Here is a 132,320-nt window from a genome sequence, read left to right on the forward strand (position 1 = left end):
ACATTGAATGTATTCAAGAGGCAGCTGGATATAGCACTTGGGATGAATGGGATCAAAGGTTGTGGGGAGAAAGCAGGATTAGACTATTGAGTTGGACAATCAGCCATGATGGTGATGAATAGCAGAGCAGGTTCGAAGGGCCAAATGGCCTCTGCCTGCTTCTAATTTCTGTTTCTATGGCTCATTGAATGGCAGAGCAGAATTGATGGGTTTGCTCCTGCACCCTAATGTCTTTATTATCTCATTAATTTCCAAGTTACCACACATTCCCTGTTTCATTAGGCATACCGAATTGAGAGCTTCTGATCCGTCCTCCGGGCTGACTCGATGCCTCTATGATTTGTACGTCAGTGAATCCTTGCTCCAGCAGTTTTCCGGCAGCTCCCACTCCAGCTATCCCAGCTCCCACCACGACCACCTTTGGGTTTCTCTTGAGTGAATTCTTGGAGTTCATGCTTCGAAACGAAAGACACAAACAAACACGATGCAAATTTCCTGCTACATTCACAGCGCGCAAAAAATGCAAAGGTGCTTTTTAAAACCAATCTTTGTACAGATGACCTTTAGCAACCAGCCAGAGGTGAGAGGGCAGAGCGGTGGCACAGTGGTTAGCACTGCTGCCTCACAGCGCCAGGGAACTGGATTCAATTCCAGCCTCGGGTCACTGTCTGTGCAGAGTTTGCACATTCTCCTTGTGTCAGCGTGGGTTTCCTTTGGGTGCTCCGGTTTTCTCCCACATTCCAAAGATGTGCGGGTTAGGTGGATTGGCCATGCTACAATTGACGCTTAGTGTAAGGGGGATTCGCAGGGTAAATGTGGGTGGGATTGTGGTCAGTATAGATTCGATGGGCTGAATGGCCTCCTTCTGTACTGCAAGGATTCTATGATTCTACCCTAAGCTTGAGAGCATGTGCTAATTTTGCACCAGTTTGTTGTTGCAAGGTTTTTTTTCCCAATGAGGCCTCAAATTAAAACAGGTTTGAAAGAGAATCTAAATCTCAACTTACAGACTTCACAACTAGCTCAATTTCATAGAATCCCTACACTGCAGCAGGAGGCCATTCGTCCCATCGAGTCTGGACTGACAATCTCACCCAGGCCCTGTCCCCATAACCCCCCACCTTTACCCTGCTCATCCCCCTGACACTAAGAGTCGACTTAGCATGGCCTATCAACCTAACCTGTGCATCTTTGGACTGTGGGAGGAAACTGGAGCACCCGGAGGAAACCCACGCAGACACAGGGAGAACGTGCAACCTCCACACAGAGAGTGACCCGAGGCCACAACCGAGCACAGATCCCTGGCGCTGTAGGGCAGCAGTGCTAACCACTGTCCCACCGTGTCACCCAAAATTGCCATCAAGCAAGCTGTGTTTGTCTGACGGTGAATTGGAATGGACAGGTCCAGAATATCCAAACTCCAGAATGTCGTCTGGACTATTTTTCAGGATATAAAAAGGCCTGAACCTGGTGAATTACAGCAAGGTTGCCAGTCCTCCAGGATTGGCCTGGAATCTCCAGGAATTGAAGATAAATTTTCTGGACGATACAGTGCGCATCTCTGGAGAAAATAGACATGTTATAAAACATGGGGTTTTCGGTCATTTTCTTTGAATGATTCTCTATGTCAGATATAAAAATATTGAAATTTGGTCGTGTTAAGTGGGGGGGGGGGATGGTGGGGATGCAATGGGGGGGGCAGTATGACTGACAGTTTGACATCATTCATCGATAGGTGAAGCATGCTGGGAAGATCACGCAAGAGCTGAATAATCAGGATCACGCGCGATTTCTCGGGTCTCGCGATCTTACCGGCACTGGATTTCTGGTGCAGTCAGCCTCTTGCAAGCCTTTCCAGTGAGAGGCTGAATATATTATTTAAATTTATTTAAATTATCATTTACTTTGTTCAGCAAACCTGGCGCTCAATCCTAATTTGCCTCTGAGGCCGTGCCAGGAGTCATTCTACCCGGCGAAGAAAATGCCTGCTCCCTATGAACAGGAGACACTCCTGTTGCCCTCGCCAGTAGAGCAGGAGGCCATTGAGGCCCCCCAGGCAGGTCAAGGACAAGTTGGATGCCCCTTGGGAAGTGCCAGCCTGGCACCTTGGCACTGCCCACCAGGCACCTTGGCACTGCCCATCAGGCAGTGTCATGGGGCTGGGGTCAGAAGGCGCAGGGCCTGGAGGGTTTGTGGTCTGGAGGAAGTGGGGCCAGGCAGGGTCAGCCAGAGCAAGGAGGGAGTGTGGCCCGTTGTCACTCTACAAGTGATTGGCGGGGAGCGGGGAGGCCCACTGCACACCCTGAGTATCAAATATTTTCTCATTTTAAATTGAAACTAATTACATTTACATGGGGCATATAGTAGAAGGGTAAAGTACAGCAGATGCTGGAAATCCAAAATATAAAATGCTGGAAATACTCAGCAGACAAGGCAGCATCTGTGGAGAGAGAAACAGGGTTAATGCCTCAGGTCCACAACCTGCACTAGTTCTGGCGAAGGGTCATTGACCTCCAGTTCTCTCTGCACAAATATTGCCAGATGCACTCAGCTTTTCCAACACATCCCGTTCCTATTGCAGGAGAAATAACCCCCTTTAGCCAGACCCCAAAGAAACAATCAGACTCTTGAGACTCCTGTTCCCCTTCAACAAGAAAGCCGGCAGCTGCTGCCTGAGATCTGGTTTGGCTCAACATTAAATGAGACTTTCAAACAAAAAGGTTAATGTATGAAGGGGCGGCACAGGGATTAGCACTGCTGCCTCACAGTGCCAGGGAATCAGGTTCAATTCCAGTCTCGGGTCACTGTCTGTGTGGAGTTTGCACATTGTCCACGTGTCTGTGTGGGTTTCCTCTGGGTGCTCCAGTTTCCTCCCACACTCCAAAGATGTATGGTTAGGTTGATTGGCCATGCTAAATTGACCCCAGGGTCAGGGAAACTGGCAAGGTAAATGTTTGGGGTTATAGGAATAGGTGACGTGGTCGGCACAGACTTGATGGGCTGAATGGCCTCCTTCTGGACTGTAGGGATTCTATGAAAACATAAACAATAAATTGATCATTTAAGAAAATAATAATTGATAAAGGTGACATTAAAAAGTGCCAAGCATAGAAGCCCTACCGTACAGAAAAAGGCCATTTGGCCCATTGAGTCTGCACTGACAACAATCCCACTCAGGCCCTATCTCTGTAAACCCCCACATATTTACCCTGCTAATCCCCCTGGCACCAAGGGGCAATTTAACATGGCCAATCAACTCACTCATTCACTCATTGAGTCCCTCATACACTCACAATCACATATACACTCACTCACTCATTCGCCCTGGCAACTGACAGTATGGGGGGAGTTTTCCCATCCCGTCTGCCATGGGAATCATAACAGAGTGAGGTCCAGATGTGCAAAGTTCCAAGGACCTCGGGTGGGACTTTCCAGTTTTTGGGGTGAACGCAGCCCTGAAGTCCCACCCCATGGGCCCGTTTGCCAGTCAGCCAGGCTGTCAATCTGTCTATCAATCAGATAGAAATCTACAGAATATTGCAGTATTCAAATGAAGCCTTGTTAAGGTCTGTACAGCCTCCATATCCCATTCACCTTTCAGATCAGTGTGGTCTCCAATCCCAACCTTGCTGAGTTGTTCCTACACATTGGGGTCCCCCATACACAACTTTCCATTCCATTAATATATGAAGTAATTTGCATCCTGAACAATTTCACCATTAATCTTCAGTGCTTTAACTTCTCTAGTACATAATAACAATCCCATTATGAGTGGGGGGATTTCTTTTCTTAGCCCTTTGAGGGGCGTTTCCCTGAAAGTGTCATTAGACTCGCTGGTCCAGTTAGGAGCTGAGTTGGGGGCTCATTCAGACTTGTTCCAGGATTCGGAGTTTGGGGTCAATGGAGTTTGAGACCTTTTCAGTGTGATACGTATAGTCGTTATGTTAATGGTGGCATGGTGGCACAGTGGTTAGCACTGGTTCAATTCAGGCCTCGAGCGACTGTCTGTAGAATTTGTATGTTCTCCCGTTGTCTGTGTAGGTTTCCTCTGGGTGTTCCTGGGACCTGAGTTCAAATCCCAGCTTGGGTCACTGTCTGTGCGAAGTCTGCACATTCTCCCTGTGTCTGCGTGGGTTTCCTCCGGGTGCTCCAGTTTCCTCCCACAATCCAAAGATGTGCAGATTATGTAGATTGGTCATGTCAAATTGCCCCTTGGTGCCAGGGGGATTAGCAGGGTAAATACATGGGGTTACGGGCATAACGCCTGGGTGGGATTGTTGTTGGTGCAGACTTGATGGGCTGAATGGCCTCTTTCTGTACTGTTGGGATACTTTGATTCTATGGAATTTTTGTTAGTTCACTGACTGGAGTTCGAGCCTTAACTTGTAACACTATCTAACCCCCAATGTCCAGCTGTCACGGACTATCAGCTTTGCAAATATTATTCAAGTTAAAGTTTATTTATTAGTTACAAGTAAGTCTTACATTAACACTGCAATGAAGCTACTGAAATTCGCCATAGCCCGGCATCTGTTCGGGTCAATGTACCTAACCAGCACATCTTTCAGACTGTGGAAGGAAACCGGAGCACCCAGAAAAAACCCATGGAGACACGAGGAGAACGTGCATACCCCACACAAGCAGTGACCCAAGCCGGGAATCGAACCCAGGTCCCTGGCATTGTGAGGCAGCAGTGCTAACCACTGTGCCACCATGCTGCCCTTAAATGGCAATCATTTTAGATTAGCATGTATACTTCATTCCATTTGGTCCTCCATCATGAACCTGTGATTTTAGGAGATTAGTTTTTTTATAAATGTTTCCAATTCAGTTGAGAAAATGACCCTCGACAAAATGCTATTATTTTCGAATGGAAGGTCACCGCTTCAGCTGGAGTTTGCACTGGAGCTGCTTGAGTGGAGAAAGAACATTGCACATGAACAATCCACCCTATACCACAACCTTCTGTAAATAGTTGAGTTTAACTGATTTGAGACTTCAATTATGTACAACTGCTATTTTTAGCCAGAGCTCACAGTGACCTCAGTAGCAAATCAGATCATTAGAGTCATTTTCAACCAGCACTCCTTGTTCAAGCAACGGAATAAGAAATATGACTCACTCAAGTCAGGACTTGTAAGAGTTCTTGTTTGCATTTGATTTGTTTCATTATTTATTTTTAAAAATTCAGTCATGGGACGTGGGCATTGCTGGCTGGCCAGTATTTATTGCCTATCCCTAGTTGCCTTTGAACCGAGTGCTTGCCAGGCAATTTCGGAGGGCAGTTGAGAATCAACCTCATTGCCGTGGCTCTGAAGTCAAAGGTAGGCCAGACTGGGAAGGACGATAGATTTCCTTTCTAAAAGACCCGATGGGTTTTTCTGACAAACATAGAATCCTACAGTGCAGGAGGAGGCCATTCAGCCCATCGAGCCTACACCAACCATAATCCCACCCAGGCCCTATCCCATGCATTCACCCTAGCTAGCCCCCCTGACACCAAGGGGCAATTTAGCATGGCCAGTCCACCTAACCCACACATCTTTGGCAGCCAGCAATCATTTCGTGGTCATCAACACATTCCTAATTCCAGATTTTTTTATTGAATTCAAATTCCGCCGTCTGCCATGGCAGTATTCGAACTTGGGTCCCCAGAAATTAGCTGAGTTTCTGGGATTAATCATCTAGTGATAATACCTCTAGGCCATCACCTATCCCATTGTCACATGTATTGGGATACAGTGAAAAGTATTGTTTTTTGCATGCTATACGGACAAAGCATACCAGTCATAGAGTACATAGGGGAGAAGCAAAGGGGCGGGTGCTCAATGTAATGCTACAGCCATAGCTAGGGAATAAAGAAAAATCAGCTTAATATAAAGTAGCCTCATTCAAAAGTCTGGTGGCAGCAGGGAAGACACTGTTCTCAAGTTGGTTGAAATGTGATCTTGGACATTTGTATATTTTTCCCGATGGAAGAAGCTGGAGGAGAGTATTTCAGGCTGTGTGGGGTCCTTGATTATATTGGCTGTTTTTCCGAGGTGACAAGAAGTGTAGACAAAAACAATGGATGGGTGATTGTTTTGTGTGATGGACTGGGCTACGTTCACAACCCTTCATAGTTTCTTGTGGTCTTGGTCAGAGCAGGAGCCATACCAAGCTGCGATACATCTGAAGGGATGCTTTCAATGGGGCAAAGTTGTTGAGAGCCGTAGCAGACGTGCCGAATTTCCTAAGCCTCCTGAGAAAGTAAAGGCATCGGTGGATTTTCTTAACCATTGCATCAGCGTGGTGGGACCAGGACAAGTTATTGGTGATCTGGACTTGCCTGCTGTGTGTGGTAAATCCACGCGTCCATGTATTCTCGATTCAATCAGTTACTGCTGACTATGAAGAATGTAACTTTGCACAGTCCCAGAATAATTTATCAAGAGCCAAATCCTTTCATTACACCCTTAGCGCTTATTGGCTTCTCAAATAATCCTTATGTTGTAGAGTTTGCTTGGCATGAAGTAAAATGGCTTCACATTGGGATTAATTTCAATCAGGATATGAAGCTAATTTAATGACTTATATAAGAGTTCTAATGTGAAGAGTTATGTAAGAGTTTTATGTAAAATTATAATTTTTAGTACTTTTTTAAATCCAGGAAGAGCTGAAATGTAAAGGTACATGTTTATCTTTTGGCTCTCTCTCTCTCTACGATCATATTAACGCATATTTTCTGCATGTTGCTATCTGTATTAATATCATCTACAGGGCTGTTAAATATTTATTGTTTCAATGATCTTCTGCTTCCCTTATTTTTGCCAGCTCGATTCAGAGTATTGCAGTTGAAGGTCATAGTGATAATCTTAGTTTCATTCCCACGATAATTTAAAAATATTAAGACTACCAAATTTGACCTTCAAATTTAGGACGGAAGAGATTTCACTGCAGGCCTTTAATGTAGACAAAGAGGCTTCACAGAGGCATCATCAAAGAAATAGTACTAAACCAAAGGTGGGCACACTTGCAGGGTTTTCCTGTTGAAAGGGATAGGCCTCAAAAACAGTCTAATAACAAGAGAGAGAAGGCAAAGATACAGGGAGATTTACAGAGGTAATGTTTCTGAGTTGGGAGTTGACTGTGCAGTTACAAGTACTGGATTGAAGGGAGGTCAGTAGGGGCATACACAGAGATTCAGAGGCAGAGTTCATTGTCAGATGTCCGGAGGTGACTATATAAAGAGTGAGGGCCATGGAGGGATTTCACTTCAGGGATGTGTATTTTTAATTTGAGGCATTGGGATGACTGTGAGTCAATATAGGTGAGCCTGGAAGTAGCAAGGATGAGGAACAGGATTTCAATGTTAAAAGTGCTATAGGCAGTACAGTAGCGCATTGGTTAGCACTGCTGCCTCATAGCGCCAGGGACCCATGTTCAATTCCAACGCTCGGGTTACTGTCTGTGTGGAGTTTGCACATTCTCCCCACGTCTGTGCGGGTTTCCTCTGGGTGATCTGGTTTCCTCCCACGATCCAAAGATGTGCAGGTTAGGTTGATTGGCCATGCTAAATTGCCCCTTAGTATCAGGGGAATTAGTAGGGTAAATATATGGGATTATGGGGATAGGATCTGGGCGTGATTGTTGTTGGTATAGGCTCGATGGACCGAATGGCCTCTTTCTGCACTGCACTATCTATTCTATAATAAATACTGCGGAAGGCACTTCAGTTCATGTGTTAAAATGCATTATCATATCTAAAATTATGTGGTGTCTTCTATGTACTTAATGTGTTGATTGAATTTCTGAGGTTTCTTCAAACATAAAGTTTTAAGGTCAAATTTAATAGCCTTACCGACTGTAAGTTATTTTGACAATAAAGCAAGGAATGTTACATGAATTTTAATCACCACAGTCTGAGCCTTGAGTCAGGTTAACATTACCTAGGCAATACATATTCAAGGGCCCACACTGAATATTGTTGCAGTTAGCGAATGCAGAAGAAAACATTGAATATGGATTTGATTATAAATGGAGAGAGGAAACCAAAGAAAAATACTTACACATATTGCTATTTGGGGGTGTTGCAGACAGAGGAGAGATGCTAGGATAGTTTCTCCTGTTTCCATCTCTCTACTGACCACAGTAAGATGCGTTTTAAAGAGGAAACCTCTGAGTGCTGTGACTCTAAAGACAGGTTGTCTCGTAAGTTTAACTTTGAGGCGGCACAGTGGTTAACACTGCTGTCTCACAGCACCAGAGACCCAGGTTCGATTCCTGGCTTGGGTCACTGTCTGAGTGGAGTTTGCACAAAAAGTGCTGGAAAATCTCAGCAGGTCTGACAGCGTCTGTGGAGAGAGAATAGAGCCAGTGTTGGAAGTTTGAACGACCCTTTGTCAGAGCTCAAACAGACTCGACACATTGGCTCTATTCTCTCTCCACAGATGCTGTCAGGCCTGCAGAGCTGCTCCAGCATTTTCTGTTTTTGTTTGTCCATTCCCCATGTTACTTTGAAGAAACTAAAGTGACCATTTGTCACACGTCAGCAGGCACACTTGTGTGGGCACAACAGTGGGAAAATGAAAGTTGCCTGTGAGTTTGGAGTGGTGTGATTGTCGTGTTCGACAGTCACTGCAGAAATCGTGAAGCAAAATCTGTCTAAATGCCACATTTTAGGTGTGACTTTGCTCATCCTGGTAGTCAACAGCAATGTTGAAGAATACTGTTCTTCAAATCTGTCTACACAAAATTTTGAATAATTCTGCAGTGATGTGACAAGAATTGCACTTTTTATTATAAAAACTTCCTTTTCACAAAGTAGGATTAGCTTCCTTTTTTCAGTATTATTTCTTTTCAGAACTAAGGGGCATAGTTTGAGGGTAAGAGGTAAACCTTTTTGGACTGAGATAAGGAGAAATTTCTTCACCCAGAGGGTGGTGAATGTATGGAATTCACTACTACAGAAAGTAGTTGAAGCCAAAACATTGTTTGATTTCAAGAAGAAATTAGATACAGTTCTAGTTTAAGTTTATTTATTAGTGTCACAGCTAGTCTTACATTAACACTGCAATGAAGTTACTGTGAAAATCCCCTGTTTGCCAAACTGCAGCGCCTGTTTGGGTACACCGAGGGAGAATTTGCCATGCCAATGCACCCAACCAGTATGTCTTTTGGACTGTGGGAGGAAACCGGAGCACCCAGAGAAAGCCCATGCAGCCACAGGGAGAACGTGCAGACTCCATACAGAGAGTGACCCAAGCTAGGAACTGAACCCAGGTCCCTGGCATTGTGAGGCAGCAGTGCTAACCATGTGCCACCATGCCCCACAATGAAAGTGAGTTTCACGCCACCTTGGTTATGTAACTGTTAATACCCTTGCCTAATTAAAATCTGTGGCCAGAAAGTTATGTCCATTCCCAAGTCAGGAATTGAACACATGTGTCCAGCGCTGTGAGGTAGCAGTGCTAACCACTGTGCCACTGTACCGCCTATGGGGCTAAAGGGATCAAGGGATATGGGGAGAAGGCGGGACCAGAGTATTGAATTTGATGATCAGCCTTGGAAATCGCAGTAATGTCCAAAGATGTCCAAGTTAGGTGGGTTGGTCATGCTAAATTGACCCTGAGTGTCCAAAGATATGTAAGTTAGAGGGATTAGCAGGGATATGGGGATGGATTGGGCCTGGGTAAAATGCCCTGCCAGAGAGTTGGTGCAGACTTGATGGGCTGAATGGCCTCTTTCTGCATTGTATGGATTCAGTGATTCCATGAATATAATAATTGGAAGAGATTGAGACAGCTAAAAATTACTGTGCAAAAAATGTAGTGAAGCTAATATCACACTGCTTTGGAGGCCATATAGCATTCTATAACTTACATTTCACAATATGTCAGGGAACCTTTCCCAAAGGATTTATTCCTGATTTCCTTTTCCCCAATAATTGTGACCATGCCTCCTGCTTTCTAGGATCGAAGCTCTGTAATTCCCATTCTAATATTTTACTGCCACTCTGTAATGGCTTATCATTAATTATTATTTATTATTATTATCTCCTTATGCACCAGTTTGACAAATAATGACTGGCAATTGTAGTGTAATGAATAAGGCTCGAATTCAGGTCAGTTAAGTAACATGGTGGCACAATGGTTAGCACTGCTGCCTCACAGCACTAGGGATCGAATCTAGCATTGGATGACTGTGTATGTGGAGCTTGCATGTTCTCCCAGTGTCTGCGTGGGTTTCCTCCAGGTGCTCTGATTTCCCCCTCCAGTTCGAAAGACATATCGGTTAGATGCATTGGCCACGCTCAATTCTCCCACACTGTACCCGGACAGGCGCCTCAGTGTGGCTACTAGGGGAGTTTCACAGTAATTTCATTGCAGTGTCAATGTAAGCCTGTTTGTGACACTAATAAATGAACTTTAAAAAGCTTTAAAAAAGCTTGACAGAATAAATATATGCATTACTGAGCAAGGAAGAAGGTCTGAAACTCCACAAGCCAAAAATGCTGACTGCTGGGACAATCCCAGGCGAGTCTGCGAGAGTCCCCAGTTCGGCTCCTGATTGGATCAGCAGATCACTTGACCCTTTCATGGGAACACACTTTAAAGGACTATGACATTGCACCAATGTCCCTACAGAAATAGGTCAATGACTGTCTTTCCATGTGTTTCTCAAATCCACAATTAGTCCTCGTCAAGTTATTAAAACTAAATTGCAAGGGTCAGAACTGGTGAATGATACTTTCAGAAAGGAAATATTCTTTCTTCTTCTCCTGTGAGAGTTGCGTATTGTGGAGGGGTAAGTAAAATTGAGGCAAGTCCAACGATGTGCGGTTAGGTGGATTGGCCATGCTAAATTGACCCTAGTGTTAGGGGGATTAGCCCGGTAATTGTTTGGGGTTACGGGAATAGGGCCTGGGTGGGATTGTGGTTAGTACAGACTCAATGGGCCGAATGCCCTCTTCCTGTACTGTCGAGATTCTATGATTCTATGAATGTAACATTACTGATTGAGTACACAAATAATTCCAAACATCTTGCTCCAGTAAATGATAGGGAGTGCAAATAACTCTGATGGGAATTGCCTGTCAGACAACAAGGAAGGAAAACTTTTTTCTCACTGATGGAGCAGATTGAATTAGCTTAAGGGAAATTGTATAATTAAAGGTGTGTATGATCTTCTGTTAACAGCGCCTGTCCTTAATCCTGCTGGTGTCTGATTATATGGTACACAAATGAGATGAAAGTCTGATGTTAGGTGAAATTGTTAGTTAGTCAAAGTATTGAAATCAGAATGTCTCCAAATTCATGGCAGCTCAAAATGTCTTTATTTTTTGGTACCTTTCAGTACTTTCCTGCTAATCCAAAATGCCAATTAAGTAAAATCAAGGCCCCCACATGAGACACAAACCAGATCCAAACTGACAAGAAAAGGTTGGTATTTTACGACCTCACTCCAGCAAGGTTTGTAAGATCCAGCCTGAGGCCAATGGAGATTTCCATTCTATGAGCTCTTACAGTTCCTGAATGATGCCACATGTCACCAAGGCAAGCCACATGGGTGCAGTCCATCATACCATGTGCCTGGGGCATCCCTGCTAGGTGGACGAAGTCCATGGCCCAGAGCGGGCGAGGTGATAAAATTCCGGCCATTGTATCCCATCCTGGGCTCAATCAAACAAGATCCAAGCTGACAAGATGAGATATTACACCCCTTCCCGGCCTTGATCTAACGTTTCATCTTAGTCAAAAGGCTGAAATGGCTTTAGAAGATGAAAAAGCTTTGTTTTAACCCTATTGGCTACCCTGATCCCTTACTCTACCCAAGACAAACCATGATTGCATGCGTCAGCACACCCCAAGTGCAATAGGCTAGCCTCGTGCCCTGCATGACCATGGTTTCACCCCAGCCAGGTAAGTCTATCAGAACGTCTTAACATTGTGAAATTCCTCACTCACATTAGACCCTCTGGTGAGTTCATTGCATTCCTGGAAGTTATCTAACAAGCAATAGGTGTGACCATGGCTTCTGAAAGTGTCAATGGACTTTGGTACATGTGCCTAAATGATTGAGAACCTTGCTGAAAAAGCAAAGATGAAAAGGCTTTAGGTTACTTATAAAAGATTTGACTTCAGTAAGACAAAGAGTTTTTGCTTAGGTTTGGGACAAAATGATGTGTTAATTGTTCAATGCTTGGTTAATAAATTCTCAGCTTGTGAGGGGTCAGATTATCGCAGGTTGATAATCGCAGGTGAACACTTTTTCTGAAGAAGACAAGTGTTTTGGATGTTTTGCAGGTTTGCTTATGTTTGCGCACTTGAGATGATGTACCAGCCATCATGGATGCTCTTACTGCCCCCATGGTTTTGGGGACCAGATTGATAGAGGTTTCCAGATGTCAGGTCACTCCTGACAGAGGTTTCCGGAGTGTCAGGTCAATGCACCTGCATGATATGCATTTTGTGGGCACAGATGAGTTGGACATTCAGGGAGTGGAATCCCTTGTGGTTCCTGAATGGCACCACATGTTGCCACGGTCATTTAACAGCCACATGAGTGCAGGCTATCATGCCTTGTGCCAGGGGCATCCCTGCTAGGTGGGCAAAGCTCATGGCCCTGGCATCCTGGCTTGCCTGGCCCTGGTCAAAGTTGATAAACATTTCAGCCCTGGCATAAAGGGCATCTGCCACCACGCTAATAAATTTATTAGTGGCAGACAGGGAGGTGTCACAGATGTCCCCAGTGCTGTCCTGGGTCAAACTACTCGCAGAAGCATTGAGAGCGGCTGTAACTTTAAGGGTCTCAGGCATTGGGTGTCCTCCAGTTTCATGAGGTACCAGCTCATGCAGTATGGAGTAGAGATGGTCCATTGCCCCTCCCACACTAGGTACAGATGTGGTCTTCTCCAGCATTGCATCTCAGACAACTGCAGGTAGGAACATAGATGCCGGGAGATTCTTGGGCACCGTTGTTTCTGATGTTGCCCTTCCATGTGTGGTCCTGCTCCCTGCAGGCTCCTGGTCCATATGCAGCCACATGTCATTGTCATAGAATCCCACAGTGCAGAAGGAGGCCATTCGGCCCATCGAGTCTGCACCAACCACAATCCCACCCAGACCCTATTACTGCAACCCCACATATTCACCCTGCTGATCCCCCCTGACAGTATGGTCAATTTAGCATGGCCAATCAACCTAACCCGCACACCTTTGGAGTGTGCGGGGAAACCGGAGCACCCGGAGGAAAGTCACGCAGACATGGGGAAAACATGCAAACTCAGCACAGACAAGGCTGGAATTGAACCCAGGCCATTGGCGCTGTGAGACAGTAGTGCTAACCACTGTGCCACCGTGCCATCATTGGCTCTGCTGCTGGCCAGTCCCGATCAGCAGAAAGGCCAACACACTAGAGGCCATGATTCTGATGCATCATGCACTGAAAGAGTGAGAACATCAACGAGAACACTGAGGAGTCATCATAGAGCCCTGACTCTCATTGCTGTGTGCGTCTATGACTCCCACCCCAGTGCTTCCCATTATGTGTGTGAATTTCTGCTCACTCTCACATCACTCCTCCAACACTACAGCCACATCTCCACATAGCTTCCTCTGTACTCCAGCAGGGTGAATAGTCTTGAGCCCCTGTTGACCCGCACATTCTGCAACACCACCCACAATCTCCCACCCAATCCCCAGCCACAGAGCAGAAGTCCTGACCTTGCATGGCACTTAAATGCATTAGAGAGAATGCATGACAATAAGGTCTGCATCCTGACTGGGTACATTAAAAATGGTGCCGCACATGGTATTGAGCATAGGCAGTGGTGCCAGCTATCACCTACCTCACCAAGGCGTCCTTCACAGTGCAAGCTGTGGACCACTCAGGCTTGAATGGAAAGACGTGTCTACATTCTTGGGGCTTGGTGTTCCGAAATCTTTCTCCCCAGATAGTGCAACTAAATCTAGCACTGGCTATTAAACTGGCATGCTGGACTCCTCTAAGATTCTTCAGTTAATCATTCTGGCATTGACAGACAGTGGGTGGCATGGTAGCACAGTGGTTAGCACTGCTGCTTCACAGCTCCAGGCTCCTGGGTTCAATTCCCGGCTCGGGTTACTGTCTGTGTGGAGTTTGCACATTCTCCTCGTGTCTGTGTGGGTTTCCTCCGGGTGCTCCGGTTTCCTCCCACAGTCCAAAGATATGCAGGTAGGTTGATTGGCCATGCTAAGAAATTGCCCCTTAGTGTCCAGGGATGAGTAGGTTAGAGGGATTAGTGGGTATAGTATGTAGGGATATGGGGGTAGGGCCTGGGTGGGATTGTGTTCAGTGCAGACTTGATGGGCTGAAGGGCCTCTTTCTGGACTGTAGGGTTCTATGATTGACATTCATCATGATAAGACACTGCTGAATCCTGAGAGGTCTGCAATTAGATTTTCAAGCAATTCCTGAAGGATAGCCTCATTCTTCAGGGTCTTCCATGTTGTGCAGTTAAGCAGTCTTGTCTGGGAGCAATAAATGCCCACTCACTGCTGTATCTGAGCATCAGTGTTCGCAGTGAAATGGATTTGAACTTCTAGTCCATTAATCCCCTCTGGCCTCACACCATTATCAGAGTGAGGGTTGTAGGTTTCAGTTCATTTGCCCTCCCCCCGCAGTGAGAGGGTCTTTATGTCTCATGGGGCAGGGTAGCTCTTCATCACTGATACCCCCCCACACTGCCCTTGCAGCCTGGCATCTCATAAAGGGAGGACCTAATAGTCGTACCCAGTATTGCCCCTCTGTTGTGGCCACCTCCCATCCCCTTGGAGATGCCAGGTTGCACTGTCTGGGGACAAAGGTTTGGAACTCCAGGCCCCAAGAATGTGGACGCGTCTTTCCATTTAAGCCTGGGTTTGAATTGGTTTACAGCTCCAACAAGGAAGCTCACCCACTCAGCTGCTGTTTGAACAGTAACCCAGCTTGGAGGAAGCGATGCCTTCCTGGCAGCTAGCACATCCCCTCAGAATGAGAGGTGACCTGGTATGAAGGGAAGGTAAAACTTCTGAGCAAACCACACACACCCCACAACAACCATGCCCCCACCCAGTGACCCTCACCCCCGGCCTGAGCTGCCATTGTATGCGTCCCCAACATTATCCTTGGTGCATTATGCACATTGAACTGCCCAAGAAGTAATAACGACCTGAGCGCTCGCCTCCAATATTCCCCTCAGAGATAACAGCGCCAGGTTCAGGCTTACGTTGAGCCTTTGTAAATGGTGCCAATGTGACATCAGGCCCATGCCAGCTGAATACTCAATGTGGGCTCAGTATCCGGAGTGAGTGCTCACTAATGACATACTGATGGCATTCTAATTAGGTTGGTGCCCTTCTCTGGCCTTTTCTGTGTCACTCTGCTGGTCGGGTCAGCTCAAAACCGGCAAATGAGATTTCACCAGTGAGAACCACGTTTTCCGAGCTCTCGGCAGTTTGAGCCCACGCCAGCATTCCCAAGGGAGCTAAACCCGGGCTCAAGATCCCACCTGTTGAAGTATTCAGTGGATCAATGTATTTATATTGGTGAACAAGCCTGCAGCTTCCCATTAACGACACAACACCGTATTTACAGCAAGATCTCAATCTCAACTGTAGACTGTAGTGTTGACAAGCTTGTGACTGTTAGCATGGTGGCACAGTGGTTAGCACTGCTAAGTGCCAGGGACCCAGATTCAATTCCAGCTTGTGTCACTCTCTATGTGGAGTCTGCATGTTCTCTCCATGTCTGCATGGGTTTCCTCCAATGCTCCGGTTTCCGCAACACTCCAGAGATGTGCAGCTTGGGATGATTGGCCACGGTCAGTTGCCCCTTAGTGTCAGGGGGATTATCAGGGTAAATATGTGAGATTACGGGGAAAGGGCATCGGTGAGATGGTTGTTGGTGCAGCCACAATGGACCGAATGGTCTCTTTCTGCCGTGCAGGGATTCTTTTAAAGTTTATTTATTAGTCACAAGTAAGGCTTACATTAACACTGCAATGAAGTTACCGTGAAATTCCCCTAGTCACCATACTCTGGCACCTGTTCGGGTCAATGCACCTAACCAGTCTTTCGGACTGTGGGAGGAAACCAGAACACCCAGAAAAAAACTCACGCAGACACAGGGAAAACATACAAACTCCACACAGAGTGACACAAGCCGGGAGTCGAACCTGAGTCCCTGGCGCTGTGAGGCAGCAGTGTTAAACACTGCGCCACCATGCCCGCCCATTCTATGGTACACATTCATTTGGAGACATCATGGCATGGACGGGTACTGGGTGCTGGGCATGGGGTTCCACTTTGTTCGGCGAATATGGAAGCGCAGTATGATTTCGGCCACTTTCCTGAGAACCCAGACACAAACCAAATGAAAAGGCAAGATTACCTAATGATGACTTGGCAGCTGCCATGCAAAGGTAACTCAGAATGACAAGAGCTCGACTGGATTTAGAGGAAGTCCATCAAATTTAGAAAAAGAGGCAATGGCAGGTTAGCTTCACTGACACCATAGCCCAGAGTTCGTGCACTTGGAGGTCAGCCAATCATGTGCTGTTAGTGCAGAATTTCTGCCTCTGTGCATTCCCAGAATGCACCAGCGGTGGTGAAGTGAAGAAGCTTAGCTAATTTTCCTAAACTAATTCTATTGTCACCATCTCCTTCCAAAGCAGTGACCTGTTTCTTTCTCATCTACCCCCAGCCCTCCGCAATCTCCCCCCACCCCGCCAATACCATTGTGCATTGTTGTGTTCAACTGCTCTGTGTTTGACTAGGCAGTCTATTTACTATTGATGCTCACAGTGCTTGATTGGTTAAGCCTGGGTGTGGACAGGGAGGAAAGTAAACACATTTAGAAGGTGCTAGAAGCCAGAGCTGTAGCATGGAGTAGACAGTCTAAAGCACTGTGAGCAAAATGTGTTACATTCAAAAAAACTAGCTTCCAAGATTTCAGTCCAAAGATTAAGTTGATTTGCCATGGTAAATTGGCCCTTAGTGCCAGGGGGTTTAGCCGGATAAATATGTAGGATTGTGGGGATAGGTTCTGGATGGGATTGTTATCGGTGCAAGCTCAATGGGCTGAATGGCCTCCTTCTGCACTGTAGGGATTCTATGATTTGAAATACTTAATGGGCAGGAACTTCCAATCCCATCTTTCTGAGGCTGGAAATTCACGCCCAAGGTCCATGGACCTTTTAGTGATCCATTAAATCGGCTGTGCTGCCCACAGCAATTCCCCTAATTGGTGGGATCAGAAAACATGTACCTCCAACATTCTCCAATTTTTAGCATTTGCAATACTTACATTTTTATTTGCACTTAGGAAAATAACTGTCTCAATGGAGGTATGTGCTAAATGTCAGGATTTCCCTCTCTGTACCTGAAGGATGTCTGAAGGAATACATCAAGGCCAATTGAGCTCCACAAAACAAAGCTCCACATCTGGGATCTAATGCTGGGTCTAACGCATTGGGACCAAATTGCAATACTTTTGTACAAACTTAATTTAAACTCAACTGTCCTTTGAGAAATGAATATTGGAGCAAGGGCAAGGTACCATTAAAATTTCTGTTAAGTTTTTAATTTGATTTGATTTATTATTGTCGCATGTATTGGTGCACAGTGAAAAGCATTGTGAAAATAGTATTGTGACCAGCCTCAAGACCAGATTTTTTTTTATTCATTCGTGGGACATTGGCTAGGCCAGCATTTATTGCCCATCCTTTGTTGCCCTTGAGAAGGTGGTGGTGAGCTGCCTCCTTGAATCGTTGCAGTCCATGTGCTGTGGGTTGATCTACAATGCTGTTAGGGAGGGAATTCCAGGGTTTTGACCCAGCGACTATGAAAGAACGGCGATAGATTTCCAAGTCAGGATGGTGAATGGCTTAGAGGGGAGCTTGCAGGTGATGGCGTTCCCATTTATCTGCTGCCCTTGTCCTTCTAGGAGGAAGTGGTCATGGTACAATAACGCAAAGTGGCAAATATCGACATAACGGTCACTTTTTTTGAATATAAAAGTAGGGAGGTCTTGCTGCAGCTGTATAGGGCATTGGTGAGGCCGCAGCTGGAGTACTGTGTGCAGTTTTGGGCGCCGCACCTGCGCAAAGATATTTTGGCCTTGGAGGGAGTGCAGAGGAGGTTTACTAGGCTGATACCGGAGTTGAGGGGGTTGAGCTATGAGGAGAGGCTGAATAAACTAGGCTTGTACTCGTTAGAGTTTAGAAGAATGAGGGGAGATCTCATTGAGACGTGTAAGATGATGAATGGGATGGATAGGATAGAGGTGGAGAGACTCTTCCCGCTCAAAAAAGACAGTAGGACTAGGGGGCACAGCCTCGAGATAAAGGGGGGGCGGTTTAGAACGGAGTTGAGGAGGAACTTCTTCACTCAAAGGGTGGTGAATCTCTGGAATTCTCTGCCTGTTGAAGTGGTGGAGGCTGCCTCGCTAAATATTTTTAAGACGCGGGTTGATGGGTTTTTGATAAGAGAGGGGATTAAGGGTTATGGGGAGAGGGCGGGAAAGTGGAACTGAGCAGCGACAGATCAGCCATGATCTTATTAAATGGCGGGGCAGGCTCGAAGGGCTAGATGGCCTACTCCTGCTCCTATTTCTTATGTTCTTATGTTTTTTCACCATCTTTTGCGCAAAATGAATTTCATTGAAAGATCTTTGCAGTTGGTGAATGAAAACACAAAAATATTACATTGGCTGGGATTTTCTGGCCATGCTTACCCTGAAACCGGAAAATGCCGACTGAGGTCAGCGGGCCATTCCATGGTCCGCCCCTCGCTGGCTGTGGGTCTCATGGCGAATGCGACGGGAAAAATACCCCCCATTTGTTTGAAAGGCAAAAATTCCTGACATGCACTCGCGCAAACATCCTCCCAAACTAACGTGTACATAATCATTACCTGGTAAATTATTCAGCTGACCCCTGTAGCCGGCCTAAAATTTATTCTCTTATTTCTCATGGGGTTTGAGATAGTACAGCAGTCCCTATACCACAAAGAGTTTGCTGCCGAATTTTACTCATCATTATTGACGATTAAGCATCGGTGCCTGTCTATTTTTAGAATTTCTTGCTTACCTTTAATCACTCTTATTGCCTTGAACATTAGATTTCAGCAGGAGGCAGCTCTACTCAGACCAGACGTATCCTCCCGTAGGATTCTCCTCAGGATTCCTTAAGTCCCCATCTCCTCACCTTCTGTTAAAGTACTTTTGCCCAAACATCCATAAACAGATAACAGGGCAAAGGTGATATCCAACTCATGCGCTTCACTGTTCAAAGTAATAAAACACTGCAAGTCAGATGTCATTGAGAAGCTAATGAGTAACCAAGTGTTTACGCTCTCAAGCCAAGTTTGAAAAAAAGCATCTGACCGGTCTTCTTCAATCGTCATCAAGTCACTTCTTTTCTTTTGTATTCAGGTTTTATTCATGATAATTTTTCAAACAATCCAAATTTTTAATTCTTACGGTCATATTTTAACAACAGTCAAAATAGTAATGCCAAATTTCACAGAATCATAGAATCCCTACAGTGCACCGACAACAATCTCACCCTATTCCTGTAACCCCATGTATTTACCCTGCCAATCCCCTGACACTAAGGAGTAATTTTGTATAGCCAATCAACTGTACCCTCACATCTGTGGAATACGGGAGGAAACCAGAGCACCCAGAGGAAACCCTTGCAGAAGTTGGCATGTTGGCACAATAACGAGCGTTGCTGCCTCACAGTGTCAGGGACCCGGGTTCAACTCCTGGCTTGGGTCACTGTCAATGCAGAGTTTGCACGTTCTCCCCGTATCTGCATGGGCTTCTATTGGGTGCTTCAGTTTCCTCCCACTGTCCAAAGATGTGTGGGTTAGGTGGATTGACCATGCTAAATTGCCCCTTAGTGTCAGGGGGACTAGCTAGGGTAAATGGGGTTATGGGGATAGGGCCTGAGTGGGATTGTGGTTAGTGCAGACTTGATGGGCTGAATGGCAACCTTGTGCACTATAGGATTCTATGATTCTAAGACACGGTGAGAACATGCAAACTCCACATAGACAGTCAATCGAGGCTGGAATTGAACCTGGGTCCCTAGCACTATGAGGCAGCAGTGCTAATCATTGTGCCACCCCATGTTATGATGATATGTGTACATAATTAAATGATGGTATTATGTGTATAAACAAAGCATTAAGACCAATGGACATTTATTCTGCAAATAACTCATGGGTACATCACAATCCTGTATGTTTCCCTGCCAAATAAAATTGGCAGTGAAACACAGCTTCATCAAATGGAACTTGAACAGACAGTATTCCTTGTCCAAATGATTATTGAGTTTAATATATTAATTGAAGCAACGTGTTTCTCTTTTCATAAATCTGATGACTTGTAGCGTTACTATCTTTGTGTATATCTCTTGCACAAACCTTTCCACATTCTATTGCTGAGCAAGTATGTGTAAATAGTACTTGGCTTATTTCTTTACAACTTTGGACAAAGTGCTTTCTCAGTTTACAGCAGTTCTTGATGTATCAGCCTGCTTTATTTGGTCTCACTTGCCTCTGGCTCAGAACATTGGGTGGCAAATGAGAAAGTCAGAGTGTTGCCTGTTGAGCAAGGGGCGGGTCCTCGCATCCAATTTTCCACTGCTCATCTAATGAATTAGGCATCAGTGAGGAGCTCGCCGAATCCCGTGGTGGGGTGGACAGTGTTTGCTTTGCCCCACATCATGGGGGTTGAAGGCCTGGGCACTGCATGTAAATGGCACTCAAACACATATTTGCTCTCTACAGGCCAGGAGTCATGTTGTGAGCATTTTGGAAATAGTGCCTAAAAGATCAAAACCCTCTGCCCCATGGTTCAGAGAGGCCTACCTGATCATCTTCACCAGGCCATGCAGGATAGGCCGGAGGTCCAGTTGGGAATGGACTGCCACTCACCCACCTAGCCAATGGAGACTTGATGGGCTGAACGGCCTCTTTCTGTGATTCTAATGTCAGTGCCCTCAGGAGAGATCACTGAGGGGGGTCAGGCCTTTTCTCATTCACTCCGCCAGAGAAAGTAAACCTTCTCCTCACTCCAAATTCACACTCTTGTCCGAATATCAGGCAGTCCGAGGGTTACAGTCCATAGGGATCTTACACAATATTAGTGGATAGAACATTACTGAATGGCCTCCTTCTGCACTGTAGGGATCCAATGATTCTATGATGTCTCCAAAGCAGGACTCCAGGCTGACAACAAAGCCTGCAAAAAGCCAAAACCTGGATGGCACGGTGGCACAGTGCTGCCTCACAGCGCCAGGGACCTGGTTCAATTCCGACCTCGGGTGACTGTCTTTTCTCCGGGTGCTCCAGTTTCCACCCACAGTCCAAAGATGTACGGGTTAGGTTGATTGGCCATGATAAATTGCCCCTTAGCATCAGGGGGATTAGGAGAGTAAATATGTAGGGTAATGACGATAGAGGCTGGGTGGTACTGTTGTCTGTACAGGCTCAATGGACCAAATGGCTCCTTCTGCACTATACATTCTATGAAGCTTCCTCGAAGCTTAGTTCTCTAGAAGATTTTTGCCATTGTCTGTGGAATAGTTAAAGTCTCTGCATCCCAATCTTATCTTGTTGCATGATCACCAACTTCGAATGAGTTAAGCAACTCTTGCTTTTAGCTAGCTGAACCCATCTGCACTTCAACTCCAAAGTGGAAGAACCTTCACCAGGGCCTCACATTCTGGACACATAACATTCATATGAATTTGTTTCTTTTGTTCTTATTTTGTTTTAATTTAATCCTAATTGTAAAACTATGTTTCCAATTTCCTTCCTGTGTGTGTGAGTGGATGTATGCAGTTGTGATACCAAGCTCCAGGTTTGAGTATATGCGTAAACAATATTTCAGATTTAACCCAAAAGATAATTTGATGGGAGCCACTTCAAGATTGACTTCACAAACAAAGAGTTTGGGGAAATACACCACAATGAATTTCAAAGATTCAACACAGATCGACAGATGGTGAGAAAAGAGGAGTTCAGTTTGCCTTTCTCTCCTGTCTGTAACAACTCTATATTTTCAAAGCTCCAAAGTTTTATTTATTAGTGTCACAAGTAGGCTGACATTAACACTGCAATGATGTTACAGTAAAAATGCCCTAGTTGTCATACTCCAGCACCTGTTCGGATACACTGAGAGAGAACTTAGCATGGTCAAAGTACCTAACCAGCACGTCTTTCGGATTGTAGGAGGAAACCCACACAGATCAGGGGAGAACATACAAACTCCACACAGATAGTGACCCAAGTTGGGAATCAAATCCAATTCCTGGTGCCTATCTCCTAACTCACAAGTTGGGGCAACTCGAGGAGCTATGGTAGTCTAAGTCTCAAGATCAAGATACAGCCTCAACACTAACCAGGCATGACAGCAGGCATTTGGAGAGATGCTTTTGTGTCTTCAGGTGCACTTGCAGCAACCACTGACTGATAGCTGAACTCATATATTTGCCTTGCTGAGCTATCATATTACCACGGGCACAATGACATTTGCAGTCAAGGCTGCTGTGACCACTGAGAATGGTGCATCGTGTTAGAAAGGGATGCACAATGTGTAGTTCATGCAGAATGACCACAGAAGGAGTTCTTATCCCATGGCACAATGGCCACATGCTCACGAGAATGTTTAGCCTTCCAACAATGAGCCCATTGTTAGCCTTGAAGGTTACTATTCACTGGGAGATTGGTAGCTTGACTTTGATGTTTGTGATAATAAAAAAATGTCTTGACATCTTCCCTGTCTCTAAGGCACAGATGAACTGCACACATACCAACTTGTCTTCACCTTAATTCTCATACAGCCTTGCTGCTGTGAGGGTTTCACGGGTATTGTGGTGCCAGGTAACACAACAAGGAAGTCCTGAATGACAACAGTGATTTATTGAAGGATAGTTAAAACTCCATAAAACAAGCTCAGTGCAGACACAGGTCTAGTCCCACCAACTCTGTAAGAGTCTGACGATTCAGGGTACACCATTTGGGACAGAGGTGAGGGCACATTTCTTCACCTAAAAAGTCGTGAGCCTGTGGAATTCATTACCACAAGATGTCAAAACATTGAATGTATTCAAAAGGCAGCTGGATATAGCACTTGGGGTGAACAGGATCAAAGGTTATGGGAAAAAAGCAGGATTTGCCTGTTGAGTTGGATCGTAATGAATGGCGAAGCAGGCTCAAAAGACCAAATTGTCTCCTCCTGCTTCTACCTTCTGTGTTTCTATGTAACTCCTGAGTTCACACTGAAGGTTCCCTCCTACCAAGACCCGTGCCCTAACAGCAGATAGGTGACAGTTCATGTGCTTCTTTCTGATAGGCCTCAGGGGGGTCATGTGACCGATGAACAACCATGCCTTAAAGGGACCACACTACCTCAATGGGCATGTTTTCCATGTTGTATCTATGCAATGGCATCCTCAAGCGGTGCACCTTCACCCTCATCAGGCTTATCCGTCCATCATCCTCCTCTCTACACTGTCCACGAAGACTGGAGAGCCCCACCTGATTGATACAAACATCTGAAATACACTTTTACAATACTAATAATCCTCTCTATGACAGATCCTGGAGATGAATGTGCCACAGCAGATTATGGATGGCCTCTGAGTTCATGTAGCATCAAATTCTCACAGCGAACGTAGCATAAATGAGCTAGCACATCCCTAGATAAGCAAAAGCATTATCAGCACTGTCTCTCACTCATCTCCATGTATGAATGGCATTTTCTGTAGCCTCATGGTCACAACAAACCCCCTGAGTGGATTTCATCCCTCTTCCTCCATGTCTGTGTATTCACTGGGACTCACGAGCTCTTGTTCTTCATGATGACTGTCTTCACTGAGCTGTGCCAGACAGTGATGGGGTTCTCCTCTCCTCACTCGCGTCAGATCTGTCAAGAATGCAGTCTTGCCCTCAGCCTGCATTCTGCATTCTTCCTTGTATCTGTGAATAGATAGGTTGGAGACATGACTGCATCAAGCTTATCATAACTCCACTAGGCGGCTGTGAAGGAAGAGTGCTTTATTGAACAAAATGAAGTAAAACAAAACCACAAGGTGAACGCAAACTTGTCCCAACCGGGACAATATAATAATGGACCCACTCAGGGGCCTGCTTTATACAGGGCTCAGTATAGGAGCTGTACTTTGTAAGATAATTACCAATCATCAGGGAACTTGTATTCTACAAATCCTACAGGGAGGTCAAGCATTCCTCATGCAAGTCCTGGGGGTTATTATTGTATTTGGCACAGTGGTTAGCACTGCTGCCTCACAGCGCCAAGGACCCGGGTTCAATTCCCAGCTTGGGTTGCTATCTGCGTGGAGTTTGCACAATCTCCTCATATCTGTGTGGGTTTCCTTCGGGTGCTCCAGTTTCTTCCCACAGTCCAAAAATATGTGGTTTGGTTGATTGGCCATGCTAAATTGCCCCTAGTGTCAGGGGGATTAGCAGGAAAAATATGTGAGGTTATGGGAATAGGGCCTGGGTGGGAATGTTGGCAGTGCAGACTTGATGGGCTGAATGGTCTCCTTCTGCATTGTAGGATTCTATGATTCTGGAATGCTCTCCCTCCATCATCAGGCCAAGATGCCAATATAAAACCCTTGTGTTGCCTTCATGCCAGACATCGTATCCCCAGGTCACACATATTCACATATGGGAAAGCATCGCCCTCTGATATCATTGCACATTCACAACGATGCTTTGCTCAAGGTCCTTACAGTAATGTGATCTTATCCTGAGTCAGAATAGCTGTGTCCTGAAACCTAGATGTTAGCCTTTCATTAATTTCATGATGACAAGCTTTGTGTCCTATAAGCCATGACCATTAAAACGATAATGCGGATCCTTGTCTGGAGCACGTTGCTTATGTCCTGCAGCCACGGCCCCTTAATTCTTCCCTTTTTATATTCCTCCGTGACAGACATACGGGCAATCAGACCAAATGAAATACTGCCCAAGACTTGATGGTTTCTTACATGAATGCGTTCGATTTGCTAAGTTGCCAAACTCCTTCAATTAGCTTTTGACACACGTGGATAGTTCTCAGCTGAGCCTTGATCTCCATGTTTTCATCCAAACATGTTTTATGTGTCCCTTTAGTCAGCCCAACATTGCAGTGGGCGAACAGGGTCAAAGATTAAGGGGGGAAAGCAGGATTAGGCTATTGATTTGGATGATCAGCCATGATCATGATAAATGGCGGAGCAGGCTCAAATGGTTGAGTGGCCTCCTCCTGCTCTTACCTGCTATGTTTCTGTGTTCTGACTATTCACAAATGTCTTCGAGCCTTCTCCTGGCAGTTAATTTCCAAAGATACCTTTCAATTGCGTCCTTCCATCTCATTGTCAAAATGGTGCGGCTGCGTTTCGAGTTTGAGGCCAGCTTCCAACTTCTTCAATACCTTCCAACTTCTTCCTATTCTTCTCCATCCCCATGGCATTAGGGTTTGATTTCACCATTGCATCCCACCTGTTTTTGTGCGCGAAATCTTGGTAAAGTCGGGCGTGATCCACATCCGAATCGCACCCGAAATGGGCGCAATGGCGATTTAAATGCATTTCCATCCAATTACATTGAATTAAGTTGGCTGCCCACCCAACTTTACCAGCATTTCCCCCTTTACGATGGGGTTTGTGCATCCACATTCGATGCGAAACAGACTTGCTCGGCCGGTGGGGAGGCGGGGGGAGGTGGTCAGATCATTCTCTGGTGAGGGGTGGGCAGGGAGGAGGAGGCAGATCAGCTGTATCCCTGGTGGAGGTGGGGTGGGGGGGTGGGAGGGAGGCCCCATCATTCTCTGGTGGGGTGGGGAGGGAGGCGGGAGGCCAGATTGTTCTCTGGTTGGGGGGAGGATGGGGGAAGGAGGAGGGAAACGAGACCCTTGTCTGGTCAGGGTGGGGGGGGAGGGGGGGAGGGAGGTCAGATCATTGTCTGGTGGGGGGGGTGGTGGGGAGAGGGAGGACAGATCGTTTTCTGAGGAGGGGGGCAGAGTTTCCTATCATTCTCTGGTGGTGGGAGAGCGGCCAGATTGGGGTTTGAGCAGGGGGGTCCGCTGCCACTCTGCGGGTGATCGGTGAGGGGAAGGGGGGCAGAGGGATGTGATTGGTCTGGGTTGGTGGGGGTTGTGGGTGGATAAGGTGGGTGTGGGTTGATATCTGTGGGGGCCATCGCTCCAGGCCTCTTTATCTGCTTTTTGTGGTCTGGGAGCGGTGTGACCGGGGCATGTTTTTCAAATTTTTTCTTAGTGTGCATGCGCAGTTCAGAGCTCTGATAAGCCCTGCCCACAGTGCAATTCAGACTTGTGATTTTCTTTCAGGCTATTCGCGTACAGGGGCACCTGAGAACAGATTTCCAAGTTGGATCTGAATTCCAGCCAGATTCAGCACGTAGAATGAAGATGGTAAAATTGGGCCCTTCAAGTTTTTCTGGGAGAATCCTGGCCCTAGTCTCTGACCTGCTCTTGTACTCACCGCATTTATATGGTTAGTCCGATTCAGTTTCTATTCAATGGTAACCCCTAGGATGTTGAGAGTGGGGATTCAGCAATGGCAATATGCTTGAATATCAAGAAGTGATGGTTAGATCCTCTTTTGTTAGAGATGGTTATTGCCTGGCACTGTGTGCTGTGAATGTTCCTTGACTCTCGTAGCTCAAGCTCTGGATATTTTCCACACCTTGTTGCATTTGGACATGGACTACTTTAATATTTGAAGAGTTGCATTGTGCAATCATTAACAAACGTCCCCAGCCTGACCTTATGATGGAAGCAAGGTCATTCACGAAGCAGCTGAAGATGGTTGGGTCTCGGACACTATTTGAGGAACTCTTGCAGTAATATAAAGCAACTGAGATGATTGACCCCCAACAACTGCAGCTGTCTTCCATTGTGCTCTGTCCAATTCTACCTCACCTCTGGAGTTCAGCTCTCCTATCTATGTTTGAACCAAGGTTCTGATGAGGTCAGGAGCTAAGTGAACTTGGCAGAACCCAAACTGAGCATCAGTGGGCAAGTTATTGCTAAACAATAACACTGCTGATGACCTCCTTCCATCACTTTGCTGAAGATTGACAGTAGACAAATGGGGCAATAATTGTGTTGCAGCTGGAACATCTTGTCTCGACCTATTCTGAAACACAAGCCTTCACTACTATTGCTGAAATATTTCTAGGGCTCTGACCAAGAGTGCAAGAAACAAAGCCCAGTCCATCACTCAAATCAGCCTCCCATCCACTGACTCTGTCTACACTTCCCACTGCCTTGGAAAAGCAGCCAGCATAATCAAGGACCCCACGTAACCCGGACATACTCTCTTCCACCTTCTTCCATCGGAAAAAAGATACAAAAGTCTGAGGTTTTGTACCAACCAACTCAAGAACAGTTTCTTCCCTGCTGCCATCAGACTTTTGAATGGGCTTACTTCGCATTAAGTTGATTTTTTTCTACATCTTAGCTATAACAGTAACACTACATTCTGCACTCTGTCCTTTCCTTCTCTATAAATGGTATGCTTTGTCTGTATAGCGCACAAGAAACAATAAATTTCTTTGTATCCCAATGCATATGACAATAATAAATCAAATCAAAATCAAACTTGTGTTCTTAAACAAACTTTGAGAAAAGCTCCCTAGTGGGTCATTGCAATCATACCTGGAGTGAAATACCTTGTATCACCCATGTCAAAGTCAAATGTAAAACTTAGGGTCTAGGCTAATTTCATAAAACACCTTGGAGTCTCTGGCCTGAGCCTTAACAGATGACAAAGTATTGAAGCATTATGGTTATAGGACCTGGTTATACATTGGAAATTTATGTCAACATCTATGAGCACAAGGCTGCTTTGTGATAATCAGTTCAGTCTTGGTCATGCCAACAACAACTGCATATTCACAACATGGTCATTTTTGAAAGTTACAGCACCAAATGACTATAGTTTACACTGTATTCCCAGCTTAGAAGACAACATCAAATATGTTTGATTTCTCTAACTATGTATCAGATGATGATTGATTGTTGACTGATTACTGATGATTTATTACCCAACCTGACTATAGCACCTTTTGACCTACAGTGAAGTCCATTAATAGCAGGCATGATTTGCCAAGACATAAAGTAAATGAACTAATGGTAATGGATGTTCCATAATGGCAAGGATTGTCTGAACTCTTTTAGAATTCTATAATGCAGAAGGGGGCCATTCAGCCCATTGAGTCTGCACTGACCATAATCCCACCCACGCCCTATTACCATAACCTCATACATTTACCATAGCAAGTCCCCCTGACACTAAAGGGCAACTTAGCATGGCTAATCCACCTAACCCACACACCTAGAGTATTGTATGCGGCCTTGGTCTCCTTTTCTGAGGAAGGACGTTCTTGGTCTCGAGTGAGTGCAGCGAAGGTTTACCAGGCTGCATCTGGGGATGGCGGAACTGATATGTGAGGAGGTTGACTAAGTTAGGATTGTTTTCACTGGAGTTCAGGCGAATGAGGGGGGGATCTCATAGAGAGTTATAAAATTCTAACAGGAATAGACAGGGTAAATGCAGGGAGGATATTCCCGATGGTGGGGGAGTTCAGAACCAGGGGCCACAGTCTGAGGATTCAGGATAGACCATTCAGGACGGAGGTGAGGAGGCATTCCCCCACCCAATGAGTAGTGAGTCTGTGGAATTCATTACCACAGGAAGTAGTTGATGCCAAAACATTGAATGTATTCAAGAAGCGGCTGGATATAGCACTTGGGGCGAATAGGATCAAAGGTTATGGGGAAAATAATAGGATTAGGCTACTGAGTTGGACGATCAGCCATGGTTGTAATGAATGGTGGAGCCAGGCTCGAAGGGCCAAATGACCTCCTCCTGCTCCTATGTTTCAATCTTTGGACTGGGGGAGGAAACCTGACATGGGGAGAATGTGCAAACTCCACACAGACAGTGACCTGAGGCTAGAATTGAACCCGGGTCCTTGGCACTGCAGGCGGCAGTCCTAATCACTATGCCGCCTATTTTCAGCTTCCCTTGAACTGAGTATGCCTTAAGCAATTTACAGGCTATTGGAGATACAGAGAAGTGTGTGCACAATCTGTTTGTTTGTCAGCACAGTACTGTTGGAGTTTACTCAATAACAAACACTGTTGTTAGATAGACAATTTATGTTTGGTTAGAATGTGTGCTCCATGAAATAAAGTGTGTGAGGGGGCAATCTGAGTGGTTTGCAATTGTTCCGAGAAGAAGAATAATCCTGTGTAAATGCCCTAAACATTTGCCAAGCTTTAATTTAACATTAAATAAACACTTTCCTTCAGGAACACTGAATCAAACTGATCAGTTCTTCTGGTGGAAGCCTGGTCAAAATTAAAATGGAAATGACGAAAAGTTAACTTAATTTGCCATATTAACGAATGAAATATGTTCTGACACATTATACATGGATACATTTAAGCTACTCCTCTTGTTTGTTGATGTCCTTCCTCACTGATGGAGTAATGATTAATCAGTCGATCTGCCTCTCTCCACCCAGACAGCAGCGCTCCATGGGTGGTGCTGTGGTAGCTCCGATGTGTTGCCTCTCCAGCGAATAGTACCTGCAACATCTGGAATCAGAGAAATGGTTAGAGTAATCTGTGGGAAATGAACAGTTCATAAAGGTGCAAAATCATCGCTCACCAAAGAAAGAAGGAACTTAAAACAAAGAAAAGTGCGACACAGGAGCATGGTCTTCGGCCCTCCAAGCCTGCACTGATCATGATGCCCTAACTAAACAAAAAAAAACCCTTCTGCCTTTACTTGGTCTGTATCCATCTGTTCCCTCCCTATTCATGTACCCATCTAGATGCCTCTTAAATGTTGCTACTGTGCCTGCTTCCACCACCTCTTCTGGCAGTGCATTCCAGACACCCACCACTCTCTGTGCGAAAAACCTGCCCCGCACATCTCCTTTAAACTTTCCCCCTCTCACCTTGAATCTTGGGCTCCCTGAAATTGACACTTCCACCCTAGGAAAAACCTCTGATTATCCAGTCTGTCTATGCCTCTCATAATTTTGTAGACCTCTATCAAATCTCCCCTCAGCCTCCATCTTTCCAATGAAAGCAATCCTAGTTTATTCAACCTCTCCTCATAGCCCCTGAGACCAGGCAACATCCTGGTGAATCTTCTTTGTGCTCTCTTCAAAACTTCCATGTCTTGTGGAAGTAGTGTGGTGAGCAGTACTGCACGTAATATTCCAAATGCGGCCTTAACAAGGTTTTATATAGCTGCAGTATGATTTGACAACTTTTGTACTCAATGTCCCAGCCAACAAAGGGAACTATGCCATATGCCTTCTTAATTACATTTTACATTTACAACTTATAAAGAATTTTCACAAACTCAGCATGCCCCAATATGCTTTATAGCTAAATAAATATTTCTGGAGAATTGTCGCACTTGTACAAGAGCAAACATATCAGTACATTTGCATACAGCAAATTCACATACTACGAGGTCTTACATCTAGCACTGAAATGCATAACCAGATAATCTGATTTTGTGATATTACTTGGAGGGCAAGGCACAAGGGGAAAATCTCTTGCTCTTCTTTGAATTGTACCATATGATCTTTTATCTCAATCTTGTCATTGACATGGTGTCACAGTGGTTAGTGCTGCTGCCGCCTCATGGTGCCAGGGACCCAGGTTCAATTCCATCCTTGGATGACTGTCTGTATGGATTTTTGCAAGTTGTTCCCGTGTCTGTGTGGGTTTCCTCCAGGTGCTCTGGTTTCCTCCCTCAGGCCAAAGATGTGCGGGTTAGGTGGATTGGCCGTGATAAATTGTCCCTTAGTGTCGGGGGACCGGCAGGGTAAATACATGGGGCTACAAGGATGGGGCCTATGTGGGATTGTGCTCGATGGGCCAAATGTCCTCCTTCTGCACTGGAGGAATTCAATGAAAAGGACAGTCTCACCCAAAAAATAGCACTTAAATAGTGCGACATTCCCTCAGTATGGGGCGCTCCCAAGCTTGGGGCAGGCTTCGCCAAGGTGCAATGGGGAAAGGCCTCACTGCACCGGGGACCTGATTCGATTCCTGGCTTGGGTCACTGTGCGGAGTCTGCAAGTTCTCCCTATGTCTGCGTGGGTTTCCTCCAGGTCCTCTAGTTTCCTCCCACAGTCCAAAAGATGTGTTGGATAGGTGCATAGGCCATGCTAAATTCTCCCTCAGTGTACCTGAACAGGAGCTGGACTGTGGCAACTAGGGGAATTTCACAGTAACTTAATTGCAGTGTTAATGTAAGCCTCCTTATGACACTAATAAATTGATTTCCTGTTGGGTCACTGTAAGTGTGGAGGTTGCACATTCTCCCCTTATCTGTGTGGGTTTCCTCCGGGTGCTCCAGTTTCCTCCCACACTCCAAAGATGTACCGGTTAGGTGGATTAGCATGCTAAATTGCCCTTTAGTGTCAGGACGAGTAGTTAGGGTTAAATGCTTGGGGCTGTGGGGTTAGGGCTTGGGTGGGATTGTGATCAGTGCAGACTTGATGGGCTGAGTGGTCTCCTTCTGCACTGTAGGGATTCTATGATGCTATAAACTGATTGTGAAAATCCTCCAGGACATTCCCGGTGAGAGAAATTAAGTTCTTTTTAGCTCCAACTCGCAGAAGTAACTTTTGGAATCACACTTCACTTGGTTATCTAAATCCATGGAAAGCCTTATACCAATATTTTCCTTAATGAAAAATTTGCTTGCAACAGAACCTGTTCACTAAATTCCTATTGACAGCACTTTGTGAGTCCTTATTCTGTTTATTTAAATATATTAATAACAGTATGAAATACTGCAGAGTGTGACTTTAATGTAATTTAATTAACCAGTTCATTAGGTGTTATGTATTGAGGGTATTAAATCATAATCACTTTAAGCTGTCTAAGACACAAGTTGCACTCGCATCTTCAGAGGCAAATATATTGCCACAGGGAATCTTTGCTGCTAGTCTGTTGTTTCCAAACTGCTCAAGACCTAAGATTTGATTTAATTTATTACCACCTGTAGAGGGATACAGTGAAAAGTATTGTTTCTTGCACACTATGCAGACAAAGCATACTGTTCACAGAGTACATAGAAGAGAAGGAAAGGAGAGGGTGCAGAATATAATATTACAGTCATAGCTGGGCTGTAGAGAAAGATCAGTTTAATATAAGGTAGATCCATTCAAAAATCTGACAGTGGCAGGGAAGAAACTGTTCTTGAGTTGGCTGGTACATGATCTCAGACTCTTGTATTTTTTTGGAAGTGGAAAAAAGTGTGCATGAGATCTTTGATTATGCTGGCTGCTTTTCCGAGGCAGCAGGAAGTGTAGACAGAATCAATGGACGGGAGGTTGGTTTGCGTGATGAACTGGGCTATGTTCAGAATCCTTCGTAGTTTCTTGCAGTCTTAGGCAGAGCAGGAGCCATACCAAGCTGTGATACAACCAGAAAGAATGCTTTCTATGGTGCATCTGTAAAAATTGCTGAGAGTCGTAGCAGATATGCCAAACTTCCTTAACCTCCTGAGAAAGTAAAGGCATTGGTGGGATTTCTTGACTATAGCATTGGCAAGGACAGACCAGGACTGGTTGTTGGTGACCTGGACACCTAGAAACTTGAAGCTCTCAAACATTTCTACTTCGTCCCCATTGATATAGACAGGGACATGTCCTTCACTAGGCTTCCTGAAGTCAATGACTATCTCTTTCATCTTACTGACCTTGAGGGAGAGATTATTGTCATTGCACCAGTTTACCAGAATCCTCAAGATGGTGGTGGAGCGAGGCGATTTCTTGCAAGCTGTGCCCAGTGTACCTTCTAATTCTATTTTTACTTTCATTCTATTCTTCTAAAACTTCATTCTAACTTTTTTGCGTTCTGCACCCTCTCCTTTTCTTCTCTATGAACAATATGCTTTGTCTGCAGAGCACGCAAGAAGCAATACTTTTCACTGTATGCTAATGCATGTGACAATAATCAATCAAGTCAAATCAGATTCTCTATCTCTTTCCTATACCCTGTCTTGTCATTGTTTGAGACCTGACCCATTACAGTGGTGTCATCAGTAAAGTTGAAAATGGAGTTGGAGCAGAATTTGGCCACACAGTCATAAGTGTGTAAGGAGTATAGTAAGGGGCTGAGAACATAGTCTTGTGGAACATCAGTGTTGGGGCACAAATTGAACATTGCAAAATATGCACCCATCCTAGCCTTCTTGTTGTTTACACCTTGTCATTTAACTAGGGTACGTATTTGGTTCATCCAGTTAAATGCATCATAGTCTGTTATGTATGTTAGCCCCTTTAAGGGAATGGGTCAAGTGACCCTAAGTGCGGGGTGGTCTGCTCGGGAGCTGTTGTAAGAGGGCAGTTACTGGTTTGGAGGGTGGAGTGAGTAAAACTGCAATAAATATCAGTGTTCCCTGATTCCTGTCTGTGACGTGAGTTCTTGAGGATATCCCTCAGTAGTAAAGAATTTAACACAGTCAAAAAACCCCAAGAACCGTTCACCTTATCAAAATTGATCTTAAGTACAGTTCCTGTACCTAGTGTTGGCATTAAAAATATTTATTCTTAAAACTTAATTTGACTCCTCTGTCCCCCCCTTTACAAAAGGGAAATGCTGCCTCTGTGTGACATGAAGCCTGTCTTTCAACATTATGATATTTTGCTTACCTTGCTAAGATGTCCATCCCCTCTTGCCTGTGGTAAAGGCTCAGCCAGTTTGTCAATCATATCTCCAGTTGAATTGATGGATATATGGGAGTAGGAGCCCCGCGTGTAAGTGTTACTGAACCACTTCGTCACAAATACATTTTTAGGCTGTGGCACAGGTTTGCCTAGAAACAAAACCAAGGGTTGTTAATAAACTAATAGAGATGGGAGGTTATGCAACTGTTACGGATGGCACAGTCACACAGTGGTTAGCACTGCTGCCTCATGGCGTCTGGGTTTGATTCCTGGCTTGGGTCAGTGTTGTGCGGAGTTTGCACATTCTCCCCGTGTCTGCAGGGGTTTCCTCCGGGTGCTCCGGTTTCCTCCCACAGTCTGAAAGACATGCTGGTTAGGTGCATTGGCTGAGTAAATTCTCCCTCAGTGAGTGTACCCAAACAGTGCTGGAATGTGGTGACTAAGGGATTTTCAGAGTAACTTCATTGTGCTGTTAATGTAAGCCTACTTGTGACTAATAAATAAACTTTGTTAATTGTTTTACAATGCAAGTTGATGAAAGTATAGAATTGTGTACAGTTCTGGGCGCCGCACTACAGGTAGGATGTGAATTCATTGCAGAGAGTGCAGAAGAGGTTTACAAGAATGATTCCAGGAATGAGAAACCTCAGTTATGAGGACAGGTTGACGAGGTTGGGACTGTTCTCCTTGGAGAGTTGATAGAGATGTTCAAAGCCATGAGGGAGCTGGACAGAGTAAACAGGAAGAAACTGTTCCCCCCTGGTAAAAGGTGAGGGCACAGATTCGAAGTGATTTGGAAAAATAGCAGATGTGATGTGAGAATAAATAAATGTCCTCACACAGCGAGTGGTTGGAGGCAGGTGGGAGAGATGTTAGCGGGCTCGGAAAAAATTACGCAAAAAAATCTTAGTGCCGGAGATGCACAGAGCCTGTGACATCCAGCTGGAAGCCTGTAAACTAGCCCCTGCTGATGCCACTCAGCCCGTTGCCCTGATAGAGCAGCACAGTGGACTGGGAGAATCGCCCCAACAACGTGTAGCCAATCAACAATGAGATCTCTCCAACTCTAAAACCAATATATATTAAAAAAGAAAATCCAGGGAAGTATTTTCTATTCAAAGCCCTGTTATTTTCAGGTTGGGACCCAACAGAATGTATTTGTGATTTGTTAGAGGAGATATTTTTCAAAAGCAGCATTTTTTTTGGACAGCGGCACGGTAGCACAGTGGTTAGCACTGCTGCTTCACAGCTCCAGGGACCTAGGTTCGATTCCCGGCTTGGGTCACTGTCTGTGTGGAGTTTGCACATTCTCCCTGTGTCTGCATGGGTTTCCTTCCACAGTCCAAAGATGTGCAGGTTAGGTTGATTGGCTTTGCTAAAATTGCCCCTTAGTGTCCTGAGATGCGTAAGTTAGAGGGATTAACGGGTAAATATGTAGGGATATAGGGGTAGGGCCTGGGTGGGATTGTGGACTTGATGGGCCAAATGGCCTCTTTCTGCACTGTAGGGTTTCTAGGATTCTATGAGACGCTGCGGGTAATTTGTTGGATGTTCCTCATTTTAATGACGTAGATTATAACGTATGGCGTACAAAGGCTTACACTTTGATCACCTCTCCTCTCACAGCGTTCTACTTGCGGAATATTGTCTCAAAACATTTTAGTTTGGAAAGCGAAAAGCAGAGACAGTGCCCAGGTAGAGATTGGTCGAAATTGCTCTGAAGTCTTTCTAACAGAAAAATTGCGTATGATACTGAGCAACATATTACGACGTGTTCAGAAGGAAGGGGAGAACGTGCAAACTCCACGGAGAGAGCTACCCAAGGCCGGAATTGAATCCAGGTCCCCGGCGCTGCCACCGTGCTGCCCAGGGCTAGATAGCAGAATTAATAGGAATACATATCTTGCTGCCAAAACCTGGGTCCCCTTGCAGAGTGAGGTTTAACTTGGAGATGTTCAAACAAAGACCAATTGATTTAAAGTACAGTTATGCAGCAAAAGAAGCGAAATAAGCATAGTCAGGACTGTCTCGAAACTCGGAGTGTTGAGAGGTGGGGTTACAGTTCCAGGCTGCAAGTGCCTGGAAATTGATATTGGATGCATATGATTATTAAGCAGATCTGGCCTCTGTACATTAACAGCTAATCAGGACGTGTACCCTAGACCTATCGAAACCAGAATTATCATAGAATCCCTACAGTGCGGAAGGAGGCCATTTGGCCAATCAAGACTGCTCTGACCATAACCCTACCGAGGCCCTATTCCTATAACCCTGCATGTTTCCCCTGCTCACCCCCCTGACACTTAGGGGCAACTTAGCATAGCTAATCCACTTAACCCGCACATCTTCACACTATGAGAGGAAACCGGAGCACCCGGAAGAAACCCACGCAGGCACGGGTAGAATGTGCAAACTCTACACAGTCACCTGAGGTCAGAATCAAACCCGGGTCCCTGGCGCTGTGAGGCAGCAGTGCTAACCATTGTGTCTCCATGCTGCCCCAACTACATAACACCATAGAATACATTAGAAGCAAAATACTGTGGAAGCTGGAATCTGAAATAAAAAACAGAAAATGTTAGAAAACCTCAGCAGGTCTGACAGCATCTGTGGGGAGAGAATAGAGCCAAAGTTTCGAGTCTGGATGACCTTTCGTCAGAGCTGCTCATGGTTAATGAACATCATACATGACCTCCAGGAAGATATGTTCCAATGGGACAGAATGTAAAAGGCACACAACAGGAATTCCATAATGGCCTTTCTCTGCAGGGATGTCTCTTACCGAGAGTTCAGGGCTCTGGTTGCAACGATATTAAAGTCTGCTGTATTTCTGCATCTAGTCGGGGTCTCATCCTGGTGTCACAGTGGTTAGCACTGCTGCCTCATAGTCCCAGGGACTTGGGTTTGTTTCTGGCCTCGGGTCACTGTCTGTGTGGAGTCTGCACATTCTCCCCATGTCAATGCAGGCTTCCTCTGGGTGCTCCAGTTTCTTCCACAGTCCGAAGATGTGCCATGCTAAATTGATCTTAGTGTCAGGGGATTAGCAGGGTAAATATTTGGGGCTATGGGAATAGGGCCTGAGTGGGATTGTGGTCAGTGCAGACTCGAATGGCCTAACCTAAATCAAGAGAGTGCTTCTGTGCGTGATTGTACAATGTATGTTATAATATCATTATAGGACAGATGAGGAGAGATTCACCAATCTCATGTTCCTGGTAAGTAGATGTAATCTAAATGAACAATGGACAAATAATCAATGCAACAGTGTCCCTTAACCCCCCACTTAGTGCTGTGAGCACAGAGTCAATGGGCTTAGCCCAATAATTCTTACCCGTGAATTGCCTTAGGATCCTCGTGATGTTTGATGTTAGTTCATCTTCACTGAGAGTTTCCACAAACTCTGCTTCCTTCCCTGAGATCCAGATCAAAAGGATGTGCCCATACCTATCAAACAGATTCAAGCTTCAGTCACTACTAAATAACACATGTTGGACATCCACCATACTTGCCAAGGATAAACTTTTACAGTTTGAGGTCTAATTGAGAGACGTTGACCTAATTCTGGCTGGGATTCTCTGACCCCATCCCCGGCTGGGATTATCCAGTCCCATTGCTATGAATGGAGACTTGGCTGAGAGCCAAAATTCTCCATTCTCACTGTCTCTGTCTCTGTCTCCTCTACTGCCTCCTCTACTGTGTATCAAGACAAATAGGCAGGAATCATCAATTTAACTGTGATTTTTTAAATTCATTTGTGAGACATGGGTGTGTCTGGCCAGTATGTATGCCCATCCCTAGTTGCCCGGGGGCAGTGAGAGTCAATCAAATTGCTGTGACTCTGGAGTCACATGTAGACCAGATTGGGTAAGGATGGCAGATTTCCTTCCCTAAAGGACATTAGTGAACCAAATAGGCTTTTCCGACAATCGACAATGGTTTCATGGTCATCAGTAGATTCTTAATTCCCGATATTTTTCATTGAACTCAAATTCCACCATCAGCCAAGGCAGAATTTGAACCCAGGTCCCCAGAACATTAGTTGGGTTTCTGGATTAATAGTCTAGTCATGATACCATAGAATCATAGAATCCTACAGTGCAGAAAGAAGCCCTTTGGCCCATCAAGTCTGCACCGAACACAATCCCACCCAGGCCCTACCCCCATATCCCTACATATTATACCCACTAATCCCTCTAACCTACAGACACTAAGGGGCAATTTCTCAGCATGGCCAATCAGCGTAACCGCGCACATCTTTTGGACTTGGCCATAATGGTATTGATTAGTACTGCTGCCTCACAGCGCCAGGGACTTGGGTCCAATTGCAGCCTCGGGTTGCTGCCTGTGTGAAGCTTGCATGTTCTTCTCATGTCTGCGTGGGTTTCCTCTGGGTGCTCCGGTTTCTTCCCACAGTCCAAAGATGTGGGGGTTAGGTGGATTGGCCATGCTAAATTGCCCCCAGTGTTAGGGGAACTAGCTATGGTAAATGCATTGGGCTATGGGAATGAGGCCTAGGTGGGACTGTGGTTGATGCTGACTCATTGGGTCGCATGGCCTCCTTCTGCACTGTAGGATTCTATGATTCTAGGTGAGTATGCTATAATGAGTGTCAGGGGACTAGCTAGGGTAAATGCATTGGGTTATAGAGATGAGACCTGAATGGGATTGTGGCTGGTGCAGACTCAATAGGCCAAATGGCCTCTTTTTGCATGTAGGATTCCATGATTTGATGATCAAATTCAACATCCTGATCCAGCCTTCCCTCCATATCCCTTGATTCCTTTAAACCTTGTGGATTTTTTCTCCTCAAAGCTATTCTTCAGCTGTGTTAGCCTCCTTATCTTTAGGAGACTTACTCTGTCAATATCACGAGGGAGAGAAAAAGGGAGAGAAAAAGATAGTATTTATATAGACGGTTATCACATTTTCAACTGTTCCCTTACTGTTCAATACCTCTCTACTGGGTGGAGTACATCAACCAAATTGATACGTCGCCACCACTCAGCTAGGTTTGGTTTCAGACCAGAAAATGGAGTTTCGTCCTCCCAGGCTAATCCAATCCAACGTTCTGACTTCTCCCAAAATGGCACCTCGTACTCCAGGTAAATCTTATTTGTCGTGCCAAAGCCCATGTTTTCGATCGCATGCAACTTCTCCTCTGGAAGGTTCGGATGAAACAATGCCTCTGCTTCTCTTTTCAGGTAACCTAATGAACAAATTCAAATCTTAATGACCTGCTTGTCATTTCAGAAGCTGGTTTTTTTTATATAGAATAATCAGAGCTCTTTTAGATTTTCTATCTAAAAAAATTATCTTCCTTTCTACATAAGAACATAAGAAATAGGAGCAGGAGTAGGCCATCTAGCCCTTTGAGCCTGCCCCGCCATTCAATAAGATCATGGCTGATCTGTCGTGGCTCAGTTCCACATTCCCGCCCTCTCCCCATAACCCTTAATCCCCTCGCTTATCAAAAACCCATCAACCCGCGTCTTAAAAATATTTAGCGAGGTAGCCTCCACCACTTCAACAGGCAGAGAATTCCAGAGATTCACCACCCTTTGAGTGAAGAAGTTCCTCCTCAACTCCGTTCTAAACCGCCCCCCCTTTATCTTGAGGCTGTGCCCCCTAGTCCTACCGTCCTTTCTGAGCGGGAAGAGTCTCTCCACCTCTATCTTATCTATCCCATTCATCATCTTATATGTCTCAATGAGATCTCCCCTCATTCTTCTAAACTCTCACGAGTACAAGCCTAGTTTATTTAGCCTTTCCTCATAGCTCAACCCCCTCAACTCCAGTATCAGCCTAGTAAACCTCCTCTGCACTCCCTCCAAGGCCAAAATATTCTTGCGTAAGTGCGGCGACCAAAACTGCACACAGTACTCCAGCTGCGGCCTCACCAATGCCCTATACAGCTGCAGCAAGACCCCCTACTTTTATATTCAATCCCCCTCGCTATGAAGGCAAGCATCCCATTCGCCTTCCTGACCACCTGCTGCACCTGCAGGCTGGGTTTTTGCGACTCATGCACAAGGACCCCGAGGTCTCTCTGCACCGTCGCCTGCTGCAGTTTTTCGCCACGTAATTTCGCCTATCGAATGGAAGAAATTAGAATTGCAAATTAAGAATCCTTACCTAAAGTAAAAGTAAAGCTTATTTATTAGTCACATGGAGGCTTAATACTGTAATGAAGTTATTGTGAAAATCCCCTAGTTGCCACAGTCCGATGCCTGTTCGGGTACACTGAAGGGGAATTTAGCATGGCCAATGCACCTAACCAGCGCATCTTTCAGAATGTGGGACAAATCCCATTCAGACACAGGGAGAAAGTGCAAACTCCACGCAAACAGTGACCCGAGCCGGGAATCAAACCCAGTCCCTGGCGCTGTGAGGCAGCAGTGCTAACCACTGTGCTACTGTGCTGCTCCTTGTCTATAGCCTTCAATTCAGACAATTACAAACAATGTTTAAGTTTATTTATTAGTGTCACAAGTAGGCTTACGTTAATACTGCAAGGAAGTTACTGTGAAAATCTCCCAGTCGCCACACTCTGACACCTGTTCGGGTATACTGAGGGTGAATTTAGCATGGCCAGTACAACTAACCAGCACGCCTATCAGACAGTGGGAGGAAACCGGAGCACCCGGAGGAAACCCACGCAGACTTGGGGAGAATGTGCAGACTACTTACAGATGGTGTTCCAAGACGGGAATTGAACCTGGGCCCCTGATGCTATGAGGCAGCAGTGCTAACCACTGTGCCACAGTGAGTGAGCGGGAGGCTTGTTTCCACTTTTCACCATGCTTTAATGAACTGAACTTATGAAAAAGATATTTAATAGATTGTATTTTAGAAACTTATTGAACTCCAACAACAACTTGCATTTATCTGACAACGAGAAACAAGTTTTTTTTTACACAGAGGGTGGTAAATGCCTGGAACGTGCTGCCAGAGGAGGTGGTAGAAACAGATATAAAAGCAACACTTAAGAGGAATCCTGACAGATTCATGAATAGGCGGGGAATAGAGGGCTACGGACCGTGTAGAGGCAATAGGTCTTTAATTTAGAAAGGTGTCGTGCATAGATGCAGGCTTGATGGGCTGAAGGGACTGTTCCTGTGTTGTAATGTTCTTTATTCTTTGTGCTTTGTTCTTCTATCTGCGGGGGCTGGCTTGCACATCCTAGCGAGGCGGTGTGAGGGAGGTGGGGAGTGAGATTTGAGAGGCCAATGGAAGAGATTTAAAGAGGGGTTCTGACTTAGAACATAGAACATTACAGCGCAGAATAGGCCCTTCGGCCCACGATGTTGCACCGACCAATTAAGAAAAAAAGCAATGACCCTCTAACCTAAACCAATCCCTTTCCATCCATAAACCTATCCACGGATCTCTTAAACGCCCCCAAACTAGGCGCATCTACAACTGCAGCAGGCAGGGCATTCCATTCCCCCACCACCCTCTGAGTAAAGAACCTACCTCTGACATCCATCCTATAACTACCACCCCTTAATTTAAAGCTATGTCCCCTCGTGCTAGCTTTCTCCATCCGAGGAACAAGGCTATCACTGTCCACCCTATCTAAACCTCTAATCATCTTGTATGTTTCAATAAGGTCTCCTCTTAGCTGCCTTCTTTCTAACGAAAACAACCTCAAATCCCTCAGTCTCTCCTCATAGGACCTTCCCTCCATACCAGGCAACATCCTGGTAAACCTCCTCTGCACCCTCTCCAATGCCTCCACATCCTTCCTATAATGTGGGGACCAGAACTGTACACAATACTCCAAGTGCGGCCACACCAGAGTTTTGTACAGTTGCAACATGACGTTGCGGCTCCTAAATTCAATCCCCCTATCAATAAGCACCAAGACACTGTATGCCTTCCTAACAGCCTTATCGACTTGATTTCCAACTTTCAGGGATCTATGTACATATACACCTAGATCCCTCTGTTCATCAACACGATTCAGAGTCCTACCATTAGCCCTATACTCTACACATCTGTTATTCCTGCCAAAGTGAATTACCTCACACTTTTCCGCATTAAACTCCATCTGCCACCTCTCGGCCCAGCTCTGCAACTTGTCCAAGTCTCTCTGTAAACTATGACACCCCTCTTCACTATCTACCACTCCTTCGACTTTGGTGTCATCAGCAAATTTACTAATCCATCCTTCTATACCCTCATCCAGATCATTTATAAAAATTACAAACAGCAGTGGCCCCAAAACAGATCCCTGAGGCACACCACTTGTAACCGAACTCCATGACGAATACTTTCCATCAACCACCACCCTCTGTCTTCTATCAGCTAGCCAATTCCTGATCCAATTAACTAAATCACCCTCAATCCCATACATCTGCATTTTCTGCAGAAGCCTTCCATGGGGAACCTTATCAAACGCCTTACTAAAGTCCATATATACCGCGTCAACTGCCTTACCCCCATCCACCTCTTTGGTCACTTTTTCAAAAAACTCAATAAGGTTAGTAAGGCACAACCTACCTTTCACAAAACCATGCTGACTATCTCCAATCAATTCATTACTCTCTAAATAACTATAAATCCTATCCCTAATAATTTTTTCTAATACTTTGCCCACAACAGAAGTAAGACTCACCGGTCTATAATTCCTAGGGAAGTCTCTATTCCCCTTCTTAAACAATGGGACAACATTCGCTATCCTCCAGTCTTCTGGCACTATACCTGTGACCAACGATGACCTGAAGATCAGAGCCAGAGGCTCTGCAATCGCCTCTCTTGCCTCCCAGAGAATCCTAGGGTAAATCCCGTCCAGCCCAGGGGACTTATCTATTTTCAAACCCTCAAGAATATCTAGCACATCCTCCTTATCTACTGCAATACTATCCAGTTTACAACCCTGTAACCCAGTGTTCTCCACAACTACATTTACATCTCCCTGCGTGAATACCGAAGAGAAATATTTGTTCAGTGCCTCTCCAATCTCTTCCGGTTCCATACATAACTTCCCACTGTTGTCTCTGACTGGCCCTAATCTTGCCCTAACCAGTTTTCTATTCTTAACATATCTAAAGAAAGCCTTAGGATTCTCCTTAATCCTATCAGCCAAAGTCTTCTCGTGTCCTCTTTTAGCTCTTCTTAACTCACTCTTTAACTCCCTCCTGGCTAATCTATAGCTTTCCAGTGCACTACCTGAGCCCTCAAGCCTCATCCTGACATAAGCCTCCTTTTTCCTTTTAACCAGCGAATCAACTTTTTTAGTGCACCATGGTTCCCTTGCTCGACCATTTCCTCCTTGCCTGACAGGGACATACTTATCAAGGACTCGCAGTAGCTGCTCCTTGAATAAACTCCACATTTCGGATGTTCCCAGCCCCTGTAGTTTCCTAGTCCAACCTATGCTCCCTAATTCTCTCCTAACAGCCTCATAATTACCCTTCCCCCAGCTATAACTACTGCCCCGAGGTTCATGCCTATCCCTTTCCATCACTAAGGTGAACGTAACCGAATTGTGGTCACTATCACCAAAATGCTCACCAACTTCCAAGTCTAACACCTGGTCTGGCTCATTTCACAGCACCAAATCCAACATAGCCTCACCTCTAGTTGGCCTATCTACATACTGAGTCAAAAAACCTTCCTGCACACTTTGTGTAAAAACTGGCCCCTCTAACGAGCTAGAGCTATAGCTATTCCAATCAATATTAGTAAAATTAAAGTCTCCCATAACAATTACCCTATTACTTTCACTCTGTCCAGGATCGTCTCTGCAATCCTTTCCTCTACCTCTCTAGAACTTTTAGGAGGTCTATAAAAGACTCCCAACAGGGTGACCTCTCCTTTCCTATTTCTAATCTCAGCCCATACTACCTCAACAGACAAGTCCTCATCAAACTTCTTTTCTGTCACTGTGATACAGTCCTTGACTAATAATGCTACCCCTTCCCCCCTTCTACCTCCTTCTCTACTCCAACTGAAGCATTTGAACCCCGGAACCTGCAACAACCATTCCTGTCCCTGCTCTATCCATGTCTCTGAAATGGCCACAACATCAAAGTTCCAGGTACTGACCCACGCTGCAAGTTCATCCACTTTATTGCGAATACTCCTCGCATTAAAGTATACGCATTTCAAACCATGCTCTACTCCACCCCCATGATGCCACGCTTTGCAGTCCTCATCTATGACCCCCTCAATTTCATCCCTGCTACTTAGGATCCCACCAGCCCTCTGAATTAGTTTAAACCCCCCTGCATAGCCTTTGCAAATTTTCCCCCCAAGATATTGGTTCCCCTCTGATTCAGGTGTAGACCATCACTCTTGTAGAGGTCCCACCTTCCCCAGAATGAGCCCCAATTGTTCAAGAACCTGAACCCCTCCCTCCTGCACCATCCCCTCAGCCACGAGTTCAAACTTTCCCTCTCTCTGTTCTTCTCTAAACTATCCCGTGGCACAGGCAAGAGTCCCGAGATAACCACTCTGTTTGATTTGGCCCTAAGTTTCCACCCCAACTCCATAAATTTCTGTTTAATATCCCCTTCCCTTATCCTCCCTACGTCATGTGTCCCCACATGAACTATGACTTGGGGCTGACTCCCCTCTCCCTTAAGAGTCTTGAACACCCGCTCTGAGATATCCCGGACCCCAGCCCCTGGGAGGCAACACACCAGCCCTGAGTCCCTTCCATTACTGTTGACTCTCCTATCTGTCCCCCTAACTATGGAGTCCCCAGTCACCAGGCCCAATCTTTTACTTCCCCTACCCACCTGAGCCTTCACAGCAGGCTCACCTCCAGAGACCTGCTCCCTTTGGCTATCTCCAGTTGATTCTTCCTCAACTGTAGCCTCCAGGACAGAAAACTTATTTTGGAGGGGAACAGCCCTAGGGGATTGTCTCCCTGATTGCTTCTTACCCCTCTTCCTAGCAGTTACCCAAGACTCATTTTTAGGAGTGACTATCTCTTTGTAACTCCTATCAATGTCCGCCTCAACCTCCCGAATTATCCGGAGTTCCTCCAATTCCAGCTCCAGCTTCTTAACACGATCCTCCAGAAGCTGCAAGTGTACACACTTCCTGCAGGTAAAATCAGCAGGAACACTACTGGTGTCCCTCACCTCGTACATACCGCAGGAGGTGCAGCTTACTACCTGAACCGCCATCTCTGAAACAATTTCCAGGAGGGGAGAGAAAAAAAAACTTCCCGCACACTTATTATTAGGTTAGAGGAGGGGGGAGGGTGGGATACTCTACCTGTGTAGAGGATCGGGTATCCTCTCTGTACCAATTTATAGGGTCAGAGGGACAAAAAAAAAACTACAACTACCGGTAAGCCTTCTAATGACGACTTCCGCTTTCTAGCTAACTTAAAAAAAGAAAAAGAAAACCACCGCTGCTCGCAACTTTAACTAGAAAGAAAAAGTTAAAAATTTTTTAAAAAATTTACCTTAATCGCGACCTCCACACACGCCCAAATCGCTGCCTCTCCATGCTGCTCCACAGGAACAATGGCTTTGGCAGGGGCTTTTCCTTCAATGGGCACACGAAAGGAGGACCCCTGCCTCGTTCACACAGTAAAACCTGCTGAGCCGCCCGCTCAACTTGGGCCTCCCCCCCACCACTGCGGGTAAAATAACAGCGGATAAAAGCGAATCACTGCAGATGTTGGAATCTGAAACCAAAAGAGAAAATGCTGGAAAATCTCAGCAGGTCTGGCAGCATCTGGAAGGAGAGAAAAGAGCTGACGTTGAGTTCTGATGACCCTTTGTCAAAGCTAAAAGGCATAGAAAGTGGGAGATATTTATACTGCAGGATGAGGGAATGAAAGATCAGTCATGGCCACAGAAACCAGAAGGAAAAACTGCAAATGGCTGTCCACAGAGGGAATAAAGAGTATGAATGGCCAAACAGCAGAGAAGAAAGCAGTGAAGGTGGATTGAGGGGGGTGGGGGGAAGAGACATTCAGAGTAACAGGGGAGGTGGGATGAGGCACTTAAACAGCCAGTAATTAAAGGCCTCAATAGACCCAAGAGTGAAACCATCAAAGCCTCACCTGCCCTCCATAACATGGGGGACAGGGCAGGGTGGGAAGGAAGGCAGTGGCAGGCCTTGAGCTGTAACTTATGGAGCCACAACCGTAACATCCAGCCCTGTGAGTTTCTAGTTAAGCTACTGTGCCCCCAGTCATATTTATTCTGAAGCATTCAATATTTCCTAACTTAAAATTGATGCACTGCAAAGCTTATTATGTGATAAGGATTGGGCCCAGTTCTGTGATTTCATCAGTCTCATCTTAAGAATATTATGGCATGGTCAATGTATCACCTTTTTCAATATTTAGAAAACAGTGTTAGACCTTATCATTTAAAGAAATTACTGAAAGGAAGCGTTTGTACTGTTACCCAATGAAACTGTCACAATGACGTGATCAGCTAGAATTTGATCTCCATCTTCACACAGCACTCTGACTGGATACACGGAGCTGTCCTCCGATTCAAAACTTCCGTTCCACTGGATCTGTTTAACAGGTTTCTCCAGCAGCAAGCTCTTCCCGGGGATAACTTCCACCAGATTTGAGATTAATTTGAGGAATAATCTGGAATAACATAATTTCTACTTGTTAACCACATCTTAATTGAGATAATACTGTGTGACTGATCCTAAGTCAGTTCAGTGTGACTTGGCCTATCAACAAATGCCTCTGCCAAGTACACTGTGCCAATAACTATGAAGATTGCTTATTGAATAGTATAATGTATATTCGACACTACGTATTACCTACCCTAAAGTAACTGAATGTTTAACAAGTCCTCGGAGCTGGAAGTCCCTTCACCAAAATTCCTTTATTTATAAGATCCAATAACACTATACAGAGTGTTCTCTATCTGAAGTCTACCCCCGGAGTGTCACTGACACTCTTGTTTAAATACAGGAGGGCTCCCTGATTGGGCCATCAATTTGGCCTTAATCAAGGATATCTTTTTGCGTCCAACCAAATAAACAAAACCAAACTAGCTTCAGGACAACTCAAAAAGGGCAGCTCCCTAAAAGGAGGGGAGCTGCCCAAAACAAAAGACAAAGTGGAAAGGAAACTTAAAACATCAAATTAAAATATGATTAAAGGGGTCAATAGTCCCTGTGGTGCCCAGAGAGCATGGAATGCATCAACTGTGGCCCAGGTCATCACATGCTCCCTTTTCAGGGGCCCTTAATCAGGGAGTTCATATTCAAGGAGGCCAACCTCAATTGCCTGATTAAAATTGTTACAATGTTGTCCATTAAGTAGAATAATATCATCTACTGTAGGTTTTCCAAACTTTTCCAACCTCCCAGGAGGAATTCCTGAGAAACATTTTATTACGTTCAAGTGTATGGCCAATGCATCTAACTGGAGCACCTAGAGGAAACCCATGCAGACATGGGGAGAATGTGCAGACTCCGCACAGGCAGTGACCCAAGCCGGGAATCAAAACCAGGTCCCGGGAGCTGTGAGGCAGCAGTGCTAACCACTGTGTCCCATGCCACCCATGGGAGGATTGTTGCTGTTCCTTTGGTTCAAATGGGGAGGATGCTGCTCGAATGCTGGACAGAAATGCGCACGCATGCACATACACACACATACGCATTCACATTCTCTCTCCAGATCAGAAACTCCAAGGTACAATATGAAGTGAGACTAAGAACAAGAACAAAGAACAAAGAATAATACACCACACAGCGCAGGGACAGGCCCTTTTGCCGATCAAGCCTGTGCCAAAAGAGGTTTCTATCCCTCTATTCACCTTCCATTTATGTGTCTGTCAAGGTACACCTTGAACGTTGCTAATGTGCTGGCTTCCATTGGCAGTGTGTTCCAGGCACTCACCATCCTCCATATAAGAACATAAGAACATAAGAAATAGGAGCAGGAGTAGGCCATCTAGCCCTTCGAGCCTGCCCCGCATTTAGATCATGGCTGATCTGTCGTGGCTCAGTTCCACTTTCCCGCCCTCTCCCCATAACCCTTAATCCCCTCTCTTATCAAAAACCCATCAACCCGCGTCTTAAAAATATTTAGCGAGGCAGCCTCCACCACTTCAACGGGCAGAGAATTCCAGAGATTCACCACCCTTTGAGTGAAGAAGTTCCTCCTCAACTCCGTTCTAAACCGCCCCCCCTTTATCTTGAGGCTGTGCCCCCTAGTCCTACTGTCTTTTTTGAGCGGGAAGAGTCTCTCCACCTCTATCCTATCCATCCCATTCATCATCTTATACGTCTCAATGAGATCTCCCCTCATTTTTCTAAACTCTGACGAGTACAAGCCTAGTTTATTCAGCCTCTCCTCATAGCTCAACCCCCTCAACTCCGGTATCAGCCTAGTAAACCTCCTCTGCACTCCCTCCAAGGCCAAAATATCTTTGCGCAGGTGCGGCGCCCAAAACTGCACACAGTACTCCAGCAGCGGCCTCACCAATGCCCTATACAGCTGCAGCAAGACCTCCCTACTTTTATATTCAATCCCCCTCGCGATGAAGGCCAGCATCCCATTCGCCTTCCTGACCACCTGCTGCACCTGCAAGCTGGGTTTTTGCGACTCATGCACAAGGACCCCGAGGTCCCTCTGCACCGTCGCCTGCTGCAGTTTTTCGCCACGTAATAGTCCTTCCTACCATTATTCCTACCAAAGTGGACCACCTCACACTTGCCAACATTAAATTCCATTTGCCATTTCCTGGCCCATTCGCCCAGCCTATCTAGGTCCTTCTGCAGACTCTCCACACCTTCCGCACAATTTGCCATTCCCCCAATCTTGGTGTCATCAGCAAATTTCGACACCCTACACTCGGTTCCCTCCTGAAAAACTTTTCCCTTATATCTCCCATAAACTTATCCTCTGTCACCACTAGAACTCAACAATTTTTGATTTTGGCATTTGTGTGAGAATAAGGTGTTTCACTCCAGGTGTAATTCAATTGATGCACTAGGAAGCTTTTATTATTCAGTTTAACTATAGCAAAAAAAACTGTAACCTTTACCAATTGAAATACTTCAACATGACACAATACAATTCTTAACTTCTAAACTATCTCGATATTCCTCACATATGTAAATTCTTCTTCAAAACCAGTGAGCAAACAACAGATCTACACGCTTTTACATGGGCTACTAGCCCTCAAAACACATCTGCAGAAAGATATCTATTTTCTGGCAGATCCTAGACTGTAATCTCCAGAGAGAGAGAGAGAAAAGAGCTCCTGCCCCCCTTGCAGATCCAATCAGACAACTGCCTGCTTGTGTCCCATTAGCAGAAGATTCAGTCCCTGTCAATCAACCTAATAAAACCCTACTCTGAAACCCCAGGGGACAACCAAAACCATAAACAAAATTGCATCAGTTCAGATTAGAACATCCCTATAACTAGTCTTCTACATTCTCAGCATGTGAGCTGCCTGGACCAGACAGATCAGCACTGTTTAAACAGAGTTGAATTTTAACATATCCTTCGCAAGAACCATTACATAAATACATCTCTTAAAGGTGCAGAATCATCAGATCTTACACACACACACACAGGCACAGTTCCTCAACCTTCTCACATAGACATCAACTTTCATCCCTCACACACAGATTCTCATCTCCCACACACCCTTACCTCTCTTTCTGAGGCTTAGCTCACTCCCCCATCATCACCCATCCCTCCCACCCTCACCCCTGGTTTCACCATTACAGGCCCTCTCCTCTCTCTCACCGGGCCCCACTCCCTGTCACCAGGCTCCGCTCCCTGTCACCAGGCCCTGCTCCCTCTCACCACGCCCTGCTCTGACCATTGCACCTCTGTCCCCATTCACCCTAATCTTGAAAATTGAGTTTTGTGCAGTTTTCAGCTCATCTGAAACTGGATTCTGGAGAATCCAACATAATCCGGTTTTGAAACCCTTGGTCCATTGAACACGTAGGACATATTAGCTGGAAGTCTACCACACTACCTGCTACGGGACTCGCACCGAGCAAGGGGCAGACAATAGGAAAGTACATTGATCTCAGGTGGAATTTTCTGGTCTTGGGTCGAGCGAGACCGTAAAATCCCACCCACTAACTTCAATAACACCAAGATTATATTACGAGAGTGAATCTATCACCATGGATACCAAAATCACCTTCTCAAGAATGACTGGGGAGAAATAGATGCTGGCAAAGCCTGCGATATCCATATCCCATGAATAAATAAATAAAACAATCCTGATGAGATAATGTATGGACCATAAGAATGACATTTGTCTGGCTACATTGGTTCCACCATAGTAAGAATATCCTAATGAAGATCATTTAAAAAATAATGACATATCGAAAGTAATGGCAGTTTCCATGTTGTGTATTTACCTTGGAAGACTGATAAAAGTCACATAAGGGTCTATTACCCAAAAAAAATTTGAATAATTTTCTTGTGTGCTTAATCTTAAATGGCACAGTGGTTAGCACTTTCTCCCAGGAACCGAGAACCCAGGTTCGACCCCTCACTTGGGTCACTGTCTGTGTGGAGTTTGCACATTCTCTCCATGGCTGTGTGGGTTTCCTCTAAGCGCTCCTTTCCAAAGGAGCAGGTTAGACGGATTGGACATGCTAAATTGTCTCTCAGTATCAGGGGAACTAGCTAGGGTAAATGCATGGGGCTATGGAGATAGGGCGTGGGTGGGATTGTTGTCGGTACCGACTCGATGGGTCGAATGGCCGCCTGCACTGTAGCATTCGATGATTCAATGATTATCTATCAGTATCAATGTGGTGCACAGTTTCACAACCTAATAATTGGTACAGATAACTATAATATGTACAATTTGAACTTTCTGGGGAAGGCAAGATCAGGGTATTTAACTTAATGATCAGAAATGATCAAAATGAATGGCAGAGCAGGCTTGAAGGGCTGAATGGCCTACTCCTGCTTCTAGTTTCTCTGCCTCTATATTTTACTGATTGATATTTTACTTTTTTTCTTCATACGTGGGACAAGGGTGTCGCTGGCTGGCCAGCATTCATTGCCTATCCCTAGTTGCCCTTTGAGAAGGTGGTGGTGAGCTGCCTTCTTGAACCGCTGCAATCCATGTGCTGTGGGTTGACTCACAATGCTGTCATTTAATGGCTGACAAATGATGGGAACAAATACATCTGATGATAACTACTGACTACGAAAGGACTAATTGAGCACCAAGCACTGCACAAAATGATGTCAACTGAATGTGATGGAATATGATGAACTTTATAATTTACCATTTTAAAAAAAATTGACCGCAGTTTCCTGCTTACATTATGAAAAATCTGATTTCTGATCAGTTACATTCTATTCTCATATTTTATGCAGTGTGGAATATTACAGAACAAATTTATCTCCCAAGCTTCTAAGTGGTTCAATATTTAGAGTTGCCAATTCCAGTGGAGACCACAGTTCACAAGAACATAATAACACTTGAGTTAAGCCTATTCCACAATTCAGTTTGACCACGGCAGGCCCTGGGCTTCAAGTCCACTTTCGCGCCCACTCACAATATCCTTCGATTCCCCGAGAGACCAAAAATCTATCTATCCCAGCCTTTGAATATATTCAATGATGGAGCATTCACTACTCTCTGGGGAATGATTCACAACCCTTTGGAGTGAAGAAATTTCTCCTCCACTCAGTCCTAAATGAATAGCTCCTCATCCTAAGACATGTTTTCAATTCCCCGAATCAGAGATCTGCCTGGCAACAGTGGTAACAAGAATTCAAAAAGGGATGATAGGATGTGATTTGCCTAGCAACGGGTAGAAATCTGCCTCGCAACAGCAGCAGCCAGCATTCTAAAAGATGTGTGATTGGCCCTGTAACAACATTAGCTGGTGTCTAGGCTGAATCAGTTGTAATTGCCCTAATAGTAGAAACAGCTTACCTTGATGACTGAGAAATCAGTGGAAGTACATCTATGCTAATTTCTACAGTCAAGGAATTTGAGAGATGAAGACAGTCAAATCCACAGAATGAAATATCAAAAGGATTAAATGGTGTGATTGCCAGCACCCTCAGAGGGAATAAGATGCAATTTTAAAAATCCAGTGAACCAACAATAGAAGTTTCCCAGACTTGGTTATCTAAGTTGTATTGTGTGGTAACTATTAACTGGATTTAACTTAGAGTTACAAACTTAGGTATATTTCTCTCCATTTCTTTGTCTAAGTCATTCACATAGATTATAAACAACAGAGGCCTCAGCAATGATCCCTGTGGCACTTGACTGGAACTACTTGCCAACTCAGAAGTCCCCTATTTATGTTTGCTCTTTGTTTCCTGTCTGTCAACCAATCATCTAATGATGTTAATTAATTATTCCCATCTTTATAAACCTTATTGTGCTTATTAACATCATGTGTGGGACCTTGTCAAATGCCAATCCAATTATATGCACCTAATGGTTCACCTTTATCGACCATTCTAGTTACATCTTCAAAAAACTTTCATAACTTTGTCAAACACAATGGGTGGGATTCTCTGGCCTCCCCCAGTGAGTTCCTTGTGCCTCCCCGTGGTGTGATCTTCTGATCCTGCCACTGTCAATGGGATTTCTCGTTGACTCCACCCCACGTTGCCATGAAACTTGTGGGAGGAGGAACACTGTTGATGGGAAAAGACCCCCCCACAGGCATGAACAGCCAGACAAATCCAACCAATTTCTCCTTCACAGTGGCACGGTGATTAACACTGCAGCCGCACAGCTCCAGGTTTGATTCCAGCCATGATGGCTGTGTGGAATTTGTATGTTCTCCCCATGTCTACATGGGTTTACTTCCGGTGCTCCAGTTTCCTCCCACAGTCCAAATATGCACAGGTTATGTTGATTGGCCATGCTCAATTGCCTCTTGGTGTCAGGGAGATTGACAGGTTAAATATGTAGGGTTACAGGAATAGGGTGGTGCAGGCTTGAAAGGCCAAATGGCCTCTTTCTGTATTGTAAGGAATTCTATGATTTTCAAACAATGTTGACTTTCTTTGATCATACTATGATTTTCAAAGTTCGTCGTTAGGACTTACTTAGAATGTTACATCTGACCTAGTTTGAATCTGTTCTCTTATGCAATCTGCCATGTATGCATAGTAATAGACATGTCCCCATTCTATAGGCCATTCTGGCTATCAGTGAGTGACTATACCTCATGCCATTGGGCTGTGTTACACCAATTTGGTGGCTGAAGCTAAAGATGTGAATGTGGCAGGTTGTAAGCTTGCAATCATACTCTGCTGAAGTGTTGCCGTGCATGAGAACAGTAGGATAATGTTGGGGGAGAGGGGTGAGGGAGTGGAGTGGGAGGGCTGGTGGGGTTGAGATTACTATAGCTTTGTCTCAATGTGCAATACATTGGTATGTAGCATCTTGTGGAATATGCAGCTTATAGCAATTTAGATGGAACATAATTCTAATGGATTATTTTACTTTGATTTCCTATTCTTCTGTATCTGATCTCTGGAAGAGTACTTGGCTTGCCTCTTGCCATCACCGCCTGCCAATGACATTACACTGGCAAACCTTTAGGACAAAGCCCTTGAGTTCAAAGTTGGGCAATCTTCCTGTCATCCAGCCATGAAGCAGGGACTTTTATAACATCAGTTTAAAGTTTAAATTGTTAAAGTTTATTTATAATGTCACAAGTAGGCTTACAGTAACACTGCAACATAGTTACTGTGAAAATCTCTGACTCGCCATGCTCTGGTGCCTGTTCGGGTGCACCGAGGGAGAATTCAGCATGGCCAATGCATCTAAGCTGTATGTCTTTTGGACTGTGGGAGGAAACTGGAGCACCCAGAGGGAGCCCATGCAGACCCAGGGAGAACATGGAGACTCCGCACAGACAGTGACCCAAGCTGACAATTGAACACGGGAACCCGGCATTGTGAGGCAGCAGTGCTAAGCACTGTGCCACCGTGCCATCCACAAATTCTGTTTTGGTTTTGCACGTTGGATCTGCCTTCACTCTATTTTTCTCGGACATTCCTTCACCTCCCACTCTCTTCCCTGTAAATCTTTGGCTAAGGCTACAAAATGTTGGAAGTACATTTTAAACCTTAATAAAGCTAATGGGATTGTGGAATCTTGTCTTTACCATATATGGATAGTCTGTGGCATAGCTTAATTCAACATTGCATTGATGTATTTCAGTTCAGTCAGGGCAGTTGAGTTATTATAGTAACATGCATTTTTACACGCGAGTTGAGATCTCCATATTGATGGTAGAGGCTCCAGTAACATTCTCTGACCACCAATCTATCCCACTCTCATTGCCTCTCATTGGCATGTGGTGGAAGGGTTTACAGATAGATTATTGATTGACCTGTTTGATAGTGTCATGAACACAGCTGCCATGACTATGAAGACCTGGAGGTGGAGTAGAACCAAGAACTTCTCACGCAGGGGCAGGGGACACTACCCATCGTGCCATGAGGTCTATTCAACCTTGCATCAGTACTAAATTGCAAGACACACAGTGGATAGTTGACTGACTTATCACTAACCCTGGAGAGTTGCGGTCACCACCTTCAATCTGTTCATATTCATTGAATTCCTGCAGAGACACGTCGTCGAGGTTTTGTGATGAGAAGTACACACAGTGGGCCTTCAACATCATGTTAAGCGCGCCGAGCTTTTGCCTCCTGAGTTGAGAAGAGTCATCCGTCCAATTGGTGAGGATCTCCTCTATTTCTTCCAAGTAGACCTGTCCAAAGCTTTTCGCTTGTGTGTTGTTTCGAGCATGAAGGTCAGCTTGCCGCCACAGAAAAGTAGTTAGGTTCTCCAATTTCTCAATGAATTCAGGACCGAACTGTCTCTGTGTGTTGGTGTAGACTGACCATTCTGCGCCCGACATATTAGACGTTTGCTGCAGTAGATCATACTCCTTGGCGAGTCGGAAGATTGGGTTCTTCATGCTCGCTCCGTGAATGTACTGAGCTCCTTCGTCGACCAGTGACTTGCCTGAATGCGAAACAAAAGTAGAAGAATCTACAAAGACTGACTCTCTTGCAATAATAAGTAATTGATTGAGTAAATCAGCGGCACGGTGGTACAGTGGTTAGCACGGCTGCCTCATAGCGCTGGGGACCCGGATTTGATTCCTGGCTTGGGTCACTGCCTGTGTGGAGTTTGCACGTTGTCTTGTGGGTTTCCTCAGGTGCTCCGGTTACCTCCCACAATCCAAAGATGTGCGAGTTAGGTGGATTGGCCATGCTAACTTGACCCTAGTGTCATTGGGATTAGCAGGATAAATATGCGGGGTTACAGGAGTAGGCCCTGGGTGAGGCTGTGGTCAGTGCAGACTCGATGGGCCAAATGGCCACCTTCTGCACTGTAGGGAGCCTACAATTCTATAATTAGTCAGCTTCTTTTCCTATCGAGCAATTCAGGATGGCTCAGAAGGGGCAAGTTTATTCTGGGTTTTTCACCTATGGCTAACTACTACAAGGATTTTTACTCTTGTTTCATGAATGTACTGAACTCCTTGATCAATCATTGATTAGCTAATGTATTAAGAGAAATATTTTAATTCAGATGTAATTACTGGGGTGGTACGATGGCACAGCTCCAGGGATCTGGGTTCAATTCCCAACTGAGTCACGGTCTGTGTGGAGTTGCACATTCTCCCTATGTCTGCATGGGTTTCCTCCGGGTGCTCTAGCTTACTCCCACAGCCCAAAGATGTGCAGGTTAGGTGATTTGGCTGTGATAAATAGCCCTGTAGTCCCAGGATGTGTAGGTTAGAGAGTTCATATATATGAGGCTGTGAGGATAAGGCCTAGGTGGGATTGTTGTCGGTGCAGACTTGATGAGCCGAATGGCTTTCTTCTGCACTGTAGGGATTCTATGATTCTAGCTAGCAAATTATTCTTTGAAAAGCATTTCTGAAAGAAGTATTGAACTTCAAATTGCAATTCTCAAGACTTATTTTGTAATATTAGATGAATTGGAAAGATCATAAATCCACATTCAGTAGCTGTGTTTACTTTCGACCGTATTAAAGTTTAACAAGAGATTTGGGAAAATTATATATATGGAGAATTGAAAATACAGTCATAAGGCCATAAGACATAGGAGCAGAATTAGGCCACTTGGCCCATCAAGTCTGCTCTGCCATTCAATCATGGCTGATTTTTTTCTCATTCACCTCCTTTTCCCCATAACCCCTGATCCCCCTACCAATCAAGAACCTATCTATCTCTGTCTTAAAGACACTCAATGACCTGGCCTCCACAACCTTCTGCGGCAAAGTGTTCCACAGGTTCACACTCTCTGGCTGAAGAAATTCATCCTCATCTCTGTTTTAAAGGATCGTCCCTTCAGCCTGAGGTTGTGCCCTCTGGTTCTAGTTTTTCCTACTGGTGGAAACATTCTCTTCATGTCCAATCTATCCAGGCCTCGCAGTACCCTGTAAGTTTCAATAAGATCCCCTCCTCATCCTTCTAAACTCCAATCAGTACAGACCCAGAATCCTCAACCGTTACTCATAAGACAAGGTCTTCATTCCAGGGATCATTCTCGGACCCTTTCCCAGGCCAGCACATCTTTCCTTAGATATAGTGTCTAAAACTGCAAAACAATACTCCAAATGTGATCTGACCAGAGCCTCATACAGCTTCAGAAGTACATCTGGAATCTCCAAATTGTTGGTCTTTAGTTTCTTAGACCTCAGGAAGAAGTTCTAGGATTTTGACTGTGAAAGATTGGCGATATATTTCCAAGTCAGGATGGTGTGTGGCTTGGAAGTGAACTTCCAGATGCTGGTGTTCCCATGTACCTGCTGCCCTTATCCTACTAGATGGTAGTGGTCATGGGTTTGAAAGCTGCTGCTTAAGGAACCTTGGTGAGTTCCTGCAGAAGCATTTGTCCATGACACTAACATAGGAATGTCCGCCACTCAATCCTTGTAGAGATGAAATCCTATCTACACATTGAGATACCTTCCATCATATTGTGTGGCAGCACAACCATGTGTATTGTACATAGTACACAGTGCTACCACTGTGCCTCAGTGGTAGAGGGATTGAATGTTTGTGGAAGTTACCAATCAAATGAGCTGCTTTGTCCTGACTGATGTAAAGCTTTTTGAGTGTTTTTGGAGCTGCACCCACCCAGGCAAGTGGAGAGTATGAACTCACACTCCTGACTTGTCCTTTATCGACAATGGATAGGCTTCGAAGAGTCAAGAGCTGAGTTACTTGCCCCAGGATTTCTAGCCTCTAACCTACTCTTTTTCTATAGTATTTATAGAGCTAAACCAGCTCAATTTCTGGTCAATGGTAACCCCCCAGGATGTTGATAGTGATAGGGATACCATTGAATGTCAAAGGGTGATGGTTAGATTCCCTTTTGTTGGAGATGGTCATTGCTTGGCATTTGTGTGGCGAATGTTCTTTGCCACTTGTCAGCTCAAGCCTGGATCTTGTCTAAATTTTAATGCAATTGGACATGGACCATTGCTGATAGCCCACAGCACCTCATAGATGCCGGTCTTGAATTGCTAGATCTGTTTGAAATCAATCCCATTGAGCATGGTTGTGGTGCCACAGAATACAATGGAGGGTATCTCAATGCGAAAATAGGATTTCATCTCTACAAGGACTGAGTGGTGGTCACTCCTACTGTAAGTGTCATGGACAAATGTTTCTGCAGCAGGCAGGATTAGTGACGATGATGTTAAGTATGGTCTTCCACTTGTTGATTCCCTCATCAAATGTTGCAGTCCTAGTTTAGCAGCTAAGTCCTTTAGCAACCAGCCAGTGCAGCCTGTGGCAGTGCTACTGAGCCACTCCTGGTGATGGACACTGAAGTCCCTATCCAGAGTACCTTCTGTGCTTTGAGCACCCTCAGCACTTCCTCCGGAGTACTGATTCACCAACTGAGCTGGGGGAAGGCTGTGGTGGTATGTGGTAATCACCAAGAGGTTTCCTTGCCCATCTTCGACTTGATGACGTGAGATTGATGGATGCCAGAATCAATGTTGACAACTCCCAGGGCAATTCCCTCCGACAGTAGTACCACCTCTGCCAGTGGAGCAAGATGTACTTAGGAGTGCTGATGATGGCGTCTGGGACATTATCTATAAGGTACCGGTTAGAGTGGGTGGGGGGGGTAGGGGGTGAGGGTGGAGGTGGGGCATGGGGAGGGGGCTGGTGGTGCAAGGAAAGGTGGGGAAGGATGTCAACTTGTCCTCCTGTCCCTTCAATCCTACAGCAGTGTTGTTCTATCTGGGTTTACCTCTGCCTCCCATTCCTTCTGCAGACCAATGGGAACCCCTAGCAAAATGCCAGTGACCAAGTAATCCCTTTCTCCTGGTGACTCCTATTTAGGTCTTTGAAGAATTTCTGGAATAAACATTGAGAAGAGAGCTGGGAAATTCTTGATAAAACATCTCAAAAAGTCTCCCCATGTGTTGCAAAATACCCCTTATGTTCCTCCTGGGAAATGAACAGTGAAAGGTGACATACTTTTCAGTTGTGCTTAGAATCTTCCACAACAACTTGTTTATTCCCAATAGAACATAGAACATAACAGCGCAGTACAATGTTGTGCCGACCCATGGAACCAATCTAATAACCCTCTAACCTAAAGTATTCCTATGTTATCCATATGCCTATCCACTGACCATTTGAACACCCTTAAAGTTGGTGAGTCCACAACTGCTGCAGGCAGGGCATTCCACGCCCTTACTACCCTCTGAGTAAAATTGGCTGGTCACTGCTAGGAAAGAGTGTTAGATCAAACTGTATCCACCAAGATGCCACACAGCCTCCTGAATGAGTACAAGCAGCCAATTTAAGTGGTGATCAGCCCCACCTTAATAATCCTCTGGGCTGCTGGTCGTAGCATAACTCCTTTACCAAGGCATTGTTTGTGCATAACACTGACTAAAATCCCATCTCAACCATCTCAGAGGTACTAAAAGCATCTGGAGGAAATCGCTCACCCCTGTTCACTTGAAACAAGAACTGGAAAATATTCAGGCTTGGGTTGATCAGTGGGAAGTAACAGTTGCAATGTACAAGTGTTAAGGCAATGACTACTTGTAAGAAGAAGGGAAGCTAAGTACATGATGAAGAAAGGAATAGGTATGTTGAGAGGCTGAGAAGAAACAGAGTGGGATATAGGTTGGTTGGACCAAATGGCCTGTTTTCAGCTTCTGCATCAGAGAGAATCATAGAATCCCTACAGTGCAGAAGGAGGCCATTTGGCCCATAGAGCCTGCACCGTCCACAATCCCATCCAGGCACCACTCCTGCAACCCCACATATTTACCCTGCTAATCCTCTGACACTCATGACTTTATCATGGCCAATCAACCTGACCTGCACATCTTTGGATTGTGGGAGGAAACTGGAGCACTCAGAGGAAACCCATGCAAACACGGGGAGGACGTGCAAACTCCTCACAGGCAGTGCCCAAGGCTGGGATTGAACCAGGGGCCCTGGCACTGTGAGGCAGCAGTGCTAACCACTGTGCCATCATGCCACCCTGATTCTAGCCATCTGCCTATAACATCTAATACATTAACATCATCACCACTATCAAAATACTAGGAAACCATATTCCGAAGCTCAACCTAGCCAGCCACATCAATACAATGGCTTCCCACAACAGGTCAAAGGCTGGGTATTCTGCAATTAATGTGTTGCTTCCTGACTCCCCAAAATTGCTCCACCCAAACAAAGATAAGTGTGACAAAATGTTCTTCATTCATCTGGATGAATAAAGTTGAAACAGCACTCAAGAAGATTAACATTATTCAGGACAATACAATACGCTTCATCAATAGTTTACCTGCCAACCTTAATCTATGGCTGCAGTGTGTACAATTTACAAGATGTAACTCACCAAGGAATCTTCAACAGCAATGGAAAGGATGAGGGCATTAGCTGTATGGGAACACAACCCACCTCCAAGATCCCCTCCATATCACACACTGATCTGATTGAGAAACATTTCATCATTCCTTCAAATATCTCTAGGTCAAAACTTTTGAACTCTCTACCTAACAGCACGGTGAAAGTGCTTACAACGCAAGATGTGGACGCATTGGAGAGACTGCAGAAGAGGTTAATAAAGAGAGATGAGAAACTTCAGTAATGAGGATAGATTGGAGAAGTTGGAACTGTTGGTCCTGGAGAGAAGAAGGCTAAGAGAAGATTTGATAGAGATGTTTAGAATCATGAGAGGGCTCAACAGCTTAGAGAGGGAGAAAATGTTCTTGCTCATAAAAGGACCAAGCATGAGAGGGCACAGATTGAAGGTGAGTTGAAAAAGATGGTTGGAGTCTGGAATGCCCTACCTGTAAGTGTGTTGGAAGCAAGTTCAATCAAGGCATTCAAAGGCCATCAAATGATTATTTGAATAGAAACAAAGTGCAGGGTAACCGGGAAAAGGCTGGGCAATGGTACTCAATCATGATACTTGTTTGGAGCACTGGTATAGACATGGGCCAAATGGCCTCTATCTGTGCCCTAATAATTCTGTCATCCTGTAATAATTCAAGAGGATGTCTCATCACCATCTTCTCAGATATGAAGAATGAATAGTGTTACCAGTGATGCCCAAACCTTCAGAATAATTTAGTCTGAAAGACATGGGGGGTGCGGGGGGGCAAACTTACTTTTGCACCCCAGACTGATGAGATGGATGAGCCAGTGAGATTGTAAGAGAGCCAAGTCTCAGAGCACAAAAATCTGCACATGCGCAATTGTACCCTCTGCTGCTATCAGCCAGCTTTCAGGTGAATTAGACCCCGACCACTCCCTCTGCTGGTGAGAAACCGGTTTATCAAAACTTGTTTTGCCTAAGTCACATAAGATTCAATTTTTAAGTTGCCCAAAACAACGGTGTAAATTTCTCCCGTTCTCACACTCATTCAGCACTTAGAACCTTTTTGGTGAGATCGGCCATGGTCTTTCTCTGAAAGCTTATTCTTGCCTTGACTTTCCTGATCCTAGCCTTGCAAATTATTCTCTGGCTCAGGCATTGTGCATGGGTGGGATCTGGGTGCACTTCCACTTCAGCCATGAATCATCTTCTCTGGTGATGTGTTACACTTCAAGTGGAATATGTGAAAGTGGGTACATAGTGATCCAATCCTACATTAGTTTAATTTGAGCCTATAATTAAGTTAATTTGCCTGACACACTTCACTGCACAGCAGCTTCTTACACATTGAGCCAAAACAGAAAGGTGCTTAGGACTGCATGGTCATATTCACATTTTTGTGTTGGCTGAACAGGACATTAGTCGTTGCAGATTCCCACATGCAGCAATGACTTGCCAAGTTGTTTTTCGTTGGGACTGTGGCCCTTTAAGCGTTCCCTCACCAGCAGAGCTCCAAACCAACCTGAACTGACGTTGTTCTCAATTACTTTTGCATATCTACTCCCCGAGCATCATTTAATGCCCAGCCCAAGGTGAGTTTGTAGTTTGAGGAGTTGGGGAGGGAAATCATTGAAATGAGTGGGAGGGTGCCAGGTGTGGACCCTGGTGCCTTTCCCACCTGTGCCCCAATTCAAGTCACGGGAGATAAGACGTAAGGACCTCCATCCCACCTTGCCAACAATCGAGGCCTTTAACTGGCAAATTCATGCCCACTTCAGGCTCTCATCCAGCCATCACTGGTATTCACCCATGACAACAGGCAAGTCACAACACAAGTACCCCAAAAAGTAAACCATGTCAAATTTTCATGGGCACTTTCAGGTCGTGCCTTGTCCGTCATTGCCAGGGACTGGGTATTAGGAAGGGGAGATCCTAATGAGAGCCACCCCCTGGTCTTGCATCCACTTCCTCTCCCTCAATCCCCTCCTCCTGACTTTCATCCTGCCCTCTGTCACTTGTGGCCGGGGCCCCTCGCTCAACCTGGTAAGGACATTGCCGGTAGTTCCCACTGCTCTCCTAGTGGTGCTCTGCTGCTTGTGAGGCAGGCCAGCAGTGCTTGGGGGCAGGATTTCCTGGGGACCTTGATCCTGAGAAAGGCCCATTACAGGCCACTGACTGCCAGTCAGATCTTTCATCCTAGAATCCTACAGTGCAGAAGAGGCCATTCAGCCCATCAAATCTGCACCAACTCTCATACAGGGTATTTTACCCAGGCCCTCTTCCTCCACCCCATAAGAACATAAGAAATAGGAGCAGGAGTAGTCCATCTAGCCCTTTGAGCCTGCCCTGCCATTCAATAAAATCATGGTTGACCTATCCCTGTAATCTCACACAATTACCCTTGCCAATTCACCTAGCCTACACATCATGGGACACTGAGGGCAATTTGGCACAGCAATCCACCTAATATACACATCTTTGGACTTGGGAAGAAACCGGAGCACCCAGAGGAAACCCACAGGAGAAAACATGCACACTCCACACAGTCACTCAAGGCCAGAATCGAACTCAGGTCCCTGGTGTTCTGAGGCAGTAGTGATAACCATTGTGTCACTATGCCGCCCAAAGGAGATGATATGAGACTTTTGCTGGCTCCTTCCAGTTGACTCGTAATGAGATTCATGAATTACCAATGGACAGAAGCAACTTGCATTGCCCTTAATAGAACAGAACCAGGATCACTAAGTATTTCTGTGTCTCTTTGTTGGGAGATTCAAATTAAATTACACATGTTAATTACTTTCCTTAGAAATTACCAGCCACCTTACGAGACCTCTGGTACTTGTACAATTTGCTTTTGATACCTTCATAGCTTTTCCACCACATTGCTCTTACCAAATAGAGAGCCTTTGATCCGTCCTCCAGGCTGACTTGATGCCTCAATAATCTGTACATCAGTGAATCCTTGCTTCAGCAGCTTTCTGGCAGCTCCCACTCCAGCTATTCCAGCTCCCACGATGACAACCTTTGGAGTTTTGCTTGTGGATTGGTTAAAATCCACACTTTGGAACAAATAGATCTTATGGTGACTTGCAGTGTTGTGATACAAAATGACTTACAAGTGGCTACCAGTCATAGAGCAGAATTAAATAATCAGAAAGCACATCAGACAGACAGGGGTGGCACAAGAGTCTTTGACTGCCCTACCATCCATTCCTCCCTCTCATTTCCCCCGATAGTCCAGGAGATTTCAGTGGAAATGGAAAGGGGGTGGACATGACATCATGGAGAGCCAGTGGAAATGATGTCATGGAGGAAGTGACATCATGGATAGCCAATGAAAATGATGTCATGGAAAGCCAGTGGAAGTGATGTCATGGAAAGCCAGTGGAAGTGATGTCATGGAAAGCCAGCAGAACAGCAGAAATGATGTAATGGAAAGCCAACAGAAGTAATTTCTTACTTCTTGTGATTTTGCTGGGCTTGGATTTCCAGGATGATCTGGGCATGAGGCTGATTATAACATACAAATCAATTCAACTGGGACAGTGATTGACCGGGCGGGGCTGCGGCAGAATGTGATCGACTGTGCCAGTGAGGGATGTGATCAATCAGGCTGGGAAGTGTTGCGGGGGGTGCAATTGGCTGAGTGGGGTGAGGAGGTGATTGAGCAGGCCAGTGGGAGGGGTGTGATCATCTGTGGGTATGAGGGGGGCAATATCAAAGAGGGTGGGAGGCCAATCAGCCAGGGTCACCAGCGTGGGGGAGAGAAGGTTGGTAATTCCAGAAGTGGGAGGTGCACAGAACAGAAAGATCTGTGCACGCGTGATTGTGCACTCTAGTGTGAGCAGTTAACTTGCGGATGAGTTTAGGCCCTGCCCCTCCCCCTACTGGTGGGAATCAGATTGTGCATGATTCTTTGCACTAAGCACCACAAAATTTAATTTGTGGTCTTGCTCAAAAAATCAGATCTGAAACTGTCCCGTTTCCACACTTGTTCAGCACTGAGAATGTTTTTGGTAAGATTGACCTCTATGTGTTATTCTGTGTATGTGCAGATTCCTGGAGTGAGCAATTTTGGTGGAATAATGTTAGCAAACATTGATTGTTTTCCCATTCTTATCATAGCAAGATGTGTTAATGTACATCAAGACGCTGATAGCTTAGAACGTGTGACTGCAAAGCATACATTAAATTAAGGAACCTCAGACAGGACTTGCAATAAACAGAGATGATCCCAGTTAAACAGTGAAAAGAAAAGGGAAATATTGATTCAGATCTCCTTAGAGAAGAGAAAGTCCAGACAAGATTTGATGGAGATATTCAAAATCACGAGGCGTCCAGACAGAATAGTTGGAGAAAAGTTGATCTCACTGGTGAAAAGAACAGGATGTGGGTATGCCGGCGTTGGACTGGCGTAAACACAGTAAAAAGTCTGACAACACCAGGTTTTAGTCCACTAAAACCTGGTGTTGTCAGACTTTTTACTGTGAAAAGAACAGGAACCAGAGAAAGTCAGCTTGATTGTCAAAAGAGCCACTTGCAATATCAGGGAAAGTTTTAAAAGCAGCCAGCCATTAGGATTCTGAAATGAGCTGCCTAAGTTTATGGGAATGGGAAAAGGGGATTGGAAAGAGAAAGAATATAAAGGCAAGAAAGTATTGTTGCAACTACACAAGGTATTGGTGAGGCCGCACCTGGAGTATTGTGCACAGTTTTGGATCCTTTATTTGAGGAAAGATGTCGTGGCATTGGAGGTAGTTCAGAGAAGGTTCACTGGATTGATTCCAGAGATGAGGGGTTTGTCATACGAAGAGAGACTGAACAGTTTAGGCTGATACTCTCTGAAATTTAGAAGAAAGCGGGGAGATCAAATTGAGATATACAAATGATAAAAGGTATAGATAGAGTGGATGTGGAGCGGGTGCTATTTCTTGTGGGGCATTCTAGGACGAGAGGTCATAGTCTTATGATAAGGTGTAGCAAATTTAAAACAGAGTTGAAGAGAAACTACTTCTCCCAAAGGGTTGTGAGTCTGTGGAATTCACTACCCCAAAGTGCGGTGGATGCTGGGACAGTGAGTAAATTTAAGGAGAGTTAGACAGATTTTTAATTGGTAATGGGATGAAGGGTTATGGGGAGAAAGCAGGAAAATGGGGGTAAGGAGCATATCAACTATTATCGAATGGCAGAGCGGACTCGATGGGCCGAATGGCCTAATTCTGCTCCTATGTCCTATGAACTTATGAACTAAGAAACAGTACAGGGATACAGGGACAAGAGTGGGACTGGCTCTGGACATGCTGTCCAGAAAAATCAGCGTAGACACAACAGGTCTTGCTGTGCTGTAACCATTCTACAATTCTGCTGCAGGAACCAAATCCACTCCTGAATTCATTTCCTCGCACTTACTTTGAAAGCCTGTTCTGGCTAGTGACAGACAGGCTGAGAGCACAGCGGTGGAGGCTTGAGGATGTGGTGGAGAAATGTTTCGGTTCTCCTGATCAAATTGGTCAGGAGCCTGACATAAACATTACCTTAATGGGGTTTCCACCCAGATTACACTTCCTGGGTGTAGTGTAAAAGCCTTGAGGCTTGTGGGAGTAAATTGCTTTTTAACTCCAGTTAGCTTGCACTTAACACAGATCCCACATAAGATTGACTTTCGTAAATTAGACAAGAAACAAAGAAGAAAACTGAGTATAAGGATGCTAATCCATAGCAAATACACACTTACGGCACAGCTATGGAATACTCTCCCAGGATCAGTGCTGTCAGCACCATGGTATTGCAAAAACTAACATCAGATATGCTCCCCATAGTCCAGTGTCAATGGTTGACAACAGGAAGAATGCTGAATACACTTCAGATGACTCCTCAGATGTGCCTAGATTTTTGTTTCATGCTAGGATATGGGAGAGGTGTTTCTGCTGAGTTGATCGTCAGTACTTTGGCTGAGTTTGGTGTTATTCTGTAACCTTTACGTAAACATGGAGGACCTCCTCTGAACCTGAAAATATTTGCATGCTTTAGCAATAGGTTGGATTTACAGGAAGCAGAGATATGTTGACACACTGATACGATTTTGTACTTGCCACCTGCCCACACATTCTCCTGCTCCAGGACAGTGTAAAAGTATAAAAATATCAATGGCCACATTCTCCATTGATGTTATTGGTGCGCGGTGGCAGAATGGTTAACACTGCTGCCTCACAGTGCCAAGGACCTATGTTCAATTCCAGCTTTGAATCACTGTCTGTGAGTTTGCACTTCCTCCCTTGTGTCTGTGTGGGTTTCCTCCGGGTGCTCCGGTTTCATCCCACAATCCGAAAATGTGTGGGTTAGGGTAATTGGCCGTGCTAAATTACCCCTTAGTATCAGGGGAATTAGCAGGGTAAATACATGCATTACAGGGATGGAGCTCGGATGGGATTGTTGTCAGCACAGGCTCGATGGGCTGAATGGCCTCTTCCTCCACTATAGGGATTCTACGATGAAATGGGCTGAGGACACGCTGCCCAGGATATTTAAGTTTTATATGGAAAGTGGTTATCCTGGTTAAGTTTTCTCTGTAACATCAAATGGGATAAGATTTCAGTTTGTATTTTTAGTTCACATTACTCCAGTCAATCTGGGTGTTAGAGCAAAGAAAGATAAGATTCAATAAGGGTAAAAATTAAAGTCTTCAAAATTTTGAAGAGTTTAGATAGAGTAAATAAATGTTGGGGAGGCGACGGCCTAGTGATATTACTGCTCGATTATTAATCCAGACACTCAGCTAATGTTCAGGAGGAATTATGTTCTCATGAGATGAGGGTCATTCAACGAATGAACCAAACTCATCAGAGAGGTGGTGTAGAGGTATTGTCGGTAGTCTGGTGACCTCGGGTAATGCTCTGGGGACTGGGGTTCAAATCCCACCATGGCAGATGGCGATATTTGAATTCAATAATGAAAAATTCCGGAATTAAAAGTCTAATGATGACCATGAAACCATTGTCGGAAAAACCAATCTGGTTCACTAGTGTCCTTTAGGGAAGGAAATCTGCCATCCTTACCTGGTCTGGCCTACATGTGACTCCAGATCCACAGCAATGTGATTGACTCTTAATAATGCCAACTGAAATGCACTCAGTTCAAGGGTAATTAGGGTTGGGCAGTAAGCGCTAGCCTAGCCAGTGATGCCCATATCCAATGAATAAAATTATTTAGATTCTGCTATTCCAGAATAAAACGGCATGGCCAAACAAGCTATCAAAATCATAGAATTCTACACTGCAAAAGGAGGCCATTCAGTCCATTGAGTTTGCAATTACCACAATCCCACCCAGGCCCTATCCCCATAACCCATGCATTTACTCTAGTAGTCCCCATGTCTCTAAGGGGCAATTTAGCACGGCCAATCCACCTAACCCGCTCATCTTTGGACTGTGAGAGGAAACCAGAGCACCGGAAAAAAAATCTATGCAGCCGCGGGGAGAACATGTGCAAAGTCCAGACAGAAAGTAATCCAAGTCAGGGATTGATCCTCGGTCCCTGGCACTGTGAGGCAGCAGCACTAACTACCTATTTCAACTTAATCTTATTATATTGCCCGGAGGAATTGGTATAAGTCTTGCGCTGGACTGTATCCATATCTACAACAGGTCTCCAAGGCGAACAGCCTCTGGCCTGTTGGGACAATGTCGTTAAGGGAAGTCGGCAAGTCAAGTCTGTAACTTAAGAACATAAGAACATAAGAACATAAGAAATAGGAGCAGGAGTAGGCCATCTAGCCCTTCGAGCCTGCCCCGCCATTCAATAAGATCATGGCTGATCTGTTGTGGCTCAGTTCCACTTTCCCGCCCTCTCCCCATAACCCTTAATCCCCTCTCTTATCAAGAACCCATCAACCCGCTTCTTAAAAATATTTAGCGAGGCAGCCTCCACCACTTCAACGGGCAGAGAATTCCAGAGATTCACCACCCTTTGAGTGAAGAAGTTCCTCCTCAACTCCGTTCTAAACCGCCTCCCCTTTATCTTGAGGCTGTGCCCCCTAGTCCTACTGTCTTTTTTGAGCGGGAAGAGTCTCTCCACCTCTATCCTATCCATCCCATTCATCATCTTATACGTCTCAATGAGATCTCCCCTCATTCTTCTAAACTCTAACGAGTACAAGCCTAGTTTATTCAGCCTCTCCTCATAGCTCAATCCCCTCAACTCCGGTATCAGCCTAGTAAACCTCCTCTGCACTCCCTCCAGGGCCAAAATATCCTTGCGCAGGTGCGGCGCCCAAAACTGCACACAGTACTCCAGCTGCGGCCTCACTAATGCCCTATACAGCTGCAGCTGTAACTTGAAACCAAACATTATCAAATGCAACTCTTAACCATGTTTGAAGAAATTCGGAACTTGTTTTAGCAATGGACTGGTTTATTTATTAATCACTCGTACAACATTATTCAAGTGAACCATCTGGAAAATTAGGTGTGAGTTCATGAACTGGATTAAACAACACATCAGCATCAGCCAAGGGTTCATAACTCTCAATATTTAGTCTCGTTAGACTTTGACTGATGTGGCCCAATCACTCCACTGTTCAACCAATGTCGATCATGCTGGCATGTTTGTAACAGATTAATTTTAAAAGTGGGTACAATCACAGATCTAAGCAACAAGCACTGACTGTTTGTGAAGTCAGTCCAAAATCTGCAGCTGTGAAACAGTTTAGTAAAGACTTAAAAAGACAAACCAAAATGTTCAGTTTCTTTAGATAGATTTGTTCTCAAGTCATTCAAGTTACAAATAGGCAGTACCCATTGGGCAGTGCCCACCTGACACCCTGGCAGTGCCCAGCTGGCACTCAGACAATGCCCACTTGGCACTCTGGCAGTGCCTGATTGGGCACCGTAAGTGTAAGAAGTCTCACAACACCAGTGTCTTTATATGCCCTTCTCTGATCAGAACCTTCCACACACCTGACCAGTCCAACACCGGCATCTCCACATCATGACCACCGTAAGTGTGCCAGGGGCTGGGCCAAGGGTGGAGCCTGAGTGGGGATGGGGCCTGTGTGTGTGTGGGTGGGGCTGTGATAAGAGGGTCATGGCAGGAGGAGCTACTCCCTGTTAGGGAGTCATGCAGGGGTACATGCAAGGGGCAGTTGTGCGATGGAGGGGGGAATTCATGCCTGGCCATGGTGGGGGGAGAGGCCATACAAAGATGGATCATGAAGGGGGTGATAATGAGGGAGGCCATGTCGTGCATATGCTGGGGAACCCACAGGAAGGGCTCCGAGGCTCTGATGACGGTGATTCAGGTTGGTGTGAGTGCTGACAATGTCGCCAATGGGGAAGTGGGGTCCGATGTCTATGAGGGAGTGGGGGGAGGCGGGGGGGGTGGGTGGAGGACGTCTTCTGGTTCACAGGCAGATCAGAGTGCCCTGCGTAAATGGTGGCCGAATGCTCTGAAGCTGGCTTCTCCAGTGTGTGTAGGCTCTGCCTGCCCTCATAAAGCTCCTGACTGTCACAAGAAAGTACAGTTGAGTGCCAGAGGATTGAAGTGCGGAGCTCAGCAACAAAACCAGCGCAGAGGACTCCCGTTTCCTTGCCGTTGTGACACTTTGATTTTGATTTGATTTATTATTGTCACATGTATTAACATACATTGAAAAGTATTGTTTCTTGTGCGCTATACAGACAAAGCATACCATTCATAGAGAAGGAAATGAGAGAGTGCAGAATGTAGTGTTACAATCATAGCTAGGGTGTAGAGAAAAATCAGCTTAGTGCAAAGTAGGTCCATTCAAAAGTCTGATGGCAGCAGGGAAGGAGCTGTTCTTGAGTTGGTTGGTACGTGATCTCTGATTTTTGTATCTTTTTCTTGACAGAAGAAGGTGGAAGAGAGAATGTCTGGGGTGCATGGGGTTCTTCATTATGCTGGCTGCTTTGCCAAGGCAGCATGGAGTGTTGACAGAGTTATTGTGTGGAGGCTGGTTTGCGTGATGGATTGGGCTACATTCATGACCTTTTGTCATTCCTTGCAGTCTTGGGCAGAGTAGGAGCCATGCTAAGTTGTGTTGCATCCAGGAAGAATGCTTTCTATGGTGCATCTATAAAAGTTGGTGAATTTTTGGGGAAAATTCTCTCTGGAGTAGCTGTCCAATTCTGAGTACTGTGTTCAAAATCTTGAGGAAACCAAAGTCAACAAGACTTTTACTGTCCCATGGCATTTATAAAACAAATCCAAATCTGATCACTGGATAGATTTCTAGTTTTTACACACAATTGCAACTTACATAATATTGTATGAAGTTTCAATTCAATTAAACATTCAAATAAACTCTAATACTTCATTGTACGTTTGTTTAATCCATCAGATCACATTAGTTCATCTCAGGTTTAGTTTGATTAATAATTTGAATTACTGCGATTGACTCTTCAGTCTAAAGCCACCTATATTTCCTGAACTCCACACTTACAAGTTGGGGTCCACGATCTGAAACAAATTCATCTGATATAATATTGAGAAAATTGCTGCCATCATATTTGAACTTCTATTATTTGTTAATTTATGGAGTCCCAAAGAAAAGTCAAATCTCGTTTGTGAATACTGATATGACTTAGATTCAGTGAGGTGCATTTTCCAGCCCTTCCCACTGGTGGAATCTTCCAGTCTCACCAAAGACAGCACCCATAGGTTCCCTGGGATAGGTGAGCCATGCAAAACGTCACAGATGTCAGCAGGACTGGGAGATCCCATGGCAGTAAGAAGTCTCACAACACTATGGTGAAATACCTCCACTGCTGGAAGATATGTTGAGGGGGGTATGGGAGGGATAGAATCCTAGAATCCCCACAATGGAGATGGAGGCCATTTGGCCCATTGAGCCTTCACTGACTACAATCCCACCCAGGCCCTCTCCTCGTACCCCCATATATTGACCCTGCTAAACCCCCACCATGGCCAATCCACCTAACCTACACATCTTTGGGAAGAAACCGGAGCAGCCGGAGGAAATCTAAGCAGACACAGGGAGAACATGTAACCTGCACACAGACAGTCACCCAAGGCCAAATTGAACCCAGGTCCCGGGCGCTGTGAGGCAACAGTACTAACCACTGTGCCACCGTGCTGCCCCTATAGTATTGGGGTGAGGATGTTGGGATTTGAACCCGGGTCCTCATGCTGCCAAAGCACACGCTCTCCCCTATCTCTGGACCACCATGTATTTGCCCTGCTGATTCCCCTGACACTAAGGGGCAATTTAGCATGGCCAATCAACCTAAACTGCACATCTTTGGAGTGTGGGAGGAAACCGGAGTACCTGTAGGAAACTCACACAAGCACAGGGCATAAAATTCCACATGGGCAGCGACTGAGGTTAGAATTGAACCTGAGTCCCTGGTGCTGTGAGGCAGCAATGCTAACCACAGTGCCACCATTCCGGATTGGGAAGCAGGGGGTATGGAAACCACAAAATCTCACCCCCTACATCAATCCCAACTTTCTGCCATGGACTCCTTTACCTTCACTGTCTTTTTTATGCACTTCCTTCCTGCCTGTGTTACATGTCTAATAGTGTTCAACTCCCATTTGCAAATGTGTCAAACACAAGCAAGAAACAGAGGTTTCTTGCTACTCCTCAGGTTGTTTAATTTATGATGCATTTTTATCAGCATAAGTTTCATTTAGTTCGCCTTCATACAAGCTGCTATTTTAACCCCCAGCGCCGTGGGAACTGGCTGGAACAGGAATTAAAATCAACAAGATAAACTTAGCACTTGTTTCCCACCTGTGTTTATTTACTTGCCTCTGTTCTGCTGCTTCAGCACTATTGCCTCTCAGCACCAGGGACCCAGGTTCAATTCTCGGCTTGGGTCACTGTCAATGCGGAGTCTGCACATTCTCCCCATGTCTGCGTGGGTTTCCTCCAAGTGCTCCGGTTGCTTCCCACAATCTAAAAGACGTGCTGGTTAAATGCAATGGCCATGCTATATCCTCCCTCAGTGTACCCGAACAGGCGCCAGAGTGTGACGGCTAGGGATTTTCACAGTAACTTCATTGCAGTGTTACTATAAGCCTACTTGTGATACTAATCAATAAATCTAAACTCTCTTAGGTAGTTGAGGCAACTGCCTGATTTAGGAACCTTTTGAATTTATACAATACAGGATCCTGTTACCTGGCTAAGATCTTGGTGTTATTTTAATAGTTTACTGGAACAGGTCTGCAAACGCACATCTCAGTAAAATCTGGAACACATCCAACAGAGCCCTTGTATGGTGATGTAAAACCCATCACTATGGACCCGAGAATATCATGTCCTTATATCAACACAAGCAGAGATTCACATACAAACGGAGAAACTTAACTTGCTAAAAGTTGTAGGGAAATTTCAAGAGGTGACTGATTATGTCTTAACACTAAGACATTTCAAAACTTGCAAGGCAAATATCTCTTTGCAAAAGACGTAACAAATTTATTGAACATAAACATACAAACAATACAGTACAAACTTACAGCTGACTGGAGTCTCACAAAGGGTTAAACAGCTCGATGGACAGAGCTACAGAACTTCTCTCTGGAAGAACTGAATTATAGAGACAAATACAGATCAATTATTTTTCATTATCAAAAATTCCGCCTTCCAATAGCTTAGAATCAGTTTTGTTTAACAGTTATATATCAATACAAATCTCTGGCAAATACTTCAGCCAATCATAAGTTACTTAATAGCACAGTGAGATCTTATTAATTTAACTGATTCGGATATATTCTCCCCCATTGGCATTAACTAACTCTCTGTTGCTAGGTAATGGCAGACACTAAAGAGGGCATTCTCACCGGCTCACTGCCAAGTCAAATACGTGTTCCTACAACCGGATTCATATCTATTTTGTGTCTGGGCAATGAATGCATCTATTCATAATGTTGATTAATGCATCCCTCTAGGAAGGCCACCCAATAAGACTTGCTGACTGATCTGTTCCCAGACCTGAAGTTTTGAACTATTGACTTCAACCACCATGCCTTTTGGTAACTTAAATTGACCAAAGTGGACAATGCATTTGAAATACGTTTAGAATATCAGTATATATGTTTTAAAATCATAACTACTTGTTTTGATTCATTTAAAGTAAAATTTATTTATTAGTCACAAGTGGGCTTACATTAACACTGCAATGAAGTTACTATGAAAATCCTCTAGTTGCCACACTCCAGTGCCTGTTCCGGTATACTAAGGGACAATTTAGCACAGCCAATGCACCCAACCAGCATGTCTTTTGGACTGTGGAAGGAAACTGGAGCACCTGGAGGAAATCCATGCAGACACAGGGAGAACATGCAGACTCTGCACAGACAGTAACCCAAGCCGTAAATCAAACCTGGGTCCCTGGCGCTATGAGGCAGCCGTGCTAACTACTGTACCACCGGGTTGCTCACATACTGCATCCACATATATGTAAGCTGTCTGGGTTAACTTGCCCAATAATCATTTAACTCTTTACTGGTTCCTTGTCATCCGAAAGACTGTACTCTACCTATAAATCTTATTAGCTGGTTAGAAATCCCCTTCCACATGCAAGTAGTCAGAGAATAACTGTGATGTTTTCAGATTATGAGAGACCATGGTGCAGGTTTTACACAGACTTAAATTTTGACTCCAACATGGCATGGTAGCAAAGAGGTTAGTACTGTTGCCTCAGGGACTCAGGTTCGATTCCCGGCTTGGGTCATTGTCTGTGCGAAGTTTGTACGCTTTCCTCGTCTCTACATGAGTTTCCTTCAGGTGCTCAGGTTTCCTTCAACAGTCAAAAGATGTGCAGGTTAGGTCCATTGGCCGTGCTAAATTCTCCCTCAGTGTACCCGAACTGGCATCAGAGTGTGGCGATAGGGGATTTTCACAGTAACTTAATTGCAGTGATTTGCTTTGATTTATTATTGTCACATGTAATAGTATACAGTGAATACGGTTTCTTGTGCACTATACAGACAAAGCACACCATTCATAGAGAAGGAAATGAGAGAGTGCAGAATGTAGTGTTACAGTCATAGCTAGGGTGCAGAGAAAGATCAACTTAATGCGAGGTAAGTCCATTCAAAAGTCTGATGGCTGTAGGGAAGAAGCTGATCTTGAGTCGGATGGTATGTGACCTCAGACTTTTGTATGTTTTTCCCGTTGGAAGAAGGTGAGAAGAGAGAATGTCCAGGAGGTTTTAATTATGCTGGCTGCTTTTCCAAGGCATCGGGAAGTGTAGGCAGAGTCAGTGGGTGGGAGGCTGGTTTGAGTGATACTGTAAACCTATTTGTGACACTAATAAATACACCTTCAAAAAACATTTGGACACAGTCTGACATCATATAATCGCTGCAGGATTCCGATGCATCATGAGCAAGTTACAGCACCTGAAAGATTTTGTGAGACCGGGTATGGAAATGGGGAAAGCATAATATCCAACATTCCTGGAAGCAACTTTTTTGATTTGATTTGATTTATTATTGTCCCATGTACCAAGGTACAGTGAAAAGTATTGTTTTGTATGTTATCCGTACAAATCACATTATATGTAAGTACATCAGGGCAGTGGAACAGAATGCAGAATGTAGTGTTACAGATACAGAGGAGTTGCAGAGGTCAGTTCAGTATCTGACAGCTCTGTTCAAAAGTCTGGTAACAGCAGGAAAGAAGGTATTCTTGAATCTGAAGTACGTGTTTTCAAACTTTTTTTATCTTCAGCCCAATTGAAGAGGGTGGAAGGGAGTTTAACCATGAGTCAGTTAAGATTCTAACCAACATTTATAGATACACCATTGAAAGCATTCTTTCTGGTTGTATCACAGTTTGGTATGGCTCCTGCTCTGTCCAAGACCACAAAAAAACTACAAAATGTTGTGAATGTAGCCTAGTCCATCACGCAAACCAGCCTTCCCGGTGCCTCGGAAAAGCAACCAGTATAATTAAGGACCCCACTCCGGGCATTCTGTCTTCCACTTTCTTCTGTCAGGAAAAAGATACAAAAGTCTGAGGTCACGTACCAACCGACTCAAGAACAGCTTCTTCCTTGCTGCCATCAGACTTTTGAATGGACCAACCTCGCATTAAGTTGATCTTTCTCTACACCCTAGCTATGCCTGTAACACTACATTCTGCACTCTCTCATTCCTTCTCTATGAATGGTATGTTTTGTCTATATAGCATGCGAGAAACAATACTTTTCACTGTATACTAGTACATGTGACATTGATAAATCAAACCAAATCAAATCAAATCAGAATCAAATCTTTGATTATGTTGGCCACTTATCCGAGGCAGGGGGAAGTATACATGGAGTCTGTGGATGGGAGTCAGGATTGCATGACTTATAGAGATGCTAGTGATATATAAATAGCATTCCAATTCTTAACAAGCAAATTTGGCTCAAGATTAACAGGCATACTGTTATCTCAGACGTACCATTCCCATGTCAACTTCACACATTCACATTAATATATTCTGTGTTTTTTTTAATCCAGATGTTATTTCTAAAATAAATGTTGATGTGGATGTAGTGTATAATGAGTAGATACTCATTAGTTTATACTTTGCATTCTACAAACATACAATGGAACCAACAGAATCCCCAGATTTCTGATGCCATTGTAAGAGATTGGGGAGAGGAAAGTTAATCTTTTTTGGCATTCTGGTATTCCCTTCTAATTAGTGCAAAGTGTTTGAGCAAGAAATGGTGCAAGTGATCCACACGGTCTTTGTGGTAATATGTGCCTGCTTGCATCATAATGTAAAGGTACTCAGCAAAGCAAGTATTAGCATGGGACTGGAGAACGGCACTGTCTACTGTATGATGTCTGCAGTCACATGGTAATAGACTCTGAGAGAACAGTCTTGAAGCAACACTCGGTGAGGGTTGGTGACACAGCTCAGTGACAGGGGTGGCCACATAGCTCAGTGACAGAGCATGTGCTTTGGCAGCATGTGGACCCGGGTTCAAATTTAGCATCCCCACCCCAATATTTCAGGGGCGGCAGGATGGCACAGTGGTTAACACTGCTGCCTCACAGCACCAGGGACCCAAGCCCAATTCCAGTCTTGGGTCACTGTCTGCGTGGGTTTCCTCTGGGTGCTCCGGTTTCTTCCCGCACTCCAAAGATGTGAGGGTTAGGTGGATTGGCCATGCTAAATTGTCCCTTGGTGTTAGGAGAATTAGCATGGTAAATACATAGAGTTATGGGGATAGGACCTAGGTGGGATTGTAAACAGTGCATGTTCGATGAGTCGAATGGCCTCCTTCTGCACTGTAGGAATTCTATAATTCTATGAGTAAGCAGCTAGCCTGCATGGTGGAGCATTCCCACATCATGGTGGTTTGCTGCATTCTGCAGAACCCTGGTGCCTCAAAGTGGGCGAATATCTCAAAATAAGAGCCAATGGGGTGGATGAATCCCAGCCAACCCGCCATACAAAATGAGCTAAAAAGCAGACAACCCAACATGTTAACCCACCATGTTGGCCCACGGGTGACTTTCCACCTTTCTCACTTTCCACCACATTGAACATAAGAACATAATGAGGGCAGAATTTTTCCATCCTGCCCGCCATGGGAATCACAGCAGGTGGGACACGGACCATGCAAAGGTCCGTTGACACCTTACGTGGGATTTTCAGGCTTTGAGGCAAACGTGGCCAGGAAATCCTGCCCTTAGTCTCCACAACCGAAAATTCCATTCCTTAACTCAGAAGTGAGAGAGTAACCAAAGATCCAAGACTGATATGAAGAAGATGATCACCCCTTCCATGCCAAAGCAATTGATATGTGTAGGTTCATGGTATCATCATTGAGGAAATTAGGACCAGCTGATTTCCAAAGGAGACTGAGATTCATTGAACTCATAACTTGAGTAGATTTTGAAGATAACTAACAAACCTGTATGATGACACCTACTGATTATAAACAGTAGTTCAACTTTAAATGCTATGTACTGCTTAAAATTTGAAAATGTCAAAACGTGGCTATAATTTGAGCCAATGATGTGTTATTATATGCAAGCATAGATGTGCATAGGACAGAAGAAACCTTTAACTAGTGGTGAGGCCAGAAATATATCTTAATGTTTTAATCACGAGCATCAACTGGGCAGCATGGTGGCGCAGTGGTTAGCACTGCTGCCTCAGCACGCCAAGGACACAGGTTCGATTCCTGGCTTGGGTCACTGTCTGTGCGGAGTCTACAAGTTCTCCCTGTGTCTACGCGGGTTTCTTCTGGATGCTCTGGTTTCCGCCCACAGTCCAAAAGATGTGCTGGTTAGGTGCATCAGCCATGCTTAAGAAATAAATTCAGTGATTCTGAGCACATGCTCACCAGGTATACTCGCTTTGAATAAAACAAATGACCAATTAACTAAATCATATAAACTAAGGGACAAATTAAAAGAGCAGCCTTAAAGGGATATTGCATCAAATAAAAAATAAATTACAAAGGAAACTTAAAATATCAAACCAAATTTTGACACTAAGGGCACCAAAACATCCCAGCCCCTGTGGTGTCCAGCAAGCATGGAAAGCCTCTTTGGAGCCAGAGGAAACCATATGCCCCCTCTTCAGAGACATTTGACCATGAATGTAGCCACAGTAGACCAGCAGACAGGATGTTTCTAAGGATATGACTGCACTAAAGAAGGTGCAGAGGAGATTCACCAGGATGTTGCCTGGGCTGGAGCATTTCAACTATGCAGACATTTTGATTAAGTTGGGATTCGTAGAATCATAGAATCACTATAGTGCAAAAGGAGGCCATTTGGCCCATTGAGCCTGCACCGACAACAATCCCACCCAAGACCTATTCCTGCACCCCCTGTAGTTACCCTGCTAATCCCCCTAACGCTAAGGGGCAATTTTAGTACAGCCAATCAACCTAACCTGCACATCTTTGGACTGTGGGAGGAAACCCATGCAGATACAGGAAGAGCGTGCAAACTCCCCACCATCACCTGGGGCCGGAATTGAACCTGGGTCCCTAGTGCTGTGAGGCAGCAGTGCTGGCCACCGTGCCACCTAAGGTTGTCTACATAGAGCAGAGAAAGCTTGGGGGGGGGGGGTTGGGGACCTGATGTACAAAACTATGAGGGACATTGATAAGCTAGATAGGAAGAAACATTTCCTCTTCGAAGAGTGGTCAATAATCATGGGCATTAGATTTCAGGTAAGTGGCAGGAGATTTAGACGAGATTTGAGGAAAAGTTTTTTCACCCAGAGTGTGGTGGCAATCTGGAGCTCTTTCTGTGCTGTAAAACTCTATGATGCCCTCGATCGCTGCCTGGATCCATTGATGGCGAATGTGGCCAAGTCCAGGAGCAGATTCACAAAGAGGTCCTCTATCTCCTCCCCAGCCCTTTCTGTTGATCAATAATGTGGGACTGACGCACAAACAAAGCTGTAATAAAATAACTGAAAATAGGGGTTATTTATTTATTTATTAGTGTCACATTTAGGTTTACATTAACACTGCATTGAAGTTACTGTGAAAATCCCCTAATCACCACACTCCGGCATACATTAAGGGAGAATTTAACATGACCAATCAGCTAACCAGCATATCTTTCCTCCTGTGGGAGGAAACCAGAGCACCCAAAGAAAATCCACACAGACACGAGGAGAATGTGTAGACTCTGCACAGAAGTGACCCAAGCTGGGAATCGAACCCGGGTCCCTGGTGCCGTGAGGCTGCAGTGCTATCCACTGTGCCTCCATACGAGTGCAGCCTATAACAGGATATATACATGGTCCACTCACCAGGTCATACAGTTATCTCTTACAAAGCAGTATAATTATGTTAACAATCTGATGGCTCTCTAGTGTATTTGCAGCAACTGCGCAGAAATGCAAATTCTCAACACGCATCTAAAATGTCTGCTTAAAGGTCACCTCATTTATCCATGATGGATTTCATATTCTCATGGGAAGTCTAATAGGTCATTTTTGGCAAGTGGCCATATATTGGTCTAGAGATGTGACAGTTCACTTGCCAAGAAGCTCTATCCTGTTTCCTAGCCAAAGCTGTTTGCCAAGAACTCTGTAATTGTGTGTAGCTTGAATAGAACATCTGATTGGTACCTTGCCAGTCATCAATATTTATCTGCTGATCAGAAGAAGAAAAGGAGCAGAGGAGACAGGCAGGATGGCTGTAGTTACACCTTTGATATTCAAAACATTTCTGAGGAGGTCAAACATCCATAGGAACATAGGATAAAGTCATAGTTTGAAGATAAGGGGTAAACCTGTTAGAACTGAAGTGAGGAGAAATTGCTTCACCCAGAGAATGGTGAATGTGTGGAATTCACTACCACAGAATATAGTTGAAGCCAAAACATTGTCTGATTTCAAGAAGAAATTAGACACAGCTCTTGAGGCTAAAGGGATCAAGGGATATGGTAGGAAGGAGAGATCAGGATATTGAATTTGATGATCAGCCATGGTCAAAATGAATGGCAGAACAGGCTCTAAGGGCTAAATGGCCTACTTCTGCTTCTAGTTTCTATGTTTCTATGAAATAGGAGCAGTAGGCAAATTTAGCACTGCAAGCCTGCTCCGCCATACAATCAGATCATGGCTGATCTCTCACTGGTCTCAAACCCACCTCCCCACCTGTTTCCCTTTACCACTTTCTTTATTGGAAATAAATCTCCGTCTTGTGACCAACCAAACGGAGAAGATTTATTCAAAAAGGCACTACGGTGGCACAGTGGCACAGTGGTTAGCATTGCTGCTTCACAGTGCCAGGGACCCAAGTTCTATTCCCAGCTTGGGTCACTGTCTATATGGAGTCTGCACATTCTCCCAGTGTCTGCATGGGTTTCCTCCGGGATGCTCCAGTCCCTTCCCACAGACCGAAAGACGTGCTGGTTAGGTGCATTAACCATGCTAAATTTTCCCTCAGTGTACCCGAACAGGCGCTGGAGTGTGGCGACTAGGAGATTTTCACAGTAGCTTCATTGCAGTGTTAATGTAGGCCTATTTGTGACACTAATAAATAAACTTAAAAACTTAGACACATTGAGAGACTTTTCCCGGGAACATGCAAAGACCAAGTGAAGGCATCGGAGAGAACATACAAATGTCCAAGAAACTCACCCACTGCTCCGCATGTCGCAGAGTCTGCAGATAGTGATTGGACATCTCAGAACCCATCCAACTGAAGTGGAAGCAAGTCATCCTCAATCCTGAGGAACTGCCTAAGGGGGAGAAGAAGGAACTCAAGGAGGAGCTGCCTGCTATCTTGCCAACACTTGGTGAAAACCAGGGCATCATATCTGGCTTCATCCAAGGACATCTACTTCCCTGGTGACATTATAACAGAATTGTGCAATTTCAAGAAACTAACTCTAGGAATTATGTCCTGAACTTTCACGTCAATCAATGTCGTGGTCTCTGAACCTTTCTTGAACTTCTTAAATCACCGTAGCCTTTTAAGATCAGCAGGGGATGTGTTGAATCTCAGTACACAGTTTCATAATGCAGATGATAGATGCCCTGTATCCTGTGACAGTGATGTCATTGATCTCATGCTAAACAGGCGTGTTGCCGGATCTTTTCAGGTGTTGCCAAAAACCCCAGCAAATACAAAGACTCACAAAGGCAGTGTCCCGGTTAAAGACATATCTTTATTTGACCAATGATTGAAGGGAGAGATTAGCATTGGGCAGCCGAATGCCTTAGTAGGAGAGAAGGCTCTGAGTATTCCAATACCACTCTGAAGTTACAATGCATTAGACAGATCAATTATACATTTCTCAAGTTTTACGTTTCTTGTCTTCCATTAGTTATGAGCCAGTCAAAGAACAAAGAAAATTACTGTACAGGAACAGGCCCTTCGACCTACTAAGCCTACACCGACCAAGCTGCCTGACTGAACTAAAACACCCTATTCCCATCTTATTCATGTATTTATCTATACGCGCCTTAAAAATCACTATTGTATCTGCTGCCACTACAGCCCCTGGCAGTGAGCTCCAGGCACCCAACACCCTCTTTGTAAAAATTTTGCCTTGTATATCTCCTTTAAATCTTGCCCCTTAAATCTATGCCCCCTAGTAATTGATTCTTCCTGTCTGGGAAAAAAGCTTCTGACTATCCACTCTGTCCATGCCCCTCATAATCTTGTATACTTCTATCAGGTCGCCTCTCAATCTCAGTCATTCCATGTCATTTGTACTAATTTGTACAAATCAATCACTGTTAGTGATAGTCATATACCTTAGCCAATTACATTCTACCCTCTGACATCATGGGATTTCATTGGTCCATAGAATCCAGATACTTCTTTCACCTGTAGCTAAGCAACCCCAGATGCTTAGCTACAAAGGTCAAAGTTACTGTTCCCACCAAAACTCATTCATGTCAATGGCCGGACCAGACAGCTGACGTTCTCAAGTCTGAGAAGACCTGTCTTATCAAGGCAACTTGAACAGCCCTATTCATAAAGTAGTGTTGGGAACCATGCTGATAAAATGAAGCACATTCTGTGGTTTCTTTGTTCCAAAGAATATGGTTTGTCTACTAAGGCTTCATCCCATTATTCTTCGCAGCAACCTGCCTTTGGCTAAAGTGTACAATTACTTTTAAAAATACAGTTAGTCCATTTTAAAACACCAAAATACATGTTTAAATCAGAAATAATTGTTCAAATCTCATACTTACTTAAATCTCTTACTGTGTTCATACTGTTTTCATGCAGACAGTTCTCCTGTTACACTGTGAATCTCACCTGAGGTAATGTTACTCTGTGCTGGTTCTTTGATTAGTGTCTTAGATTCTTGATTATTTGAAATTTCTCTAACCTACTATGAATTTCTCCACAAAGCGGCATGAAAAAAACTTGCAATTTTACTGTCGATTCCCCAAAGTTAGGGAATTATTGATGGCACCAGTGTGACACAGCCCGCTTCTTAATGAATAAAACATAAGTTTCACCCCATGAATATGCTGTGGCCATAAACACAGAATCATGAACATTAAGATCTGCTAATAGCCATGATTCCTTTACTTTCTAGAATCATAAAATATCACAATCCAATAAAAAAACCACTTGACCCATCAAGGCTGTATCAGTGTGCATTCCTGCATGGGCCATATAATTTACTCTCATTCTCCCTGTTTTATACCCATTCCATTTAATATTATTTTTCATTGAACATCTATTTTGTCCATGTGTGAGGAAAGAGTTAGCCAGGCTGGCTTAAAGTCTGCTAGGGGTGGCATGGTGGCACAACGGTTAGCACTGCTGCCTCACAGCTCCAGGGACCTAGGTACAAGTCCAGGCTTGGGTCACCATCTGTGCAGACTCTACCATGTCTGTGTGGGCTTCCTCTGAGTGCTCCAGTTTCCTCACACAGCCCGAACAACATGCAGGTTAGGTGCATTGGCCATGCTAAATTACTGCTTAGTATCAGGGGGATTAGCAGGGAAAATATGGAGGTTACAGGGATTGAGCCTGGGTGGGATTATTGTCGGTGCAGGTTCAATGGGCCAAATGGCTTCCTTCTGCTCTGGAAGGTTTCTAATGTTATTCAATATAGATTTCTTGTCACATTAGGCAGTATGATGGCACAGTGGTGAGCACTGTTGCCTCACAGCATCAGGGACCCGAGTTCAATTCTGGTCTTCGGTGACTGCCTGCATGGAGTTTGCATGTTCTCCCCATGTCTACATAGGTTTCTTCTGGGTGCTCTGGTTTCCTCCCACAGTTGAAAGATGTGCAGGTTAGGGGAATTGGCCATGCTAAATTGCCTCTTTGTGTCCAAGCTAGGTGGATTGGCCATGGTAAATGTGCAGGATGATGGGGATGTGGTGGGCCTGTGTAAGAGGTCCTTTGGAGAGTCGGTGCAGGTTCAGTAGGGCAAATGGCCTCCCTCTGCACAGTCGGGATTATATGACTCCAACAGTGATTTTTGCCTGAGGAAGCACAAGTCAATTTCAATGCGGTACAACTGAATTGGGAGTCTTGTGGTGCAGTGGATAGCCTCTGAGCCAAAAACTCCAGATTCGAATCACACTCCAGGACTTGCTGGCCATGGAAGGTGTATTCAGATGGCCAGGCATGTTGATTATCAACCTGTAACTCCTTCCAGTACATCTATGGCAGGCAGTAAGAGTGTGAAAATCTCCTTGTCAACCATGAATGATGTGGAATGCCTTCCCTGGAGCTATAGCATCGAGTGACAGCTTGAGAACCTGTTTCAAGGGATCAAGCAGAACAGACGTAAATGTGTGTGCTTTGCTTGTCTCATGTCATAGAATCATAGAATCCCTACAGTGCAGAAGAAGGCCATTTTGCCCATCGAATCTGCATTGACCACAATCCCACCCAGGCTCTATTCCCATAACCCCACATATTTACCCCACTAATCCCCTGACACTAAGGTCAGTTCAGCATGGCCAAACAACCTAACCCCACACATCATTGGACTGTGGGAGGAAACCAGAGTACCTGGAAGAAGCCCACACAGACACGGGGTGAATGTGCAAACTCCACGCACACAGTGACCCGAGGCCAGAATTGAACCCAGGTCCCTGGCGCAGTGATGCTAACCACTATGCCACCGTGCCACTTAGTGAAGTCACCAAGTCTAAAGATCACTGAATTGTTGAATTAAGATTGACCATAAAACAAGAATGAGTTTAGAGGGTAAATTTAAATAAAAGCATTCACAGTGCCCCCATACTGGGGGTGGCGTTGTGACACATTGGTTAGCACTGTTGCCTCACAGCACCGAGGACCAGGGTTCAATTCCCGGCTTGGGTCATGTCTGTGCGGGTGTCTCAACATTCTCCCCATGTCTGCTTGGTTTTCCGCTGGGTGCTCCGGTTTCCTCCCACAGTCTGAATGATGTGCTGATTAGGTGCGTTGACCATGCTAAATTCTCCCTCATTGTACCCGAACAGCTGTCGGCGTGTGGCAACTGGAAGACTTTCACAGTAACTTAGCTGCAGTGTTAATGTAAGCCTACTTGAGACACTAATAAATAAAGAGATCTTGAAGGAGTTGATAACAAGCTTTGGGTAGGAACTGTTGCGCTTAGACTCCAGGCTCTAAGACATCAAGGGGAATGGGGAGAATGTGAGCGTTGAGATAACGGATCAGCTATGATTATAATGAATGGTGGAGAAAGCTCAAAGAGCTGAAAGACCGACTTCTCTTTCTATTTTCTGTTTTTATGATTACATTATCCTTTCCAAAGCAAGACATTGGTGTTTAATGATGCTGATTTATAATTTCTAGTTTCACTTCCTTCGTAAAATAGCAATAGGAATTTGTTGTGTTAACAAAGTAGGGGAGTACAATTTTTCAATTGTAAAATTGTGAAATGGTTATGTAATAGCCCCTAGTTCCATAAGTTGAAATAATCACATTTTAGACTCAAACTGCTGGAGTTTCTTCAAGTGTACTTCTTGCTCCTTGAGGTACTGGTAGATTAATTCATTGTTACTTGGCACATGACTACAATGCAACAGTGAAATGTGATACCCCAGGGCGTAAATTCACATTGCAATTCGTCCCTAACACATTATGAATAAAAAACAATATGGCATCCCTCTTTTTTAAAAATTACATACAAATGTCTCTCTATCAGTATAACTTCCAATTTTTTTTTTCTGAACTGTAAATAAACTGAACAACTGAACATTTTTACAGTCTTTTATAACTGGTTTTCATTTCTAAAAATATTATTCACGGTATCGCCTAGATGCTAGGATGCCCTGCCTCCACCTTGTAGTTCTGGCATTCATCCCTCTCAGTTGATACACTGTACAAACGATGTTACACTTGCTGCTCCTGGTGTTGTAGAAGTCTTGATTCATGTTGTGAATGTTGTGTCACTTGCTGGTGACATTGTTTGTTGTTGCATCACTTGTTGGTGAGCCTGTTGATGCTGTCTTGCTGGTTAATGATGTTGTTAGTATTGCTGTTGATCTTTTTGAATTTTGAGCTCAGGTGTAGGCCAAACATGAATTCTGTTCCTTCTCATTTGCTTCCTGGTTTTGGTCTCAATTATGAAAACACAGGTGAGGCCACAGCTGGAATATTGTGAGCAGTTCTGGTCACTGTATTACAAGAAGGGCGTAATTGCTCTGGAGAGAGTGCAGAGGAGGTTTAAAAGAGTGTTGCCACAGATAGACAAGAGTAGCTATGAAGAGAGAATGAGTAGGTTGTTGTTACTTCCCTTGGAACAAGGAAGGCCGAGAGGTGACTTGATAGAGGCGTACGAAATTATGAGGGCAAGAAATAGAGTGGACAGAATAAAATTGTTTCCCTTGGTGGAGAATTCTAGAACCAGTAACTTCATTGCAGTGTTCATGTAAACCTACTTGTGACACTAATAAATAAACTTTATAGATTCAAGATAAGTGGCAGTAGGTGTAGAGGGGACAGGTGGAAGAACATTATTATGCAAAGGATGGTGGGTGTCTGGAATTTGTTGGCCAAGTTGGTGGTGGAGGAAGCGTCATGATGTGGAGATGCCGATGTTGGATTGAGGTAAACACAGTAAGAAGTCTCACAACACCAGGTTAAAGTCCAACAGGTTTATCTGGTAGCAAACACCACTAGCTTTCTGAGCGCTGCTCCTTCACTCATGTAACGAAGGAGCAGTTCTCCGAAAGCTAGTGGTGTTTGCTACCAGATAAACCTGTTGGAATTTAACCTGGTGTTGTGAGACTTCTTACTTTCAAAGGATGCCATGCACTGAGCAGGTTAGGTGCTGGTGGGGTGGGTGAGGCGCTCCTCACTGCATTGCTGCCACCTGCTGCCCAGAGCAGCCACTGCGCCTGCGCCCCGTTCAAAGCTGGCGCATGCGTGCTGCCACCCTCTCTGCCCCTCCCCTCCCCCCCGCCACGGGGCGCGCTTGCGCGTGCGCGGAGAGGCCGCTCGGCCGCCTGAGCTCCCGGATCGCCGAGTGCTGCAGTCCCGGCGGCGCCAGCTGTGGCCGGGGGCGGTGGCGCCCGCACAGCCGCTTCCCCCGCCCCCTCTCCCCCACTGTCACTCAGCATGAGCTGCTCCTCATTCGAAACCCTGACCCAGGAAATCCACCTCAAGCGAGGCGCTTCAGGTAATGGGTGGGGGAGGGGAGGGGAGGGGAGAGGGGAGGGGAGAGGGGAGGGGGAGGGATAGGAAAAGGAGCATTTAGTGAGGGGGCTGGGGAGGAGGGGGGCGTTGGGGAGGGGGTTGAGGTTGGGGCGCTAGTGAGGGGGTTGGGGAGGGAGGGGGGGAGGGGGTTGGGGAGGGAGGGAGGGGGGGAGGGGGTTGGGGAGGGAGGGAGGGGGGGAGGGGGTTGGGGAGGGAGGGAGGGGGGGAGGGGGTTGGGGAGGGAGGGGGGAGGGGGTTGGGGAGGGAGGGGGGGAGGGGGTTGGGGAGGGAGGGGGGAGGGGGTTGGGGAGGGAGGGGGGGAGGGGGTTGGGGAGGGAGGGAGGGGGGGAGGGGGGGAGGGGGTTGGGGAGGGAGGGGGAGGGGGGCGCTAGTGAGTGGGCTGGGGAGGAGGGGGGCACTAGTGGGGGGGCTGGGGAGGGGTTTGGGGGGGGAGTGGCTAGTGAGGGGGTTGGGGAGGGGCTTGGGGGGAGCAGCTAGTGAGGGGGTTGGGGAGGGGCTTGGGGGGAGCAGCAAGTGAGGGGGTTGGGGTGAGGGGGTTGGGGGGAGCGGCTAGTGAGGGGGTTGGGGTGAGGGGGTTGGGGGGAGCGGCTAGTGAGGGGGTTAGGGTGAGGGGGTTGGGGGGAGCGGCTAGTGAGGGGGTTAGGGTGAGGGGGTTGGGGGGAGCGGCTAGTGAGGGGGTTAGGGTGAGGGGGTTGGGGGGAGCGGCTAGTGAGGGGGTTAGGGTGAGGGGGTTGGGGGGAGCGGCTAGTGAGGGGGTTGGGGGGAGCGGCTAGTGAGGGGGTTGGGGGGAGCGGCTAGTGAGGGGGTTGGGGGGAGCGGCTAGTGAGGGGGTTGGGGGGAGCGGCTAGTGAGGGGGTTGGGGGGGCGGCTAGTGAGGGGGTTGGGGGGGCGGCTAGTGAGGGGGTTGGGGGGGCGGCGAGGGCTCAGTGAGGGGAGTGGGGAACGGAGGGGTCAGTGAGGGGTCTCGGGAACGGAGCGGGCAGTGAGGGGGTTGGGGAGGGGGCAGGGAGGGGTGTGGGGTGAGGAGGGGAGGGGGCAGGGAGGGGTGTGGGGTGAGGAGGGGAGGGGGCAGGGAGGGGGGACGGGAGGGGAGGGGGCGGCGGGGGGGCGATGGGGCAGTGAGAGGAGGAGGAGGGGAGGGTTGGGGCAGCGAGTAGGGGAAAGAGGGTTGGGGTCAGTTAGTGGGGGAAAGCGGGTTGGGGTCAGTCAGTGAGTGGGGGAGGGGAGAGGGAAGGGGCAGTGGGGAGGAGGGGACAGAGAGGGGTAGAAAGGTTGTCTGGGCAGGGGTTTGGCTGGGGGAGCTTGGGCGGACAGGTGTAATGCCGGGGGGCGGCGGGGGGGGGGGCGGGGTGCTGGTGAGGCCACTGGGTGTCGGCCTGAGCTACGACAGTGGGTGGGTATGCACAATGACCGGAGGCTTATTGAAGGGAGGGCATCTGCCAGGGTGGGGTGGATATACAAAGGAGGCTGGTCAGCAGGGTGAGGTGGGGGAGTGTTTTGTGTGTGTGGAGTAGTGGTCAGGGGACACTTTGGGAAGGTCCTGATGCCCCAGTGCCTGTATTAAGGGGAGGGGGTGGCGAGGGGGAGACATGTTGCCAGTGATGGGGAGGGTAGTGGTAGGAGTGGGAGATTGGGCCATACTGCACAATGGTGCCCAAGCACGCTGAAGATTGCTTCCATGGTGTCCCCCTGCATCCCTGTTGCAAAATCCCCTTGCTATCAAAAAAACTGACAAGAATGTGGGAAAATTGCAGTGCAGAACTTGCCCAAAAAAATTGGTGCGGAACACTCCTGTTTTCAGACTTTTATGACACTCCGAATTTTTAGGGTGGAATTTTCCCCAAAGTCTTTTTTGTAGGATGTACATAAGAACATAAGAAATAGGAGCAGGAGTAGGCCATCTAGCCCTTCGAGCCTGCCCTGCCACTCAACAAGATCATGGCTGATTCTGAAAATGAGTGATTACTGACATTTTGTGGGACTTGGGTCAACCAATCTACAAATAAGGATGTGATCATAGAACAGTGCTGCGGGAGGCCATTCAGCCCATCAAATCTGCACCAACCACAATCCTACCCAGGCCCTGTCCCCAAACCCCTTGCACTTCACTTAGCTAGTCCACTTAGCACTAAGGGGCAATTTAGTATGGCCAATTCACCCAACCCACGCATCTTTGGACTGCGGGAGGAAACCCACGCAGACACGAGAACGTACAAACTCCACACAGACAGTCACCAAAGCTGGGATTCAAGCTGGGTCCCTGGCGCTGTACTCACCATTGTGCCACCATGTTGCAGTGATGATAGCAGTTTTGAAAGGGAAAAATCATTGGCCAGCAGAATTAAGGAAAATCTCAAGGCTTTTTACACATTTATAAAGAGCAAGAGGGTAGCCAGGGAGAGAGTTGGTCCACTCGAGGACAAGGGAGGGAATCTGTGCATGGAGCCAGAGGAAATGGGCGAAGTATTAAATGAGTACTTTGTGTCAGTTTTGACCAAAGAGAAGGACTTTGTGGATAATGAGTCTAGGAAAGGGTGTGCAGGTATTTTGAGTGATGTTGAGATCAAAAAGGAGGTGGTATTGGGGTTCTTGAGAAACATTAAGGTAGACAAGTCAAGTTGCAGCTTTATAGAACTTTAGTTAGGCTGCGCTACAGTGTTCAGTTCTGGTCACCACATTACCAGTAAGATGCAAAGGCTTTGGAGAAAAGATTTACCAGGATGTTGTCTGGTGTGAAGGGCATTAACCATGAGGAAAGGTTGGAGAAACTTGGTTTATTCTCACTGGATCAGTGGCGTTTGAGGGGTGACCTGATAGAAGTCTACAAGATTATTAGGGGCATGGACAGAGTGGATAGGCAGAAGCTTTTTTCAGGGTGGAAGAGTCAATTACCAGGGGGCATAGGTTTAGGGTGCGAGAGGCAAGGTTTAAAGGAGATGTACAGGCAAGTTTTTTAGCACAAAGGGTGGTGGAACTCGTTGCTGGGGAAGGTAGTGGAAGCAGATATGATAATGAGTTTTTAGGGGCATCTAGACAAATGTATGATAGGATGGGAATAGAGGGATACAGAAAGTAGGGGGTTTTAGTTCAGTCAGGCATGGTTGGTGCAAGCTTGAAGGGCCAAAAGCCCTTGCTGTAATTTTCTTTGTTCTTTGGAAGGGTCAGCACCTGAGGAGAGGGAACCGTTTTTGATGTCAATGGGGTGGAGTGGGTGACAAATGAAGTTTGGTGGTTGGAAGTTTAGTGGGACTTTGTGAAGGGAGCAAGAGGTGGGTCTTGTGGATGGGATGAGTTCAGAGATGGCATGACTGTGGGTAGGATAGCGAGAGCCGTGGGTTCAGGAATAGAGAAAGGGAACAGATATCGTTCATTTGGAAAGACGGGGATGAGCAGTAGGGCAACTGAACACGTGCTCTCGTTCTTAGGTGAATGAACTCTTGTGGATTTTGATTGGAAGAATCATAGAATCCTACAGAGGGATGGGAGTTGTTTGATAAAGTGGTTGCTAGTGGCTGCTGAAAGAAACTGGATGTCATCTTTGCATCCCTGGGTAGTTATGGAGTTGTGAGTATTATAGCCTGAGGAGAGCTAGGCTCCGGTAGGCTTTCTCCAAAATTCGGAGATGGATGATTAAATGAGAAAAAATGGGAGATCTGTGAGAATACAATAACAGGAAAGAGGAAAGATTTGCTGGAGTTGCAGGTATAAAACAAGATGCAAGTGTTTGAGTAGATTGACGGTCACAGAAGTATAGTGATGCAAGTTTATTTGGAATCACGAGCTTTCGGGACGCTGATCTTTCATGTGAGTTGGAAGTCCTCCTTTCTAGGCTACCTAACCTTATTTCACTCCTTTGTGTTCTTACCTGATGAAGGAGCAGTGTTCCGAAAGCCTGTGATTCCAAATAGACCTGTTGCTCTTTGGCCTGGTGTTGTGAGACTTCTTACTGTGTCCCCTGTAGTCCAACGCCAGCATTTCCACCTCATACATGATGATGAACAATGTTAGAGCTAGACGGGGTTGGCCAATCAGTGAAGTTGATGTGCACATCAATTTCATTTATCATCCTTTAGTTGTCTTCCTCATTTGTAATCAACATCAGTTTTGAAAATTCTAGGTCACCTAATATTCATCATTTCTTGGGGAAGAGAATTCCAGATAGAATGTTGCAGATCAGTTCAGGGAGAGATTTTTTTAAGACGAGAGAAGCAGGAAGTGGGATTGGAAGGATATGCGGGAATACGTGTGATGTTGGATATAAGGAAACGATTAGACAAGCCCTTGGCTGTGAGTGGGGCATCGCGGTAGAGGGACCATATGAGATGGCAAGGTAAGTAACTGTAAACATGGGTGGTGGTGTGTTACAACTACTTAGGAATTGGGAGTTGCAGTGGGAGCATGCACTTTTGTATACATGTTGCAAATTGGAGTCCTGGATGGTGGTGGTAGGGGCTCCAATTTGTTGTACATCACATGGCTGACCAGGATTCCCTCCCACTTGTACTGCCAGTTATTGATATTTGGTTGAAGGGCTTGCAACCTGCTTGGCCAAGTCACAAACATGCCTTCTTAGATGATCAAGTTCTGGGCTGGGACTCCAACCTAGAACATTTGGGTCTAGCTTTTGTCACAAAGCCTTCAATCTGAATTTGGTAGGAGAATGAGAGACAAAGAGGATGAGGTGATTTTTATTGATTATTTAAATCACAAGAGAGTGAGCAGCTTTTGAGTGGAGAGTCTGAGAAAGGAAAGACATGAGAATATTTCAGAGGAAAGTAGGCTAGAATGTGGGCTGACTGGATGAGGGGATTTAGAGATGAGGGGATTAAGCTTAGAAAAGAGAATTTCTCAGCATAAGAGGAAGAGATTTGGTGATGAGGTCTCTATTGTCGCCACTGGCAGGGCAGATGGTAGGAAGCACAACTGGAGGAGGTTTCAGCTTGATAACCTCCTGCTCTGTCCAAAACTGCAAGAAACTACAAAGGTTTGTGAATGAAGCCCAGTCCATCACGCCAGTCAGTCTCCCAACCATTCACATTGTCTCCACTTCCCACTGCCTTGGAAAAGCAGCCAGCATAATCCAGGACCCCGGAGGTTCTCTGTTCCACCTTCTTCCATCAGGAAAAAGATACAAAGGTCTGAGGTCACGTACCAACCGACTCAAAAACAGCTTCTTTCCTGCTGCCATCAGTCTTTTGAATGCCCTACCTCACATTAAGTTGATCTCTCTGCACCCTAGCTATGACTGTAACACTACATTCTGCACTCTCTCCTTTCCTTCTCTATGAATGGTATGCTTTGTCTGTGGCGTGTGCAAGAAACAATACTTTCCACTGTGTGCTAATACACGTGACAATAATAAATCAAAAAGAAAGGGGCCCAAGTAGTCACCGATGGTGAACCAAATTTCCGTCAAAGCAACAATCGATAACAATGTCACGAATGGCAAGGGCTTGGTTCATAGGGGAATGAATATTTGAAAACTAAATACAAAGTGGAGTGCTGATTATCAATAATTAGCAGAGTCCAAGGAGCTGTAGTGGGTGGAGAGAGCTAGGCTGAAAGGATGCTGACAAGGTTAGGTATTGGGCAGGGAGGTCAGCAAGAAGTGACTGGAACATTTGTAGTTGGTCCATGCATAGACGTACTTCACTGAGCAGGGGAGGCGCATGATGCCTCAGGGTGATTCACAGCCCAAATGGTGGCAGGGGAAGACTGCAGAATAGTGGCAGCAATTGTGAGACAAAGTAGTAAAGAGCAGAGAAATGTGGGTGATGAGAGGGGAGGAAACAGGAGGGAATGGTCTCAAAGTTTTGCAAGAGAAAAATGAGAGAAATAATGAGCTTTGGTCTGAAGCAGCAGCTAGAATGTGTGCATGAATGCACACGTGGAATTAAATAGGCATGGCAAAAATCAGGATAGTTATATCCTGGTTAGAAACCAAAGGATATTGAAGGGACAGCAAGACTGTCTAGAATTAAAATCAGCTACCCTGTGGGGGAATTAACTTGATGTGTAGACAGGATTACAGGAGCCCAGAGGAACAGTATTCAGGTTTGGAGATGTTAGTGATGTGTGAGTGAGTCCAGAGGCTGTTTGAAGATAGAGTATAAATCAGTGTGTGTTGCTGGAAATTGGCCAGTAGGCAATGAAATGTTGAAGTGGTGTGGAGAGTGACAATGAGCCAGTGTAGGTTGGCCCAGAGGTTCAGCAGAGCTGAGTAGGGGTTTCAGTGACCAGTTGTGCACAGCAGATTTCAATGCAGAGATGAGTCATGGAAAGTTATAACATTTCTGGATATGCAGCTGTATTGGCTTGATCTGACTGGTTTAAAATGTGCAATTGTGTATACCATTGTGCTAGTGGAAATGTTGCACGTGTGTCATTTACACTGGGTAACTGGCAGGAAACCTAAAGAACATATATGTAACTTTTTTCTACGGATTTGAATATTATTAAAAAATAATCAAGTGATTGTGACCAGTCCAAAGCAACTGTTTAATAAGGGAATTGAGTAAAATGACAGGTAGGATGATCTCACTTGCTGTTGCTGCAATCAAGTCTTTTGTGGTACAGTGTACAGTTTGATTTGATTTGTTAGATGCCGCAGTAGTTGGCACTGCAACAAGGTAGGTTATTGGAATGTCATTATGATTTTATTTGCACTTGGCAAGCAAAAAAAATAGTTGATTCTCCCTCTCCACCTCCCTCTCCTCCTTATAAGCACTTTACCACAATGGTGTAATAAGGAGATTGAATAAAACCACAGGTAGGATGATCTCACTTACCATTGATGCCACAAAATCTTTTGTGGTACAGTGTACAGTTTGATGTGATTTGTTAGGTGCTACGGTGTGCTACTGCCTCACAGTGCCAGGGACCTGGGTTCAATTCCAACTTTGGCAGGACCTTCCATGCGGAGTTTGCACATTCCCCCTGTATCTATGTGGGTTTCCTCCGGGTTCTCCAGTTTCTTCCCACACTTCAAAGATGTGTGGGGTAAGTTGATTGGCCATGCTAAGTTGACCCTTAGTATTTGGGGGATTAGCAGGCTAAATATGGGGGGTTACGAGGATAGGGCCTGGGAGGAATTATTGTCAATGCAGGCTCAATGGGCCGAATGGCTTCCTGTAGGGATTCCATGATATATTCACATTAAAATTCTTGACTAATTTGAGAGTACTCTTTGGCTAGAACAGTCCACTGTAAATTGACAGTGGCTGTGTTGAAAGGTGCATTGGCTAATTCCATATTTATGTCCCAACATACTGCAACAAGGTAGATTATTGGAATGTCATTAATATTTTATTTGCACTTTCTTGGCAAGCAAGAAAGATATTCAATTCTCCCTCTCCACCTCCCCCTCCTCCTCACAAGCACTTTTCCGCAATGGCGTATCCTTAATTAGCAGAGCTAATACTGATCTTCTAGGAGTGAACTGGAACATTAAAATCACATTTTTGTTTTACTCATTCATGGGATGTGGGTGTCGCATGTATTGCCCATCCCTAATTGCTCTTGAACTGAGTGGCTTGCTATGCTAATTTAGTGTCACCCACATTGCTGTGGATCTGGAGTCACATGTTGGCCAGACCAGGTAAGGACAGCAGCTTTCTTTCCCTCAAGGACATTAGTGAGCAAAATGGGCTTTTTGTGACAACTGACAATGGTTTCATGGTCATCAATACATTTTTAATTCCAGATTTTTATTGAATTCAAATTTCACCATCTGCTGTGATGGGATTCGTCCCCAGGTCCTCAGAGGATTACCCTGGGTCTCTGGATTATTAGTCCAGTGACAGTACCACTAAATCACTGCCTCCAATTGTGCTGAAACATTCCTTCCACTGCAGTCTAATTCCACTATTGTCTGTCAAGCTTCTGGACATCTGTAGTATTGTTGATATGACAAAGCATCCAAGGAACTTCATAGAAGTGCAATGAGGCAACAATCCACAACAAACCAAACGAGCAGAAATTAGGAGAGATGGCTAAAGAGTAGATTATAGAGATAGGAGGGTTTTAATGGAGGTGAACAGATGAAGCAGCTTAGGGAGAGAGTGTGGGGCCTAAATGATTGAAATGACAACTGCCAAAGGCACAAAAAAACTGGGAAGAGAGATATAGAGATGTTAGGGTTGGTAGAATGCAAGTTCTGAGACTTGTGGGGTGGCACAGTGACATATTGGTTAGAACTGCTGCCTCAACAGTGCCACGGACCTTGATTTGATATCCAGCTTGGGTCACTGTCTGTGCAGAGTCTGCACATCCTCCCCATGTCTGCATGGGTTTCCTCCAAGTGCTCTGGTTTCCTCTCACAGTCTGAAAGACATGCTGGTTAGGTGCATTGACCATGTTAAATTCTCCCTCAGTGTACCCGAACAGGTGCCGGATTGTGGCACCTAGGGATTTTCACAGTAACTTCATTGCAGTGTTAGTCTAAGCCTAGTTGTGACAGTAATAAATAACTTAAAAACTTAAACTGTATAATTGGAAAGGTTACAAATAGGAAATATCAAGGCCACAAAGAGGTTTAAAGATGATAAAAATTTTAAATTTATATGTATTATCCTTTCAGTACTGTGCTCCATGTGTAGTGAGGAACAAAATCTGTCTTTTCCACATTTTAATTTGATAGTGATAGGCCTTGAGTGGTGAAGAGCTGAGTTTTCAGCTTCACTCAGCCTTTAAAGATAAAGTAAAATTAAAGTTTATTTATTAGTCACAAGTACGGCTTACATTATCACTGCAATGAAGTTTACTGTGAAATTCTCCTAGTCACCCCAGTCCAGTGCCTATTCAGGTCAATAAACCTAACCAGCATATTATTCAGAATGTGGGAGGAAACCCATGCAGACAAGTGGAGAATGTGCAGACTCCACACAGACAGTGACCTAAGCTGGGAATCAAACCCGGGTCCCTGGTGCTGTGAAGCAGCAGTGCTAATCACAGAGCGACTTTTGAAACCTTTTTAAAATTACCTGTAGTTGAAAGGATATTACTGTTGGTCTTAAGTTTTACTATTGATCAAATTGGGGGCAGCATTATCCCCTGAAAGTCTCATCTCAGCATTGCCTGTTTTTGAAGGAATACAAGATTATTTACAGACCTTGCTTTAAGGCTCATCCTTCTACGTTCTTGCTCCCAAAATTGAGACTACAGTGCCCAATGTCTGTCTTCCTTAGACAATTACGTAGTGTTTGATCAAACCATCTTAATGCACCACCATTCTCTCACCTTATTCAATAGACTATTATAGAGGCCTTTTTAAAATACAAGGAAATTACATCATTTACATTACTATTGTCTACTCTCAGTTTCCCCCCTCAAAAAATTCAGAAGGAATAATCAAGCAAGGTTCTGAAACCCATGTTGACTATTCATCATGTCTCTCAATTCTCAATGTTCTTCTATTCTTTCCTTTAGTTAAGGATTTCATTATTCTTCATACCATAAATGTTAAGTTGACTGGTCTACAATTGTCTGGCCATGTTTTTTCCCCTTCAGTTATCTGATCCAATGACACCTTATTGTGAGGGATTATTAAATAATAGTAATGTCTCTGCTACCTCTTCCTTTGATTTTTTTCAAAATATGTGGTGCAATTTAAATGTACATATCTGACTACTCTTCAATAACATGTCAACTATTCTCTATCTTGGGTTAATACCAGAACATAACACATTTTATCTTGTTTTATGTTCCTCAGTAAGTCAATATTTCCTCTTTGCATGCCTATTTTCTAACTTGCTTCCTATTCTTTTTGTATTTTTCCTTATCTGCACTTTTCTGCTGTGTACTTAGTGTCTCTTTCCTAATCCTCAAATGCTCCCTTGTCTGTATTTATCCATCAAGTCCCACTAGTACTTAGTTTGTTTCCTTTTAGCAGAATATATCTTTTTTGCACTGCCGTACCATTTTGATTCTAACTGCTGTGTGGACTTGAAACTGGGAGTGTTTCATATCTGACTTTTAGACTAGTGCTCAGGTACCTCGATACATATTCTGCCTGCACAAATATCAGCGATTCTGAATTGCATTGGACAAGCCTATGGATGGCACTTAATGCACCCGAAACCCTCCGACCGTAGACTCCAACAGTGCATGCGCAGAAAAAAAGAAGAAAAAATGCACCTCCTGGGCCAGATAATGCCTCCCCCTGGCCCTGACAGACATTGCCCCACCCCCAACATTACTGACCCCCGTATTCCCCCATCACCCAGTGCAATTGCAGGCCCCTCCTCACCGCTTCACCTGCACTGATCTCTGGCAGAGTGGCAGCGGACCCACCTTTCCCCCCACTGATCACAGGCAGAGTGGCAGTGGACATCCGCCTTCAGTCTCACTGCTCACAGGCAGAGTGGCAGGCAGACCTCTCCTCCCCCACTGATCTGAAGAAGAGAGCTGTCGTCGGACAGTCGGCTCTTACCCCCTCACTAACTGGAATGCCCGAATCGGTCTTGTATGGAACATGTTTGTTTTGCGCCAATTCTGGATAGCTGAATGCGGTGGTAAAGGGGGAAATGCCAGTAGGGTTGGGCATGCAGCTCATTAAGTCAATTTAAATGCATGCAAATACATTTAAATGGCCGTTGCGCCTGTTTTGGGCATGGTCCCGATTGAGGCCATTTTCAGGCCTTGGTAATGGGGGAACCGGCAGGCGCTATTTGCCTGACGCCCTACTTTATCAAGTTTTCATTCCCGAAAATGGGTGCAACGCAATGGTGAAATCGGATCCTAAGTATGCATTCCCTTATCCTCTTTACCTCCCTCTTCTGTCTAATCAATGTCAGTGTTGTTGAAATCCCAAGATTATTCTAAGCATTTTACTCAATTCTCTAATTTATCTGCATACTTCTGTATCCACCTTTCTCCCATTTACTGTCAGCTGGTCTGTAGGTGGCACCTATTAATATGATGCATCCTTTACTGTCCTCTTTGGTATGACCTTTATTTGACTCTGCTTCTAGGTGTCCCAATCCAGAAACTGCTTTCACTCTAGGTTACCATTATGGAATATAAAACACTGGCTGCTCAGTCAAGCCGCAAACAGATTGTGTCCAACCTTGATGTCTTGGTGAGCTTCAGATACTCTTCACAAGTTTGCTTTTATTTCAAACTTCCCAACTTGGCTTCCCTATGTTATGTCTGCTGCTACTCAAACCTCAAATCCATGCCATTGTCATTTTAGCATCCAAATTCAAAAGTGTTCTTCTCCCAACTTCTGATCTTTAAACTGGTGTCAGCCGCGGCTCACTGGCAGCACTGGCTCACTAAGTCAAAAACCCACTCAACTTGAGCACATAATCTCGGCTGACAGTCCAACGAACTACTGATGAAATTCACAGTCTGTCCTCTTCACAACATAAAAATCAGTGGCTCTTAAAAGTGTAGGAGGTTGTCCTCGAGAATCATAGAGTCCCTACAATGTGAAAGGAGTCCTTACTAGCATTTATCTCTCAACTAATATCTTGAAAATGCTAAATCAGATTATGTAGGTCGTTGTGCCTGGAACCTTGCTGTATGCAACTTGGTTTTTATCATACATTGTGACAGTGATTACACTTCAAAAATATTTTTGTGGCTGCTAAAGGCTTTGGGATGTCCTCACTTTCTTTATCTTCTTCAGAATTCAGCCCCTTGAATCCTAGCCAATATAGCCTCAGAAGTCAGCTCCACTCCTCTGTAACATTTGTGAAAGCTGTAAAGTGAGGAAGGCAATTGCGTCCATCCGCGGAGTGGATTTTGAAGAGGTCATCCATTTTAGGCATGAAAGAAATGAATGTTCTTGCCAATGTTTATAATGAGGTGACATTTCTAGACTTGGCACAGAGGAAACCCCAATGGCCAGGAAAGAAACCTTCTAGTTATAATTCTAAAACACTTGGGTATATGCTTATTATGGTGCTGGAAGACCACATAAATGTATGGTTTTGGCTGAGACTTCAGTGTTATACTGTTAAACTGCAATGCCCTCTGTCTGTTGAACTGAACAGTACTAAAAGAAAATTGAGTCCTCCTTGGCTAAAATGTATCTCAATCAATGCCATTAGAACAGATTAATAGATGGTTCACGTCATTGTTGTTTATGGACTTTGCCTCCGTGAAATGGATTGCTTTGTAATAACTTTCACATTACACTCTTCCCTCTTAAGCTTATTCACTAGGAGATTTTCAAGCAATTTTCATCAACTGAATTCAAAGCTAATCATTCAGACTGTGGGGAAGAAAGTACTTGAAATTCAATTTAAATAGTTGGAAATATGAACACTTGAACTTGGCCAAATCAAAGCTTTGGGGAACCCTCAGCTTAATTTCCTGTCTGATTTTATCATTTCTGTCCACAAATAATGCTTGGGAGGTGGTGCACAATTTTGATCCTATATTGTGTGTCTTGTTTATGCAATGGTCTGAATTTTAGGCTCTCTGTGGTATGGGGAAAGCCTGAAAATAATCAGTCTCAGACAGGAAGCGTGGGAGGGGAGTGGGTGAGTGGGGGAGTGGGGGAATGCTTCTATCAAACATCTCCTTTTAACTTCGGGGTTTGTTTCAGAAAGGGGGTGGGGGAGTAAAGAATTTACCTACTTTTGTATACTCTCTTTCTCAAGTTTCAATACTCCTGCACTTCCCTCCCTGCGTCTCATAGGAGGTGCGTAAGTTCCACGTGCAACCAATTAACACTCATTGGAGTGTGAAATCGCTGCAGGGCAGGCAGTTTCAGCAGGGAAGCAGGATGGGAATATAGTGTGCAAGAAACAATAATTTTCACTGTATCACAATACATGTGACAATAATAAATCAAATCAAACACCACCTTAAAGTTCCTGGTCAGTGTTGCTCTACCCCCAATCCAAATCAAACTGTTGTCTGAAACACTAAAAACAGTCAAGTCCTTTCTTTGTTGTTCTGTTCAATGATAAACTAGTACACAAAAAGTGTACCTGAACTGTACCCATATTATGGGAGCACTGTGGCCAGCAGTGAAGCTTTGCGTTCGTGTATAGATGATTTTGTTTTTTTGCTGGGTAGGTGATTTGTATGTTAATTGCTATTTGTTGTGTATTAAATTGGGAAACAAAATTTTTGAAAGAAAACAAGTACATAATTCAAGTTGTGATAATTATGTGCTGAATTCTAGCACCAGCTTTTATCCTAATGGAGTAATAGCTGAATGACTCATCATTGCAGATAGAAATAGGTTACGTTGAACACACAAGTACTTCCATTTACATAATGAAACCCAAGCAGATGTTGATAAGTCATCTCATTTGGTTTGCTAGACTAGCTTTGAGATCACAGTTGAGCTTCTGGTGGTAAACTTAAAATGAGCACATCAACCGTCCAGGGTTATCTGCACATTTGTTTCAGAAAGGGGCATGGATGTGAAGACCTTTTCTTTTCCATGCTGTGTTTTGTTTTCTTATTGGAACTGGTCCCAGTTAGAGCAATGAAATGGCAATCTATTACTAAATTCCCATTTCTTTTCACCCCTGTATCCTCCACTCTATTAAAATCTCTTCTGATGATCTGTCCTTTTGCCCTCACAAGCTCACCATCTCATTGCTGCCAGTGCTGCTTTTACCATACAGTAGGCCTAATGCACTTTGACCTGTCTGTTCAATGTTTTCTCTCCCATGTTTCCATTCACAGTTTCCTTTCATGTTATCATTAAATCCATCTGATTTACTGACGTTCTTTAGGGAAGGAAACCTGCTGTCCTTAGCTGGCGTGGTCTACGTTTGACTCCAGAGCCACAGCAATGTGATTGACTTTCAACAGCCCTCTGAAATGGCGTAGCAAAGCATTGTTATATCAGTCACTCAAGAAGGCAGCTCACCACCACCACCACCTCAAGGGCAGCTAGGGATGGGCAATAAATACTGGCCAGCCAGCAACATCCAGGTCCCACAAATTAAGAAAAAAAACACTTACTTCCTAAACAACTATAGTCCAAATATTCAAACATTAGTATCTATTAACTAAAAACAGAAAATGCACATAGACAACTTGCTTACAAAGGAATACACCAAATAGGCATTAGATTGGGACTAAGTGCAAAATAGGACCCATTATAACTGAATTGCACATTATTACTTTTATGTCCAATTCAATATTATCCGATTGTATGCTAATGCTGGAAGTGTGAGGAAATCCTGTTGAAAATGTTAAAATGTCTACAACAATGCATACAATGTCCATACTAAAGGGAAACTGGAGACAATCATGCATTGGGAGAAAGCAGACATATAGGGATTACTGAGTTAGGGCTACAAAAAAAACCAAAATTGAGTGTTAAATATGTTAAGCTCTGCAATATTTAGAAAAGATATAGAGGGGAATTAGGTGGAGAAACTGTGCCAATTCAGGTCAACTAATTGGCAGTAAAAGGAAGGCAGCTATGAGCAAGACAAAAATAGAATCCATATGGATTAAGATGAAAAAAAAAAGGACCCATCATACTATTAGGTGTCATCTACAGGCTAGCTAATAGTAAATGGAAGGAAGGTGGAGACAGAAGTGTGCAGATAAATTAGAGAATTGAGTAAAATGCATAGAATAATCTTGGGATTTCAACTACATTGATATTAATTGGTCAGAAGAGGGAGGATAAGGGAATGCGTTACTTAGTGTGTCTGGGGTAGAATTTTAATCCAATATGTAAACAAAAGAAGCTTTGTTTTTGGATCCAATAATGGAGAACAAACCAAGTCAAATAAGATGAGTAGAAGTAGGGAAACCTCTGGGCAATAGTGACCATAAGATGATAGAAAAGGACACAAGTATGGTGCAAACCAAGTTAATAGATTGAAGAAAAGCCAATTTTGAGGGTTTGAGAATAGAACTGGGAAAAATAAAGCTGGCATCTGTATCAACAAGAACAATAATGTGAAACGTTTAAAACTGTGTTTGTGTTCAATAATACAGAAAAGATTTATTCTGCTCAAAGGGAAGAAACTAAGCAGGAGTAGGACTTGATGGATAAATACAGACGAGCGCATTTGAGGTCTAGGAAAGAGACATGCACTAAATATAAAGCAGAGAAATGCAGATAAGGAAAAATACAGAAAGAATAGTTAATAAGTCAGAAAATAGGCATGCAAAGATGAACTATTAAATTATTGAGGAATATAAACTAAGGTAAAATATGTTACAGGCATTTTTTTTAAAAGGAATACAATGGACCATTATAGATAACAGGATATCATGGGTATTAGAAGGATGGCTGAAATATTAAATGATTATTTTGCTTCTGGTATTAATCCAAGATGAAGAATTGTTGACTTGTTATTGAAGAAAAATCAGGTACATGCATTTAAATTGCAGCACATTTTGAAAGAATCAAAGGAAGAGACAACAGAGGCATTACTATTAATTAATAATCCCTTACAGTGAGGTGTCATGCCAGAGGACTGGAAGATAGCTGAAGTAATTGTGCCTTTAAGAAGGGGGAAAAACATGGCCAGGGAATTGTAGACCAATCAATTTAATATTGATGGTTGGAAGAATAATAGAACACTTAACTAAAGGAAAGAATAGAATGAACATCGAGAAATATGATGAATAGTCAACATGGGTTTCAAAACCTTGCTTGATCATTCCCTCCAAATTTTTTGAGGAGGGAATTGAGAGTAGACAATGGTAATGTAGATGATGTAATTTCCTTGGAATTTAAAAAGGCCTTCGATAAGGTGTCCCACAATAGTCTATTGAGTAAGGTCAAAGAACGTGGAGTCAGGATAACTATGAGAATGTCTTGCTAGTTGACTTCAAGATAGAAAACAGAGAATAGGAGTAAAAAGTTGTTATTCAGAGTGCCAGGCGGTGGGAAGTGGCCTTCTACAAGCATCTGCTGGGGCCACTGCTATTCAGTTTTCATCAACTGTTTGGAATAAAAAATGCAGTATCTAAATTTGTGGATGGTACTGAATTGGGAGAGGGGGAATAATCAGCAATACTGATGCAATTCTGCAACGCATTGCAGAATGGGCAAATAATTGGCAAATTAAGCTCAACAGAAGTTTGAGGTAGTAGTTCAATTTGATAGGAAGAGTAGGGAGCTCAATAATTCAAAGGTGCTATCTCAGTGAGGTAGAGGAACAAAGTGATCGTGGAGTACAAATGCACCAATCTTGAAAAGTTATGCCACAAGTTGAAAAGGTAATTTAAGAAACAGGCCAAGCATTGAGTTTTGTTCTAAGAGCGATAGAATTAAGAAATGGTAAGTTATCAAACCACAGGCGAGGCTGTAGAGAAGATTTGTAAGGAGGGATGCACTGGGTGTATATATCATGAAAGGATTGGCAGGCTAGGTCTCCTGAATAAAGAAGATTGAGAGTGACTCCGTAAGGTGTTGAACGTTCAGAGAGAATGTTTCCTCTGGTGGGGACGAGCATAACTAGAGGCCATCAACATTATGGTTACCAAGAAATCCAATAAGGAATTCAGAAATAATTTCTTCACTCATAAGATGGTGCAAATTATTTTTTTATTTGTTCATAGGATGTAGGTATCACTGGCTAGGCCAACATTTATTGCCCATTCCTAATTGCCTTTGGTAAGCTGCCTTCTTAACTGCTGCTGTCCATGTGGTGTCGACACATCCACAATGCTGTTAGGGAGGGAGTTTTAGGATTTTGACCCAGCAGCAGTGAAGGAACGGCGATATATTTCCCAGTCAGGATGATGAATGGCTTGCTCCCACACATCTGCTGCCCTTTTACTTCTGGATGGTGTGGCTGTGTTTGGAAGGTGCTTTCAAAGGAGTCTTGAATTGTTCCTGCACTGCATCTTGCAGAGGGTACACATTGCTGCCACTGTGTGTCAGTGGTGGAGCTAGTGAATGTTTGTGGTTGATGCCAATTAAGTGGGCTGCTGTGACCTGGGCAGTGTTGAGCTTCTTTGGTGCTGGAGCTGCACCTATCCAGACAAGTCGAGCGTACCCCTTCCTGATCTGTACCTTGTGGATGGTGGACAGGTTTTTGGAAGTCAGGAGATGAGTTACTGCAGAATTCACAGTCTCTCACCTGTTTCTGTAGCCAGAGTATTTGTATGACCAGTTAAGTTTCTGGTCAGTGGTAACTCCCATTATGTTTTTCCTGGGGGATTCAGTGATGGTAATTACATTGAATGTCAAAGAGAGATGGTTGAGACTCTCTCTTGCTGGAGGTGGTCATTCCTGGGCACTTGTGTGACATGAATGTTCTTTGCCACTTGTAGCCCAAGCCTGGATATTGTCCAGGTCTTGCTATATTTGGATTTGCACTACTTCAGTATCTGAGACGTTGTGAATGGTACTGAATATTGTGTAATCATCAATGAAAATGACCGTTTCTGACCTTGGGCATAGTGGTATTTTCACTGGACTAGTAATCCAGAGACCCAGAGTAATGCTCTGGGAACCCGGGTTTAAATCCCACCACGGCAGATGTGAAATTTGAATTTAATAAAAATCTGGAATTAAAAGTCTTAATGACCATGAAACCATTGTCAATTGTCAGAAAAACCCATCTGGTTCACTAACATCCTTTAGGGAAGGAAATCTGCCGTCTTTACCTAGTTTGGCCTACATGTGACTCCAGAACAACAATGTGGTTGACACTCAGATGCCCTCGGGGATGGACGGTACATGCTGGCCTAGCCAGTGATGCCCATATCCCATGAACAAATAAAACCTAACTTGCATTAATTTGATCTTACTCTACACTTAGCTATGACTGTAACATTGCATTCTGCATTCTTTTGTTTCCTGCTGAGTGGTATGCTTTGGATATAATCCAAAGATGTGCGGGTTAGGTTGATTGGCCATGCTAAGAAATTGCCCCTTAGTGTCCAGGGATGCGTAGGTTAGAGGGATTAGTGGGTATAATATGTAGGGATATGGGGGTAGGACCTGGGTGGGATTGTGTTTGGTTCAGACTCGATGGGCTGAAGGGCCTCTTTCTGCACTGTAGGGTTCTATGATTCTTTGTATTGCGTGCAAGAAACAATTCTTTTCACTGTATAATGAATGAGACAATAAATCAAATCATGGAATAGTAACAGCGACATGGACTTATTGAGCTGAATGGTTTGTTTCTGTGCTTTCTTTGTGTAATTCTATGCATTAATTAATTATTTACAATTAAATAATTTCCTAATACCTGACTGCTTGTGAGCGATATACTATGAGCTACATATTTAGATGTATTGTTTTATAGGTAACAAGTCATGGATGCACAATGTATTTTCCTGATGAAGTTAAACTGTGTCCCTTTGACATAGATTTTGTATAATATGGGGCTGGATCTTTCTGAAAAAATAACAGCATGTCAATGACGAATAATGTTATTAATATGCAAAGTGCCATATATTACAGATCTCTAAAAACTTCCTAGTTGGTTTAAGCTGTTCTGCAGTTTTTTTTCTCACAATTTGCATTTCACTCCTGGCCTGCTTGTTAATTTTAAGAACTTGCAGTTTTGCCCATTATTTGGCCTTTATACTTGCCACAGAAAGTTCAGTCTGGTAAATAAATGCAAGTACCTCTCTAAGAATTGGGGAATAGTTAATATAGTGCCAGTTAATCTTTCTGGCCCAAAAGTGAACCATTTAAAAAAACTGTGGAGTCCCATTCTTTCAGAGGTCTTTCAGAGTGCAGAAGGAGGCTATTCGGCCGTTCGAGTTTGCATCGACCGCATTCCCACCCAGGCCCTAACCCCATAACTCATGCATTTACCCCAGCTAGTCCCCCAAGGGTCAATTTATCATGGCCAATCCACCTAACCCGCACATCTTTGGACTGTGGGAGGAAACTGGAACACCCAGAGACACGGGGAGAATTTGCAAACTCCATGTAGACTCCATACAATTTCCAAGCTGGGAATTGAACCCAGGTCCCTGGCGCTGTGAGGCAGCAGTGCTAACCGCTGTGCCACTGTTCAGCCCGGCACAGTGGAGATTTTTACAGTAGCAAACAAAATACAGTTCATTACTTAACATGTACTTTACTCCAAATGAGAGAATTGAAATGGAGATTTTCAATTTCAGACTTTGTAGGCTTTGAGAATAGAGCAGAGTGTTGGTTTATGGGCAGTGAAATCTTTGCATTGTTGCAGCTGATAGGTACTGATCGTGATTTTAGTTGCTTCTTGAGAACAGCTGATGTACATCTGTGAGATGTCTGTAATTTGTGTTTTGCTGTATTTGCTTTGCAGCTGCAATTATGTAGAGGAATTGCATCGATCACAAGTTGTGGTTTCTAATGAGGGAACTATACCAGGCAGCGTATTCTCTAGTGGACTAGTGTTTGCACTTACGTAATGCACCAATCTCTTGTGTTCAAATAAAAGCAAAATACTGCGATGCTTGAGATCTGAAATAAAACCAAAAAGTAATGGAAAAGCTCAGCGGACCTGTCGGCATCTGTGGAGAGAGAAACCAAGTTAATTTTTTGACTTTTTGACTCTTGTTCGGAATTCTTAACACTGCTAATGTGTAAATAGGTAATGTGTAAAGATCAACTTCAGGCAGCATTGCAGTTAAGTGCCAAAATTCAAAAGTTGCTGTCTCAGTTACAGTGCTGGTTTCACAAATGGTATCCCGTTGCCTGTTTCTTCATTGGTGTTTGAATATTGGGAAGTTGCTGTATTTGCACAGGAGCATAAATGAATCACTATATAACTAAGTATTTTCGTTACAAGCATAGTATCCTTTTAAATGATGTGATAATTGTCGAATTTTACCATCAACCTCTTGAACATTGCAAATTAATTGTTAGAAGTATGCCACTTCATTCCTAATTGTTTGGCATTTTAAAATGTCAAATTTAAGCTTTTTTTAAAAAAAAAATTCTTTTGCTCCTTTAAATGTCAGCCACGATTCAAATCCAGGACTTGAGTACAAAAATAAAGCTGACAATGCATTGTAGTACTGAGGGGATGCCATCTGTCGGATGTGACATTCAACTGAGGACTTGTCTGCTCTTAGGTGGACATAAAAGTTCCTATGAACCTCTATCGCAAAAGAGCAGGGGTGTCCTAGCCAATATTAATTACTTAAACAACATTGAACAGATTATCTGAACATTTATTGGGTTTCTGTTTGTGGGAGATTGCTGTGCATTCGACGTTATGACAGTGACTATACTTCAACAAAATATTTCTTTGTAAAGAACTTTGAGGCATTTTGAAAAAGCAGTTACATGAATGCAAGTTTTTTTTTCTTAATCTATTCTCTCCCTCTCTTTCCCTTTCTGTGCCTGATTTAAAATTGAATTCACCAACAATTGACACTTCCCGCTTTGTCGTTATACTTTTTCAATTTTCGAAGAGATGTGCCCTGTTCACCCCAGACAATCAAAGCTGGGCTGTTAGCCAATTGCTGGTCTAAAGATCTTAAATATTCAAATTCTTCAAAAAGGTGAATGGGCTTTAATCGTCCTAGAACAGAAACAACCCGATGTAGGATATTGCCTGAATAGTGCTTATTCGTTTTGCTCATTATTGTTGGAGTTGCTAACAGGATTTTATTTTAACTGTTCTATACAGTTAGAATAGATTTAGCCTAGTCCCACAATGCAAATGTACTATTCAAAGATGTTACCTCTATTGAAGAAATACAGATTATTGCAAATGTGTGAATTATTTGGTGTAATAGTCACTGGAACAATTTTAATTGCCCTTTTGACTGACCTTATTTGTGGTCTTGTTTTTTCCTTTCTGTAGGGCTGGGATTCAATATTATTGGAGGAACCGACCACCAGCACTTTTGTAATGATAGTGCAATCTATGTAACCAAAATTAAAGAAAATGGACCCGCAGCTCTTGACGGGCGTTTGAAGGAACAAGACCAAATCTTAGCAGTAAGGCATCTAACGTGCATATGATGAGCGCACCATTGAGCAGTAGTGTACAAGCGGGTGTTATAAAGCGGGTGTTTCATTCTCCCCCCCCCCCACCTCCCCGAGAACTAACACCAAAACAGGATACCTCACCTTATAACCTGTAAAAAGTGTGTGTGAAGTGGTGTGACCTGCTCTTCAGAAACTTCTACTGGTTAAGTACAAAATAAATCCCTGGCATTCACTCTAAAATCAACACAATTTACTTATCTAATTAACAGTGAACAAATTAACTAAACTGTTAACAAACAGAATAAATCTCTTCGAACTATTAACTATTCCCAAATAAAATAAGATTTGAATGGAATGCTATTCAGTTAAATACAATTCCCAATCATTAACAAAATAGAATTCATTCACTGTCAAAATTACAGCCAGGGTTGGTGTCTTCCAGAATATTCTGGGTCTTCTCGGTTAATTCTTCTGTCTGGAACTTTCTTCTTTAGTGTCTTTGCTATCTAGATGGTGCTTTCTCTAATACATGGATGAAGCTATGAGATCCAGCGATTTTCTCTCTCTCTCTCTCTCTCGAGCTGAGCTCTAGCAGGTGGCAGTTGCGCTCACTTTTGCCCCACTTCCCTCCCTCTATTATATCTGTGATGACATATCAATATTTCCCATAATAGGATTGGTTCTAGGTTATCAAAACCATCAGATTTAAATTTAATAGGTTTTTGGTATCTAAGTGCCTGATTCAAATTGACTGACTAAATTCAAAAGCCTGTTGTCTTGGTAAGAACTGCTGCATGGTCTTTCAATATTAATGTTTCATTTTGGGCTCCTTGTGTACTTGCATTTTTAAATCTCTAAGCACAGAAAAAAGCACCACCGTTTAGCAGGTTCGTGCAAAGCTCCCCCCCCCCCCCCACCACTAGCTTTTTACATTTTTTATAATTTTACAAACACCAAATTCTAACTTCCTACTTCTCAATCTACCATTTCTCTACTCAGCTTCGCAACATGGGTGATACAGGATCAGCTAGCTGTTATGCTCCCCTCTTCCACCAATTTTGTGGGAGAGGTGTACAATAGAAGGACAATCCAATATTCTATTGGGACCAATTCAGAAATACTTCCTTCGCCCCTGCCTAATCTGCTCAGCCAGATGGGCTACCTAACTCAAGAGTGTGCACAAATCATTTAAGATGAATTAGAAAATGACTTACAAATCAGTGGGATCCTGGACTTCAAAAATAGAGGCATAGAGTACAAAAGCGAGGAAGTTATACTGGACGTCAATAATATAAAACTGGTTCAGCCTCAACTGGGGTATCATGTCCGATTCTGAGCCGTACACTTTCAGAAGGATGTGTACACTTTAGAGAGAGAAGAATAGGTTCAGACATGAGTGACGCCAGTTACGTGAATAGATTGGAGGTGCTAGGTTAGTTTTCTTTGGAGAAGAGGAAGGAGATTTGATTGAAGTTTTTAAAATTGTGAGGGTTCGAGACAGAGTGGAAAGGGAGAAGCTGTCCCATTGGTTGAAGGATCAAGAGCCAGATATAAGTTGAATTACAAAAGAACCAGCAACAAAGTGAGGAAAGCTATATTACCTAGTGACTGATTGGGTTTTGGAAGGCATTATTGGTGAGTGTGATGAAGGCAGACACAATTTAAGGCTTTCAAAGAGTAATTGGATAAGCATCTGGAGAGAGGGATAAATTGTGGGTCTGCACGGAAGGGGTAGAAGAGGGAGACTAACTGAGGTCCTCTTTCAGAGAGCCTGCACAGACATAGTGGGCTGAATGGCTCTCTGCTGTAACCATTTTATAATTTTGTAGCTTGGCAGGGGTTGGCATTTTTGTCCAAGGTATGTGCTTGCATCCCTCTAAGAGCATTGGAGTGTTTCAGCAGAAAATGTAGCAGAGACTGGTGCTCAGTGTAAGCCCCTCCTTTGTGTAGCTGACGATTTGTTGCTAACCACTGTGAACCACCAACACAGCCTGGAGATCATTGCTTTACTCGAGTGATGAATCTAGACAATACATTTTGGCAAACAGTTTGATCGTGGTGAGCGTCACTGCAGCACTCAACAGGTGTCACTGCATAGCATTCAGAAGTGGGAACTAATTCTGGTAAACCCATCAGTAATGATCAAAGGCATTGAGGCCATTTCCTATACTTGCTCTGACTGGAATTAGCTCACCCAGCTGTGAATAAATTAAACTTTGGGCCTTCTGTATAGTTGAATACCAAATTAAGTGCTGCTGATCTGACTCAAATGGAAACAATTCAAGTCAGCTCCCCTGTTGGAATGAGTGAATATAATTTCCAGCTGGTATTGTGATTGAAGATGAGTAATCTTTTGGATAATGCAATGTGTTTTGCTACATTAGACATCTGAATCTCTTTGCAGCCACAGATTTGTATTAGTCGCTTCCTAACCTCATCTTATGCAATAAATTTCCTTTTGTCAACTAGATCAATGGGCGAGAACTCTGCAACTTGACTCATCAGGAAGCTGTGGAAATATTTAGAAATTCTGGTGATGAGGTGACACTACTGGTTTTAAAAAAGGTAAAGTGCACACCACTAAGTCTGTGCATTGGTTAGTTCAACTTGTACTTCACCATTCTCTCAAGTTCACTGGTGCCACTTGCAAGAAACCTGTGGGGCCTTTGATATTTTGGCAAGCCATTTGGAAGTGTTGACATTTTTTTGAATCATCTATCTTAAGTAGATACTCACTGAGGCAACACTGCAAGTAATGACTTGTTAGATACTGATTTAGCCTTGCTGTCAGCCTGGGCTTTATGGTGATATTCTTGCCTCTGACTTGGAGGACTGCTGATTCAAGACATGGGAGTGTTGCACGGTCACAGGTGTCATCTTTTAGGTGAGATTAAACCACGGATGTGAAAGATCCCATAACATGCTTTTTGAAGAAGAGCAAGGGAGTGGCCCCAGTGTCCTGTTCAATATTTACCTATCAACCAACATCAACACAGCAGATGATTCGGTCATTGCTCTGTGTGGGAGCTTGCTGTGTGTAAATTGGCTGTTGCAGGAAATACAAAACAGTGACTGCGCAAGTGCTTGATTGGCAGTAAAGTATTTTGGGATGTCCTAAAATCAGCAAAATCACCATTTAAATGCAAATTCTTTGAATTCTCCATTGAGGCCGGTATGTATTAATCTTAATAGCTACAGACACTGAGGCTCATCAGGGGGAGAGAGGGTGCCATTGTCAATGGGGTGCAAGTGACATCCACCCCCTCTAGACTGTCTAAATCTAAGGGTCAGGAACAAAAGGGGGCTGCTGGGAGGAGGAAGGGGGGTGAGGAGCGGAGGCCTCAGCCTCTTAATCTGCATAACAGGTTTGAGGTTCTTGCTTCCACTCTGGAAGAGGACGAGGCAGGTGAGGTTGGTGAGCAAACTGCACACGGTACAGTGATGCAGCAGGACATAGGCAAAGAGAAGGGGAAAAGGAACGTAGTAGTGATTGGGGATAGTGGGGTGAAGGGTATTGACACTGTCCTTTGTCACAATGACAAAGTGCACAGAAGGGTGTGTTGTCTGCCTGGTGCTCGGGTACAGGATGTCGCAGCTGGGCTGCAGAGGAATCTGGAGTGGGAGGGTGAGAACCCGGTTGTGGTGGTACATGTGGGTGCCGGCGACGTAGGCAAAGTGCGGACTGAGGATCTGGGGAGGGAGTATGAGAAGCTGGGAATGGAATTAAAAAGTAGAACCGACAAGGTGGTCTTCTCTGGGCTACTGCCTGAACCGAGTGCAGACGGGCATAGGGTTGACAGGATAAAGGAAGTGAATGGGTGGCTCAGAGATTGGTGTGGGAGGAATGGGATCGAATTTATGGGGCATTGGCACCAGTATTGGGGTAGGTGGGACTTGTTCGGGCGGGATGGGGTTGGTCTGAATCGTGCTGGGACCAGAGTGCTGGCGAATCGAGTAAAGAGGACTGTAGACAGGGCTTTAAACTAATTAGGGGGGGGGAGGGTGCGAGGGTAGGTGATGTTAGGAGGTCTACAGTTAAGGATAGGGTACAGGTAAGGGAAGAGGCTGAGGATGTCCCAAGTGGTGGCGTTACGGCAAATAGGGTCCAGAAGAAGGCTGGGATGAAAGCGCTTTATCTGAATGCACGAAGCATTCGGAATAAAGTGGATGAGCTGGTGGCGCAGATCGACACAAATGGATACGATCTGGTGGCCATTACAGAGACGTGGCTGCAAGGTGACAGGGACTGGGAGATGAATGTACAGGGCTATCAAGTGTTTAGGAAGGATAGGCAGGAGGAAAGAGGGGGTGGCGTAGCTCTGCTGATTAAGGACAGCATCAAGGTGGTAGCAAGGGATGATATCGGAGCCAAAGAGCAGAAAGTGGAATCGTTGTGGGTGGAGATTAGGAACAGCAAAGGGAGGAAGACGCTGGTGGGTGTCGTCTATAGGCCCCCGAATAATGATCTGGAGGTGGGGCGGGCTGTTAATGCGCAAATAAGTGCGGCGTGGAGGAATGGGACGGCAGTAGTTATGGGGGATTTCAATCTGCATATTGATTGGTCGACCCATGTTGGACGAGGTGGGCTCGAGGAGGAGTTCTTGGAATGCTGCCGGGATAGTTTCCTGGAACAGTGTGTGTTGGAGCCGACGAGGGAACGAGCTATCTTGGATCTGGTGCTGTGTAATGAGGCGGGTAGAATTAGGGACCTTGCGGTGAAGGATCCTCTTGGAGAGAGTGATCATTGTATGGTGGAGTTTCTGTTGCAGATGGAGGAGGAGAAAGTGGGTTCCCGGACACATGTCCTTTGTTTGAATAGAGGGGAGTATGGTAGGATGAGAGAAGAATTGGCGAATGTGGACTGGGGGAGCGCGTTGGAAGGTAGGTCTGCTGAGGAGCAGTGGAGGATCTTTAAGGAGATCTTTCTTGGTGCTCAGCAGAAATTTATTCCGATGGTTAAAAAGGACAGTAGGAAGAGAGGTAATAAGCCGTGGATAACGAAGGAGGTGAAGGAAAGTGTTAAATTAAAAGCGGAGGAATTTAGAGTAGCTAAGAGCAGTGGGCGAGAAGAGGATTGGGAAAGGTTTAAATGTCAACAAAGATTGACAAAAAAGTTGATAAAGGAGGGTAGAAGAAGCTATGAAGCTGGGCTAGCGCTTAATATAAAAAAGGATAGCAAGAGTTTTTATAAATATATAAAAAGGAAGAGGCTGGCTAGGGTGAACGTTGGTCCCTTAGAGGATGAGAAAGGGGACCTAGTGGTAGGGGATGGGGATATGGCTAAGGTCTTGAATAACTTTTTTGTTTCTGTCTTCACGGAGGAGGACGTGAATAATTTGCTGGGTGTTAACGATGGAAAGGTGGTAGGACTGGAGGGTCTTAATGACATTACTGTTACTAGAGAGGTGGTGTGCGACAGACTGGAGGGGCTGATTGTGGACAAGTCCCCAGGACCGGATGGAATGCATCCGAGGGTTCTGAAAGAAATGGCGGAGGTTATAGTGGATGCCTTGGTGGTTATTTTCCAGACGTCGCTGGATTCCGGGGAAGTGCCGAAAGATTGGAAAACGGCTAATGTTACGCCGTTGTTTAAGAAGGGTGCCAGGCAAAAGGCGGGGAATTATAGGCCGGTTAGTTTAACGTCTGTGGTAGGTAAAATGTTAGAATCCGTCATTAAGGAGGAAATTGCGAGGCATCTTGAAGGGAATTGCTTGATAGGGCAGACGCAACACGGTTTCATTAAAGGGAAGTCGTGTCTGACAAATTTACTGGAGTTCTATGAGGATGTGTCTCGGGCGGTGGATAGAGGAGAGCCGGTGGATGTGGTCTTTCTGGATTTTCAGAAGGCGTTTGATAAGGTACCTCACAAGAGGTTACTGCAGAAGGTCAGAGGACATGGAGTTGGGGGTAGGGTGTTAGCGTGGATAGAGGATTGGTTGTCAAATAGGAGGCAGAGAGTGGGGGTCAATGGGTGCTATTCGGATTGGTGGTTGGTGACTAGTGGGGTGCCCCAGGGGTCGGTGCTGGGGCCTCAGCTATTTACCATTTATATAGATGATCTGGAGGAGGGAACCGAGTGTAGGGTGTCGAAATTTGCTGATGACACCAAGATTGGGGGAAAGGCAAATTGTGCGGAGGGTGTGGAGAGTCTGCAGAAGGATCTAGATAGGCTGGGCGAATGGGCCAGGAAATGGCAAATGGAATTTAATGTTGGCAAGTGTGAGGTGGTCCACTTTGGTAGGAAGAATGGTAGGAAGGACTATTACTTACGTGGCGAAAAACTGCAGCAGGCGACGGTGCAGAGGGACCTCGGGGTCCTTGTGCATGAGTCGCAAAAACCCAGCCTGCAGGTGCAGCAGGTGGTCAGGAAGGCGAATGGGATGCTGGCCTTCATAGCGAGGGGGATTGAATATAAAAGTAGGGAGGTCTTGCTGCAGCTGTATAGGGCATTGGTGAGGCCGCAGCTGGAGTACTGTGTGCAGTTTTGGGCGCCGCACCTGCGCAAGGATATTTTGGCCTTGGAGGGAGTGCAGAGGAGGTTTACTAGGCTGATACCGGAGTTGAGGGGGTTGAGCTATGAGGAGAGGCTGAATAAACTAGGCTTGTACTCGTTAGAGTTTAGAAGAATGAGGGGAGATCTCATTGAGACGTATAAGATGATGAATGGGATGGATAGGATAGAGGTGGAGAGACTCTTCCCGCTCAAAAAAGACAGTAGGACTAGGGGGCACAGCCTCAAGATAAAGGGGGGGCGGTTTAGAACGGAGTTGAGGAGGAACTTCTTCACTCAAAGGGTGGTGAATATCTGGAATTCTCTGCCCGTTGAAGTGGTGGAGGCTGCCTTGCTAAATATTTTTAAGAAGCGGGTTGATGGGTTTTTGATAAGAGAGGGGATTAAGGGTTATGGGGAGAGGGCGGGAAAGTGGAACTGAGCCACGACAGATCAGCCATGATCTTATTGAATGGCGGGGCAGGCTCGAAGGGCCAGATGGCCTACTCCTGCTCCTATTTCTTATGTTCTTATGTTCTTAATATTATTGTATGAGGAAAATTTTGTACACTGGGCTTTTTCTAATGGAGTTTCGAAGCAGGTGATGTCATCTCATCGAAACACACAAAATTTGGAGCACCGTGTCAGGGGAGATGATTAAAGGTTGTTTCCCCTCCTGAATCCAAAACTAGGAGTCATAGTCTCAGGATCGTTGCTGTCCATTTAGGGCTGTGACCAAGGGAAATTTTGTCACTCGAGGAATGGGAAAACTTTGGAATTTTCTACCTTAAGAGGGCCGTGGATGCTTTGTAGTCAAGATTCGAGTTTAGAGACTTTTAAGGGAATCAAGGAATGTGGAATTGGGCTGGAAAGTGAATCTGGGGTCGAAGATCAGTCAAGATCCTCTAGAATGGCAGGGCCACAGGGCCCCGGACCCTCGCGGCCTGATCCCCTCCTATTGGCAGCTATTGGACAATTTGCAGTTCAGATAGCATCCTTATTACTCCCTGTACTTCATGCGTGGTCATCTTTGTTGCAAGTTTTAAGTTTATTTTGTCAATGTAAATTCAGGGTTAAGGATCTTTTTTTTTCCTATCTATTAGCAACCTTAAACATTAAAAATGAAGCAACATTAAAAATATGAACTAGGCGCCTTCAGTTGAACAGAAACATTTATCTTGATCATTCTTGCCAGTCAGCTGTTGTTTTTTTGTTCTGGTTTAAGTATCCTGCGATAAAAGTTACTCCCAAAATGTTAGCATTCTTTTCAATGCTCAGGTGCTGGACTGTGGCTGGGATGAATCTGAGATCGGAAATTCGTTAACAGCCAAGTGGGAGAACCAAACCATAAGATAAACAGATGAAGGCAAAACAGTTGTACTAGACTTAATCCCATATTGTTCTCCAGATCTACTGGGGAAAGTTTGTTTACCAACCAAGGTATCACAGATTTAGACTGGGCCTCAGGAAATGATAAGTTTCTTCACGTACAACTGGGGGCTCCTTATTGAGGGAATTTAGGGCTAACTTCAGCCTGTTTTGTTTTTTTTGCTGAAACACTATTAGCTTTTCTGCAACCAACTTTTTTAAGCCATGCTGGAGTCTGCATTCACTGCAACAGATTGCTGTGAGTTTAGAAACCGTGATAACAGGAAGCGTAATTGTCATGTTGGCCCCCAAAATAGTGATTAAATTAGAGCCTGGAAAACGTGAATGTATATTGAAAGTCCCACTGGGGTGGCACAGTGGTCAGCACTGCTGCCTCACAACGCCAGGGATCTGGAATCAGTTCTGGCCTGGGGCGACTGTCTTTATTGAGTTTGCATGTTCTTCCTGTGTCTGTGTGAGTTTCCTCCCACACTCCAAAGATGTGGAGGTTAAATTGACTGGCCATGCTAGATTGCCCCTCAGTGTCCCAAGGTTTGTAGATTAGGGGGATTGGCAGGGTAAATACATGGGGTTGTGGGGATAGGGTCTGGGTGGGATTGTTGTCATTGCAGCCTTGATGGGTCTAATGGCCTATATCTACACTAGTGATTCTAAGCTTAAAAATATATTTTGGATGTTTTAGTGTTCAATTCCAATCCACTAATAATTTAATGTTTTCTTTCAGGTCAAAACCAAGAATAATCAAAACGACGTGTCTGGTTCCTCACCACTAGTATTGGCAGCACTGGGTATAACAGTGTTGGCAGTGTTTCTATATGTGAAATATCATCGTAGGTTATGAAAATGCAAATATTGTATTTGACTGTAGGGCAATAATTTTTAATACACTATTTTCTGCTGCTTGTGTGCTTAGCCAGATGTTAACATTGAAATTTGTAAGCTACTAGAGGATCTTAAAGGGAATGCAGATATGCAAAATGCCTGAATCTTTACACACTGCAGGTGATAATTGCAAAGCTTTGCAACTTTCTCCTTTTTATTTCCTGGATGTGATTTTTCTGAAGAAGCCAGTGAAGGTCTCCCATAATTTTAGGACATAAAACGTGAATGACGGTGCAACCTATACACTGGAAATTTATTAAAGACAGGACTCGGAAAATTCTGCAGCGATGATTGTTCAAGCCAACATTTCACAACTGGATGGTGTGAAAAATGAAGGGTTAAAATTTTAGAGAACAAATTACATTTCAGTGTGTGAGCTCTCATACACTGGAGAGGTGTTTAGAATCTGGTTTAATTGTCAATGTTCTGACACTTCATGTTTTTCAACAGCCGATTGCTTCTGTCAGTAGTGTGTTCAAACCGTGGAAAAGTCTATTGGTAAATAAGATCCCTGCACTATTTGTGTGTTAGGATTAAATCACATTCCTCAAAATGGTGACAAACAATTTTAAAACCTTAAAAACAGTGTGGTCCAAACAAAATACTGTCTTTCGCTGAGCAAATTTCCAATCCTTAACTGTAGCCATTTACAAAAGTGCAATTTTTACGAGCTTGTTTGTGACAAAGCACAGGAAAACCAGAAATAACTTGTAACAAAATGTTAGCATGAGGATTTACAGTGTGCTAACAAAGTTATTTGATTTGTTTTCTGTCTTTAGCTTCTTCACTGAGGAAATCAATAACCTCAGTAATTTTGCATATTATAATCATGTTCTCTAATTGGCAAGTTTAATGTGTTCTGTTGTGGAATGCTGTATCTTCAATTGATGTAAACCCCTACTTTGCAATAGTTAATTCCCATGTAAAGGTTTTCTAACAAGTTCTGTACTATGGGTGGCACATGGGTGCCTCACAGCAGCAGGCACCTAGGTTCGATTTCTGGCTTGGCTCAGTGTCGGTGTGGAGTTGGCGTGTTTTCCCTGTGTCTGCATGGGTTTCCTCTGGATGCTTCAGTTTCCTCCCACGTTCTTAAAAAAGGGTGCGCTGGTTAGATGGATTGGCCATGCTAAATTCTCCCTCAGTGTACCCAAACAGGTGCTAGATTGTGGCTACTAAGGAATTTTTACAGTAACTTCTTTGCCGTGTTAATGTAAACCTACTTGTGACATAAATAAACTTTAAACTTTGTTACAATTTGAAAGTTTTGCTACCTAGTAAGTTTACTTCACAATGCTGCAAGGACTAACAAAGGTAGGGATTCAAATGTTAGAGCCATAACAGAGGCTTATTTTACTCTTAACTTTCTGGAAAACAATGAAATTTGCCTTCAAAGCTGAATGGTTTTCAAAATGGTTATTGCAGAGTAAAATAGGCACCATAAACAGATTCTTAAAGACTCCAGATTGTCATATTTTAGTCAGTCAGACTCATTAAATATTAACGTTATACAAACCGCACAGATGCTAGTTCTGTATATATGTGTGGACATTCCATAACCACAACCACTTTGTGCCTCCTTCAGATAAGTGCTGCTGGCACACCTAAGTATGCATGTAACATGTAGCATGGTGGCACAGTGGTTAGCACTGCTGCCTCAGTGTCAGCGACCCAGGTCTGATTCTGGCCTTGGAGCGACTGCCTATATGGAGTTTGCATGTTTTCCCTGTGTCTGTGTGAGTTTCCTCCAGGTGCTCTGGTTTCCTCCCACAGCCCAAAGGTATGCAGGTTAGGTTGATTGGCAACGCTAAATTGCCCCTTAGTGTCAGGGGGATTAGCAGGATAAATATGTGGGATTACGGGGATAGGGTGTGGGAGGGATTGTTGTCAGTGCAGACCAAATAGTCACCACATGCACTGTAGGAATTCTACAAATACTCTGGTGCAGTTCCTTTCGCTGCCAGGTATATTTCATGTTAAAAGTTGTAATAGGCTAATACAATTGCTAAGTCTGCTATCGAGTCACACCACCTGCATTGGCTGGTCATCAAACAATGATGACGATTGTGCACGAGTCTTTGGGACTTACTGATTTGGTGTACCGGTTGGAAAAGACTGAGGCTTATTGCCAAACAGCTGAATAAAGCCATGACTTTATTTGCCAAAACCCCTGCCAAGGCTATTGTCTTTTTGGCTGCACTGCTGAACTGCTGAGGCAACATTGCAAACCGATGTCTGCAGGTGTGACTGTTATTAAGACTACCTGTGACCTAAAGAAATAGTATACATTCTCCCCCAGTCTCTATTACCCAGTCTTTTAATACTTAAGTGTCTCTTGCTGTTTGTTGGCAATGTACAAATCTTGGATTAAAATTACAAGTTTGTTTGGAAAAAGCAAATAGCTACGCTCTGTGCCAGGTAACAGGAAAATACTTCTGCTCAATACAATCCATTCTTTTCCTTTTTCAAGTTCTATAGCCTTAAGGGAAGTGAACAGGTGATTTGCTTCCATTTTTTATGGGCAGTATCACTCAGGTGCATGAAAATGGGCAACATTGATTTATCCTGAATTTATCCATTGTAGGTATTGTGTGTAGGTATTGGAACACTGAAATATCAACACTTTTCTGGTCCAAAATGATTGGACATGAGACTACCTTGCCTTTTTTTTGGTTGTGGAATTTTCAGCCAAAGTCTGCTTTATAATTTAGTGTTAAATAATTTGTGGGAATTTGGCAATTTTTTTAATTCAAAAATCTCAATGAATTTTAAAGAGAAAATGCCAATATTGCACCAAATATTTAATTGGGTGTGTGCTTTTATAATGCTGCCTTCCTGCTTTAACCCAAATCAGGTCAACATTCTAGAACCATGCCACTTAGAGATCTCTGGGATTGTACACATTAGGCCAATAGAAGGTGCATTTATTTCAACTCAATTGAAATTTCAATCCATTTCCACATTTGGGTGTTGTGTAGTTTGAATTGCAAATCAGCAAAGTTTTGTTTGTTGTAGTTAAAGGAATTTTGCCTTACCTGACAATGGAATTCTTAAGGAACCTGATTGGTATAGTGGCAAAGACATTTTTAAATTTATACGTAATGGATTCCTGCGGTATTGTTTGAATGTGCGAGTATTTTTCTCGATATGAAGTGTGTTTTAGCAGTAGACAGGGTCCTGGCCCAATTGTAAACTCAAATAAGCATATCAAGCGTTCACAAGTGACAATCTATTAGTAACTACATGTCTGAATGTACAGGGCCCTGTTATAGAACCTTGATCTAATTAAAGCCATGCACATTGCTGAGAAGATAGATACGTTGCTGAAGCTTTCTGGCATGGGATCATCAGAGCAAACACAAGAATGGTAAATTTGAAATGAATGCATCAATTTATACTACGTAAGAAAAGGTGACTGGATGCTCAGTCCATTCTGGCTGAAGCATTACTACCGAGAACGCAAAGTTTCAGCAACGTGTCACTTTTTTTGGAAATTATACAAGTTCTTTACTATAAAGACAGCAGTGGTTAGCATTACTGCCTTACGGTGTCAGGTACCTGGGTTCAATTTTGGCCCAGGTGACTCTGTATGGAACTTTCACATTCTCCCCATGTCTGTGTGGGTTTCCTCCTTCCTCCCACACTCCAAAGATGTGCAGGTTAGGTGAATTAGCCATCCTGAATTGGTGTGCCAAGATGTGTAGATTAAGGAGTTTAGTGAGGTAAATACATAGGCTTATGGGGATAGGGCAGGAGTGGGTGGGTGGGCCTGGGTAAGATATTCTGTCTGAGAGTCACTGCGGATCTATGGGCTGAGTAGCCTCCTTCTGCACTGTAGGAATTTTGTGGTTCTACAAGTAGATGCCTTAACTCTTGCCTGATCTGTTCTCAGCTGCAGTACAGCATCTTCTACAATTTAATCCTCTGTTAATGGTGAAGATTGTAGGCAGGGATATACATGTCCTCTAAAGAGTTATCAAACTTTAAGTGTTGAAGTAAACATGAGACCTCCAAAGATATGTGAATTAGGTGGATTGGCCATGATAAGTTGTTCATTAATATCAGGGGGATTAGCAGGGTAAATACATGTGATAACAGGGTTAGGGCCTCAATGGGATTGTTGTTGCTGCAGATTTGATGGCCTGAATGGCCTCCTGGCTGCACTGTATGTATTCTATAAAACAATAACTATTATGATAGCAGTATACCCCCACCCTTTTATGTTGATACTATTTGTTTCTTGATGCCTTTTTCTTAAATTCTCCCGTTTTAACTGTAGCATCATTGATATCCTGTCAGCATCTTGGCTTTCAAGAGCTGTTGTCGTGAAGAAGATGATTTTTAGGCCACAGACACACTAAATGGGAAACTGAATTTAGAAAATAAGTGTATGATTTTGTATTAAACTAATAAACCCTACGGGAAAACCCATAACTGATTGGGTAGGTGTATTTGTAAAAAAAAACTTTGAACAGAATGCTGGAACATCTCAGCAGGTCTGGCAGCACATGTAAGGAGAGAAAAGAGCTGGCATTTTGAGCCTAGATGACCCTTTGCTCTTTTCCCTCCTTACAGATGCTGCCAGACCTGCTGAGATTTTCCAGTCTTTTCTCTTTTGGTTTCAGATTCCAGCATCCACAGTAATTTGCTTTTATCCAAGTTTTAATCCTGAACTTGTTTTGAGCTGCAAGGGATCAACAATAGTCACACAAACAGATTTTAGTTTCATTACTGTACCCTTCAATGTTGGAATAATATGAGCTATACATCAGTACATAAATCTCCTTCATTTGGTGCAACAGATCACTGGCAACTTCATCTCTGTTTGATTTTATGCCTCTTTTGCTAAATCTATATGCACCAACTGTGCTGGAACTTTGTTTTTCCAGACCCAGTGCCAACAGTAGTAAATATACCAAATGAGGCCTTTGGTGGTGAAGGAATTTCTTTTTAATGAGGTTTTAATATCTGTTTCAATATAACTTCACTTTTTTTCTATTACAGGTAAAAATAAAACTGCCAGGACTGACTTTTAATTGATTGTGCAATCAATGTGCTAATGAAACCATATCTTTTCCTGTCAATGTGTTGCTAAATTTGTAATCAAGGTGGTCATTTTGGCCATAAAGTTTGGTTTTTATGTAGAGTTATCCAGTGTCAGCTTGAAATGCTACTAATTAAATTTGAAAATTGCATAATGGTTCAAAAAAATGATCTTTGACTGTTTATGTTAATGAGCATGTTATGAAGGTCTAACTTGTATCACTATTAATGCAGTCTGAGCTTTTGAAGAGAAATCTTTGCTTGGCAAAAATTATACGACTGCTGCAATAGAAATGTATCCAGATAAAAATGTTTTATTTATGTGTAATTCTGTACAGAAGATGCCCTGAAAAGGAACTATTACTGTAATGATATTCATAAAGTTACTTGTCAAATATTCACTTTCTTTTTAAGGGTCTTAATTTATTTACTGGTGTGTCCCACCTTGAAAGTGAATTATGCTATCTTTTTATTACAATTCTTGCAAAACTGGTTGAAATCCTGTATGATTCCCTGAACACTTCCAAAGAAAAAGTTATAATCCCCTAGTCTGGTTTGCTTGGGTCCAAGCCACTTCCAGATTTAGGAATTTTGTGGATTGTGGAATGACATTAGATGCCTAACCACAAAGTGCGTGAATTAGAAAACACTATAGATATAAAAACCTACCTGAAATATGAAATGGCAATAAAACGTTATAAAGCAGTAGTAAAATAGAAGATACAACATTTGAATAAGAAAAGCTATTTTTCTATATTCATGTTGCTCCTTGATGTCATGAACTGGTGAAGCAGCCTCATGCAAAATTTTCCATTGGCACCTGGGATTTAGGAGTGGGAGTAAGCCCCACACATGGCCCTCCGAGGCTGCTCTGCCAATCTGTGATTGTGGTCGATCAAGTTGTGGTTTTACTGAAGCATCCTTATTTAGTATCTTTTGTTTTCGACCTTCTCTGCATATTTGGACTTGGCATCCAAGGGAAGCGCAGCAACCACTATGAAAGACTGGTTGGGGGGGCGGGGAGAGAATACAGTAAGCAAAATTGGTGGTTTAAGAATCTGTATGGTGCGGAAGAAGGCCATTCGGCCCATTGAGCCTTCAGTGATAGCAATCCCACTCAGGCCCTATACCTATTACCCCACACATTTACCCTGCTAAACTCCCTGATACTAAAAGGCAGATTAACATGGCCAATCAACCTAACCCACATATCTTGGAGTGAGAGAAGAAACTGAAGCGCCTGGAGGAGACGTACACAAAACACAGAACATGCAAACAGCACACAGGTGACCCAAGGCTGGAATTGAACCTGGACCCCTTGCGCTGAGGGAGCAGTGCTAACCACTGGCGTGGTGTCAAAATTGACAGCATAGAGAAATCAAGTAGCTTTGTGTGAACCAAGTGCTGTGAGTTCCTGTGCTACACAGTCACTGCATCAGGTGAGCCAACGGTTTAAGTAGCATGTTGGGGAGAAGTTTGACAAAGCAAAACTAAATTTCAATTTAGACAAAAAAAAATCCACCACCACCCCCACTACACTCCGTCTATGCTGTTTGGATGAGCATCGGCATGCAATTCTGAAATAGTGAGATACCGTGGGTGGGATGTGGGCGCTTCTGAGTGCTGAAGCAGCACATATTAAAATCACACATTCATGATGTGTGTGGAATGTTTTAAGGGTGAATCTATCCCTGTGTCAGAGGTACTGCAAGAGGTGGAACAACTGAAGACTAGGAAAGCAATAAATGGGTTTTTGTGCTTGATGTAACATAGCTGTCAAAACAAAAGAGGAAATATCCATTGGCAAAGTAAACATCTAAATTTTGGCAGGAGTTGCAGAAAGTAATTATTGAAAGTTTCCTTTGGGAAATTGTGCAGCCAAGTGTTATTGGATTATAAGTTCTATTCCTCATGCAGCTCTGAATTCATAAACTAATTTGGTAATTTCTTTTTTTTAATGTCTTGCCTGTTATTAATTATGATGTGGAGCTGCTGGCATTGGACTAGGGTGAGCAGAGTAAGTCTCACAACACCAAGTTAAAGTCCAACATGTCTATTTGGAATCACGAGCTTTCGGAGAGCTGTTCCTTCATCAGGAGAGTGGAGGTTAGTTCACAAACACAGCACATATAGACAAAGACACAATTGTAAGTAATTGCAGATCAGAATGTGATGAATGCTTGGAATGAGAGTCTTTACCGGTAATCAAGTCTACACAAGTATGAACAGTGTGTGAAGAGAGGGATAAAATCCCCCTGAACACACAGTACTTTCAAAGACTCACATTCCAAACTGTAATTATCTCGCAATTGTGTCTTTGCTTATATATGGCGTGCATGTGAACTAACCTCCGCTCACCTGATGAAGGAGCAGTGCTCTGAAAGCTCGTGATTCCAAATAAACTTGTTGGGCTTTAACCTGTTGTTAGACTTCTTACTGTGCTCTTAACTAATCAGCTTTAAGGCTTTATTACCCATATTTTGCCTTTTAGATGTTTTGATATTGAATGGCAGAGCAGGCTCGAGGGGCTGAGTGGCCTACTCATGGCATCCAAAGGCTGATCCACTTGTGTAATTAATGGGTATTAAAGTGAAACAAACAGGAGGCTGTTGATAAATGTCAGCCTCCCCGTGGAGTCAGGTGCCAAGCTAAATACACCTTACAAAGGAGAACTGAACCAAAGAATGGGAAACGAGTATGAAAACACCTAAAGTCTTTCATAACCATACAAATACCAACATGGCAGTTGAAGGAGATCTTGTGATCTTGCAGTCTCTGCCTCTAAACCAAAAGCTCTGGGTTTGAACCATTGTTTATTAGTGTCACAAGTAGGCTTACATTAACACTGCAATGAAGTTACTGTGAAAATCCCCTAGTCACCACACTCCGGCATCAGTTCAGGTACACTGAGGGAGAATTTAGCATATCCAATGAACCTAACCAGCATGTCTTTCGGACTGTGGGAGGAAACTGGAGCAGCCGGAAGAAACCCACACTGACACAGGGAGAACGTCCAGACTCTGCAGACAGTGACCCAAGCTGAGAAACAAACCCGGATTCCTGGCACTGTGAGGCAGTACTGCTAGGCATTGTGGGAATTCCCACGTTCTAATCGCTGTGCCACCACGTCCTCCCTTTGAACCCCATCCCAGCATTTGTTGGCCACGGAAGGCGAGTTCTTAACATGGTCAAACAGGGTGATTATCAACTCATAAATCCTTCTGAAATGCCTATGTCAGGCAGCAAGTGTGGGAAGATCTCCTGGTCAACCATGCTTGATGTAGAGTGGGGTATCTCAAACAATAGCCCCCTGTTCTGTGGGGAGGCAAATAACTCTGAAAACAGACATAAACATGTGCTTTGTCTACCTCATATCAATGAGGAAAGACTAAGGTAAATGAAGGTAGTGGGAGATGATTCTAGACCAAAATGATCACCTTGTGCAACTAGAAGGCATAGACTCAGACTCTCAGAATCCTACAGTGCAGAAAGAGGCCATTCAGCCCATCATGTCTGCACCAACCACAATCCCACCCACACCCTATCCCCATAACCTCATGCATTTACCCTAGCCAGTTCCTCTGACACTAAGGGACAATCTAGTATGGCCAATCACCTAAGCTGCACATCTTTGGACTGTGGGAGGAAACCAGAGCACCTGGAGGAAACCCACACAGACACAGGGTGAAATGTGCAAACTCCACACACTGACCCAAGCTGGGAATTGAACCTGGGTCCCTGACACTGAGGAGCAGTGCTAACCACTGTGCCACCATGCCACCCCATAGCTGAGATATTATGTGAATACTTTGCATCTGCCTTCACTGAAGAGGAAGCTGTGTGTCTCAGTAAAGGAGGAAGTTAATGAAGAAATATAGGATATAAATGGATAAACAGGAATTTTAACAGTACTCAAAATAGAAAAATCACCTTGTCTTTCTGGGAAGTAAAGGTAAAGAAAGTGAAGGCTTTGTCCACAACTTTCCAGTCCTCCTTTGATATAGAAATGATTCCAGAGGGACTGGAGGATTGCAAATGTTTGCATCCTGCTCAAGAAAGAAGAGGAAGATAAACCTAGTAACTGCAGGCCAGTCAGCTTAGAAAGTCACCAATCACTTGGAAAATTGTTGGGTAATAAATGATAGCTAGGATCTATTAAAGGGTTGACTGAATTATTTGGTGAAGTTTTGGGGGGGTTTATGAAGGTAGTGCAGCTGATGTATGAACATGGGATTTCTAAAGGCAGTTGATAGATGTAGGCAACATCGAAATCCATCAAACTAAAGTAGCAATGGCAAGGTTGATATAAACTTGGCTTATGGAAAACAGAGCTGAGGAGTGAATGATTGTTTTGCAAATTGGAGGGAAGTACATGATGGTATCCCCCAGGGGATGGCTTCAACATATATATAAAATTGAATACCCCCAGTGTAGAAAGAGGCTATTTGGCCCATCCAGTCTTCACCAACTCTCCAAAAGAACACCTTATCCAGGCCCTCTGCTCTACTCCATCCCAGTAATCTTGCGCATTTACCATGGCTGAAGCATAGCTAATCCATCCAACCTGCATGTCTTTGAATTGTTTGAGGAAACTGGATCACACAGTGAGAATGTGCAACCTCCACACAGATAGTCACCTAAGGTTGGAATTGAACCTGCGTCTCTGGTGCTGTGAGGCAGCATTGCTAGCTACTGTACCACCATGCCACCCTCACTCTCGATTTGTGGACTGAGCAGCCTAATTCTTCTCCTATATCTTCTGGTCTTATATCAGTGACCTGAACTAATGCACGCACAATGTTATTTCAAAGTATGTGGATTTATAAAATTCAGGAAAGTAGAAAAGAATGAGCAGGTAAGCAACTGTTCAGGAGGACAAGGGCTGGTGAAATTTAATGTGCAGTGTAAAACAATCTTTGTCACCCAGTAGCTCGTGTTTTTTTGATTTGATTTATTGTCACATGTATTAGTATCGTGAAAAGTATTGTTTCTTGTGCGCTATACAGGCAAAGCATACCTTTCATAGAGAAGGAAAGGTGAGAATGCAGAATGTAGTGTTACAGTCATAGCTAGGATGTAGAGAAAGAATCAACTTAATGCGAGGTAAGTCCATTCAAAAGTCTGATGGCAGCAGAGAAGGAACTGATTTTGAGTTGGTTGGTTTGTGTCCTCAGACTTTTGTATCTTTTTCCCAACAGAAGAAGGTGTAAGAGAGTATGTCTGGAGTATGTGGGGTCCTTAATTATGCTGGCTGCTTTTATGAGGCAGCGGGAAGCATCAACGGATGGGAGGCTGGTTTGAGTCATGGACTGGACTTTGTTCACGACTCTTTGTAGTTTCTTGCGGTCTTGGACAGAGCAGGAACCATACCAAGTTGTGACACAAACAGAAAGAGTGCTTTCTATGGTGCATCTGTAAATGTTGCTGAGAGTCATGGCGGACATGCCAAATTTCCTTAGTCTTTTGAGAAGGTGGAAGTGGTGGGCTTTCCTGACTATAGGGTGGGAATGGGAGGCCTGGGATAGGTTGTTGGTGCTCCGGACATGTAAAAACATGAAGCTGTCAATCATTTCTACTTTGTCCCCATTGATGTAGTCAGGAGCATGTCCTCTGCTGTGCTTGCTGAAGTTGATGACTATCTCCTTGTTGACATCGAAGGTGAGATTATTGTCGTCACACAAATTCACTAGATTCTCTATCTCTTTCCCATACTCAGTCTCATCATTGTTTGAGATCCGACGCACTACGGTGGTTTCATCAGCAAACTTGGAAATTGAGTTGGAGGGGAGTTTGGCCATACGCTCTTAGGTGTATAAGCAGCATAATAAAGGGGCTGAGGACACAGCCTCGTGGGGCACCGGTGTTGAGGATGATTGTGGAGGAGATGTTGTTGCCTATCCTTACTGATTTGCGGTCTTTCAGGTGCTGTACTGAGTCAAAAAATGCAGCTGACATGAGGACAGTTAGAGAAGGAAGGAATCATAAAGCAATCATCGAGAGGACGGTTGACGATGACTATCTACTCCAGATGCTGCCTACAGCTGCTTACACATGTGCAAATTACTGAATCAGAATGTTGTCCAGCGTATTTGCTATTGGAAGTGTATGTACACATCTAGGACCCAATGCTTGAACTTTAGGAAGCTGAGTAGTGCCTAAGGACAGAGCCAATTGGTTTCAACAACCCATTGAAAAATATTTAATCTTCCTTTCAGCAATTTACAAGCCAGTGGAAGCACTTTTGCACTCACCAAGGCTCCTTTGACAACCTCTTCCAGACATCCAACCACTAACACTGAGAAGGACAGGGTTGTGGGCATCACTGGCAAGGCCAGGATTTTTTTGCCCTTTCATAGTTGCCCTTGACTTGAGTGGCTTAGATCATTAAGAGTCAAGCACATTGCTGTGAATTATAGACCTGGCAAGGTGACAGTGGACGATTTCTCTCCCTAAAGGGACATTAATGAACCTAAAGATGTATCACAATACCATAGTCATGCTGGTCTTTATAACCTTAGCTTTATATTTCAGATCTATTAATTAAAGGCACAGTTATTTGCATTGCTGCCTCACGGTGCCATGGACCCAGGTTTGATTCCAGCCTTGGTTGATAGTGTGGATTTTACACATTTTCCCTGTGTCTGCATGGGTTTCCTCCAAGTGCTCCAGTTCCTTCCCACAATCCAAAGATGTACAGGTTAGGTAGATTAGCCACGGTAAGTAATGGATATAGGGTTGGGAGGTGGGCCTGTATAATGCTTTTGCAGAGAGTCAGGGCAGACTCAATGGGCCAAATGTCTTCCTTCTGCACTGTAGAAATTCTATAAATTTCACCTAGTGCCATGATGGGATTTGCACCTCTGTTTCCAAAGCATTAGCCTGAGCTGGATTACTGGTCCAATGACATTAGAATTCCACCACCATCTCTACCCTGTTTCCCTGCAAGATCCCCTCCAAGCCACATACTATCTTGATTTGGGTCAATATCTATATTGTGCACTCACAACCATATGGATTGCAGTGGTTCAAGAGTGCCTTCTTAAAGGAAATTAGGGAAAGGCAATAAATGTTGGCCAAGCCAGCCCTGTGAAATAATACAAAAACATTGCTTACCCTCGAAGTATATCATACTTTTGAAAACTTTTTAGACATCCCTTGTCACCATTTATATTCCACTGTTCATTCTTAAACAATGGGAATAGATAACAAAAACATAGAAATGGTGTTCCAAATTAGGCATTCAGCTAAAAGTGAGTGACAATCTTTTGATCAAGTGATAAGAAAGAAAAATATCGTAGCATATTGATATTTCCAACGCAACATGTCAGGACAGGAAGAGCTGCTACAGATGACAATCTGACAGTGCCCACACAAGCGAATCACAGTAATGAAGTAGATTTATCCAGAACAGATGAAAACTCAGTGATGTTTCTAAATTGCCAGGAGTTTGTTGCAGTTCTTACATTGCATTGACAAACACCTGCTGTTGGCACATTGTTACTGCCTCCACGGAGGGATAATTTTCCTATCATTCTTCATAATTGCAAAGTGGTTTCCCAGATGCATTCTCATTTCGATGGTGGCTAATGCTTACTTCCTTCTTTAAAATACAGTACTCATCCGAACACTGCTTCTCTCAGCTCCATTATTGTTTCAGAAGGAAAGCACAAGATCTAATGCTCATTGTAGTGAACTAGTTTTCTACAGATGTTTTTCTATAGATGGGCGGCACAGCAGCACAGTGGTTAGCACTGCTGCCTTGCAGCTCCAGGGACCCAGGTTCAATTCCAACTTTGGGTCACTGTGGTGATTGCATGTTCTCCCCGTGTCTGGATGGGTTTCTTCCAGGTGTTCCGGTTTCCTCCCACAGCCTGAAAGATGCGCTGGTTAGGTGCATTGGCCATGTTAAATTCTCCCTTAATATACCCGATCAGGTGCCAGAGTGTGGCAACTAGGGGACTTTTAATTGCAGGAAATTTCTGCTCAGCTAGTAAGTCAGTCAGTCAAACAACCTGACAATTTAGAGCCAGTGGGGATGATTTTCAAGTCTTAAGTTTATTTATTAGTGTCACAAGTAAGCTTACATTAACACTGTAATGAAGTTACTGTGAAATCTTGATGGCATTGGATCAAGTCCAAGATGGGGTGCAAGGCTGTCAGCTTGGATCTTTGTTTGACCGTCTTGTGGGGACTGTGAATTGGATTAAATTTGAATTTGGTTTTTTAGATGGAACAAAAAAGATTCAGCTTGTTTCTAGAGCAGACCTATTTATTGTATTTTCACTAAGATAACACTTCTGCTTGCTTTAGACAATACCATCTTCCTTTATAAGCAGAAGATTGCTGATGGAAGGAATTGAGTCTTGAGACTGTGTAGAACTTCAACAAAAATGACTTAATTCAGCATACATGAGGCAGAGCAGAACTTGGAGCTGTAATTCCAGCTTGCTTCTGAACTACTCTGCTAATCATAGGTTCTTCTTATACTTTTGCACATTACAAAGTACCACATTTCAATTAGGTCATCAGATTATTACTTTAAATTTGTTAAAGTTCTGTTTTGATCACATTATGCACATCCATTGTCCTGTGTTCTTTTACTTTAATAATTTTCCAGACATCTCCTGTCTACCTGTTTACAATATCAAAGTATTATGTTTGTCAAACCAATTTTGATGGTGTGTTAATTCTCCCCATCTCCTTGATACTTGATTATATTTCCAGAGGCACAATGGCTCCTCTAGACATTGTGAAATTATAAGATATCGATTCTCTTATTGTTCCTGTAACCTCAGAGATCTCACCTTGGATGTGATTGTGTTAGTGCTGTCTGGGATGTGGGAATTTGTCGTGTCTGTCCACAGCGAATGTGGATACAATAGCCAGGCTCTCTATTTAACCCTTTCCATTCATTCCTCTCCTGCCCCACACTCCCTGGGCTTGCAGTACTGCAATTGCAAGTTTCCATTCCGTCAGGGGCTTAAGCACATAAGCTAGGCAACCTCCCCGGGTTTGAGAGAGCATTGCGTTGTTATTCCTTGGGTGAGAATTTGGACCAGGTGCCACCTGTTTTGGAAAAGAATTGAGGGTTATTTTAGCCAACACCCTTCTGCCAACCAACCCCATCAACAGAGATTAACCATTCATAATGGATTAACCATAATGGTTAATAGATGAATTAACCATTCATCTATCCAATTGATATTGTAGGAAATGGTTGTGAACATGTTTGGCTGTCACATTTCACTATATAAATCTCTACCAGCAATAGTTAAATACAAACATAGAAACTAGAAGCAGGGGTAGGCCATTCAGCCTTCAAGTCTGCTCTGCCATTTATTATGGTCATGGCTGATCATCAAATTCAATATCCTGATTCCCCCCAATAATTCATAGAATCCCTACAGTGCAGGAGGCCATTTGGCCCATTGAGTCTGCACCGACAACAACCCTACCTTGGCCCTATCCCCGTATTTACCCCACTAATCCCTTTAACTTATGCATTGCGGGACATTATGGGGCAATTTAGCATGGCTAATTCACCTAACCCACATATCTTTGGACTGTGGAAGGAAACTGGAGCAACCCAGTGGGAAACCCAGGCAGACATGGGAAGAATGTGCAAACTCCACAGAAGCAGAGACCCAAGCCAGGAATGGAGTCCGGGTCACTGGTGAAGCAACAGTGCTAAGAGCTCTGCCACTGTGCTGCCCAGTGTATGAAAGATAATTTGTGACATTTGAGAGTCAGGTTAAGATGATGCAGTCATTTCTTTTTCACCGAAGCCTCAATGAAATCAATGTAAATGCTCTCAGTCTCTTGGCCTAATTCTGGAGGTCTGACTATAGCGAAATTCCCTGACTCTGTGTTTACGAAAGCTCATCTCCACAACAGGAAAAGAGCCATGCACTATCCATGCAGCTGCGTTGACAGATGGTGATGTTGGTTATTATTTAGCTGGCAGGAGATCCAAATTCAGATTCTTCTCAGTTTACTGAATGGAATCAATTCTTAGTTTCATACAGGAAGCTAATTCATATCTCACTCCTAGTGGCAAGTTGCCATCATTTAAAGCTTTGGTACCCGGACAATCATCTGTTTAACTCCTGTAGACACTGTATTCCCTTCCCATTTCCCTATACTCTCTGCTTTCTTCCTTTTGTGATCATTTTTACCAGGTGTTGGTAACTGATTTGATTTGATTTGATTTTGAAATAGGGTGGCCCTGTGGCACAATGGTTAGCACTGCTGTCTCACAGCGCCAGGGGCCTGGGTTCGATTCCCAGCTGGGTCACTGACTGTGGAGTTTGTGTGTTCTCCCCATGTCTGTGTGGGTTTCTTCCAGGTGCCCTGGTTTCCTCTCACAATCCAACTATATGTGGGTGAAGTGAATTGGCTATGCTAAATTGTCTGTTCGTGTCAGGGGGAATTAGCAAAGTAAATATGTGGGGTTACTGGGATAGGGCCTGGGTGGGAGTGTGGCCATTGCAGACTCGATGGGCCGAATGGCTTCCTTTTGCACTGTAGGGATTCAATGATTTATTATTGTCATATGTATTGGTGATAGTGAAACGTATTGTTTCTTGCGCACTATCCAGACAAAGCATACCATTCATAGAGTACATGGGGAGAAGGAAAGGAGACGATGCAGAATGTAGTGTTCCAGTCATTGCTAGGGTGTAGAGAAAGATCAACTTAAATGTGAGGGATGTCCATTCAAAAGTCTGATGTCAGCAGCGAAGCAGCTGTTTTTGAGTCGGTTGGTATGTAATCTTGGATTTCTGTATCATTTTCCCAACCAAAGATGGAAGAGAGAACGTCTGGGATGGCAGCTTTATGGTCACCTATCCAATCACCAATTTTCAGTGATGTTGGCAGACTATGTAACCAAGAAGGTGCATAATTGAGTCCAATCTCCTTTTGACTTTCATTTACTCTGGGCTGACCTTTCTGTTTAAGTTTTAGGAACATTGATGCTGATCATCAATTCTCCAATTGAGAGATTAAGGCTGAGACTATTTTATTCTGTGTGGAACTCCTGGCTCCATGTATTGCCTGAGACGTAGGATCATCTGAATTTAGCGGAAGTCCCTCAATGAATTGCAAGCTTTTCAGATTGCTTTGTTTTTCCCTCAGCAATATGCAGTGATAGTTAAAGACACTTTTACATTTTCTACTTGCTGTTTCTATCTTTGCATCAGTATTTGAATTCAATAAAACAAAAATATTTGGAATTGAGAACCTATTGATGACCATGAAACTATTGTCGATTGTAGGAAAACCCCATCTGGTTCACTAATGTCCTTCAGGGAAGGAAATTTGCCTTCCTTACCTGATCTGGCCAACATGTGACTCCAGAGCCACAGCAACGTGGTTGACTCTCAACTGCCCTCTGAGGGCAACAAGGAATGGGCAATAAATGCTGGCCAGCCAGCGACACCCATGTCCTATGTATGAATACAGAAGAAATCACTCCTTGATCCACTGATAGTGGCAGTGATCAGAATCAATTTGACTGGATGAGGACAGCCATGGCCACAAGGCCCCTTTCTCTCAAGCACCATCAGACTATGTTCGAAGAATCACTGTTGCCGTCTTTGTGGTAGAAATAAGATCTGCCGCATGTACACATCGACCTAAAGGGTTAGCACAGGACATTAGTGGTGAAGTGATGTAGGATGAGTTCTTTTTCTACCTATTGTTGCATAGTTTGAGTAGAGCAATTGTAAATTGGGCGTTTAGAAAGTTAGAATTTGGTGTTTGTAAAATTTAAAACGCTTGAACGGAAAACATTGTGTGGTCCCGTTAAAAGATAGTGCTTTTTCTGTGCTTCGAAATTTTTATGAAATTTCAAAAATGTTACCCTAAGAAACTCCTGCAGTGATTACTGGAACTGAGATGACTCGCCTCCAATAACCATATTCATCTTTCTTTGTGCTTGGTATGACTCAAGCCAGTGGAGAGTTTCCCCCTGATTCCCATTGACTTCGGTTTTGCTAG

General features: G+C 44.2%; 3 protein-coding genes across 3 annotated transcripts in view; 1 reads left to right on the forward strand and 2 right to left on the reverse strand.

The window, feature by feature from the left end:
• The window catches only part of LOC145352302 (peroxisomal N(1)-acetyl-spermine/spermidine oxidase-like), a 17,680-nt gene extending 17,226 nt beyond the window's left edge, over positions 1-454 (reverse strand). The window contains exon 1 of the mRNA XM_080202055.1: positions 289-454. Coding sequence (XP_080058181.1) covers positions 289-454 — 166 coding nt within the window. The remainder of the gene's footprint in view (positions 1-288) is intronic.
• A 29,036-nt stretch (positions 455-29,490) lies between these two features.
• Positions 29,491-65,389, reverse strand: LOC145352303 (peroxisomal N(1)-acetyl-spermine/spermidine oxidase-like). The gene is made up of 8 exons (XM_080202056.1): positions 65,307-65,389; positions 62,465-62,631; positions 54,241-54,697; positions 46,130-46,323; positions 38,706-38,958; positions 37,084-37,196; positions 33,738-33,901; positions 29,491-29,646 (listed from the first exon to the last, which is right to left on the reverse strand). The coding sequence occupies exons 1-8, from the start codon at positions 65,387-65,389 to the stop codon at positions 29,491-29,493; spliced, it is 1,587 nt and encodes a 528-aa protein (XP_080058182.1).
• Positions 65,390-68,804: 3,415 nt separating this feature from the next.
• synj2bp (synaptojanin 2 binding protein) lies at positions 68,805-120,721 on the forward strand. The gene is given in 7 exon segments (XM_080201918.1): positions 68,805-68,867; positions 75,253-75,336; positions 85,388-85,529; positions 85,532-85,651; positions 106,392-106,528; positions 108,989-109,084; positions 115,123-120,721. Coding segments are annotated over 7 exon segments (759 nt in total). The 3' UTR covers positions 115,240-120,721.
• Positions 120,722-132,320: the final 11,599 nt, after the last annotated feature.

This window comes from Carcharhinus amblyrhynchos, chromosome 14 (assembly GCF_965287045.1).
Source record: "Carcharhinus amblyrhynchos chromosome 14, sCarAmb.v2.hapA, whole genome shotgun sequence".
In the NCBI taxonomy this organism is placed as follows: Eukaryota; Metazoa; Chordata; class Chondrichthyes; order Carcharhiniformes; family Carcharhinidae; genus Carcharhinus; species Carcharhinus amblyrhynchos.

Coding starts and splice junctions, on each gene's coding strand:
- LOC145352303 (XM_080202056.1), bottom strand. CDS start 65,389: ATGGGGAGCATATCTGATGTTAGTTTTTGCAATACCATGGTGCTGACA. Junction 33,902..37,083: donor GATCCTAAGGCAATTCACGG/GTAAGAATTATT, acceptor TTTTGTTTCTAG/GCAAACCTGTGCCACAGCCT. Junction 29,647..33,737: donor GGGATGGACATCTTAGCAAG/GTAAGCAAAATA, acceptor CTCTGATTCCAG/ATGTTGCAGGTACTATTCGC.